General features: G+C 36.7%; 10 protein-coding genes across 13 annotated transcripts in view; 3 read left to right on the top strand and 7 right to left on the bottom strand.

Moving 5' to 3' along the window:
- Positions 1 to 103: 103 nt before the first annotated feature.
- Positions 104 to 3,595, bottom strand: LOC120352441. Its single transcript, XM_039432954.1, has 3 exons — positions 2,906 to 3,595; positions 676 to 807; positions 104 to 367 (listed from the first exon to the last, which is right to left on the bottom strand). Exons 1-3 carry the CDS (start codon positions 3,593 to 3,595, stop codon positions 104 to 106), a joined length of 1,086 nt encoding a protein of 361 aa, XP_039288888.1.
- Positions 3,596 to 8,819: 5,224 nt separating this feature from the next.
- LOC111051987 lies at positions 8,820 to 12,311 on the bottom strand. The gene is made up of 3 exons (XM_022338582.2): positions 11,622 to 12,311; positions 9,392 to 9,523; positions 8,820 to 9,083 (listed from the first exon to the last, which is right to left on the bottom strand). The coding sequence occupies exons 1-3, from the start codon at positions 12,309 to 12,311 to the stop codon at positions 8,820 to 8,822; spliced, it is 1,086 nt and encodes a 361-aa protein (XP_022194274.2).
- A 17,872-nt stretch (positions 12,312 to 30,183) lies between these two features.
- LOC120351321 (protein UXT homolog) lies at positions 30,184 to 40,588 on the bottom strand. Of its 2 annotated transcripts, none has more exons than XM_039428161.1 (4): positions 40,334 to 40,588; positions 36,690 to 36,889; positions 31,224 to 31,373; positions 30,184 to 30,957 (listed from the first exon to the last, which is right to left on the bottom strand). In XM_039428161.1, the coding sequence occupies exons 2-4, from the start codon at positions 36,870 to 36,872 to the stop codon at positions 30,832 to 30,834; spliced, it is 459 nt and encodes a 152-aa protein (XP_039284095.1). In that variant the 5' UTR covers positions 36,873 to 36,889; positions 40,334 to 40,588; the 3' UTR covers positions 30,184 to 30,831. The 2 variants fall into 2 exon arrangements, with proteins under 2 accessions (XP_039284095.1, XP_039284087.1); XM_039428153.1 differs by having other exon boundaries at positions 40,163 to 40,577.
- A 5,480-nt stretch (positions 40,589 to 46,068) lies between these two features.
- LOC111060961 (eukaryotic translation initiation factor 3 subunit A) lies at positions 46,069 to 95,317 on the bottom strand. Its single transcript, XM_039428102.1, has 22 exons — positions 95,147 to 95,317; positions 92,820 to 93,016; positions 90,938 to 91,086; positions 89,880 to 90,030; positions 88,035 to 88,235; positions 85,882 to 86,090; positions 83,080 to 83,251; positions 80,318 to 80,502; positions 78,561 to 78,690; positions 76,733 to 76,927; positions 74,991 to 75,128; positions 71,347 to 71,556; positions 69,458 to 69,634; positions 65,526 to 65,690; positions 62,109 to 62,318; positions 59,056 to 59,217; positions 56,599 to 56,764; positions 53,956 to 54,109; positions 52,178 to 52,352; positions 49,887 to 50,008; positions 47,686 to 47,840; positions 46,069 to 46,372 (listed from the first exon to the last, which is right to left on the bottom strand). Exons 1-22 carry the CDS (start codon positions 95,193 to 95,195, stop codon positions 46,317 to 46,319), a joined length of 3,528 nt encoding a protein of 1,175 aa, XP_039284036.1. The 5' UTR covers positions 95,196 to 95,317; the 3' UTR covers positions 46,069 to 46,316.
- A 1,032-nt stretch (positions 95,318 to 96,349) lies between these two features.
- LOC120351319 lies at positions 96,350 to 97,935 on the bottom strand. The gene is made up of 2 exons (XM_039428143.1): positions 97,768 to 97,935; positions 96,350 to 96,595 (listed from the first exon to the last, which is right to left on the bottom strand). The coding sequence occupies exons 1-2, from the start codon at positions 97,907 to 97,909 to the stop codon at positions 96,384 to 96,386; spliced, it is 354 nt and encodes a 117-aa protein (XP_039284077.1). The 5' UTR covers positions 97,910 to 97,935; the 3' UTR covers positions 96,350 to 96,383.
- Positions 97,928 to 122,124, bottom strand: LOC111062523 (PSME3-interacting protein). 2 transcript variants are annotated; one of them, XM_039428122.1, is made up of 6 exons: positions 121,972 to 122,124; positions 113,884 to 113,987; positions 110,462 to 110,560; positions 105,765 to 105,972; positions 102,791 to 102,938; positions 97,928 to 99,306 (listed from the first exon to the last, which is right to left on the bottom strand). In XM_039428122.1, exons 2-6 carry the CDS (start codon positions 113,978 to 113,980, stop codon positions 99,289 to 99,291), a joined length of 570 nt encoding a protein of 189 aa, XP_039284056.1. In that variant the 5' UTR covers positions 113,981 to 113,987; positions 121,972 to 122,124; the 3' UTR covers positions 97,928 to 99,288. The 2 variants fall into 2 exon arrangements, with proteins under 2 accessions (XP_039284056.1, XP_039284063.1); XM_039428129.1 differs by having other exon boundaries at positions 102,791 to 102,935.
- On the top strand, positions 115,228 to 115,602 carry LOC111062033. The gene has a single exon (XM_022349733.2). It carries the CDS (start codon positions 115,228 to 115,230, stop codon positions 115,600 to 115,602), a length of 375 nt encoding a protein of 124 aa, XP_022205425.2.
- Positions 122,120 to 131,975, top strand: LOC111063331 (splicing factor ESS-2 homolog). The gene is made up of 3 exons (XM_039428111.1): positions 122,120 to 123,844; positions 125,244 to 125,376; positions 130,688 to 131,975. The coding sequence occupies exon 1, from the start codon at positions 122,409 to 122,411 to the stop codon at positions 123,837 to 123,839; it is 1,431 nt and encodes a 476-aa protein (XP_039284045.1). The 5' UTR covers positions 122,120 to 122,408; the 3' UTR covers positions 123,840 to 123,844; positions 125,244 to 125,376; positions 130,688 to 131,975.
- LOC111062031 (guanine nucleotide exchange factor MSS4 homolog) lies at positions 125,269 to 130,927 on the top strand. The gene is made up of 2 exons (XM_022349731.2): positions 125,269 to 125,376; positions 130,688 to 130,927. Exons 1-2 carry the CDS (start codon positions 125,269 to 125,271, stop codon positions 130,925 to 130,927), a joined length of 348 nt encoding a protein of 115 aa, XP_022205423.1.
- Positions 131,976 to 135,275: 3,300 nt separating the features above from the next.
- Positions 135,276 to 144,179, bottom strand: part of LOC111062793 (V-type proton ATPase subunit S1) — a 15,286-nt gene continuing 6,382 nt past the window's right edge. Inside the window, exons 2-5 of one of the 2 annotated variants that reach the window (XM_039428096.1) lie at positions 144,170 to 144,179; positions 140,222 to 140,323; positions 137,756 to 138,008; positions 135,276 to 136,559 (exon numbers count right to left, since the gene is read on the bottom strand). The exon at positions 144,170 to 144,179 is cut by the window's right edge and continues 170 nt beyond it. In XM_039428096.1, coding sequence (XP_039284030.1) covers positions 137,796 to 138,008; positions 140,222 to 140,323; positions 144,170 to 144,179 — 325 coding nt within the window. In that variant the 3' untranslated portion in view covers positions 135,276 to 136,559; positions 137,756 to 137,795. Of the gene's footprint in view, positions 138,009 to 140,221; positions 140,324 to 144,169 lie in introns of both variants that reach the window. The other variant, XM_039428089.1, reaches the window with a different exon arrangement.

Raw genomic sequence — 144,179 nt, 5'->3', positions numbered from 1 at the left:
AAAGATACAACTGAAAACAAATGAAAGTAGTGCATACATCTAACATAGAGTGGGCCCGTTGGGAAATTCAAGGAATTGCACAACAGATGAAAAATAAAATATGTTAGATGGATGCGATACTTTCAGACTCTTCGTCCAATGGAAGTGGAGCGATGCTGGAGATTGCACGCTTATAAGTACCAGCTTCAGTAAAGACCATGACAACTCTAACTTTGTTGTCCACACCTTTAATCACCTCAGTGATTCGACCTAATTTCCAGACCGCGGGAGGGGCACCTGGATCTTTGAGCAGCACCAGCGTGCCGACGACAATGTTGTCTGACGACGATGTCCATTTTTGCTTTTGTTGCAACGTAACAAGATACTCCTGTGACCAGCGATCCCAAAGTTGACGATTTAAGTCCGCAATCCTTTGCCAACGAGCAAGATGATTTATGTGGTTGGTTTTAGGTTGTTTTGTAGGAAGTGCATTTAGGGGACGACCAATTAGGAAGTGACCTGGTGAAAGATACGCCAAATCATGCGGATCTTCTGAAAGCGGAACGATGGGCCTAGAGTTCAAAATAGCACCAATCTGAGCACTGAGGGTATACATCTCTTCAAAATTAAGTATTTGATTGATAGTGATAATTTTAAAAATACTTTTGAAACTCTTAATGGAGCGTTCCCACAAACCTCCGAAGTGGGGAGCACGAGGCGGGATGAAATTCCATTGTATCCGCCAACTAGTGGCTGCGGTTTGAAGAACACGTTGATTTTGCGAATCAGCAAGAAATTTGTATAGCTCTTGAAGCTCACTGTTAGCACCTGCAAAGGCAGTGCCATTATCGGAATATATTGAATTAGGAATACCACGGATTGAAACGAAACGAGTAAGCGCGGCAAGAAAGGCCTTGGTAGACAATTCTGTGACCACTTCAAGATGTACGGCACGTGTGACCATGCAAACAAATAAAGCTATATGAGCTTTAGCAAATGTGCGAGACTTAGGGCCGCCTAAACGCAAGGTAAGAGGTCCCATGTAATCGACGCCTACATTTAGAAAAGGTGAACCAATATTCACACGAACTGCAGGGAGTTGTCCCATAATCTGTTCAGCTTTGACATGAGAAAAACGGAAACATTTGACACAGGAGCGTAGAATACTTTTGACTACACGTCTAGTAGATGGGATCCAGAATCGCTGTCTAAGCGAAGCCATAGTAGCTTGTACACCAGCATGACACAAACGTTGATGAGTGGCTATTACTAATGCCTTAGTGAATTTGTGCTTACATGGGAGCAATATCTGATGTTGAAAGTCAAAGGGTACATCAGCATGCACAAGTCTACCACCGACTCTGAGCAAATTGTCAACATGCAAAAACGGCGAAAGTGAATGCAAATTATTGCGAGAATCCAACTCGGTTTTCGCTCGCAATTGATGAAGTTCAGGACCAAAGGATTCCTGCTGAACAATTTTCAAGACATGAAGTTCTGCCTCCTGAATTTCAGCTACAGACAATTCACCAAAACAACGTGTGCTAGAATGCCGAACATTGTGAATAAAACGCAAACTGTAGGCTACAACTCGTATTAATTTGAAAGGGTTAGATAATCGAGAAAATAATTTTGAAAATACTGACACTGAAACCTCATTGACAATTGCAATGTTAGCAACATTGGACACAGCAACATTTGAAGAAAATGAATCCCAATGATCTGAGGGCTTGGCTAACCAGGAAGGACCATGCCACCATAGGTTATTTTTAGCAAGCTCTGCTGGCGTCAAACCCCTTGAGATTACATCGGCTGGGTTATTTGAAGTGCGTACGTGATTCCATGTACAAAAGGATGTAGTCTCTTGAATTTCAGCAACGCGGACAGCTACGAATACATCTTTTCTATCGGGTATAGCACGTATCCAGTTGCATACTGCAGTGGAATCAGACCAGAGAAATACATTTGAAATTGATATACCAAGTAAGTTAAAAGCTTTGACAACTCGATTTATGAGACGCGCTAACAATAAAGCGGCCTGAAGTTCCAACTTAGGAATGGAAAGTATTTTGAGTGGAGCTACACGTGATTTCGAACATATCAAACGAGTTTGTATGTTATCTGAGACAGATCGAGCATAAACGCAAGCGCCAAAAGCGGTGGAACTGGCGTCTGAAAAACCATGCAGTTCAATGGCTGAATTTGCATGTACACTGAGAACACAACGAGGAATTGAAATTTGCGGCACATCAGGTAATTGATGGAAAATATTGAGCCATTCTTTTAACAAATCGGTAGGAAGCTTTTCATCCCAGTCTAATTTCAGCAACCACAATTTTTGTAGAAAAATTTTGGGAAGAACAACTACAGGACTTACAAGACCAAGCGGATCATAAATACTAGCTACTACTGAAAGTATTTCACGTTTGGTGAAAGACGATTTTTGCAAATCTTTAGAAACGTTTGATGCAATGGACAATTCATCCAAACTGGAATTCCACATTAGACCTAATGCTTTTGTAATACTTCCATCAGCTTCAGAGACGGGCTTGATGACTGAAGTTTCAACTAAATGAGATGGAATTGATGCTAAGAGCTCAGATGAGCAAGACATGAACTTTCTTAATTCAAAACCTCCGCTTTGAAGTAAGAGAATTAATTGTTGAGCAAGTGAAATAGCTGTTTTGACATCAGGTCCGCCCGTGATACAATCATCAATGTAGAAATCCTGGTGAACGGATTGATAGACCGGAGAATCGGGACTAGTCTCTAATTCCGCAAGCTTATTCAAAGTGCGCGTAGCAAGAAATGCAGCAGGAGCGGTACCATAAGTAATGGTGTTCAACTGAAATTGTTGTAGCGGCAATGACGGATCATCTCGCCAAAAGATTCTATGAAAATTTCTATCAGAAGACTGAAGAAGAACTTGACGGTACATCTTAGCTATATCAGCTGTGAAAGCAATTTTATGCATACGAAAACGTAACACGATATCAAACAAGTCTGGTTGAACTGTGGGCCCTTTGAACAGGAGCTCATTGAGCGACACTCCAGAATTCGTTTTAGCACTGGCATCAAAGACTACTCTTAATTTGGTGGTGGTTGAGTCCGGCTTGAAAACTGCGTGGTGGGGAATGTAGTACACCTTTTCATGATCAGATGGGGGATCAACCAGAGTCATATGATTCAATTCTTGATATTCGCGCATGAATTCCACATATTGAGATTTCAACTCAGGTTGAGTGGAAAGTCGTTTTTCTAATGAACTGAATCGCTTTCGCGCTTGAAATTCGGATTGCCCTAAAGTGAAAAAATTATCCTTACGTGGAAGGGTGACCATAAATCGACCATCTTCTAAACGCATTGTGGTTTCATTGTAATGTTTTTCAACCTTGACTTCTTCAGCAGTTAGGGGTGCAATCGGAGTGAGCTCTTCAGTTTTCCAGAATTTTTCCAATTGATTAGAAATTTCAAAACTAGAGACAAAGTTCGAATTTGCATGATTGGGGCTGCAAATAGGCTGAGAAAGTTTCAATTTACCAAACACTATCCAACCTAGTCGTGTGTTTTGAATGATGGGACAACATGGATCGACCTTGATTTGTCCACCAGTCATGATGGATGCAAAAACTGACACATTAAGAAGAATATCAATTCCCTTGGGTTGATCAAAATGAGGATCTGCCAATTTGATTGTAGTAGGAATTTGAAATTCTGAGAGATCCAATTTGGATGCTGGCAAATTTAAAGAGATTTTGTTCACAACTAAAAATTCCTCTGTGGTGGACCAACTTTGGTCTGTCGACTTGACAGTTACTGAATGCACAACAGTGGATTTTACGGGAGTACTGGAAACAGTGTGAATCATGATATCTTTGTGCAACATAGGAAGTCCTAGGCGAGTAGCTAAGTGTCCAGCTATTAAGCAAGAATCACTGCCTGTATCCAATAATGCGCGGCACAAAACGGGTTGACCTGTCGAGTCCAAAACCATAACTTCAGCAGTAGGCATAATAGAAAGAGAAGACCTCTGATTGTTGTTGCTGAAAGCAGAACAACTGGAATAAATTGCAATATGATTGTTGGATGCTTTAAAAACTGGATCCGTATGAGCGGAAGACTGATGCGAACTGCCTGAGCAACCTAAGTCACTGATTGGGTATGTGCTAGTGGCAGGTTGATAACTGCTAGTCTGGTGACTGTCAACTTCTCTTGAAGACCTCGATGTCGACGGCGAGTTAATTGTTGAACATGCGCAGGAACCTAACACAGGTTGCACAGGACTAGATTGAATACTATTTGAAACAGCATTATTACCATTTCCTACGTTGGCATTGAAGGAACCTTCATGCAGCAGAGTGTGGTGCTTCCTACCGCATTGACGACAGGCACCTAGACAGGAATGTCCAAAAGCATAGGGCTTCAAACAATTGAAACAGAGTGACTTTCTCTTGACAGCTTCTCCACGAGCACTGGGAGCCAGCTTGAGCAATGATGGACAGCTGAAAACGTTATGACTTGTTTCTTTGCAAAACAAACAAGCAACACTTTTCTGAAATTGATTAGATTTAAACCTATTATTGTTATTGAATTGCTGCTGAGCAGCAGGCTTACTTGTGGAATGCATTGCCTTAGCATTGTTGCCATTATTAATAACAGATTTATGAAATTCCTTTGAGTTGCTTGCAGTACTTGAAGAAACGGCTTGCGCTACTTTATGTTGAGCTTCCATGAAACTCCATAGATTTTCCATTGAGGGAACAGCAACTAATGAGATGTGTCTTTCCCAATCTCTCAATGTGCGAGCATCAAAACGAGAAGTAAAAATATACATGTAAAGTAAACTTTTGATATCAACTTCTAAATTGATTGACTCTAAAGCATGAATGTTTGTTTTGAGATGGTCAATGAAATTTCTCCAAGAGGGAGCTGAATTTGAATTCAGAGCAGGTGGCGTTAAGATAGCAGCAACATGAGTGTCTGCTATTAAGCGAGGGTTGTCATAACGCTGCTTAAGCAAAGTCCAAGCTAAGTCAAAATTTCCATGTGGAACGTTCAAAATACGGTTAAGAGCTTCACCACTGAGGGCTTGCTTTAAGTATTGAAACTTTACACTAGGTGACACAGAAACGTTATCAGCAACTATAGCCGAGAATGATGAACGAAATTCTAACCAACGCTCAAAATCTCCTCCGAAACTGGGGAGCGGAATCTCTGGGAGTTTAAAACCCTGAAATTGAAAATCGGGCTGCCGAGTATAATGAGGTGGTGATTGAGGTTGAGGTTGATTGACTTCAGCCACTGAAGGTGACATTTGATTATGAGTGGGATTTCTCACTACTGGTTGATTACCAACAGCTGTTTGCTGAGACACATTAGGATATGTCATTTGATTATTTATGTGCAAATCTTGTACGGGCATATCTTGTGATATGTCATGAGATAAGATTTGGTTGTCACAAGTTTGATGCTGTAGCATCTGTTGCTGACTTTCGAAAGATTCACAAGTAATAGTAAGTTTAGCTACAACTTCAGTGAACTTTTGCATACAAGATACATGAGCGTCATGATCGATAGATTCATGATCGATTTGAAAGAAACAATTATCATAGAGCTCTTCTAATTTAGATAGTCGAGATCTTACGGTTAACAATTTTTGAAAATCATCAGTGTTTCTAATGATTGCATTCATATACTCGCTATGAATTCGCACAATTTCTCTAGCTACACCAATCCATTGTTGAACCATGGATTTTGGTTTTGTACTTGCTTTTGACTTGGACGACATATTGAAAAATACTAATTACAAATATAAATTTATAATACGACCTGAGCACCATCCACAGTAATAGCTGTGCGCAAAAATGTTCTTGTCACATAGAACAGTAGCAGGTTCGTTGATCTTGGGTGCAACGAAGAGCGATTGAGCGGCAAGACTTGGGCCAGCTTGTGCGCAGTGCGGTGTGGTGAGTCAAACAGGTGGTTGCAATGTTGTGCCAGTACGTAGCAGTGCGCTCGGCAATTGCAGCAATAGCATGAAAACCAGAATACACAGTGCGTTAATCCTAAGTAAGTTTAACACAATACACAGACATTTAAAAAATACACAAGAGATCCAATCATTTGGCATCGATAAAAATTTCAGCAATTACTGATTGTCCAGTGAAAGTGAAATGGGACTTTACAAATGGAAATATGAGGATGGCCTCCAAGGATCACTGAGATCAGCCGGCACGCGAGGACCAAAAACATGAAGAATTTGTCCAAGAGAAATTAGTGGACTGTATCTTATTTGTGTGGCAATGAGCCGAATGAATAAAAATGATGAGTAAGAAATAAATAAGTCTTATTACTTGCATGGACGAAATTCCACATATCCGAGATGAGTAACCACTGTGCTTGCAAGACTGATTGCAGCTTGGAGGCAAAATGGTAACTCTGATAGTAGCTAAGAAAAAAGGGTAAGACACCAAATGAAAAGATTGGTTAACAATATTCAATTTAATAAACAACAGAAAATAGTAAAAAATTTATATGAACAAAAACAGCAGTTGCTGTAACTAGATTTCAGATGGGCACATAAGCACAAAAGCAGAAAAAAGAGAATTTGATGTATCTCAAATACAAAATTGACTTTAAAATAATTGTATGAAATTAGATAAATTGCAAAGTTATTTTAATGCCTACTACTCAAATTGACCATGAATTATTAAGAAAATATAATTTTCAAAGGGGTGAATTGCTTTATGAAAATTTAATTTAGGTACTAGACCAAATTCGTAAAGACAAAACAATTTGATAATTCAATAGGTATACAAAATATCTACAGAGAACATTAGCTGTAAATACAAAGGTTAATTAGTACAACAAACAAAGAATAATACAATATAGGATGATATGTAAAACAGGGTATGCGCAAGACGCTAACAAAATGCTTGAATTGATTAGATCGATTTGAGTCTTGAATAAATCGAGATAAAGACTTGAAACGTCTCAATCGTAGAAAACATAAGTTGACAAAAATGTTGGTAAAAATGAAAATTATTTAGTGCTGTCTAAAATTGGTAGAAAGCTCATCAATACATAATTATTACACACATCAGAACAATAGCACAATTATTTGAACGCTATATTGCGGTAGCAACTTAATCAAATTACTAAGTCAGTAGATTCAAAACTAGTAAAAATGTGACTTGAATAAAGATAATAATAATAGCAAGGGCTAATTATTGTAATAACTGCAATAGGAAAAGATCTGTAGCAAGGTTACACATAGGCTAGCAAATAAAACGTTGTAAAACAAAGTAGGTTATGTAAATGGAAATGTAAACAAAACAGATTACACAAAAGAAATATACGCTGAAGAGCGATGCAATGACAAGTCCAAATTTGTAATGGCTTGTATCAAAACTAGTAAAGCAATACTTAGAATGCTTATGTAAATTGGGATTTACAAAATATAGGTTATAATGAAATATACGCCGAAAGGCGATGTAATGACAAGTCCGAAAATTTGTAATAGCTATTACCAGAACTAGTAAAGCAATACTTAGAATGCTTATAATACAATAAACATAATTAGGAAAAACTGAAAAGTTCACTGAAGCGCTGTGGCTTCAAGGTAAGGTTATGTAAAAATTGAATTTGCAATGAAAATTGCTGTTCAAAATATGAAGCAAAGGTGAAGCTTCAAAATGCGATGTTTCAAATATATTGAACGATTAATTGTGAATCCAGTAATAACACACATTAAACGGGAGATTATGACAAAGTAGCCTAAAAAAATACAAAATGAAATTGAGGATAAAATATAAAATTACTCAGCTTGAGACATGTTGAATTGAAGAAGTAGGAATGCCCAGGAGAGGACAAAGTGCGACCAGCCTCGACTTGTAGACTTGTGAACATGGATGTCCACCAAGTATGTGTTCAAATGGATTGAACACCCGATGAAGTTGAACTCCAGACGACCTTCTACGACGAATACTGTGAGTGCACAGTAGAGATGTTGAAGCAGCAGAGTACTATCAACGGAACCTTCTAAGGTTGAAGGCCCCCCGAGAGATGACAGCGTGGTAAGACCAAGACTGACAAGAGAATAGAAGACGATCCAGAACAGCTTGAACTGGGAACGAATTCCTCGTAGAAGTTATCCTAAGCTGCCGTGCTTAGGAGGAAGTCTGAGTTTTGCCGAAGGAAACGGCCAATGCGGAGAAAACACACTTTGAGTAAAAGTTGTCCACGAGGACGCGGTGCACAAATTGAAATATTGAGCTATTTCAATAAATAACGAAGAGAAATTAAGGATTTATGACTCAAAACGTCGAATATGATTAACGTAACAAGATTTAAAACCAGACATTGGTAAAATGTGAAAAATACGGGAAACTCAGAAATTTTGGTGACTGTGACTTATGGAGAAAGACGCTACGGAACGGCCATGTTGTCGACGAGTGAAGCATCCTACAACCAAAAGGGCGGATGCGGAACGATGTGGAACTAACAGGAAATGACAAGAAAAACACAACGCAATAGACTCAAAACTTCACAGAAAGTCTTGAAAGAGATTAAAAAAATACAATCGCAATGACCATAAAATGATTAAAGAGTCAGACGATAATAATACAAGACGCAAAAGCAATAAATGCGTGACGAACTTACGACCGGGGAAAAAATAAGGGGAAACACATTAAGTTGGCACTGGAAGCGCGCCAGATTCAAAAATGACGAACCGAACAAAGATACAACTGAAAACAAATGAAAGTAGTGCATACATCTAACATAGAGTGGGCCCGTTGGGAAATTCAAGGAATTGCACAACAGATGAAAAATAAAATATGTTAGATGGATGCGATACTTTCAGACTCTTCGTCCAATGGAAGTGGAGCGATGCTGGAGATTGCACGCTTATAAGTACCAGCTTCAGTAAAGACCATGACAACTCTAACTTTGTTGTCCACACCTTTAATCACCTCAGTGATTCGACCTAATTTCCAGACCGCGGGAGGGGCACCTGGATCTTTGAGCAGCACCAGCGTGCCGACGACAATGTTGTCTGACGACGATGTCCATTTTTGCTTTTGTTGCAACGTAACAAGATACTCCTGTGACCAGCGATCCCAAAGTTGACGATTTAAGTCCGCAATCCTTTGCCAACGAGCAAGATGATTTATGTGGTTGGTTTTAGGTTGTTTTGTAGGAAGTGCATTTAGGGGACGACCAATTAGGAAGTGACCTGGTGAAAGATACGCCAAATCATGCGGATCTTCTGAAAGCGGAACGATGGGCCTAGAGTTCAAAATAGCACCAATCTGAGCACTGAGGGTATACATCTCTTCAAAATTAAGTATTTGATTGATAGTGATAATTTTAAAAATACTTTTGAAACTCTTAATGGAGCGTTCCCACAAACCTCCGAAGTGGGGAGCACGAGGCGGGATGAAATTCCATTGTATCCGCCAACTAGTGGCTGCGGTTTGAAGAACACGTTGATTTTGCGAATCAGCAAGAAATTTGTATAGCTCTTGAAGCTCACTGTTAGCACCTGCAAAGGCAGTGCCATTATCGGAATATATTGAATTAGGAATACCACGGATTGAAACGAAACGAGTAAGCGCGGCAAGAAAGGCCTTGGTAGACAATTCTGTGACCACTTCAAGATGTACGGCACGTGTGACCATGCAAACAAATAAAGCTATATGAGCTTTAGCAAATGTGCGAGACTTAGGGCCGCCTAAACGCAAGGTAAGAGGTCCCATGTAATCGACGCCTACATTTAGAAAAGGTGAACCAATATTCACACGAACTGCAGGGAGTTGTCCCATAATCTGTTCAGCTTTGACATGAGAAAAACGGAAACATTTGACACAGGAGCGTAGAATACTTTTGACTACACGTCTAGTAGATGGGATCCAGAATCGCTGTCTAAGCGAAGCCATAGTAGCTTGTACACCAGCATGACACAAACGTTGATGAGTGGCTATTACTAATGCCTTAGTGAATTTGTGCTTACATGGGAGCAATATCTGATGTTGAAAGTCAAAGGGTACATCAGCATGCACAAGTCTACCACCGACTCTGAGCAAATTGTCAACATGCAAAAACGGCGAAAGTGAATGCAAATTATTGCGAGAATCCAACTCGGTTTTCGCTCGCAATTGATGAAGTTCAGGACCAAAGGATTCCTGCTGAACAATTTTCAAGACATGAAGTTCTGCCTCCTGAATTTCAGCTACAGACAATTCACCAAAACAACGTGTGCTAGAATGCCGAACATTGTGAATAAAACGCAAACTGTAGGCTACAACTCGTATTAATTTGAAAGGGTTAGATAATCGAGAAAATAATTTTGAAAATACTGACACTGAAACCTCATTGACAATTGCAATGTTAGCAACATTGGACACAGCAACATTTGAAGAAAATGAATCCCAATGATCTGAGGGCTTGGCTAACCAGGAAGGACCATGCCACCATAGGTTATTTTTAGCAAGCTCTGCTGGCGTCAAACCCCTTGAGATTACATCGGCTGGGTTATTTGAAGTGCGTACGTGATTCCATGTACAAAAGGATGTAGTCTCTTGAATTTCAGCAACGCGGACAGCTACGAATACATCTTTTCTATCGGGTATAGCACGTATCCAGTTGCATACTGCAGTGGAATCAGACCAGAGAAATACATTTGAAATTGATATACCAAGTAAGTTAAAAGCTTTGACAACTCGATTTATGAGACGCGCTAACAATAAAGCGGCCTGAAGTTCCAACTTAGGAATGGAAAGTATTTTGAGTGGAGCTACACGTGATTTCGAACATATCAAACGAGTTTGTATGTTATCTGAGACAGATCGAGCATAAACGCAAGCGCCAAAAGCGGTGGAACTGGCGTCTGAAAAACCATGCAGTTCAATGGCTGAATTTGCATGTACACTGAGAACACAACGAGGAATTGAAATTTGCGGCACATCAGGTAATTGATGGAAAATATTGAGCCATTCTTTTAACAAATCGGTAGGAAGCTTTTCATCCCAGTCTAATTTCAGCAACCACAATTTTTGTAGAAAAATTTTGGGAAGAACAACTACAGGACTTACAAGACCAAGCGGATCATAAATACTAGCTACTACTGAAAGTATTTCACGTTTGGTGAAAGACGATTTTTGCAAATCTTTAGAAACGTTTGATGCAATGGACAATTCATCCAAACTGGAATTCCACATTAGACCTAATGCTTTTGTAATACTTCCATCAGCTTCAGAGACGGGCTTGATGACTGAAGTTTCAACTAAATGAGATGGAATTGATGCTAAGAGCTCAGATGAGCAAGACATGAACTTTCTTAATTCAAAACCTCCGCTTTGAAGTAAGAGAATTAATTGTTGAGCAAGTGAAATAGCTGTTTTGACATCAGGTCCGCCCGTGATACAATCATCAATGTAGAAATCCTGGTGAACGGATTGATAGACCGGAGAATCGGGACTAGTCTCTAATTCCGCAAGCTTATTCAAAGTGCGCGTAGCAAGAAATGCAGCAGGAGCGGTACCATAAGTAATGGTGTTCAACTGAAATTGTTGTAGCGGCAATGACGGATCATCTCGCCAAAAGATTCTATGAAAATTTCTATCAGAAGACTGAAGAAGAACTTGACGGTACATCTTAGCTATATCAGCTGTGAAAGCAATTTTATGCATACGAAAACGTAACACGATATCAAACAAGTCTGGTTGAACTGTGGGCCCTTTGAACAGGAGCTCATTGAGCGACACTCCAGAATTCGTTTTAGCACTGGCATCAAAGACTACTCTTAATTTGGTGGTGGTTGAGTCCGGCTTGAAAACTGCGTGGTGGGGAATGTAGTACACCTTTTCATGATCAGATGGGGGATCAACCAGAGTCATATGATTCAATTCTTGATATTCGCGCATGAATTCCACATATTGAGATTTCAACTCAGGTTGAGTGGAAAGTCGTTTTTCTAATGAACTGAATCGCTTTCGCGCTTGAAATTCGGATTGCCCTAAAGTGAAAAAATTATCCTTACGTGGAAGGGTGACCATAAATCGACCATCTTCTAAACGCATTGTGGTTTCATTGTAATGTTTTTCAACCTTGACTTCTTCAGCAGTTAGGGGTGCAATCGGAGTGAGCTCTTCAGTTTTCCAGAATTTTTCCAATTGATTAGAAATTTCAAAACTAGAGACAAAGTTCGAATTTGCATGATTGGGGCTGCAAATAGGCTGAGAAAGTTTCAATTTACCAAACACTATCCAACCTAGTCGTGTGTTTTGAATGATGGGACAACATGGATCGACCTTGATTTGTCCACCAGTCATGATGGATGCAAAAACTGACACATTAAGAAGAATATCCAGCTATTAAGCAAGAATCACTGCCTGTATCCAATAATGCGCGGCACAAAACGGGTTGACCTGTCGAGTCCAAAACCATAACTTCAGCAGTAGGCATAATAGAAAGAGAAGACCTCTGATTGTTGTTGCTGAAAGCAGAACAACTGGAATAAATTGCAATATGATTGTTGGATGCTTTAAAAACTGGATCCGTATGAGCGGAAGACTGATGCGAACTGCCTGAGCAACCTAAGTCACTGATTGGGTATGTGCTAGTGGCAGGTTGATAACTGCTAGTCTGGTGACTGTCAACTTCTCTTGAAGACCTCGATGTCGACGGCGAGTTAATTGTTGAACATGCGCAGGAACCTAACACAGGTTGCACAGGACTAGATTGAATACTATTTGAAACAGCATTATTACCATTTCCTACGTTGGCATTGAAGGAACCTTCATGCAGCAGAGTGTGGTGCTTCCTACCGCATTGACGACAGGCACCTAGACAGGAATGTCCAAAAGCATAGGGCTTCAAACAATTGAAACAGAGTGACTTTCTCTTGACAGCTTCTCCACGAGCACTGGGAGCCAGCTTGAGCAATGATGGACAGCTGAAAACGTTATGACTTGTTTCTTTGCAAAACAAACAAGCAACACTTTTCTGAAATTGATTAGATTTAAACCTATTATTGTTATTGAATTGCTGCTGAGCAGCAGGCTTACTTGTGGAATGCATTGCCTTAGCATTGTTGCCATTATTAATAACAGATTTATGAAATTCCTTTGAGTTGCTTGCAGTACTTGAAGAAACGGCTTGCGCTACTTTATGTTGAGCTTCCATGAAACTCCATAGATTTTCCATTGAGGGAACAGCAACTAATGAGATGTGTCTTTCCCAATCTCTCAATGTGCGAGCATCAAAACGAGAAGTAAAAATATACATGTAAAGTAAACTTTTGATATCAACTTCTAAATTGATTGACTCTAAAGCATGAATGTTTGTTTTGAGATGGTCAATGAAATTTCTCCAAGAGGGAGCTGAATTTGAATTCAGAGCAGGTGGCGTTAAGATAGCAGCAACATGAGTGTCTGCTATTAAGCGAGGGTTGTCATAACGCTGCTTAAGCAAAGTCCAAGCTAAGTCAAAATTTCCATGTGGAACGTTCAAAATACGGTTAAGAGCTTCACCACTGAGGGCTTGCTTTAAGTATTGAAACTTTACACTAGGTGACACAGAAACGTTATCAGCAACTATAGCCGAGAATGATGAACGAAATTCTAACCAACGCTCAAAATCTCCTCCGAAACTGGGGAGCGGAATCTCTGGGAGTTTAAAACCCTGAAATTGAAAATCGGGCTGCCGAGTATAATGAGGTGGTGATTGAGGTTGAGGTTGATTGACTTCAGCCACTGAAGGTGACATTTGATTATGAGTGGGATTTCTCACTACTGGTTGATTACCAACAGCTGTTTGCTGAGACACATTAGGATATGTCATTTGATTATTTATGTGCAAATCTTGTACGGGCATATCTTGTGATATGTCATGAGATAAGATTTGGTTGTCACAAGTTTGATGCTGTAGCATCTGTTGCTGACTTTCGAAAGATTCACAAGTAATAGTAAGTTTAGCTACAACTTCAGTGAACTTTTGCATACAAGATACATGAGCGTCATGATCGATAGATTCATGATCGATTTGAAAGAAACAATTATCATAGAGCTCTTCTAATTTAGATAGGCGAGATCTTACGGTTAACAATTTTTGAAAATCATCAGTGTTTCTAATGATTGCATTCATATACTCGCTATGAATTCGCACAATTTCTCTAGCTACACCAATCCATTGTTGAACCATGGATTTTGGTTTTGTACTTGCTTTTGACTTGGACGACATATTGAAAAATACTAATTACAAATATAAATTTATAATACGACCTGAGCACCATCCACAGTAATAGCTGTGCGCAAAAATGTTCTTGTCACATAGAACAGTAGCAGGTTCGTTGATCTTGGGTGCAACGAAGAGCGATTGAGCGGCAAGACTTGGGCCAGCTTGTGCGCAGTGCGGTGTGGTGAGTCAAACAGGTGGTTGCAATGTTGTGCCAGTACGTAGCAGTGCGCTCGGCAATTGCAGCAATAGCATGAAAACCAGAATACACAGTGCGTTAATCCTAAGTAAGTTTAACACAATACACAGACATTTAAAAAATACACAAGAGATCCAATCATTTGGCATCGATAAAAATTTCAGCAATTACTGATTGTCCAGTGAAAGTGAAATGGGACTTTACAAATGGAAATATGAGGATGGCCTCCAAGGATCACTGAGATCAGCCGGCACGCGAGGACCAAAAACATGAAGAATTTGTCCAAGAGAAATTAGTGGACTGTATCTTATTTGTGTGGCAATGAGCCGAATGAATAAAAATGATGAGTAAGAAATAAATAAGTCTTATTACTTGCATGGACGAAATTCCACATATCCGAGATGAGTAACCACTGTGCTTGCAAGACTGATTGCAGCTTGGAGGCAAAATGGTAACTCTGATAGTAGCTAAGAAAAAAGGGTAAGACACCAAATGAAAAGATTGGTTAACAATATTCAATTTAATAAACAACAGAAAATAGTAAAAAATTTATATGAACAAAAACAGCAGTTGCTGTAACTAGATTTCAGATGGGCACATAAGCACAAAAGCAGAAAAAAGAGAATTTGATGTATCTCAAATACAAAATTGACTTTAAAATAATTGTATGAAATTAGATAAATTGCAAAGTTATTTTAATGCCTACTACTCAAATTGACCATGAATTATTAAGAAAATATAATTTTCAAAGGGGTGAATTGCTTTATGAAAATTTAATTTAGGTACTAGACCAAATTCGTAAAGACAAAACAATTTGATAATTCAATAGGTATACAAAATATCTACAGAGAACATTAGCTGTAAATACAAAGGTTAATTAGTACAACAAACAAAGAATAATACAATATAGGATGATATGTAAAACAGGGTATGCGCAAGACGCTAACAAAATGCTTGAATTGATTAGATCGATTTGAGTCTTGAATAAATCGAGATAAAGACTTGAAACGTCTCAATCGTAGAAAACATAAGTTGACAAAAATGTTGGTAAAAATGAAAATTATTTAGTGCTGTCTAAAATTGGTAGAAAGCTCATCAATACATAATTATTACACACATCAGAACAATAGCACAATTATTTGAACGCTATATTGCGGTAGCAACTTAATCAAATTACTAAGTCAGTAGATTCAAAACTAGTAAAAATGTGACTTGAATAAAGATAATAATAATAGCAAGGGCTAATTATTGTAATAACTGCAATAGGAAAAGATCTGTAGCAAGGTTACACATAGGCTAGCAAATAAAACGTTGTAAAACAAAGTAGGTTATGTAAATGGAAATGTAAACAAAACAGATTACACAAAAGAAATATACGCTGAAGAGCGATGCAATGACAAGTCCAAATTTGTAATGGCTTGTATCAAAACTAGTAAAGCAATACTTAGAATGCTTATGTAAATTGGGATTTACAAAATATAGGTTATAATGAAATATACGCCGAAAGGCGATGTAATGACAAGTCCGAAAATTTGTAATAGCTATTACCAGAACTAGTAAAGCAATACTTAGAATGCTTATAATACAATAAACATAATTAGGAAAAACTGAAAAGTTCACTGAAGCGCTGTGGCTTCAAGGTAAGGTTATGTAAAAAGAGAATTTGATGTATCTCAAATACAAAATTGACTTTAAAATAATTGTATGAAATTAGATAAATTGCAAAGTTATTTTAATGCCTACTACTCAAATTGACCATGAATTATTAAGAAAATATAATTTTCAAAGGGGTGAATTGCTTTATGAAAATTTAATTTAGGTACTAGACCAAATTCGTAAAGACAAAACAATTTGATAATTCAATAGGTATACAAAATATCTACAGAGAACATTAGCTGTAAATACAAAGGTTAATTAGTACAACAAACAAAGAATAATACAATATAGGATGATATGTAAAACAGGGTATGCGCAAGACGCTAACAAAATGCTTGAATTGATTAGATCGATTTGAGTCTTGAATAAATCGAGATAAAGACTTGAAACGTCTCAATCGTAGAAAACATAAGTTGACAAAAATGTTGGTAAAAATGAAAATTATTTAGTGCTGTCTAAAATTGGTAGAAAGCTCATCAATACATAATTATTACACACATCAGAACAATAGCACAATTATTTGAACGCTATATTGCGGTAGCAACTTAATCAAATTACTAAGTCAGTAGATTCAAAACTAGTAAAAATGTGACTTGAATAAAGATAATAATAATAGCAAGGGCTAATTATTGTAATAACTGCAATAGGAAAAGATCTGTAGCAAGGTTACACATAGGCTAGCAAATAAAACGTTGTAAAACAAAGTAGGTTATGTAAATGGAAATGTAAACAAAACAGATTACACAAAAGAAATATACGCTGAAGAGCGATGCAATGACAAGCCCAAATTTGTAATGGCTTGTACCAGAACTAGTAAAGCAATACTTAGAATGCTTATAATACAATAAACATAATTAGGAAAAACTGAAAAGTTCACTGAAGCGCTGTGGCTTCAAGGTAAGGTTATGTAAAAATTGAATTTGCAATGAAAATTGCTGTTCAAAATATGAAGCAAAGGTGAAGCTTCAAAATGCGATGTTTCAAATATATTGAACGATTAATTGTGAATCCAGTAATAACACACATTAAACGGGAGATTATGACAAAGTAGCCTAAAAAAATACAAAATGAAATTGAGGATAAAATATAAAATTACTCAGCTTGAGACATGTTGAATTGAAGAAGTAGGAATGCCCAGGAGAGGACAAAGTGCGACCAGCCTCGACTTGTAGACTTGTGAACATGGATGTCCACCAAGTATGTGTTCAAATGGATTGAACACCCGATGAAGTTGAACTCCAGACGACCTTCTACGACGAATACTGTGAGTGCACAGTAGAGATGTTGAAGCAGCAGAGTACTATCAACGGAACCTTCTAAGGTTGAAGGCCCCCCGAGAGATGACAGCGTGGTAAGACCAAGACTGACAAGAGAATAGAAGACGATCCAGAACAGCTTGAACTGGGAACGAATTCCTCGTAGAAGTTATCCTAAGCTGCCGTGCTTAGGAGGAAGTCTGAGTTTTGCCGAAGGAAACGGCCAATGCGGAGAAAACACACTTTGAGTAAAAGTTGTCCACGAGGACGCGGTGCACAAATTGAAATATTGAGCTATTTCAATAAATAACGAAGAGAAATTAAGGATTTATGACTCAAAACGTCGAATATGATTAACGTAACAAGATTTAAAACCAGACATTGGTAAAATGTGAAAAATACGGGAAACTCAGAAATTTTGGTGACTGTGACTTATGGAGAAAGACGCTACGGAACGGCCATGTTGTCGACGAGTGAAGCATCCTACAACCAAAAGGGCGGATGCGGAACGATGTGGAACTAACAGGAAATGACAAGAAAAACACAACGCAATAGACTCAAAACTTCACAGAAAGTCTTGAAAGAGATTAAAAAAATACAATCGCAATGACCATAAAATGATTAAAGAGTCAGACGATAATAATACAAGACGCAAAAGCAATAAATGCGTGACGAACTTACGACCGGGGAAAAAATAAGGGGAAACACATTAAGTTGGCACTGGAAGCGCGCCAGATTCAAAAATGACGAACCGAACAAAGATACAACTGAAAACAAATGAAAGTAGTGCATACATCTAACAATTGATATAATAAAAGTATTGTTTTAATAATCAATTATTATCATTAATATACCATAATAATAGTATTGTTTTGGTAATCAATGAATATTTTTCAGCTGGAACAGTTTTTTGAGACTGCTAAATAAACGTCTACAGTTTTATCAATGCTGTATTGGCAATATGAAAACGCATGCAGTTAATATGTCTTTAAATAAAGGTGTTGATATCTACATGATAATTATTCTCTACCATTTTTGTTTAATTAAAATTTCAAAATTATTCAAGCCTTGATAGAATGATTATCTCACTGTACAGTCAGTCGAAAATTTTAATATTGAAATGAGGGGTATTTTGGCAAGCTGAACAAAAAAGTAAGGTCCTATGCACCTTTTTGATATTATTTCTTCAAATGAAAAATGAGTTTTGTGGGTTGTCAAAACTCCCCCTCAACAAGCACAATGTATAAATTTTTTTATGCCTCAGCCGTCACATATATTTGGCTCAACTGAAGGTATATTATCAACCTGGCTTGGAGAATATTAACTGTAGAAAACAGCAAACACTGCACGCTATGATTTTTCAGGAAATTGCCACTGTTAACACTATTCTAATCTATGATTTATCTCAGTTTTTGACATTCATAACTTATGATAACTTTTAGCATAGAGTTATGATCATACACACATATTTTAAATATTTATAATATTATGTAATAGTATGAATATTTTATCGGTTGCAAACAATATCTTTGTCTGTCATAGAATGCATGATTTAGCACATTTATAACAAGGAAGTGGAAGGAATTAAGGAAAGCTTTCGATTGTATTTGGCAGCTTATATTCTGAAAATTTACTTAAAAACATCCATAATCAAACGCATAAAAAATATATACCACCTATTCATTGTTGGATTTTATGTTTTTGTCCTATTAATAAAATAATGGATAAGAAGGTGAGTTATTAAAATATTTTTTCATGATAGACCTTATCATGAACATAACATAACCTTAAAAAACAGTATCACATTAACTTTTATGTTTAAAGTTGTGATTACATTCGTAAGTGTGCGTCAGATCATGCACGAGCCAAAAAGCTAAATTTGAAAAATTTCATTAAAACAGGCACTTTGCGACTTGCATGTTGTTGCTAACACTAAACGCAACTAGAAAGTTTGAGTGTTGCTATTGCACTTTCCAGTTTTCATCTTCTCTTATGACGACCTCCTTAAATGCAATGACGAAGCCCTTCAGGTGGCTAAATTTGGGGAGGGAAATATATAAAAAATAATAGACCCATATCACACCAAAGCTAGGCCGAGCCGAGCGGAATCTGCCTGCGTTCACACTGAAGCCGATTCACTCAGTTGGTTTTCTAGCCTTGTAGTGAGAACTCACTATGTGGGAAGATCAAACTAAACTGAAAGAAGGCCGTAAACGTCTCAAGCTGACTGCACAAATCCGCTCGGCCCAGCATTGATTTGATGCTCCCGACTAAATCCTGCATAGTTAACGCGGATTCTGCTCGGCCCGGCCCAGCTTTGGTGTGAAATCCCACTAATGGGGTTGTTAGCCTTCTTGAGCATACTATGAGCTACTGCTATTCTTAATATTCTGTTATATATCTTATTATGTACACTGTATTTTTACGAGCTTATACATTGTAAAAAATGTAAGGTAGAATAAAGAATTTTAATTTGGTGATCTTGGTCATGAAAAGTGAGTATCTGCACACTTGGTGGTCATGCATAACCTAGCTTGCATTTATGCGCATTGTTGATACAGTTTACAGTTTATTCAGTAGATGGGTAGACCAACATTTACTTACTTGATACTTGAGATTGTCCCACTGGAAGCACATCAGCGCCGTGGTTGTCAATATATTTGTAACCATCATCACTTCATGTCGATGGAGTGAGGTCCTTTCTTTAAGATATTCTCAAGGTTAGGGTCTCTTGGTAAGGTAACTTTTAAGTTCTCTTTTAAACTGAGTAGTATTTTCCAATGTTTTCAATTCGTTGGGTAAGCAGTTATAGACCTTAGAACAGAGATATTCAGGTCCATGTTGAACCAGTCTAGATTGGACTGCCAACACATGAGTATTGTCCTTCTGTCTAGTGTTGTGGTGGTGATGAAGCTGGTTTATTAGAAAAATGTTTGGTTTTCTTCTCACCATTAAAAATGCCTCCAGGGTGAAAAGAGCCGGCAGTGTAAGGATACCCGCCTCTACAATCAAGGGTCTACAGTGCTCCACGTAGGGTTTCTTGAAGATATATCTTTCTCCATATGCGGACTGTTACCCCAGAAAACAATACCATAGTATATGATACTTTGAAAGCAGCCATACTTTTATAAGAACTTCTTTTTCGAGTAGTGGTTAGAGTGGACGCATCATGTAGCAAATGGCTGTTAGTCTTGTTGATAAATATTCAATGCGTCGCTGCCAGTCTTGGCTATCGGATATAGATATGCCTAGATATTTTATATTTTGCACTACACTCACGCTGGAACCCTCCAATTTAAGCAGAGGTGAGCTTTCATGTTTTTTTCTATTGTGAAACTGCAAGATTTTGGTTTTTCAACAATAACTTATTTGTATGGCACCATTTACTTACTTCCTTTAATCCGCCTAGAGCTTTGGACCAGAGACTGTGTTTATTTTAGTCATAATATAAGATGGCTGACATCATCTGCGAAAAGCAATATATTTCCTGCAGAGACACTACAATTTATGATAAAATTGAATCCAATTTTCTTTCAACTTTTCAACTGTTGATAGCATATGATGAAATTAATTGAAATATTATTTCAGTCTCTATATTCTTTATAATTAGGCAATATTTTTATTAATCGCCTTTCATGGAACTAATAAACAACTGTAGAGTAAGACATCAATGGGAACTATAGAAGAAGGTCCATTCTTTAAGGGATGCATTCTTGAATATATTCATTATTATAACAAACATGAATAAACAAACATCAACTACTACAACCCATATTTTAATACTGAGCACTATTACTTGCTGAGTTTGATACTCGTCTAGTTTTCAAGTGACACAAGCCTTCTCTTATGTTCACAGATCAAGATCGAGAAGCAGGAGGATGAATTTGGAGAATGTGAATTTGCAACTAGCAACGTCAAAGATGAGTCATCCTCACACAATGGTTCAACTTCCAATCAGGCATGTATTCTATCTTGACTAGAATAAATGAGTAATGCAGTTTAGTTTTTTTTTTGTCATATTATAATTAAAACTTATTGCTGAATGAAAAATTTTCTTCCAGATTCGGCAGAAAAACAGTATGAAAATTCCAAATTGTTAAAATTTCTATCAATTAACCAAAGTGATCTCTAGTAGGCCGTAAGTATTTTGACTAGCGTTCTAGTCAATTTTCTGTTCACACCCACCAAACTAGCAATCAGTTTATCTTAATCTAGAGAGCAGAACTTGATGGCTGCTATTCCAACTTCAACTACCCCTAACTCACCCAGTGCACAGTAGTACCTCTTGCCAGTCCAGGTGTACTGCAGAGTGCAGACGAATATCTGTACAGTTATAGCTCTTCGGCAAACCTTAACGTGAATGGCTGGCCTTAGCTTGCGATTTCATAATCTTTGAAAAACATTACAATTTCTTTCATTAAACTGTAATATTATCGTGATATAACTCAAGACAGCAGTCAAATTCAGTAGTTGCTGTTCCTTCACGACTAAGACTCAACTCATACTTACGCGACTTAGGTCGAGAAGAGCCTCGACTCTAGTCTAGAGCATGTGTTTCCAAATGGTGACACTCAGGCTAGTTGATTCTAGTCTCCAAGACGTCATCATTTGAAAATAAATGCTATTGACTAGAGTTGAGTCTCTTCTGGACCGAAGTCACGTGAGTGTGAGTTGAGCCTTACAGTACCAATATCTGTGTCTTTCACATGAGGTGTAACAATAATCGATTATCTTCTCATTGTTTGTGATGTTAATATTGCAGATGGCGAGAGTTAAGCAGGAAAATGATAGCAGCCAAGAACCAGCGCCAGAGTGCAGCACTGCATGCTCTCCAACTGATGATGATTTCAGCCAACTACATTATCTAATCCCTGGATATAATCTAATATTCATCAAAGAGGAAGAATATGGTGAGATTCAAGTTATTATTTCATTCATTTCTATTCATCAATGATAATAGCACACAACACTTGATTGTAAATGGAAAAATAGGAAATTAAGGAATGTAGGGTAATGGCTATCAGATGTGGTTGCCATAGCATCAGTTATAATTATAAGTTGCATTTATACATATTCCTTATGTTTTATGTACTATTTTTACAATCGACAACAAAACTCTTGGTCAGTATAAACTATTCTATCAATTGGTGAATAATGATTATGATAATCAATGAGGTATAATTTAGGTAAGGCAAGGAAAGTTGTGTGAGTGTTTTACACTAGATATTATCACAGATAAAATACCATAAGTAGATATCCCATGGTATAGGGCGTTTATGTCGTAACTTTTACTGTTATCTCAAGCCGCTAGTTCATGTAATTTTTTCCCGTGAAGCTGTGTGACGCTGGTAGTCTCTCATATTGTGCCGTTCATACACTCTCAGCCCAACAAAACAGTAAAATTCGATAATAATCAACAGTAATCGGCTTGAGATAACAGTAAAAGTGGCGACATAAACGCCCTATACCATGAGATATCTATTTACGCTATTGTTTATCTATGATATGATCATTAATTTATTCTGCTTTAATCATTTACATGTTGCATTATTGGTGTTTGCAGTTGAGTAAGAGGCAGAAGGATGTTCAGTGGAGAGTGAACCGGAGATGTGGCCTTCAAACTGCAGCTCATCTGAAACTGCCAATGCAACAGAAGTGGGTGAACTGAATGCACATTCAATCTCTCCAGTGGAAAAGTGCACTGAGCCATCTGTGGCTGGCAAAAAGATCAAGCTCTACAGCTGTGCTGACTGCAGCTATGAAACAAGATGGATCAGTTATTTAAAGAAACACATGAGAAAACACACTGGGGAAAAGCCTTTCAGTTGTGATTTATGTGACCATAAATGTGCTCAATCAAGTGATTTGAAGATACATATCAGAACACATACAGGAGAAACACTTTTCAGCTGCGAGTTATGTGACTATAAATGTGCTCAATCAGGTGCTTTGAAATCACATATCAGAACACATACAGGAGAAACACCTTTCAGCTGCGAGTTATGTGACTATAAATGTGCTCAATCAAGTAATTTGATAAGACATGTCAGAACACATACAGGAGAAACACCTTTCAGCTGCGAGTTATGTGACTATAAATGTGCTCAATCAAGTAATTTGATAAGACATGTCAGAACACATACAGGAGAAACACCTTTCAGCTGCGAGTTATGTGACTATAAATGTGCTCAACCAAGTAATTTGATAAGACATGTCAGAACACATACAGGAGAAACACTTTTCAGCTGCGAGTTATGTGACTATAAATGTGCTCAAACAAGTAATTTGATAAGACATGTCAGAACACATACAGGAGAAACACTTTTCAGCTGCGAGTTTTGTGACTATAAATGTGCTCAATCAAGTGCTTTGAAGGAACATATCATAACACATACAGGGGAAACACCTTTCAGCTGCGATAATTGTGACTATAAATGTGCTCAATCAAGTGCTTTGAAGAAACATATAAGAACACATAAAGTTGAAACAACTACTAGCTGAAAATTTGTGACTTTACATGTACTCATTCAAATTTATTTTCCTGTGTTTCTTAGGGTGGTCACTAATAACAGGACAAGTGTGTTGAACATGTGTGTACATTCATGTCGCCATTCATTGTAGTGTCATCACAGCTAAAGGCTTCAAACATCATTTTTTTCCTACAGTTACCTTGAAAAGTGACCATTCCTGCACTGATTACAGAACGCAAAGAATCACTTTTCCGCTCTAATGCGCAAAGTATTACTTTGCGTATTATCTTGCAGCCATCCCAATCAGCTGTTGACATTGTTGACGTGTATTTTGAATGCGAATTTGTTCTATCTATATTTTTTTCTGATTTTCAAATAAATTAAAATGAGAACTCATTAAATTATATATGTTGAATATCATTAATTATTCATTATTTCAAATAATTTTTTTTCTTCATTTATTATTTATATTTATTCTATTTATTACAATTTAGTTGTGTAAAGCCACACATTTTTGAGCAAGGCTCAAGTGGCATGCAACATGTCAAGTTCAGGATCGGGATCCTGAGAATGCGTTGCAGCACTCCTCTATTGTATACATGCCTCTACCAATGTCCTGGTTATCTTCGATAAAAACACTTTATAACTACCACACAACCTAATATCCTCTGGAATACAATTATAAAACTTCAATCCTGAGTAATACGGCCCTTTTTCAAGTAGAGAGAGTCTATGAATTGGGAGCTGGAACAAACATGCATTTCTACCTCAAGTTCTGTATGCATGATTAATTCGGTCAACATTGAAAGTTTCTGAATTTTTGAACACAAAAGAAACCACTTCCAAGAAACAGATAGCTGGAACAGAAAGAAGCTGGAGTCTCCTGAGTAAATTCATTCATAAATTGATTGGTTGAAAAATTATTTAGAAATTAAGATTTACTCAGAATTAATGGATTAATTTAATTTTTTATTTGAATAAATTAAAGTTGTTATTAATAACAAAATTATACAGACAAACATTTGATGGATTTCAGCCATCATTTTACCCATAATCAACCACTTTTAATATTCAATCGTAACTGTAGGACAAATGTAATGTGAAATACTTGCGTAAAGTTCCTCTGCTGCACTCAAGAAACCATTCCGCCCTCGCCTACGGCTTGTGCGTAAACGTTTCTTTCGGTGCAGCAAACTGTCACTTTGCGCACCAGTTGCGCAAATAACTATTCAAGGTTCTGAGTATTGGCCCACACCTTGACTCTATTCAAATTGCCAGGGTCACCCTGGGCTGGCGTCTGTGGAGGGGCGGAGTTGGGGATGCTGCTCACAGTGTGGTGTGTGCCGGCCGGTGGTTGGAGAGGCCTTTTGGGGACGGCTGGGCTCCCAGCGGTGTTCGGTGTCCTCCAGATACACCACGGTTTTCATCTCACAAGAATGAAATTCTCTCCTTTCTGAGAGGTGATAGGCCATGCTTTTGCACTACCTGGAGGGAGGGGAGTCGCTAGGAGTAGTGAGAGAGTAGTGGCAGTCATCACCGTCCTTGTAGTGCATGACAACAGGTCAAAACTTATCAGAAATGGTCCAGGTATCTTCCGGACCTCAAACGAGCCTTTGTGGCTGATTCTGGTTTGCCTCCAGTTCTGTTCGTCCTCTTAAGCTAGCTCCGCAGTGCAGGCTGGATGCTTGTCTGAATCGGACTAGGCGCTGAGACAGCAAATAACAGCAGTCAGCAGCGTTGGTGGGAATGCGAGCGGCCGCAGTAACATCTTCCACCCAGCAATGGTCGGCGTAGTTCCGCCTGGTGGACAGACGAAAGATCAATCCAGTCGGTTATTTGATCCCTCCAGCCAGGCTCAGCCAAGCAGCCGAGACAATAGAACAATGGAGTGACGGTCTTATTCGCGTTCATCAGCAGTTTTCTTTCTCATGATTATTTTGATTTTTGTGTTACCTATAATGTGTTATGTGTTACCTATAATGGTATAATGTGTTACCTATATGTGTTACCTAATAATAACTCCAGTCACCATTCTGAGCCTTCAGGCTAAACTTGGGGTCGCTGAGGACGAATCTGCAATCAGAATTTCTCTATCACGAAAAATAACGAAAAAAAACCAGCTGTTGATCTTTTGGCAACCGTTAATAGTCATCCTGCAATGCGGTCGAAACACTTCCAAGCCAGACACCCATCTCAAATGACAACAACCCAAAGCTGTGAGAAACCATTCTGCACTGCGGCGATAGATTTAGGGACCCGTACGGGTCGCAAAACGCCAACTGGCTTGTTTTTTTATAAATAAATAATTCAAACTTAAATAGTGCAGCAACGAAAAAATAAACAACATAAATTTGGATATAGAAAACCCTAACCTCAACAAGTTTTGCTGGAAGCCTTTCACTGTGATGACACAACAATCTATGACAATATGTGTATCATGCATTATCATGTCTACTGTTTCATCACATCTTCTTGAAAAAATTCTTATAGAATAAACTGCCATGTATAAAATTTAGCAAGGCATTGGCATTTTCTAGTTTGAATTATTCCTTCCAAAAACCCTGTTGAAAAATTCATTTTTTGCTTTAATAATGAATTAATTAAAGTAGTTTGTTTTAAAATTAACTAGTAGTTCTGTGAACAGTAGACCTCTCGCAGTATTCTCATCCACAAGTACCTGATTGAAACTATAGACCTTATGGACATACAGCAATAGACTGGCTTCTCCACACATCTGTGTAAATCACTTGTCAGCTGATCTATGATGAATAATTCTATAGTCTGATTTTTTCTCTAATATTGGCGTATGAAGGAGGCTCCTTTTTCCTTTTATATTATTGACCTAGCGAAGTGAGGTCTAATATTCAAGTCGACGGTTTGCCATTTCTCTTGAGGTTCAAATGTTTATATGTTGCGCATTTACGGCGAAACGCGGTAATAGATTTTCAAGAAATTTGACAGGTATGTTCCATTTTTAATTGCGCGTCGACGTATATACAAGGTTTTTGGAAATTTTTCATTTCAAGGATAATTTGAAAGGAAAAAGGAGCCTCCTTCATATTGCTGTATTTTCATAAGGTCTATAGTTTCAATCAGGTACTTGTGGATGAGAATACTGCGTGAGGTCTGCTGTTCACAGAACTACTAGTCCTTCAAATGCAAAATTTCCAAAAACCTTGTATATAAATCGACGCGCAATTTAAAAAGGAACATACCTGTCAAATTTCATGAAAATCTATTACCGCGTTTCGCCGTAAATGCGCAACATAATGAATATTAAGAGAAATGCCAAACCGTCGACTTGAATCTTAGACCTCACTTCGCTTCAAGTTTATTCATTGAATAAATTTATTCTCTTTCCAATAATGTACCATACAGTTCGTAAATTCTCATTCATGAATAATATTTTCTGCATTATTTGAACGATTTTCACGAAATTTGGAACATGGTAGGTTTATGATATTAAAATTCGATTGCACTAGGTCTCATCCTTGGGAAAACTCGCTGAACGACATTAAAAGGATAATTCATCCTTGGCTGAAACAGCTGTGGATAGTAAAAAAGTGAGTGAGCGAGTATGTGAAAAATCAAAATATTGCATCCCCGAAATTCATAAGATGACAATCATATAGCCAGCTGTGAAATATAAACACTATCGTTTTAGAGAATTGTTTTCTGTTTATCAATAAATAAAAATAACGAGCGAAGGTCGGTGGCCCGATATTAATAATAATTCATTCATTAGCATTTGAATAATTGCAATATCTCAATAATTTCCATCTGTAGACTGGCTGGCTGCTATGGCTTCGTATAGAATGAGAGCTACTATCCAGAGATTGTCAGTTGGTGTATAGGGAAAGCATTTCTGACCGGCAAGTAGGAGGTACTGGGTTCGATTCCCGGGCTGACAAATAATTTTTGAATAGTAGCGCTCATCGAATTTCCATCTAGCTGTTCACCCTGTTGTCAATATTTGCAGTAGCAGAAGTCTTCGAGGTGAATTACATCATTTATTTTTTTTATATATATATATAATTACAAATCATATGAATATGATCGGGATAGAACAACAGGCATAGCCCAAAACTATTCTGTTCCCAAATTTTGATAAATAATAAAATGTCCGAAAAAATAGATTATGTTCTTACTGAGGAAAGTTAAAGTTCAAAGTTCTGTCCAAAAATATATATGAGCTAAAATTTTTGAATTTAGAATGATTAAAATACCAAATTATATAAATTATATAGTCGAATATTGCACTTAACATCACCGCACTTTGAATAAATTAAGTTATTTCAGAAAATTTTGAAGCCAAAAATATGCACACAACTTTCCACTAGGCACAGCTGTTACCACACAGAATTTAATACTGTAATTTAATTTGGATTTTCGTTCAATAATAATAAGTATCACTCTGGTTACAGTGTTGTTGGTCTTTTCCAAAACGTGAAATCGACTAACCAATCCACAAATGTTTTGTGCACAGGGCGTTAGAAAGCAGCCCAATCAATTCAAGTTTATTATTATAATCTAGAGGGCAGGTCAGAAGGAGTATTGGGCGGTGTGAATAAAAACGAGTAGGACAAGTAAATACTTTAATGACAAGTAAACGCCAAAATTGAAGTGAATAAAACAAGTATTTATTCTTACTCGCGAGTAAATACTTGGGAAGCTAGTAAACCCCCGAAAAATGCAAATTTTGGTGTGAATAAACGCAAGTAAATACTTCTGTAGCAAGTAAATACTCGTTCATTCGCAAGTCAACCTGACCCCAGACTTGCAGTCGTACTTGTACACGAGAGATGGCTGCATTTATGAACCTGCATGGTGTGAAACGTTATAGAAACCGGCGTGATATAAGTCCCGATCTATCCAAGGGACTATAACGGTTTGAGAGCGAAAACTTAGATTTTCTCACTTTGCACTTTCTTGATGAAAACACTGATGCAAGTGGTGGAGGATTAACTGCAAGGAAAAAGATGGAAATTTTTCTTGAGATACGTTAGTGATCCAGGATTCCAAAGTGGTGTTGCCAACGACATGGGGGTTGAAAGAAGTGCCGTCAGCAGAACAGTGTATTGGATAAAATAGTGTCGAAGTCTGAAGATTTGATTACATTTCCAAGCACTAGAAGATAAGGATCAGGTCAAGGCAGATAGGGGCTTCAAAATTTCGTATTCCGACTGTCATTGGTGCTATAGATTGCACCAATTATTTTAATCGGCGTTTAGCGGCGAAAACAGAACAAGTCACAACAGGAAATAATGCGTACAGTAGTAGTCTGTATCGCGCTACAAGCATCTACTTGCCTTTCTTGTGAATTCAGTTGTCTCGCGAGTAAATACTTCGTAGTAAACCCTCGGGTTGGCGAGTACATGGTCACAAGTAAACTCGACGCTTTATTCACATGGGTTCACTTGGAGTTTAAATACTCGTTACACTTTACTTGTAAGTTAATACTGGTCGTTTATTAACTCGTTACTACTCGTTTTTATTCACACCGCCCATTTTGAGAAAGGACAAAGACTTGACACTGGGGAGCGACACAAAAGAATGCACCGTTTTAATGGCGCATGCGCTTTGTATTCAATCATATTTCATAGCCTCTCTTTCCACTGCCTCTGTTTACGGAGGTAGTGCTCTTTCATGAGCTATCTCATAGATACTGCACAAATTCGAGCGAGACGACTACACCTTATAATTTTGCATTCATTCATTCATTCTGCATTCAAACTAATGTGTGTATAGGGCATTCCTATTGCTTTCTCGAAGATGGTTTCTGTTTCTCAGCAATATTATTGTTTCTCTGATGAGTATGACAAAAAAAATATTTTTTGTCATAGTCATTCAATTTCAGCTGTTTTACATGCATGAAATCAAGCTGGTAAATAGGTGATGGTAGAACAAATAAACATATAAGATTCTAATTACTGCAAAGACCTTAAAGATGCATAGACTCACATGCAGCCCTAGTGTCGTACTTGGAATTGAAATCGGCCATTGAGGGGGCAACCTATAAGATTATTACATACCAATGCCTTTGTTATCTATAATATTACAAATATATAGATATTATATCTTGTGCTAAAATACCCCAATGGCGGCCTTCAATTTCAAGTAAGAGCTATCATTGGGAAGGCATAGGAATTGTGGGTCTATATCTCTTTAAGGTCTTTGCTTTACTGTAATAAAATCATAAGTTTTCTTTACAGTCAAGTACGGTATGTTCCCTAGTTCCGAAATAGGAACAGCAAAACTGCTTAAAAAATTGTCTTTTTATGCTCCAGGTGTAAGTTTTGTCAACTATAATCAAGAAGTTCCTGATTCGGAATTTGTAAACTAGGTTATGTTCATAGACTGCATGTAGTTACTTCAACTCAAGCAGGAAATGTTTTCTATTCCTTTATTATTCTTATTTAGATTATTATGACAAAAATAGTGTACGTTACTTGGACATGAATATCTCTTGTAGAGCTCGAATAAAATGCTAGTCTCGGCTAAAGCCTCGACTAGAAACATCATTCTTGCCCTGCAAACTGGGCCTTCCCGTCCATGTGACGTAAAATACTAGTACATAACTTGTACGATAACGTATTTACCGCATTAGTATGATAATTCTGCCCTGACTACGTTTCGGGTAGAAACAATCATACTCATGTGGTGAATTATAGACCCTTGGCTCTGTTCCACATTCAACACGCGCTCAGGTTGCGCGCAAAGTGGAAAGAGAAGAGATTTGCATATAATGCTGAATCAAAATAGCTGAGAAACATCCTTTTGATACTGAATTTTAAAAAGTTTCCCCGGGTTCAGACACCTTTTGAATACCACCAGAACATTGCGTACTGGAATCTATATATATATTTACAAAAATAGCACTGGTACAAGCTTTCAGATAGTATGGTTATTGATTGCAATGAAAAATATCTCACCTAAAGAAAATTGTGAGCCTCACTTTTTACATGTGAAAAATAAAATGTCTTGTGTCCAGAGGTTTCATGGAGTCAGATTTGAAGAAACAAAAATAGTGGGGAGTTCATTTGATGTTGTGCAGCTCTTGAATTCCATGCAGTACGAGTTTGATATGAGCTTTGGTGGTGGCACTTTGCTCTTTCAGGAGATCAGCTTGCTTCTCAAGTAGCTGCAATCGCTTTGCAATCACCTGCAAATCAAATAATTATAAATCGAGTAGGCCTACTGTAATAGAGAATTATTGCAACTGTGGTTTATTACTGCGCGAGGTCTACTGTTCACAGAACTACTAGTACGGTAACTCAAATAATAATGATAGAAAAATTAACAGAGTATATAATTATACAGAGTGATGTTTTAGCCCTGTTATCCTATTGTATATGTGGTAATGTATTTTTAATGGAATAAATTAGCTGGGCTTCAAGTGGATGATGAATGAAACATTGCAATAGCTACCTTAAGGGCTTCATCCAGGGTGAATTGGACGAAATAGCCGCAGCCAACATCAATCAGTATTCTGGAAACATCGGACACATGTGCCTGCATGTAGAAATTGCAGCCCAAATCCATCTGTGTTTTCAAGCCATCCTTCAAAGCATCATCACTCTGCAACCACAAATCAATCAATCAGTACAATTACTACAATCATCTATTATAATAGATATCATAATCTGGAAAAGGTAACTAAGATTAGCTTGTGACCATATTTCCAATCTTAGAAATTATCTAATTAGTATTCTGAAAAAGTTCTATTTTCTTAGTAAATTCATTCCTCAGACAGTTAGTTGTTTAGCAGTTCTATTATGCACTAGTTGACTCCAAGTTGAACTATGGTATAGGCTGTTGGGGCTCAACATACATAACACATTTAAAACATCTAATGACATTGCAAAAGGCGATAATACGGGTTATGAAAAGAGTAAGTAGGTTTGAACGTTCTTTTCCCATATTTCAATTCTTCAAATGCTTGCCATTACGATACATTTATATATTTAAAGTTCTTTCATTGGTTTTCAGGATGTCAGGTAATTGTGGTGATCAGATGGGTGAGGGTGATTTAGTATACAGAACGAGAGGAATAACTAACAATATGTTGAAACTCCCAAAATCCTACAATACCTGTTTCCGTAAATATTAGACAAATTAAAAATTATCATTCTTTTAAAAAACAAATTTCCAAGTGGTTGCTACCACAAACACCTAATGCAATTGAGAGCTTATTCACTGTTCAGGGTTAATTTTTACTTTCCTTGCCCTATAACGATAGGTAAGGGAAGTATTGCTTTCCGAAAAAATTAAGGTACCCCAATTTCTAAATTTCTATATGTTTCAAGGTCCCCTGAGTCCAAAAAAAGTGGATTTTGGGTATTGGTCTGTGTGTGTGTGTGTGTACGTGTACACGATATCTCATCTCCCAATTAACGGAATGACTTGAAATTTGGAACTTAAGGTCCTTGCAATTGCAATATAAGGATCCGACACGAACAATTTCGATCAAATGCAATTCAAGATGGCGGCTAAAATGTTGTCAAAAACAGGGGTTTTCGCGATTTTCTCGAAAATGGCTCCAACGATTTTCATCGAATTTATACCTAAAATAGTCATTGATAAGCTATACCAACTGTCACAAGTCCCATATCTGTAAACATTTCAGGAGCTCCGCCCCATTTATGAAAAGTTTGATTATAAATTTCCAATTATCAGGTCTCAGATATCAACGATAAATTTAGAGTGGAAAAGATTGAGCTTGAAAATCTCTACAATTAATGTCCAGTAACATTTTCACCTAAAATTGAAAATAAGCTCGAAATTCGAGAAAATGTGATTATCCAATTGCAAACCGTTGGCAACTGTTGATTCTATTAAATCATTCACTATGAAGAGATAGCAGACCTCATATTATTATGTCTCAAATCTTTGAATAGTAGACTTGATATGCGCGTGAACACTAGCGTCAGGTGATACATTTTCATAACGGCAAGGAAAGCTGTGTGAATGAAGCATTACAAAACTATTTTTAAGCTGTACTCCTACTTGCACGCGAATTATATTACATAATTCAGCAAGTAGTATTTTTATTGTTCCAGAAATTGTTTTTTTTTTTCTTAAGGTATATTAGTTTTAAAGCTTACTAAACTTTTTTTAAACATGTAACAATTTATTGTTATCTGAAATGTTGGATGGATATTGTAAGTTGTTCATAATGCATTGTTTTTTGGTCAATAAAAAATTATTTGATTTGATTTGTGTTATTCCTCATTCATTATAGCTACCCCGTCCATGCACTCAAGATTTTGAACAGGATGCCGGTGTATTTCCATGAGAAAATCTCCGAAAGGGACTTCGTGGGAAGGTCGTTGATCATCACGATGAACAGGATTGGCCCCAGAATTGAACCCTGAGGTACCCCAAACCTGACAGGGAGTGGACATGAAACAGCTCCACCCAATGACACCAATGATGATTTTAATGATAATGAAGTAGAAAATGTTATGTGTATGTCACGCACTCCACATTTTGGGTCCGAGCATACTCCTAGAGAATGATTGACAAGTGATAACAATTTTGAATTTAGTAGTAATGTTGTTAGAAAGCAAAAAAAGCTCAATAATTTCAATAATATTGAATTTGAAAGGAAACTCTGTACCAAAAATGTATAAACAACCACAAACTAAACCAAATTATCTACGTATCAGCATCTTATTAACAATGGTTTCCTATTCTGTCTGTCATTAGACAAAGTTCATAACTCCATCCTCCTCCAAATTGTAGTCGGTAATGAACTACCAGAATATTTTATCTTGATTAAGAAAATGTATTATTAAATCATAAAGAGAATCGCTCAGTCCCGTTACTACCTTCTATAGAAGGTAGCTGATACCGTTATATCTGATGAAATGTTTTTAAAGTTATTAATTCTTGTTAAAAATTATCAATTATATTGTACGAGTATTTGTTAAGAAAATATTTTTTTAGTGATTTAAATGAATTTTCATAATAAATGAGATTAAATATTTCGTAAACTAATTTATTGTAGGTACTAAATTGTTGAAAAACAAACTGGCAATGCAAAAGTAGAAAAGGATAGCTCTATCTGCTCTGTCAAACGATAGACAAGGGTAGCAACACCAATGATAATCAAATACTGCCTTTATAACGTGGATCTCACTATATAATCGAGGTCTAAATTGCACAACAAATGTTCACGTGAGGTCCACGTTATAATGGCAGTGTTTTATTGGCAATGCTATTATATCTTTGTCTATCATTCAACAAAGCGGATAGCGCTATCTCTTCCTCGCTTTGCTTAGTTGCCAGATCGTCTTTTAACAATGAAGAATTAATAATTAATTAACAAAACATTTCATCTTAATTATGAAAATTCATCATGAAATTATTGAAAAATATAATTTCTTGCTTAATAGAATAAAAATGATTATTTTAAACGAGAATGAACAGTTAATATCAAATCAATAAACCTGTAACAGCTACCGTCTATAAAAGGCATTGACAAGATAGAGGATCGGCAACGTTATTCTCCCATCTTTCTCCACTGCCATTATAACGTGGACCTCACCAAAGACAATCTTTGTTTCTGCATTCATTATGTACATCTTATCCACTATCCATCGGATTTAAGTCTGGTGAGCGTAGGGCGCATTCTGTTTGTCGTATTAAAATTTGTTTCGGAAGGAAGCTTCATTGGAAATATTCAGTGAAATATGTTTTCATAATAAAATAAAACTGTAGAATCCCTACGGTGCGTGACTTTTTGGACAGGCTGTAAATAAATAATTGATATTATATTAGAATAAAAAACTAGAGCCTCTAACAAAATTGACCTCTGTAGATAAATTAATACAATATGTTAGATTATTAGAACAAAAATCTATAGTGAGGTCCACGTTATAATGGCAGTGGAGAAAGATGGGAGAACAACGTTGCCGATCCTCTGTCTTGTCAATGTCTTCTAGACGGTAGCTGTTACAGGTTTATTGATTTGATATTAGCTGTTATTTCTCGTTTAAAATAATCAATTATATTCTATTGAGCAAGAAATGATATTTTACAATAATTTCATATTGAATTTTCATAATTAAGATGAATGATTTTGTTAATTAATTATTAATTCTATATTGTTAAAAGACTATCTGGCAACAGAGCAAAGCGAGGAAGAGATAACGCTATCCGCTTTGTTGAATGATGGACAAGTATAGCAATACTTTCATAAGAATCCTACACGAACAATTTCGATCAAATGCAATTCAAGATGGCGGCTAAAATGGCAAAAATGTTGTCAAAAACAGGGTTTTTCGCGATTTTCTCAAAAACGGCTCCAACGATTTTGATTAGATTCATAACTAAAATAGTCATTGATAAGCTCTATCAACTGCCACAAGTCTCATATCTGTAAAAATTTCAGGAGCTCCGCCCCATCTATGCAATGTTTGATTTTAGATTCCCAATTATCAGGCTTCAGACACAATTTAAACAAAAAAAAATTGAGTGGAAAAGATTGAGCATGAAAATCTCTACAATTAATGTTCAGTAACATTTTCACCTAAAATTGAAAGTAAGCACGAAATTCGAGTAAATGTGATTATTCAATTATTGCAAACTGTTGATTCTTTTAATAGATAGCAGACCTCGTATGTCTTCAGCGTTATGTCCTGTCACCAGCTGGCTCAGATCTTTGTTTATAAGTAGACTTGAGATGCGCGTGAACACTAGCGTCAGGTGATAAATTCTCATAACGGCAAGGAAAGTTGTGTGAGTGCGCCACACCAGATTTTTTCAACCATTTAACTGCGGCTACTTTCATCTTCCTTTCTAAGAAGTAATAACCACAGTAGCAGAATGTACTTGAACTGCATAAAATCTGAAGTGCACCTCTGGCAAAATGGAGACCACTCCATCAAGAGCATCTTTGATAAAATTCATCTTCAATTCAAATCAAGTTTTATTGTTTACACCAGTTTAGAACAAAATACACTTCATCAATTAGTACCATAATATAATTATCATTATCCATAATGTGGAGAAAACTTAGAAGATGACAGAATACATGTAAGGCTCAGCTCACGCGACTCAAGTCGAGAAGGGACTGCGACTCTAGTCTCTTCTCCAGGCAGCATGTTTTTTTCAAATGGTGACACTCAGACCAGTAAATTATTCTAATCTCCGCGACCTCACGACTGTGAGACTGAGTCGAGCGACTCGACATGTTGGTCGAGCTACGACTTGAGTGAGGTTATGTTTTATGAAAGAGATGTTTTGTCATTTTAGATAAAACAATGATAAGAATTAGATAAGAAAATATATTTATAATAATTATTATAAAATTTGTTACATGCTAAGTAGTGACGAATTAGATATTTTTTTAAATAAAGTAAGGTTGAAAAATTGAATAGTATGGAACTGAAGTAACTGACAATGAGCAAATAAGTCGAAAGGTCGATTTGAGATTTGAGTCGAGGTAGTGTGAGTTGAGCCTTAAGGTGCAATTCCTATTGCCGCATCAACATGTTGGCCCAATGAAGGCCAATGTCGACCAGCGCCAGTGTGTGGATGGGAGCTTTGCCAACGCTGGCCTTCAAAATCCAATGAATTTACAGGTTATGTGCTCTAGCCACGGCGGCTCTAACCACGCGTTTCTACACGCGCGTCTTGAGACGCCACTAAGGAATGGCACCTTGAGAATACATATATTTAAATTTCGGGGAAGGAGTGGCCGTAGTAGTTGAGACGCTGACTTTGTCCCGGGTACGAATTCGGCGAGACCAGATATTTTTTCCGAGCCGCATACTGGCACTGAAATCGATCCGGTGCGACCTGAAAACTCTGACACCAGACCTGAGCCAGCCAGGTCACTCGGGTTTTATTAATTTATTTTTATTTGAGGGGAAAATCATGAATACTCACTTGAAGACTCTCAATAACATTTTTCAGCTGTATATACTCTGCCATTTCCCCCAAGAGCACATCTAGTTTGTAATGTATTTTTTTCAGATCCTCTTTTAAATGATTGTTGACGAATTCTTCGAATTTCAATACTTTCTCCGGTATCTGATGATTGATATTATTTGGATCCATAGTGGCTTTCATCAGTGTTTACTATTGATCTGAAAATAGGAGTAATGCATCATTTGTTAATTTTTGTTAGAATATTATGAAATATGTTTTAGAAGAATGATCTGTCAATTAAGTCATCACGTTATATATTATCTAGCCTATAGATAGTGAGGTCCACGTTATAAAGACAACATTTCATTAGAATTGATATTGCTAACCTTGTCTATCTATAATTGGACATAGCAGATAGTGCTATCCTTTTCTAGCTCCACAAAGTTGCCAGACCGTTCAACAATTTAGAAATATAATCAATTTACACACTATTTAATCCAAATTATTGTAGAAATATATTATTAAATAATTGAGAAATATATTTTCTAGACAAATAGAATATTGATTATTTTCAACAAGAATGTACAGTTAATTACACAAAATATATTGTCAGCTGTATTTTATAGAAGGAAGTGACAGGGCAGAGAATCGGCAACGCTGCTGTCCTATCTTTCTCCACTGCCATTAGAACGTGGACCTCACCATAATATTAATTGTTGACCTGAACAATATAATGATAAAATGTTGATCCATCACAAATCTATATAAATAAAAATCGAGCCTCAAATTTTGACATTCAATAACTTTTTATGTGCGCACCGAATTTGATGATTTTTTTAGTTATGTTCGTTATGTTCAGATCCAGGTTCATGGCCTATCAAATTTATTATTCGACTTCAGGACTCTTTCCTACGGTCCTTCAAAGTTTACATGTAATCCTTTTGGGAGAAGATTTTTGTGAGCTGGCCACACACAGAAATAAAAATCAGCTGTTATAATCATTGCGTCATACAACAGCCGTCGGTAGATAGTAGACAAGAGTGTGTGCTGCTCCATAACCGCCCATGTATTCTATTCTAAACGCCCCGAGTAAAAACAAAATGACTTCTGTGTGTAACCATCCAGCACTTTGGCCTCAGGTTAAATAAAGACTTACATGCTCTAAAGAAATTGCTTTGTTTCAAATAATTAAGCTGTCTTCGGTGTTCAGAATTAATAAATTTTTAGTAAATTATTTATTTTGCAGTTGGAAAATTATCTATATAAAAAAATGCCGCATCGCGCCTCTTCAGGTTTGTATCCAGCTAAAGTTTGTCATGAGATACATTAAACTATTTGGAGGTACGAAGTTCGCCGGGCTAACTAGTATATTATATTAAGTAAAAAATATATATTTATGATTTAATAATACATTTTCATGTTTATTAATATTGAATATTTTCAAAGTTCATTAGTCAACAAACAATTTGACAACCTTGAGGAATTAGAAAAAGAAAACGCTATCAGCTTTTTCTAATGACAGACAAGGAAAGCAATCCAATGTCGATCATATGCTGACTTAAGAACGTTGATCTTATTGTACCAGAGTGACATGGTTTTGGCCGCAACACCATGCGTTAACGTCACACTTCCAAGTGGGCACCTGCTGTTCACAGATCCCATGGGGTGTGACAGGAGAGCCAACTGCACTGCCAAGTCGGTAGGCAAGTATCACAGAGTAGTTTGGCCTGTATTGCAGTGAAATTACCCCAATAGACTGTCCACCTCGGTCGGGACACTGCGCAGTTCCGGCGGTACGTGGGCTGGTCGGGCCCGGACGTATCTTCTAACTTGTCTACAGGCCAGGAAAAGACTCGTGGTCCTAAATTGTATACGTCTCCAAGGTGCGCTTGCTCGTCCACCACACAGGCGTCCAAAAGGGGATGACGCGAGCATTTCGGAAAGAAGTACCAGTAAGAGTGGGGTATTTCGACATGCTATGATGCTACTTCCAGAGACTGAGGCGCTACCCAAGTCCCAGAGTCTGGATTAAACTATGCGCTTAAAAGCACATACAGTAGTAATTTCGCATGCCTGCTACTTCCAGAGACGGAGGTACCCTGATTCCCATAGCCTGGTCTCTCACTGGCTACCCCGAAATTTCACCGGACAATTTTCACTGTACCCAGCTACTTCCAGAGACGGAGAATTCAGGCGACTCGGTCAAGCCATGAATCTCCCATAGTCTGGAGCCTTCACCCAGCCGTACACCCATAGGCCAGGTTACTTCCTAGGACGGAGTCATACAGTCATCACATAAGTCAGCTGTTGTGCCCCCCTGGTTGGTGTTTTCCCCTTCACCATGAGAACCAGTACTATTGGCTGGTGGATCCAGTACCTCCTGAGACGGGGGCGAGGAACAAACTCCAGAGCAGCTGTGGAAGGAGCCACCTAGAAGCTCAGCAACCCTCAGGGACCTGTACCAGAGTGACAATCGATCATTCCGTAAGGGCCAAGCCACATCAAGATCAAGCGTTTTTGCACTGGCAATCAAAGAGCTTCCTTCACTCCTGCTCGTCCACCGCCAGTGCAAAAACCCCTGAAACCCCGCTTCAAGCTTAATTGGCCCCAAGACTACAGCGAAGGGTTTGACTGAGTGAAAAGTTTTCAACAAAGTGAAAATAATAAATTTAACGAGGGCATCAAAAGCTTCCATTAAACGTTCAGAATGTATTCTCGTCAAGTACTATCATTTGTGAGAGTTTGAGCGATTTTAATGTTTGATCATTTTTTCAAACATCCATTATGATTCATGGATTTCTTGGAAAATGCAAATCATCCAGATTTGGTTGATATTTGGGGCTATAGATAGAGGTTGACCTAGCAAGTGTCGTGCTATAATATGAGACGTTTTGCTATAATACATGGTGAGTTATCCACTGAAATATAAAATTCCTCCACTCTCAAATCAGAAAAATTACCCATGATCAAATGCTTACAACTCAAGAATACGAGTGAGTTTCGCCATGTAATGACATTAAAAGGATATAGAAATATGTCTCTAAGCCCGCTATGATCACACTCTGTGGGCCCTAAACCACATGAATGAATTGTGTGTAAACCAATGCTGGTGGCACAGCAGTGGCTGGGATGGCGACCCGAATAAGACACCAGCCGGCCGCCAGATTCTGGACTCTGGGGTTCCCAATATAGAAACGCAATTATAAAACTACCTAAAACCTAATGCCCCGCGACTCGCTCAAAAACATGATTTTCCACTAGCTAATGTGAAACGGACTTTTGTTTTTAAACGTTACAATAAGTAGCAAATTCAACAGTTTATGTTCTTGCTAGGAAAGTAAAAGCAATTTGTGGGAATGTGTAAAGGAAAGGAGCTTTTGGTCGATCAAACTAAAGTGAGTGAATATAGTATGAACAGAGTCTAATTGATAAATATAAAAAATGTATGGGATAAAATAAGGCAAGTGATAACTAGTATCAAAATAACTTACCATAAATAATCACTTTATCCTAACTTCATAAAATTTTTGAAACAGTCAAGCTTAAATGAATGAATTATCATAATAATTGAATTATTATTATCATATATTCTAGCTAATCTTTAGAGCAGTAGAAGAGCAAGAGAGAAATAACTAGACAATAATCATAAGTGAATATTGTACCTTTACTGTTATTATTATTTTCAATACTATCCTAACCTTAAAAATGTATCATCTTCAAAAAACATACGTTGAGGTTAAAGTAAACATAACCTGGAAGATAGTAAAGGTTAAAGGAATCAGGTAGGTTGATATATTTTTGGTATTTTCTCCTCTAATAATATGCTATTATTTTACAAAATTTGTCAATAATTTAAATGCAGAAAGCTTGCAACTTCACAAGCTTTCCAACTCTAATCTCAATATCGATAAAGATTCAAGCGAGTGCCTCAATACTGCAAAATTTTAATGTCTAGTCGATTCTACGTTGTTGAAGTTGATCAAACATCAATGTCTCTGAAATCATACCTTTGCCTACGTCCAGAGTGAACGCTGGTTGAGCCGAAACGGGTAGCCGTATAGTTGTCACCCCGACTACTTGACACCTGGGCCTGTTTCATAAAAGTCACAAGTCCTGTAATACAGGAGAATCACCATTCCAATTACATGCTCAATATAGCCGATAAAATCAGCTGTTCCTGTATTACAGGACTTCTAAATTTTTATGAAACAGGTCCCTGGTCATTTTGGCCATAGGCGACTACTTATACCCTTGTAAAAATATACCATTGCCGTCAAGTTGTCCCCCCGACTACTTGACACCTGCTGGACCAAAGGTGCCAACTAGTCATGACCGTGAACGACTACTTGACACCTCGCACCCTCGCACCCCCTCCAGGGTGTCCCCTCGACTAGTTGTCACCTCCTTGGAAAGGAAATAAGTAGACGGAAATGGCTTACTACTTGTCACCTACAGAGCACCAGTTGGCACAACTTACACCCCCGCGGCGTAGGGAGGAGGGATCAAACAATTTTTATTACTGGTTATGATGTAGAATTGAATTCTAAGCACTTTTGGTTCAGTAACATTTTCCCGTCAAACGCACGGTTCGGAAATATTCGCCGTCTTTGCTGTTTTTAGTACACATTTTTTGAGTTGGTTGAAAACAGAAAAAATGAATAATAAGACCTTTTGATGACTAAACCAGATGTAGATCACAATTCTAAACACATTTTGTTCTCTTATATTTTCTCGTCAGGCGCACCGTTTACGAGTAAATTGAGAATCAATTTTTTAGAATCAAAAATATTATAATTTCTCCAGCATTATTTAGTTTATTTTTTATTTTTATTCACCTATTATTAAATTAGTTTTTTTTTCGAATGTGAGATTATTGATACTGATGGGCACGCATAATAATACCATGACTGCAAAACAAAATATTGAAACCAAAGACCTCAAAGCTGCGATTAGACCAAATTTATTTAAAAAATGTTGGTAACTCAATCCTTTTAGATTATATTAGATTGAACATAACTTATCATACACATGATGAACATATGTGTTATAACGATTTTGTTAATAACTTTGGTGTAAACCCAGCTTAGCGATGCATACCTCTTTAATGTCTTTGATTGAAACTATAGACTTATAAATTGCACGTCGACTATATACAAGGTTTTTTGAAATTTTGCATTTCAAGGCTAATATAAAAGGAAAAAGGCGCCTCCTTCATACGCCAATATTAGAGTAAAAATCAGAATATAGAATTATTCATCATAAATCAGCTGACAAGTGATTACACAGGTGTGTGGAGAAGCCAGTCTATTCCGTATTTCCATATTAAGGTCTATAGTTTCAATCAGGTACTTGTGGATGAGAATACTGCGTGAGGTCTACTGTTCACAGAACTACTAGTATGGATCATTTTTACTTTCCTTGCCCTATTACCATAGGTAAGGAAAGTATTGCTTTCCGAAAAAAATTAAGGTACCCCAATTTCTAAATTTCTATACGTTTCAAGGTCCCCTGAGTCCAAAAAAGTGGTTTTTGGGTATTGGTCTGTATGTGTGTGTGTGTGTGTGTGTGTGTGTGTGTGTGTGTGTGTGTGTGTGTGTGTGTGTGTGTGTGTGTGTGTGTATGAGTGTATGTGCGTCTGTGTACACGATATCTCACCTCCCAGTAAACGGACTGACTTGAAATTTGGAACGTAAGGTCCTTACACTATAAGGATCTGACACGAACAATTTCGATTAAATGCGATTCAATATGGCGGCTAAAATGTCGAAAATGTTGTCAAAAACAGGGTTTTTCGCGATTTTCTCGAAAACGGCTCCAACGATTTTGATTAAAGTTATACCTGAAATAGTCATCGATAAGCTCTATCAACTGCAACAAGTTCTATATCTGTAAAAATTTCAGGAGCTTTGCCCCATCTATGCAAAGTTTGATTTTAGATTCTCAATTATCAGCCTTCATATACAATTTAAACAAAAAAATTCAAGTGGAAAAGATTGAGCATGAAAATCTCTGCAATTAATGTCCAGTAATATTTCCACCTAAAATTGAAAATAAGCTAGAAATTATAGAAAATGTGATTATTAAATTGCAAACTGTTGGCAACTGTTGGTTCTATTAAATCATTCACTACGAAGAGATAGCAGACCTCGTGTGTTTCCAGCGTTATTGACCTATCAGCTGTCTCATATCTTTGAAAAGTAGACTTGAGATGCGCGAGTACACTAGCGTCAGGTGATCAATTTTCATAACGGCAAGGAAAGTTGTGTGAGTGCGCCACACCAGATTTTTCAAATGGAAACGTGGTCATATAATACATGATTTTGATACAAAATTTCAAAAGAAATAAATCTGGTGTGGCGCACTCACATAACTTTCTTTGCCGTTATGAAAATTGATCATCTGACGCTAGTGTTTACGCGCATCTCAAGTCTTCTAATCAAAGATCTGAGCCAGCTGGTGACAGGACAATAACGCTGGAGACACACGATCTGCTATCTCTTCATAGTGAATGCTTTTATAGAATCAACAGTTTGCAATTAAATAATCACATTTTCTAGAATTTCGAGCTTATTTTCAAAAAAATGTTACTGAACATTAATTGTAGAGATTTTCATGCTTAATCTTTTCCACTTGAAAATTTTTGATTAAATTGTATCTGAAGCCTGATAATTGGGAATCTAAAATCAAACTTTGCATAGGAGGGGTGGAGCTCCTGAAATTTTTACAGATATGGGACTTGTGGCAGTTGATAGATCTTATGACAAGATCTTATAGATCAATGACAATTTTAGGTATAAATTTGAACTTTAGGTATAAATTTGAACAAAATCGTTGGAGCAGTTTTCGAGAAAATCGCGAAAAACCCTGTTTTTGCCAACATTTTAGTCGCCATCTTGAATTGCTTTTGATCGAAATTGTTCGTATCGGATCCTTATATTGTGAGGACCTCAAGTTCCAAATTCCAAGTCATTCCGTTTATTGGGAGATGAGATATCGTGTACACAGACACACATACACTCACATACAGACCAATACCCAAAAACCACTTCTTTGGATTCAGGGGACCCTGAAACGTATTGAAATTTAGAAATTGGGGTAGCCTACTTTATTTTTTTTCGGAAAGCAATACTTTCCTTACCTACGGTAATAAAAAACCTAGGAAAGTAAAAATGTTTGTTTTAAAATTTAAAATGTAGCAAGTTTATTCATCGATGGAATTTATTCTCTTTCCAATAATTTACCATACAGTTCGTAAATTCTCATTCATAAATAATATTTGCTGTATTATTTATATGAGAGTGCTGTACGTTCAAAAACATTACATAAATATGGAATGTCTAATGTCTTCTTAAAAATGTATGTATTCAGGGCTACTTTTTATTTCATATAAAATAACATCATAGTACCCTTTTTTTGATAAGTTTTCAATATAAAATAACATATTGAAAACACAAATTACAACTACTAGTTTTGGAAGGAAAGTAATATTAATGGCGAAACCCGTACGTGAATACCTCAAACCGTTTCCTAAACATTTGAAGATACTAATATGAAATTAATGAGTACTTACATTGTATAATCAAGTGTTATTGAGCTTCCGTCACTATAAGCTAACATTAGCTTAGAGACCTTGTCAATCGTAAGAGCACGTTTTCTAAATCACTCAGCTATATTGATAGAAAGATATTCCAGGTACTACCAATACAATGAGAGAATAAATTGGTAATGATTGTTGTCTTACATCACTCAGTTTTATTGGTAGAAAAATAATACCAAATACTACCAATACAGTGAGGTAATTAGCCTCAATATATCATCTAAGCTGTCAATGGGCCTTACGACTGTCATACTTCAGCCGGGACCGACATTTTAACATGCTCATCCAATAACTACTTTTTTTAAGGTGATTAAGAAATTATCTTTAATGAACGAGTGCTTTTACAGTCGAAATGACTTCATTTTGACTATTTCAATAGGCTAATTTGTGACTAAAATGATAATTCCAAGGACCATGATTAGTGTGTTGAATTGTGCAAGCACATTGTCTGATGCCGTTCTACCAGACGTAACGTATATCTGGGTATCAATCTTCAGCTTAAACTATTTTTAATCCATTATAACATTTTTGTAGCTGAAATAGAACACTGCTATTATAAAAACACCACTTAAATGGGCTACTTTTGTACAAATTAATAAAAACGATATGAAAACTTGTAGTACCCTTTATTATTTAAAACTTTAAAATACAGTAGAACTCCAATTATCCGAGCTCAGACTACCCGAATCGCCTATTATCCGAATCACTTTCAGAAAAAAATTTGACCAAAAAAAGTCCAAGTCCGCTATTATTCTTCCCCCTACGAAGCCAGTGTTTGCGCGTTCGCTCACTATTGTCCTTCCCTCCGCGAAGTCAGTGTAGTAAAACATGTGAGAATATCATGTTTCTTTCATTTAATTCAATAAAAAAATAGTGCAATATAAAAACGTAGCTTTTTTCTCTCCAATGGCCATTTTTCTTTAATTCCGATTATCCGAATGGGTCCCGGTCCCCATCAATTCGGATAATTGGAGTTCTACAGTATTACAACGACTAGTTTCGTCCATAAATGACCTATTACCATAACCCATAACTTAGGTCATTTTTAGTCGAAATTAGTCGTTGTAATATTTTAAAGTTTTCAATAATAAAGGGTACTACAAGTTTTCATATTGTTTTTATTAACTTTCCCTGCTATTATGTATGTTATAGCATTGATAAGCTATTTTAAGCATACGACGGTTTAACCGAATAATCGGTTATCCAAAATGGCGTTCTACCTTTTCCCAATTAACCAGGGTTCTACTGTACTATAGTGAGCCAGCGGAAAATATATAACAGCGTTGCCGATTTTCTGGGCTGCTACTGCCTTCTATTGTAGATAAAAGCTGATTTCGGTATATCTAATGTAATATTAACTGTTCATTCTTATTCGAAAAAAATCAATTATATTTTATGTGTCAACAAAATATATATTATTTCTTAATGATTTGTAATACCATAGAGAAACAATAGCATAAGTAGATATCCCATGGTATAGGACGTTTATGTCGCAATTCTTACTGTTATCTCAAGCCCATAGTTCATGTTATTCTTTCCCGTGAAGCTGTGTGACACTGGTAGTCTCTCATATTGTGCCGTTCATACACTCTCACCCCAACAAAACAGTAAAAATCTTCAATAATCAACAGTAATCGGCTTGAGATAACAGTAAAAGTTGCGACATAAACGCCCTATACCATGGGATATCTACTTACGCTATTGTTTCTCTATGGTAATACACTTTCACAATTGTGATTAAAATGTGAGGAAAGTTTTATAGGGGAGCCATCGATAGTTTCTAACAAAACAAGACACTTATCAGTAATCAATATTTGATTTTATTTATGGTATAAATATGGTTATACAATATTGTAGAGAAAACAAGATAATAATATGATGAGCAGAATAGAACAACTGAGTACAATTTCCACACCAAATGAAAATAGCAGAAGTTTCCGCATTCTAAGAAAACGATGTAATTATATTATTAGCTATGCTTATAAAGCTACCCAATCTAAATTTGGGCAAAGTGACAAGTTACTGCGTTTAGTCGACCTGTACTGCATTTAGTTCTTGCGATTCTTCACCTGTTGCCAGTTACCATCATCACCACCATCTTCGCCTGAAACAGAGAACATAAGTAGTCATTACCACATCAACATACGAGACCAGTCTCGAAATAAATAAAAGCCTACTGGTTATTTCAATAACAAAAAACAAAGAACGATAACAATAATATAGAATTGTGCATACGATAGCGATTAGAATGACGGAGATGGAAGATAATTCTTAACCTACGGTTAAAAATGTTTGAATCGTCGCAGTTATGCGAATTACAGTGGTATGCACAAGACTCAAGTATGATGTAAATAAATAAACAAAATAACAACAATTTACACTTATAATGTCTCCTTTACATGCACCATCTACATTAGTCACAGTAATGTGAATTTTATCTCTGTTAAGAGGACACATGACACAACATACTGTAAATACTTATAATACGTTAGCAATAACTTTAATGTAACGGTCCTATAATAAGGTCCATGTTATAATGGCGGTGGAGAAATATATAAGGACAGTGTTGCCGGTTCTCTGCCTTGTCACTGTCTTCTATAGAGGATAACTGATACCGGTGTATCTGATGTAATATTTACTGTTCATCCTTGTTTAAAATAATCAATTATATTTTAATCGCCAAGGAAAAATATTTTTCATCGATTAATAATGTTTTACAATATTGATATCGAATATTTTGTTGATTAATCATATTTTAGTTCAGTCAAAGAAAGGTTATAGAGGGAAATTTATGGAAGACAATTTTTGACCCCGCAGTTTTTTTTAGGGTAGTAAGGAGGTAAACACATCAAAAGTCCCCACCCCTAACAACTGTGCTAAGGGGGTGGGTGGGGGTGTTTCAAAGGAACCATTTTTGGTTTGTCGCATATAACTCGAAAACTATGTATCTAAAAAAAAAATGGAGGCAAACATGTGTTTTTCAAAAATGATACATCTTCGAGAGCAGATATCTCAAAAAATTAGAGAAAATATAGAAAAAGTTGTGAGATGAATATTGTAAGCTTCAATTTTGTATATAACAGTTATGTCTGTAAGATACATCGTTTTTGAGTTATATGCGAGAAACCAAAAAATGGTACCTTTGAACCACCCCCACCCACTTAGCACAGTGTATATATGTTTACCTCCTTACCTTGTTTTCCATAAATTTCCCTCTATACCCTTTTTTGAGCATTCATTGCCTGGACTATTCATACATTGTTCAAAAACCAATCCGACGTTGTGAAGCTAGAAAAGGATAGCGCTATTCTTGCTTTGATGAATGATAGACAAGGATAGCAACACCGATAATGTTCATCAAATAATGCCATTGTAAGGTAGACCTCAACTACAGAAATAATGTGTTGTTGGACTTACCGCTAGCTGGAGCAGAGGCAGAGGGGGCCGCTGGGGCCGGTGCGGGGGCGGGAGCGGCAGCAGGGGCCGGGGGGCCTCCTGAGGGGGGTGCAGCTTCCTGGCGCCAACTCATCTTTCCACCTCCACCTCCTCCACCCGCTTTGCTCTCGAATCTCCTGTGGCACAAAATTACAAACAATCGGTTTTAATTATTTATTGGATGAAGCAAACTAATACAATATCCATAAAAGAAAAAAGTGGATACTATTTTCAATATCATTTCCTCAAGTGTTTGATATTGCTCCACTTTTGTATTGCTGATGATGCCACATGAGCAGTCTGCTTGTACGTGGAAGAGTGAACGACAATTTTACGGTTTTGTGTTCCTTGACGTGTAGTTAAAAAAATTGAACAATGATTATTAATCAGTTCAAATCTGTGTTGAGTGACGTTCTCATCGTTCAAAACACACATCAGAGAAATGAGATCTCACATCAGAGAAATTGGGGGCTTGAGGGAGTTCAAAAGAACACTTACGGAATTCTATATGCCCATACATAGTAGCGGACCTTCTTGAAAGATGATTTCTGCTTCATCAATGTTTTGTGAAATGTGTTGTGTTAGGCTGGTCACTACAGGACGGTAGAACATGCTTGTGCATGCATTTGTCATCAGCGAGAGGCTTCAAACATAAAATAAGCAACCAATACAATAAATAAACATGTGATTGTTTCTCAATCCATTGCGAGCAGCGATGTATTAACACACTTTTATAGATAAACCACTAGGAAATTATAAAGATAAAGAAATAATTGCACCTAACATAGAGCAGCGAAGAAAAAATAACAACAAAAAATCGTAGATACAAAAGCCTAACCTCAAAAAATCTGGTGTGGCGCACTCACACAACTTTCCTTTCCTTTATGAAAATTGATCACCTGACGCTAGTGTTCACGCGCATCTCAAGTCTACTATTCAAAGATCTGAGCCAGCTAGTGACAGGACAATAACGCTGGATACACACGAGATCTGGTATAGTGAATGATTTAATAGAATCAAAAGTTGCTAACAGTTTGCAATTAAATAATCACATTTTCTCAAATTTCAAGCTTATTTTCAATTTAAGGTGAAAATGTTACTGGACATTAATTGTAGAGATTTTCATGCTGAATCTTTTTCACTTGAAATATTTCGTTAAAATTATATCTGAGACCTGATAATTGGAAATCTAAAATCAAACTTTGCATAGATGGGGCGGAGCTCCTGGAATTTTTACAGTTATGGGACTTGTGGCAGTTGATAGAGCTTATCAATGACTATTTTAGGTAGGTATGAATTTAATCAAAATCGCTGTTTTCGAGAAAATCGCTAAAAACCCTGTTTTTGACAACATTTTCGCCATTTTAGCCGCTATCTTGGATTGCATTTGATTGAAATTGAAATTGTTCTTGTCGGATACTTATAGTGTAAGGACCTTAAGTTCCAAATTTCAAGTCATTCCATCAATTGGGAAATGAGATATCTTGTACAGAGGCCTCCCATTCAAACAATGCTATGCTGAATAGTGAGTTGTGTTTTTCTGGCACTAAATTCTGTAAAATTTACGTAAAACATTTTCAATTAATGGTAATTCAAATGTAGTATATTTGTTTTTTATCCAGTTTCTCAACTGTCAAAATTTAAAATTCTCAGTTTTTGGGTGAAAATGAACTAAATTTCAGTAAAGTTTAATCATAACCCTATTTTGGACTTTTAAAGCCGGTTTCCGAGCTTGGAATTTGGCTAAGTTCTAGACTTCAAACAGCTGGAGTCAGAAAATTGGCTTTTCGAAACGGGGGTAGTTGCAGTAATTATCATAGTCACGTTTGAATTGGATTTCGTAAAAACTAGAAAACTGAACACAAAATAAAAAAAGAGAGAAAATAGTGTAAAGTTTCAGCTATTTTTAATTATTTAGGAATGTTTAATTTCGTCAAGGAAAAACGTACCCAATAATAGAAATGAGAAAATAAACATTGTCATAAAAACTGCGACTAAGGCCCGTTTCCAATTTTCTGACTCCAGCTGTTTAAAGTCTAGAACTTAGCTAAATTCCGAGTTCGGAAACCGGCCCTTAAAATGTTATGCAATGTAAATTTGGGAGAGAAATAGTACAAGGAGTATCCTTAGTTTTCCTCTCCCTCTCACGGTCTTTCTTGTAAAAATAATAAATGCTGACATACCTGGGCTCATCTCGATCGTCTCGCCGCCTGTCATCTCTGTCTCTATCGTCTCTGCGCCTATCATCGCCTCTTCTGCTGTCATCTCCACGCCTATCGTCCTGTCTAGCTCGCCAGTTGAAATTCTAAAACAAAACATACAACAGCTACTCACTAACCAGTGTAGAACCGCAGTCTAGTGCCGCATTCTAGTTTACATCGAAATTGCATCCATCAAAATTCACTCTAATAACATTGAAAACAAGTAATTTTTAAATAACATATAGAATCCATACTATATTATAAAAACTCAATTTTTAACGAATATGTCTTCAGCTAAGCAAAAACATCTATCATTAGTATTGAGTGTATGAGATTGTCACATTGATAAACTACAAAAAATGTATGAATAATCCCACATAGCTGCCGGCAAAAAGGTTGTAACAGACAAATTTTGGCAAAGTGATGTTTCCATGCAAAAATATTGTAAAAGTAGTCACTTCTACAATATTATTATATTGGCTAACCTGATTATAAACAACTGATATCTGTTTTAAAATTCAACCTCAAAACTTGAACGTGCAGAAAGGTTGTAACGCCTTTGGCTGTTCCTGAAAAATTTACATTTTGTGGAATACAACCACGCTTTATTCTGAATAAAGCAGTAATTCATTGGAAAGAAGATGATTACCTTTCAAGATATAGAACTCCATAGAACTCAATACACCGAACTCAATTGTCCTAAGTGTATAAGTTTCCTAACAACATTATAATGAGGTCCACACATAAAACTCAATTGTTTGAAACTGTAAACGTAAGTTTTCTAACAACATTACAATGAGGTCCACTTTCTTAATGGCAGTGGAAAAAGATAGGAGAACAGAGTTGCCGATTTCTGCCTTCACTGCCTTCTGTAGAGGATAGCTTATACCGGTATATCTGATGCAATAATAACTGTTCATTCTTGTTAAAATAAACGATTATATGTTATTCATCAAGTAATAATAAACGTTCAAAATTGAGATACAAAAAAAACATTGTAAAAACCTGTGGCAAAGATGCGGAGCTAGAAAAGGATAGCGCTATTTGCTTTTTAGAATGATAGATAAGGATAGCAGAACCAATGCTATCAAATACTGTCATAATAACGTGGACCTCACTATAGTTCAATTCACAACTTTTTGATATTGTCATCGCTTCTTGTGAACAATATCATGTTTACTTTTTTCTAAATGTTTATTTTGATTGTTATAGAAAACACGATAATGTTGTAATTGTGATAGAATGAAATTTAATATAAATCACCATGGTGAGGTCCACTTTTTAATGGCAGTAGTCTATTTACGAATAAAATTATTTCAAACGAGAATAAACAGTTAATATTGATTAAATCAGAGATACACTGGTATAAGTTATCCTCTATAGAAGGCAGTCACAAAGCAGAGAATCGGCAACGATGTTGAATCGCACACACTGCTGGCGAACAAGTTCCACTTTTTTTTTTAAATTGCGTATAATGCCCACATGAGTGGGTAATGATAAGTGCGAGGGTGATTTATGAGATGATCAAACGTCCATACCTAATCGATGGGATTCGAACCCGCAATCAGGTAGCACAGACAGACTGAAGGGTGCAACGCATTAGTCGGCTCGGCTATCCTGGCCGGCAATTCGATACTTATGCCAGTTTATACAAATTCGATGTATTACCATAAAAATTATGTATTATTTATCATATTTATTGTATTAATTTATATAATACTGATTGTAAGTTGTTATGGCAAATGTTCTCCTATCTTTCTCCACTGCCATTATAATAATTGTACATCAGCTACTAAATAAACTTGAAACGATGATGACTGAGAATATTATTTGTACAATATGGGTCCCGTAGCTTTGCCTCTGTGACTTTGAAACGGCATTAATATGCAAGGTATGGTTCGCGGGGTATTAATATTCACGGCTTTGCACAAACATCATGCTTCAGAGACCCTTGCCTGGATGGAACCTTTCTCAGAGACTCTTTCTCATAAATGAGAGAGTTGCAACGTATCACCAACAATGGCGAACAAATGTCAGCTGATAGGCTGTGTTGTGCTAAAAGGAGGTACCTCCAAAAAGTTCCTTGTGTATCTTTTCGCATGCAACACGTTGCTTTGAGAAGATACAAAAGAGCATCTGTTGCTTATGGAAAGATACATATTCGAAAATAATGGATGTTTTTGAACGGTAGTATGATTGCAGTCTAGTGGCCCTCTGCCGATAGGCAAAGCTACAGGTCCCGGACTGTAACATTTATAGAAGCCTCCACTCACCACTTCGGGCCGTTCGCCACGGTCACGATCGCGGTCACCTCCACGGTCACGGTCACGGTCGCCAAAACCACGGTCACGGTCTCGGTCACGGTCACCGAAACCACGATCACGGTCGCCTGGGGCGCCACCACCCCTCCTCGGACCGCCCCTATCCCAATTGCGACCACCTCCGTCCCTGACATGCAAAACACACATCAATTACTTATTCAAAATAAATACACACAACACAATAAATTGTACATAATTTTTTTTATTATTGATTCAACAATGATAGGCGATAATTTTTCAAAATAATTTGATGGAGAACTTACAGGCACAGCCCAAAACTGTTTCTCCCATGAATTTTGATTAATATAGTAGTCAATAAAAAAGTTTATGTTTTCCACTTAAAATTTGTGTCCAATTTACTGAATACACTTAAAAAACAGGACAATTGAATTTAGAAAGATTTACATGCGAAATTTTCCAGGGGTGCATGAAATTGCAAAACATTTCGTCCAACACAAATTCAAGATATAAAATAAATACTGTATATCATTATACAAATAAAAAAATGAAATGACACGATTAATTTTATTAATGTGGTCACTAACGACAAGACAAGGTGTGTTCGACACATGTCGGCATTCATTGTTGTTTGTTTCATCACAGTGAAAGGCTTCCAAGAATCTGTTTTGAGTTTGGGTTTTTGCTTCTTCGATTTTTTTACATTTTGTTAAATTAATTTCCAGTAATTTATTTATTGTTTATTTCATTTTAGAAGCTGCTGTGAAACAGCTGTTTTTCGTTCGAAGCCACTCGCTGAACACATTGGCCCATATGAATAAAACCAGAGCAAATGCTCATGAGCAAGAGCATGGAGCATAAGGTTTTGCTCATGAGCAAAAGGTTGAAGCAAAAGCATTTGCTCATTTCTATATGAATAAGCTTTACCTTTTACTCTTACCTTATGCTCCTGAACTCTGGAGCAAATGCTCACATATTTTGAAGATTTTTCATCAGCTGATTCGCTTTTGTAGCCTTACTTTGTTGGTTTGTTTTATAGCTCACGCAAGTGCTAAATATGCAAGTAGGTGGCACCGCTTTTGTTTGCGTCGTCTGCTCTGTTTTCTATTTATGAATAGAATTTTAGGTTAGTTGAGTTTAGAATTTTAAAATAATAGCATGAAAAAAAGTCATCTCTATAATAATCTCCAGCATACTCTTATAATATCAATAGCCTTCTTATAATCGTCTTCTTAAATGCCTATTTCCTATTTTGTGATGGCTATCTTTATATCAGGTAGCTACAATTAGTATTTATCCTTTTGTAGGAATAATGGTGATATGTATAATTGTTGAATCTAAGAAGAGTTTTATAGTTCTCAACTATTGGTTGTGATCGTATCCGGTATAGTTTTCCTCTTCCTCATACCTATTAGTTGAGCCATTTTACTATGAGCAAAAGGTGATAAGCTGCTCTAGAGTAGACTCACCTTTTTTGAAGCATTTGCTTCAAAAGTTGAGCAAATGCTCTAGTTTATTCATACAATTTTGAGCAAAAGCTTTTACTTTTGAGCAAATACTCAAACTATTTTTTTTGATGAGCATGAGCAAAAGGTTTTGCTCACGTTTATTTATAGAAAATGCTCCATATTTTAGAAGTATAAGCAAATGCTCAACTTTATTCATATGGCCCAATGTTCAACACACTTGGCTGGGGTCGTTAGTGGGCAATACATTTTTATTACAAATGAATTTCCGTTCTATAGATTACAATAGAAAGTTTGACTACTCACCTATCACGGTCTCTGTCCCTGTCAAAGTCCCTCGGCGCCGGCCTATCTCCATCTCTCTCCCGGTCTCCGCCCCTCTGCCACGGTCTCCCTCCATCATCCCCTCCCCTTCCCGATCCACCTCCTCCACCTCCACGCTCATCTTTGTTCCGGAACGCTGAACACAACCAACAATAGAAACTTATAAAGCAATGTACAATACAATAGTTGCATTAAATGAAAGCTTCAACAATAAATTTTACAACTGTGGAATTTTGAGGGCTCACGGCACAGTTACGATAGCTCAGGTTAGATAAAGATCACATTGGATGCACGTTTGCGAGACCACGCTTGCAGATTGAGGTGTTTCGGTGATTAAACTGTACTGGACAGTTGGGCCAAAACTTGTGTTGGATAAGACATCGGTTTCCTTTTATATAAATCATGTGTAGCCCTGTATATAAATTTATCCTAACATAACTAATTCTAATATGAGAAGGGAAAATATAATGACTTGAAAGCATTTTGGCTAACTGAGAAATATGTAATGGGCAACACTTCAAGCATATTACAGAGCTCGAACATGACAAACACTAAAATCTTATAATACTAATAATAAAGAAACACCATACCAAAAATCCAGAATTATCGTTAATGCATGAAAAATCATACAATGTGCTCGGAAGGTTAGGTTGAAAGACATCTTATAAATTAGGAATTACAGAAAAATTACCAAGAGAAAAACAAGAACTCATAGCATATTTTGCTTTCACTGAGTTTACATCTACTACAAAATTAATATAAGTTTCAAGAAGTTGGCAGAAATAAAACTTTGAAATAAATTTATCAAGGAACATTGCAACGAGCACATTTCAATAGACCAGCTCATGGCAGAAGAAAAAGCAAGTCACCAAACGGAAAAAGGATATGCAAAACTTTAGTTTTGCATTGCCAACTGCACCAAATAAAACACATATTTAAGAGTTTAATTAATTTAGGTTAGTTCTAAGTCATTGCTGTATATAATTTTAAGATTTGATAATAAATTTATATTTCTCAAATGTATTTCAATAATTTATTAAACCAAAAAGGATCTTTTCCAATTAACTAATGAATGGATATCAAATATCGATGTTTGAATAAAAGATCGATGTTCGATATTTTGTGTTCGATTAAAATCGATCTACATTAACAGCGCCAAATTTGAAATTCTAAAAGTGTCAAAGTATTGTAACATTGTAATATTACAAGATATAAACAAAATCTGGAAGAAGCAATAAAAACACTCACACAGAAGCGTGCACTTGCTGGTGGAGTTCAGTATGAGCAGCGACAGACAGGTCACAACGTGTTTCTATTACTCTTCAGATTTTGTTCCTTATCTGCGCGATTGGTCATGCATAGCCTAGCAGGCACTTGCACTTACGTGCATCCAATGTGATCATAACCTAAGGTCTGTATGCAGATACTCGGTTTAAAACGAGAGTCGGCTTGCTGTTCGTTTAAACCCCGAACGAAACTCATTATGATAAATGCAATCATTTCTACAAGTAAACGTGGTTTCGCGTTAAATGTGGATGGTGCATAGGGTTTACTTTGCATAGTATTTACGCAACTCAACACAACACAAACACATTTTAAAGTATGGGAGTGAACGGTCAAGTTTCTATCGCGTTTCAGCACGATGACATCCAAATGTTTTTATCATTGCCAGCTGATTAGTGGCATCCATCGAAATTGAAAGCCAAACCCCAACCTACGCGTTCTGTTCAGACCTTAAGGCCCGCCGCAAAGAAGACCCACGCTAATCCACGAAAAGCAACCCACGCCGTGGGATGTTTTGTAAACCATTGCTAGGCTTCTCCAGAAATCTGTGTAATACATGCAATGAATAATCCACTTGTCAGCTAAGATTATGAATAATTCTATAGCAATGGTTTACAAAACATCCCACGGCGTGGGTTGTTTTTTTTTTTGACGAAAAAAGTATCTGATCTGTTTAAAACGAACACATTGAACTACTAACAGTAAAAGCAGGTCGCGGTTTAGCTTTCAGTCTTGGTCGATGTTACTAATCAGATGGCAACTACTCTAAAAACATCTGGATGTCATCTTGCTTTTCGTGGATTAACGTGGGTCTACTTTGCGGCGGGCCTAACAACGGTTCAAAAATCTGGCTTCACTTATTAACATGACAAGAAACTTTCTTTTCTAGATTTAGAATGTACACATTATAAAATATCTATCTCAATTTTATATGATTTATTAGAATCTTTCAATGTGAATAACTTGATATCAATGTGCGGTTTCCGCCATTCATTTTCAATTGAAAATCTGTATCTAATTCATGTATCATTTGGACCACCTTCACATAAAAAATGAAGTTGGTTTCAAAATGGTGGACCAACATTTTGAAGCGACAGAAGAGTAGATTTTTTCATTCGAATAAGATCTCTGAAGAAAGCTACTGTCCATGATTTTCACCAACCCTGTAGAAGGCAGTGCTAATCGAAAATTGGCAACAATGCCATCCTATCATTTCCATAGAGTGGCGACAGACTTTCCACTCCTGTATGCTTATCGATGTTTATACAATATTGAATCAACTATATTTGGAGCTACTGTCTTTTGACAATAATGTATAATTGATTGATTATTGAGACTGACAGGGCTTCCAGGGTTCGGCAGAAGCGCCGCTCGGCTTTGCTGAATCGGCAGATTGTGACGCTGGCTTCCGCCACGAACCCTTCTCCGTCTCTCCTCCTCCTCCTCCTCTCGTTACCCCTCCTCCTCCGCCACTACCCCTCATCCGTTCTCGCTCTCTTTCGGCCTCCTTAAAACACACAACACGAATAATTAGCTATTTTTTTCTAAAAACCAATACAACATTAAATGAATAATTGAATTACACAGACTAAATACACATGAATGCACAATTCTCGAGTGGTTTTCCAATTCTATTCAATAGTTTGGTCATTTTAAATGATTTATTTCTGATTTCTCTTTTATTCATATGAACTATTCCTAAATTCGAAATTTGTTTATTGTCAAAATGTAAACTGTTCACCTTAAAATGTGAGTCTCTTAATCTATATTTTTGGACTGTGTATTGCTTGAATTGGAATAGAAAGAGTTTTAGGCTGAGCCTGAAACTACATTCAATTTAATTTGAAATTATTTACATTATTAATTATTAGGGAACGCGACTAGGTGCCAATTCAGACTACTTGACACCCCGTCAACCATCCCTTTTTAAAACCGGTTTTTAGGGGAGAAGTTGACGTGAGCCATTCCCGTCTACTTGTCTCCTTTCTAAGGAGGTGACAACTAGTCGGGGGGACACTCTGACGCGAGGGTGCGAGGTGTCAGATTGTCGTTTACGGTCATGACTAGTTGGCACCTTCGGTCCAGTAGGTGACAAGTAGTAGGGGTGACAACTTGACGGCAATGGTATACCGGGTGATTACAAATGAAATAGACAGTTTGAATAGCTTGTAGAGAAATTATTATTTAAAAGTTTAGATCATTACTTACATGATTACATAGAAGAATTCTTGAAGTTTTTATTGAAAATTTACAGATGTTCAATGTGTGCACCATTTGCAACACGACAGATATCAACACGGTAGTCAAATTCTGACCACACACGACTAAGCATCTCACGGTTAACTGTAGCAAGACCATTTGTGATTCGTTGTTTAAGATCATCGATATCAACAGGAAGCGGTGGTACGAAAACTCTGTCTTTTACATAGCCCCACAAGAAAAAGTCGCAGGGCGTTAGGTCCGGACTACGAGGTGGCCACGGCTGAAACACAACGTTTTCCTCACTTGCACGGCCGATCCATCGTCTAGGAAGATGTTCATCCAGATACCCTCTGACGTCTGAGTGCCAGTGAGGCGGAGCTCCATCTTGTACAAAAATTAAGTTACAACTATCTTCATGGAGTTGAGGCATTAACCATTCGGTTAACATGTCCAGATAAATTCTTCCGGTTACTGATGGTTCTTGGAAGAAGAAAGGCCCGTAAACCTTTTCACAAGATAAAGCGCAAAACACGTTCACTTTAGGAGAATCGCGTATATGCTGTACAGTCTCTCTTGGGTTTTCTGTTCCCCATACTCGTACATTATGTCTGTTAACTTTTCCACTAATGTGAAAAGTGCATTCATCACTGAAAATTAGGCGATCAAACAATGTGTCGTCATCTTCAAGACAATGTTGCATCTCTTTACAAAAATTTTTACGTACAACTTTATCATTGTCATTTAAACTTTGTACTAACTGCAATTTATAAGGTGTCATTTTCAAACGTTTTCGCAGAATTTTCCACACAGTAGATTGAGTAATTTGCAATTCTAAACTCGCTGATCTAGTCGATTTTCCTGCACTTCGAACAAAAACATCACGAACACTATCAATTTTTTCTTCTGTAACAGAAGGTCTTCCAGTACTCTTCTTCTTACACACACATCCACTGCTTTCAAAACGTTCATACCAGTCATAAATTGATTGCCTTGTTGGTGGTGGTTTACCGTATTTTGTTCTGAAATGACGCTGCACAACAGTAACAGAGTTTATTTTGGCTAATTCAAGAACACAATAAGCTTTCTCCACTTGAGTAGCGGCCATATTACTAAACTAAACTGGCTGTTGTAACACGGAGCAGCCAACAATAGCCAGCAACAGTTCTACCAATATAAACTTTAAGAAATTCCCTACAAACCTATATCACTTACTATGTTGAAATACACCAGTTTAATTTTGTACAGGCTATTGAAGTTGTCTATTTCATTTGTAATCACCCGGTATTTTCAAGAGGGTACAGGTTGTCGCCTATGGCCAAAATGACCAGGTGTCACGTAGTGTGGCACCTAGACGGCGACCCATTAATTACATTGCATTACATTATTATTCAATTATTTACATTTGATTTACTGCTACCTAGCAATTTATATAGTCTGTTAAAAGTTGTAGTAATAGTTGTTGATTATTGATTATTATTCATTATTGAAACAGGATCTGGCAACTTTGTAAAGGTAGAAAGGACAGCGCTATCTGCTTTGTCGAATGATAGACAAGGATAGCAAAACCAATGTCACTCATTATGAGGTGGAGCTCACCTGTTGGCGTTTGGCCTCTATTTCCGCCTCACGACGTCTGGCGATTTCCGCCTGCCGGTCAGCCGCCTCTTTCTGCTTCTGGTAGCGTTCCTCCTCCTCAGCGCGTTTCGCCGCCGCTATCGCCTCCTCCTCCTGTCGCTTGGCAGCCAGCCGCTCCTCCTCCTACAAACAAACACAACGCTTTCATCAACCGGGTCTGTCTCATCTCTGCGACAACTAGCTCAACAGTGCTAGCTCGACTAGACATTAAGGCCGGGTTTCACCAGGAACTAAACTTGTCGTTAGAGGAAGCGTAAATTCCAATAATTAGCCCTTGACCGAAAAAATCGGATTTCACCACACGCCGTTAATGAGTTGATAAGACGTTATAGTGTCAACCGACCAAATTTGGTCAGTCAACATCTGTAATCTGTCGTTAAGAAATAAATGGCGGCGTTGTGTTTACTGTCTTGTTGAGGTTATGTTTAATTATTTATTCGCGGTTTTACGATTATTTTTTATTAGGGTAATTTGTTGTTTCAATATGGAAAGGCCAAATAATGCTAGAAGAAGAGCATACGAATTGGCATTTGAGAGTGACAGTGATGATAATTATGTTGTTTGCCGACCTAGATGTATAAGAGAAAGGGTTGATAATTTTAATAATTTGGACGAAATGGATTTATTTTTCAATAAGATTGACAAGATTCGTTCTTTCACTGTTCATGAATGTTGGGCCCCTTCTTATTACTTTCCTTGCCCTATTACCATAGGTAAGGAAAGTATTGCTTTCCAAAAAAAATTAAGGTACCCTAATTTCAAGTTTTCTATACGTTTCAAGTCCCCCTGAGTCCAAAACATGATTTTTAAGTGTTGGTCTGTGTGTATGTGTGTGTGTGTGTGTGTGTGTGTGTGTGTGTGTGTGTGTGTGTGTGTGTGTGTGTGTGTGTGTATGTCTGTGAACACGATAACTCCATTCCTAATCAACCAATTGACTTGAAATTTTAAACTTAAGGTCCTTATACCATGAGGATCCGACAAATCCAATAAAATTCAATTCAAGATGGCGGATAATTACTAAAAAACCATATTTTTCACGTTTTTCTCGAAAATGGCTCTAACGATTTTCTTCAAATTTATACCATGGATAGCTATTTATAAGCCCTATCAACTGGCATGAGTCTCATTTCTGGGAAAATTTCAGGAGCTCTGTAATATTCTTGAGAAAAATGGCAATTACCAAAAAACCATGTTTTTCACGATTTTCTCAAAAACGGCTCTAACGATTTTTTTTTTTCAAATTCATACCCTGTATAGTTATTTATCAGATCTATCAACTGGCATGAGTCTTTTTCCTGGGAAACTAATGGGGGGTCCACCCCATCCTTGAGAAATGGACTTTGTAACCTCTATCTCGTGCATGAGGTAGGTAGGTAGGTAGAGCAGTTTATAAAAAGTACACAGTCATAGTCAAGACATTTGATCTGTAGAACAGCTGTTTTGACGACTTTTAAAAAAATCATAGAATTTCACAATTTACACAAAGGAAAAAGTACTCTGAAAACAATAATGATAAATACACATATATAGTAGTCTGATCGTAGTTGCAAATGTTGCCGCCAATTGTCATTATGTTCCCCTAAATTATGCTCGTTTAAGAATGAGGCTTACAGTTCAATGAGCATGGAAAGTTGTGTGAGTGTACCACACCAGATTTTTTTGATAGCTTTAGGCAACACAACATTGACAGAATGGTTAGAAGACATCCTGTGAAATTTGAAATTTTACTTACAAAAATAAACAATCTATAGAGCAATTATTAAAACACTACAACCTAAATTAAATTTAATTAACTATACAACTAAAAAAACTGCACTATAATTATTATTAATTTCTAAAATTTCCACTCAATTTAGTAAACAAAACTTGTGGTATCGGAATCTAGTTGGATTTTCTAGGTTAGGTTTTACATGCTAACAAAGTGAAACAAGTGTCACGGCGGAGCACTGCCACCCTGATCCAGGGTGGATCAGTGGATCTTATCTGTCGTTTCGTAACGTAACATTAGTTTTCGTTGGTGAAATCAAATATCTTAATCTTTCGTTAAAGTCATTAGAGATTACAAAGCGAAGAGTTAACGTGAATTTAGTGAAACTCGCCCTAAAGAGGTATTACGTTAGTCAAGATTACTTAACGTCAAGTTTTGTATAAAATAAAAATGTATTTTGCAAATAATTGGAATTAAAGTTTGATATAAATTGAATGCTTTTTGCAAATCTTCAATTTAAATTCAGGTTTTATATAGAATGAATGTATATTGCATACTTGAATTCAAATTTTGTACAAAATGAATGTATTTTGCAAACTTGAAATGAAGTTTTGTATAAAATGAATGTTTCTTCAAACTTGAAGTTCAGTTTACAAGAAACTTGAATCCACTATACCAATGTAGATCCTGTTTCAAGTTTTGTAGATGTTAAACATGTTTGACTTTTGAATTCAACTTGAATCTTGAAGGGACAATCCAATAAACCGACAAATTTTATGAGGTGTTTTCTCACATCTAAATAGAGAAAAAAGTTCCAGTAAACATGAGTCCTGAATAAAATGCTTTGTTACCGAGATAATGAAGGGAAAGATTTCATATTTTTCTTCAAATTTTCAATTCTAAAATTGGCCGACCTGAGTGATCAATTCTTATGTAAAATTAGCTGAGATATCCAATGAAACTAGTTAGAAATCTTCAACTTTGATGATTATTGAGAAAATGGGCGAAATTTGTAGGAAAACTCATTATTTCAACTTTAAATGGATAGAAATAGTATACCTTATTCTTGACCGGTATTTTGAATATTTATTATTTTGAATTGTGGAAATTCAATTGTGAAGAAAAATGTTTTGTAACCGTTTCGTCTGAAACGCACCGAAACCTCCCTCACAAAACATGATTTAAACGAAACAAAATATTAAGAAGAGGATAGCGCTATGTGATTTCTGCTTTGTCGAATGATAGACAAGGATAGCAACATCAATGTTAAATACAGTACTGCCATTATGAGGTGGGTTTGACTCACCTCCTCACGACGCTTTCGCTCCTCCTCATCCTTCTTTCTCTGCTCCTCCTCCTCCTTCTTGCGCTGCTCCTCCTCACGCTTGGCCTGCTCCTGGCGCTCCTTCTCCTCACGCCACTCCCTCCTCCTCTGCTCCTTGCGTTCGGCCCTACGCTGCACCAGACGCTTCTCTCTCTCCTCCTTCAGCCTCGCTTCGAACGCCAACAGCTTGTCCTAAACACACAAAAAATATCCAGTTCAACCTCTTCGTAAGTGTGGTGAGATTTGATTGTAATTGATTAATTGCCTTTATTAAATTGCTCCAGAAACACAGAAAACAGTAGGCCTACAAAGATGTGACTATCAGAAAAAACCAATAATTTATTATTCTAAATATCTATAACAGCTATCTGTAAAATACGGCTGGAGTTGAAGAATGTAATGCACGAGCGGTGCATGTGTATGGGCCGCTTATCATTGCTTGGTGGAGTTACATAATTATTACTTATCCAGTGGGGAGGGGGAGCTAGAGAGGAAGCTTCAGCAAATTTTCATTTGTCAAAAGAAAGCACAGCGCACTCTGTTCAAGTTGCATCCACAAACACATTGTAGCGATTATTTTATTGAAATACTAGCAGGTAACCCGGGCTTCGCAAGGGTCTATTTTGAAACTTGAAAAAATGATAACTTGACGTAATGAAATCTTGAAGAATTGAATTCTTTATTAAAGTATAGATTAATATGTTGCTGTAATCTGTATAAATGTCCTGTAACATCTTATCAGTATCATTGATTTATAGGCTGCCAGCATTTGTATCAAAACTCCTGCATCGAAACATGAGCTTCCTGTATCGAAACACATATTGCTACCAGCATATCAATTTCTCTATGAGCTTCCTTTATATAAACACATTTTACAACAACGTATACCGTATGAAACTTCATGTCGCATGAATGAAATTTAAACATCAATATTCTGAAAAATCTAGAAGGAAAATTGAAATTTGGGCTTCGAGGTGCACGAGATCGATATTTTTATAATCTATGTGTAAAATTTGGAGATCTAAAACATTCCCGTTTTTCCGGTATGCAATCCACAAGTTGACATGTTTTGATGTGAACAAACACAATCTACATATTATACAGTGTGCCATGAAAGGTGTAACAACCATAGATTCTACAAGAAAAAAAACAAAAAATGTCCAGTAAAATTGTCTTAGATCGACCTTAGTTATATTGTTTTTTTTGTTTTTTTTTGGAAAATGACAATAACTAGAAAATTATCGGTCAACATCGAATTTTAAGGATATGGTAGGTAAGAAAAAGAAATTTCCGAAAACATTCATATCATTTGTTCCATTGTTTGACGTTTTTGGAATCCTTATCAGCGTTCAAAACTATTTGAAATGTGGCTTTCAACTCGACGAATGTACTTTTTCAACTTTGAGAAAGGTTCAAAAACGTCAAAAAAGGAACAAATTGTATCAATTGTATTATTGTAGCTGTATTCCTCTGTCCAACCATATCCATAGATTTAGATCTGATTGATAGTTTTCTAGTTATTGACGAAAAATCGATATTATCATCTCGAAAACTGAGGTCAACATAAGAAAATTTTTTTTTTGTTGCAAATTTTATGTAGAATCTGTTATTCGGTTGTTTCACCTTTCGTGGGACACCCTCTATAATATGGGTTGGAAATAACCTGGATCTGAGTTTTTCCTACAGTTATAACATAGTTTCTTGCAAACGTATTTCCAATTTGTCAATCGTTTAGTAATAAGATATTTTTATAATATTTCTATTACAGTATCAAGCTATTATAGTGAGGTCCACGTTATAATGACAGTGTACGATTGGCAATACTGTTGCTGTACTTTTCTATCATACAACAAAACATATAGCGCTATCTCTCTCTCGCTTTGCAATGTTGTCAGTTTGACAGAATATCTTATTTTTACTTTTGAGAGTGACTGTACAAAAGTAAACAAACAATTCTCAGCCGTCATTTTTTTCTTCATTCTATCAAAATACTTGAGTACACAAGTCGTATAAATCATTAAAAATGTATTTTTGGAACAATTAAATAATTTTTAGACATTACTGTATGAGAAACACAAAATAAAATACCTGAAATGACATTTTAAAAGTTGATAACTAACCATCCAAGACTTCATTACCTACCTTCGCAATTTTCTCATTATAAATATTGATTTATTTGTTGTGATTTATTGATAATTATTGATTAATTGAATAATTATTTTTCAGGCCTATTAATTTATTGTAGTTTATTGATAATTGATTAATTGAATACAGTAATTATTGATTTTCAAGTTTTCTAAAATTGTTAAAATCTTATATTTAATCTCATTCTCATTCATTTGACATACTTTTGTTAGTATTTTTGATTCATTTAATTTCTATTTCTTATTATTTCACTTACATTACATTTCTTGTTTTTTAACATTTCTTCATACTTAATTCTTAAAATACATTTTTGGATTGTATAGTGTATGGTTGTAATGTGTGAAGGAGGCAAAATGGGTTTTTACCTGTTGCCTCCATGAATTATTTATTTATTTATTCATCCATGCTTCAGCTAGCCTATACGTAAAGGTTAGACCTACTCGTACCGGTATAAATAATATTGAAAGGTTATTTTAGAATTATTTCAATTGAAATTACTCATTTTAAACAGGATTTCTATTTTCTATTATTTTTAAAATAAATTGGAATAGAATAACTACCAAATAACTTAATTTCTGTTGTTTTGAAATTCAGATTGTTGTATCACAGCTTTTTAAATTAGCTGCCATTTCAGGTTTGTATAAAAATAAAAATCTGATCTCAGTAGTTAGGCCTATGAAAGAAAATTTTTGAATCAAATTATGAAAAAATATTTTTTTTTATTAATTAGACATTAAATTGATTATTTTATCAAGGAAATGATAATAATTATTAGATCAAATTTAATGGGATGAATTGAGTAACAGCTGTGTACACTCAGTGGCAAAATGGAGAGACTTGGCAATGTTTTTCTCCTATCTTTCTTCACTGCCATTATAACGTGGACCTCACTATAGTTGAGAACCAACAGACACAGTCCAAAACGGTTCCTTCCCCGAATTTTGATTCATACCACACTAATCAAGTTGATTGGTAAAAGGAAAAACATGATGATCACAAAAGGGAAAAATGTTCGTGAGAGAGAGAAGAAGAGAGAAAGAGAAATGAGGATGAAAGGAAAGCGAGAAAGATGGAACATTTTAATAGGTATGTACAGTAAAATCACTACAAGATATGATTTGAAAAGGACCAGAACGAGAAAAAAAGAAAATTTGAAAAGGTATGTACAGTGGTTTTAAATCACTACAATATATGATTGGATTCATCCTGCAATTTTATCCAATCCTCTATTACTTGCAAAGTTGATATAGATACCTGATAGGCAGAGTTGCGCTCTGAGCTGAGCTTAGCCTGGTAGGCCTGTTTGTCAGCGGCCATGCGCGCGCACCTCTCCTTGTACTCGACTGCCAGTTTCCGTTCGGCCACCAGTTCGGCAATTCGATCGGTCTCCTTCTGCTCCCAGTAGGCTCGGTCCTCCACCTATGCAAATGCCATCAAACTTCATTACTCCAACAGCGTATTAGTCAGCATAAAGCAAGATGTACACATGTAGCTCTGCTATATAGCTCTGCTACAATTTCAAAAAGTGACACTGGAAATCTGCTATATAGCCCGGCTATAAGCCTATTTTCTCAGCTAAATAGCAGAAAATGAGCTATCCAAAATGTTCGGTAAACATCAAAGAGTATCTGAAGCAGAGAATCTCTGTTACATGTCAATAATTTTTGTCTGTAGCAGAGCTGGATGTAGCTGCTCTGTCCTTGAAGGAAGGCTGCCGCAACTGTTTACTGCTGTTTGTAGCTGTTAAGTGCCTGCTGGATTTACACCAGATTATATACTGTACCCATGTGTTGACAGAGTGCTAGTAGCTTACTGCGCATTGCGAGAATTTCTTTTTTATTTATATATTATTGTGCAATAATGGAGAGTAAATTTGACTGGAATGGAGACAAAATTATCAAATATCTTCTTTCTCTTCTCTGTGCTGCCATTTTGATGCCATTACTTGTAGCAGGGCTGCATATCGCTCATTTCACTCTCCATTATTGCACAATAATATATAAATAAAAAAGAATTGCTCGCAATGCGCAATAACCTACTAGCACTCTGACAACAAATGAGTACAGTATATAATCTGGTGTAAACCCAGCAGGCACTAAACAGCTACAAACAGCAGTAAACAGCTGCGGCAGCCTTCCTTCAAGGACAGAGCAGCTGCTACATGTCAATTTTTGTGTATAGCAGAGCTACATTTAGCAGAGCTATATGTAGCTCAAATTTTATATAGCTCTGCTATATAGCAATCCAGCTACATAGTGTAAACGTAGATTAAGATGGTGTAGATCGTTCATGTTTCAAATTTTATGCCGATTTGTGTTCAAAATTTCACACCGATTACTGTCGACTACTGTATATTATTATTACTTTTTTAGCCGGGTGAGAGTGTCCACACGCAGGCCCAGTCTGCAATGTGAATGTCACAATGTCAAGGCCAGCGGTAGCCAGCGTTGGCAAACCTCCCGTCTACACACTGGCACTGGTCATCATTGGCCTTCATTAGGCCAACATGAGGATGCGGTATGAGAACGGCACTACTGCCAGCGTCACATAGCTTCACGAAAAAGAACTACGTGGACTGTCGGCATGAGTTGACAGTGAAATTTGCAACATAAACACCATATACCACGGAATATCTTCGTATGCTATATTTTCTATGGTATTATCTTTGTTTTATATTCATGACACTCAACTATTTCAATAGCGTATTACGTGACACGGCCCGGTTTACAGGGCAAGCATGATGTTTACGGCCGAGACTGGAATTTCATGATAGCCCTGCATTACATGCATTCATTCCAATAGATATTTTTTTTTTTAAACTTCACGTGCTCCAAAATATCCATAGCCATCTCTAATACAAGGCCCCGGCCTACGATATTGCAACGACACAGCTTAGGCCTAGAATCTAATACATGATTGGTGGAAAATGTTAAAAAAAAAATACCAGCTGATCTTTTTCACCAATCATGTATTAGATTCTAGGCCTACGCTGCGACGTTGCAATATCGTAGGCCGGGGTCTTGTATTAGAGGTGGCTATGACATAGCCCATATTCAAAAGACCAAAAAGCTGTGAATAGAAATAGCTAATTAGACTTCTCATTGATTGCCAATGCAATCAGTAGGTAGCGCACGACGAGAAAACTTCAAGGACTAGGGTCCTTCTCGTCGTGTACAATTAATACTCTCATTTTTCAAAATACACGGAAACTGGTAGTGATCGGAAAGTGACCACTTTCGGGACGGGTATCGAGACTGGACTCGACTTTTCCGGGCCAAATTAAAATCAGCTGTTTTCATTCACACTGTTCGTGAAACAGTATTTTTCTAACCTGGAAACTGCCCGGAAATTGTACTTATCTGTGCAATGTAGCATTATCAGGTTGATAATGGCAACTTTGTTATTGGTACACTTTTGGATTTGTCCAAAGCATTTGACAGTGTTGATGTTGATAAGTTGATATACTTATCAGTAGGATCTCAGAGGTAGGAATTAGAGGAATCGGTTGTAGTTTAATCAAGTCCTATTTGACAAATCGATTTCAATTTGTTGCTATTGACTCTCAATCCCAGGTAGCTGAATCAATGCGGCTGAGTGTTACAAGAGGTGTGCCGCAAGGATCCATTCTGGGTCCATTGCTTTTTATTCTTTATACAAATGATTTGCAATCGTCAGTCCCAGTAGAGGTGGGTATCACATTATACGCTGATGATGCAACAATAATGTTCAACAACAACAGCCTCAATGAACTGGAGGTGGAAGCAAATCTACAGACAAATTCTGTTGTACAATATTATAATGAATCATTATTGTCAGTGAACCCTAAAAAAGTAAGTGCCTTCAATTTGGTTTCAAACATTATGTATTTGAACCAGTAATTAGCATTGGTGACTCTATTGTGGAGAATGTGACAGAAGCGAGTCTGTTGGGACTGATTGTGGATAAGGATCTCTCATGGAATGCCCATACTGACAGACTGGCAAACAGAATCAGTAGCAGTTTATTTGTTCTGCGAAACATAGTCAAGTGTGTTCCCCCTGAGACAGGAAAAACGTTATATTTCGCACTCATTCATCCACATATTGCATATGGAATTGAGCTCTGGGGTAACACGTCTCTGCAGAACATAAATAAGATATTCATTCTGCAAAAGCGGGCTATTAGGTGTTTAGTGGGATTGGGGTTCAATCATCCTTGTCGAGATTATTTTAAAAGGCTGTGCATACTCACTGTACCTTGTATTTTTATTTTTAAAACTTTATTATATGTGATTAAGAATATGGGCAGTTTAACGACCAATGCACAGGTACATTCACACTTCACAAGAAACAGGAACAACTTTATCGTTCAGCCTCACAGGCTAACTCTTTTTGAGAAAAAAACTAGCTACATAGGGACGAAATTTCTAAGCAAGTTGCCTAGTAATATAGATTTTAAGAGCATGACTTTCAAAAAAGATCTTCATAAGTTCCTTGTTGAAAAAAGTTTTTATAATGTAAATGAATTTTTATGTGACAATTATGTGTAATATCATATAGGCTATATCTATATTTTTATTATGTTAAATATTGAAGAGATTTTTTTGTACATGGCAATGTTCAATTGTATAGTTGTGATTCATAATAACTGTACTGTATTGAACAAATAGAAAATATTATTATTATAAAAAAACATAGCGAAAAATAGTTCAAGGCAGTGGTTACTTCCAACACCCACTTTGGAATGTATTTGTACTATGCAATTCTTATGGAATTCATTGAAGAGCTTCCCAAATTATGTATCGTATGTACATCTCAGAATTTTAAGCGGCCATATGGCGTCCTGGTGGAGTTTCACACCAAAGCCGGGCCGGGCCGAGACGAACGGAATCCGCTTGCGCGCAAACTATGCAGGATTTAGTCGGGAGCATTCAAATCAACGCCGGCGATGCCGAGCGGTGCTGGGCCGAGCCGAGCGGATTTGTGCAGTCGGCTTGACGGCCGACTCGAGCGCTTTTGGCAAAGCGGATTCTGCCTTCTTTCAGTTTAGTTCGATCTTCCCACGTAATGAGTTGCGCAGTATTTTGTATTTTCAACTAAAGAATGTCATGAAAAGCGAATCGGATAGCCATATAGTATAATATTTTATCACGTATATTTGTGAATACGGTAACAAAAATGATTTTATTGCATATGACATGCGATTACCTGCTTCTCTTCAAACATCTTCTGGAGGAGGGGAATCTCCTCGATGCGCTTGGCCCGTTCAAAGTAGTCGACCTTCTTCTCCTGCGACTTGAGCTTCTGCTGCATTTCTTTGCGCTCCTTCATCAGCTCCTCCTGCTCCCGGGCCGAGATTGTCTCCGCGTCCAGGTTCTTCAACTCCTTCAACAACAACAAATTACAACTTATAATCGATATTTACACATTGATAACTCATTTGGTCCAGTCAACAGGGGGAAAAGTTTGTAACGACCCCACAGTTCTGTTTGTTGATGAACATAAAAAGTCCCCATCCCTAACATCAGTGCTAAGAAAGTGGGGTTGTTTGAATGTACCGTACCAGATTTTTACATTTTTCTAGCCTATAAATCTCGAAAACTATGCATCATACAGACATGACCATCCTATACAATTGAAGTTCATACAATTTACTATAAGTTTTATATTGACAACATTTTTTTGTATCGTTAATCGTTTTCGAGACATCTACTCTTAAAAGTGTCACACTTTTGGAAAAAGTTTTCCTTCCAGTTTTTGCTTCTACTTTACAATTGATAAAAATCCGGTGCCGATTATGAGCTTATAAAGCATTAAATTCTCTTAGCATTGATGTATAATTCCACTATCTTGTGCATTTCCCTATGCCTGTTGCAGCAGTTTCAGAGTTGAGTGTGAAATCTCAGTTTTACAATAAGTTTGCTCGTTCAGGACTTGAACAATGTACTGAAAAGAATAATTTTTGATATAGTGAGGTCCACGTTGAAGTGGCTGTGGAGAAATATAGGACAACAGCGTTGCCGAATTTTTACCTTGCCATCTATGGAGGAGGATAGCTGAACCGATATACTGTAGGGCTTCTTATGACACAAAAACAGGGTTTCGTGAGCACTTCGTGAAGATGGAAACAGACCCAAATATTCGGATTCTAGGGTAGCTCAGGATATCCGAACTTGATGCGCATTTGGGGTCGCGACTGGGCCGCGTAATGGCCGATTCAGCGTTTATTAAAACAGTCATAGAATGGTTACCATACATGATAGAGATCTCTAGTAAACGCGAATCGAATCACTATGAATTATTATACAAAGTTTGTTATCACACATTTCTACCTAAAACATGATTTTAACCAAAAAAAGTGCACTTTATCAAAAACATTTAATTTTCCAAGAGTATTATTTCTGAATAACTTCTTTCAATTTTTAATCATCTTTTGTTCTGGAGTTATGATTTTTTATGATGTCATTCTAGCCGTTGAGCCAGGTAACTATAAAACAGAACTATAGAATCGATTTTACCCAACTACTTCATGTCAAAGACTTGCAAATGGTCTCAATCTCTTCATTACAACCATCCGAATAAGAATATTGATGAGAAAGCAACGAACATATTTCTCTCAAATGATAAATTCAAGCTGGCGGTCACAACTGAATTTTTTTATATAGATTGCTTTTCAGTTATAGTGAGAGATATCGGATCGATTCTACCACCAAAGTCTTCATAACTACCCAAAATATAATATTATAGAGATTAATCATGTTTAAATTACTCTTTTCATGATTAATATAGTTTCAAAAACTTGAAACATACATTCTTCGGGGACGAAATTTCACTTTCCACCCAGTAGATGTATTGACAGTGGACATAACCTACTATTACTGAGACTGTGTTGTGGAATATTCCCAATATACTCTGTGTAGGGAGCTTCCTCCATCTAGGGATCTAGTGTCTCTGAAGCCTGATGTTTTTGCAAAGCCGCGAATATTACCCCGCGAACCATACCTTGCCTATATGCTGTTTCAAAGTCACAGAGGCAAAGCTACGGGGCGCTAGCTACCATTATAACGTGGACCTCATAACCTTTAGATGGTACTCACATCTTCCTCGAGCTTCTTGAGCACCTTCTGACCGTGTGGCGTCATCGAGATCTGCTGCATCTTCTCCTTGAGCGTGCGATCCTTGATCTGTTGCATCTCGCTCTCATGACGCTTGCGCTCTCTCTCCTCGCGCTCTGCCTCCAACCGACGCGCCTCGGCCAACGCCTGCTTTCTGGCCAGTTCGCCTGCTTTCCTAGCCTCTTCCTCTTCCTGCATCGACAAAACATACAAATTAGTACCAAAATACCTTACGACAAAAAAAATGAGAATACAATAGCCTCGACAAAACATACAAATCTAGCACAAAAAATACCTTACAACAAGAAATTATAATACAATAGCCTCGACAAAACATACAAATTGAGCACAAAAAATAACTTGGAACAAGCAATGAGAATAAAATAACCTCTACAGCTCTAAATCGATTGACAAGCAAATTGAAGAAACAATCAAACACATGTTGCGTTCAACTAAATTAAATCTATATTAATTAGTTCAGTATTGAATAGCCTCCCCTGCCTTTCTACCCTCTTCCTCTTCCTGTATCGACAAAAATCCCTCAAGCCGTGTCCACACTGAACAAATGTTCGACAAACATGTTTGTTCAAAAGTTTGGGCAAATTTCATTATGTTTGGCAAACAATGTTTGCCCATGGCCAGTGTGGTCGCGTCACCAAACAAAATATTTGTAAGTGGTTAGAACAGGTTTTATGTTTTACAGCTGTCAACACTGAAAATGTTCGGAAAAACAGTAATTTTTTGTTTGACAAACAATGATTGTCCAAACTTTTTGAAATGTTTGTCCCTGAGCTCCTCAACAAACATGTATGACGAACATTTGTTCAGTGTGGACACGGCTTTAGAACAAGCAATGATAATAGAATAACCTCAAGTCTAAACTACAAACAAATCGATTGACAAGTAAACGGAACAAACTATCAAACATATGTTGCATTCATCTAAATCTTTTCCAATAGTATTAAATAGTTTCAATCAACTTGAATAAAAAACATTGAGACACACTATAAAAGCCCAGCTTTTCAACGAATTTGTCTTTAGCTAAGCAAAAACATCAATTGAGTCTTGTGAGATGAGATGAGATATTGTCGCATTGACAGAGTACAAATGTGAGAAAACTTCCACAAAAACTAACGGTATCCACTTTCAGTTAAGCAGAGCAGTATTCCATTGGAAAGCAGGGCTGAAGCTAGGAAGAGATTACGACAATACTCATATGAAACTCAAGTATTTGAAACTGTCCATGTATAAGGGCCAAGCCACCTGAAGCTTTTTCAGGTGTTTTTGCACGAGTCGGCAGAGCAGAAAGGTCCTGATTGGCTGATTCCTGAACGCCAAACCAATCAGCTAATAATCAGAGGAATTCCTGCCCTGCCGTCTCGTCCGCCGCCAGTGCAAAAACGCTTCATGTGGCTTGGCCCCAAGTTACAGAGCAAAAAGTATGGAAACTGCAAACATTTAGAAAGGTGAGGGGAAAATTAAGCAGTTGGGTCCGCCCACAATGGACAAAAAATCTCCATGGGTACCACTCAGCAATTTCCAAACCATTCAATGTGACTTCAATTTTCAATTAATAATTAAGATCAATTGCAGTAACCTCATATTTTTCATGTTCACATGCCCATGCACTGCAGTAGAATTTGTACTAAAGCAACCAGCGAGTTGCTCAATAACCAATAAGGCATTGATCAATTATGCGATCACTTAGCTGATGTTTCATGTAGCATAGTTTTCTACCCATAGTACCTCATCACAAGAAATACAGGGTCTATCATCTATGCACAGGAGGTTCCTCCATTGGTTCAATGGAGGTTCCTTCATTGTCGATTCAATGTAGTCTAGATATACAAATACCTTGTTTCAGCTAATCCCATTCATGTTGGCTTCCTTTTAAGGCTGTGCTAAGGCTAAAAATAAACTTTCTACTCGTGATATTTGTTCAAGTTTTTCGATTAGTATATCATCAAGCTATCAAAATGAAAAAGTTTTCTCAGGAAAACATTTCATCTCTGATCATTATTTTTAGAGATATGAGAGCCTTAAGTTTAAATTTTTGGGACAGAACATTTCGAATTCAGTAAGAGATAAATTCATGAGATTTAGAGGATAGATTCTTCATGGTATTGTTGATCTAGTAAAACAAAAATTTTCTGAAAATATCAATTTTTAAGATAGTTATTCAATTTACTAAAAATAACTTTTTCAAAAATTGATATTTTAGAAACTTTTTGTTTTACTAGATCAACAATACCATGATGAATCCATCCTCTAAATCTCATGGATTCATATCTTATCGAATTTGAAATGTTCTGTCCCAAAAATTCAAACTTCAGTCGCTCATATCTCAAAAAGTAATGATCGGAAAAAAAGTTTTCCTGAGAAAACTTTTTCATGTTGATAGCTTAATGATATACAAATCGAAAAACTTGGAAAAATATAATGAGTAGAAAGTTTATTTTTAGCCTTTGCACAGCCAAGGATTTTGCTGCTATATGCTACACGCATTATATAAAATACAGAGTGTCCCACGAAGGTGTATAATAGCCGAAGACCATAGATTCTACATACATTTGTAACAAAAAATACCAACTATATCGACCTTAGTTTTCAGGAATATAGATTTTTCAAAAACGTCAATAACTAGAAAACTATCAGTCAAAATCAAATTTCAAGGATATGATTGGAAAGAGGAAGACATTTTCAATAATATTCATATAATCTGTACCTTTTATGAACTTTTTAGGGGCGCTCAGAGTTGAAAACAGTACATTCGTAGAGTTCAAACCCAAATTTCAAATAGTTTGAACGCTCATAAAGAGTTCAAAAACATTAAACGTGGGCGTACAAGGAAAATACACCAACTCCAATTTTTCCAAACTTTGATTTTTTATTAGTTTTATTCTATAAACTATGAATGTTAAATAATTAATTATCTAACAATAAAGAATATTAATTTCTTCCAGTATGAAATTATTTTGTGAAAAATAACACTATAAGGAAGTTATAATTGATGTAGGAAATTAGAAATTGATTATTTGAAAAATTTACTTTTATGGACTTTCCTTGTATGCCCACGAAACAAAGGAAAAACTTATATGAATGTTATTGCCGGCCAGATAGCCGAGTTGTTGAGGCGATGCACCCTTCAGTCTGCTAGTGCTACCTGGTCACGGGTTCGAATCCCGTTTGATCATCTCATAGTTCACGCTCACACTTCCCATAACCCATTATACAAGCAAAAAGCCCATGTGGGTATCATCCACAATAAAAAAAAATAGATTTTGACTGAGTTTTCTAGTTACTGACGTTTTTCAAAAATCTACATACATCTCGAAAACTGAGGTCGATATAAGAAAATTTTACTGAACATATTTTGTAGCAATTTCATGTAGAATTGTATTTTTCGTTAGGGCTACTCTTGAATAGATATAAAAATAAAAATCCAAGTACCCTGTTTTAAAATTGTATTCATATTCATATAATCATAGCCACCTCTAATACATGTATTAGAGGTGGCTATGATATAATTGTAACCATATCCATGTAGAATCTATTGTTATTTGGCTGTTACACCTTTTGTGGGTCTGATATAGGTAGAGCAAAAAATCGTTTAGCTTAGTACTTACGCGCACAGTGTTCATTCTCTCGAGGAACTCCTTGCGGTCTTCTATGATCTTGTGGCGAGCCAGAATTCGCATGTGCTCTTTCACCTTGGTCTCGTGGTAGTGCTTCACCATCAGCTGCATTGTCTTCTCTCGCTCCGCCTGAAACCATCAATAACATATAAAGTATTAATGAAAACAAAAACATAAATTCACAAAACAAACACAAAAAATCATTCATAAAGCTTGTAGCGACGCGAGTCTGCTAGCTGATTCAATACCAAAACCTCATATTATAGAATTCACAGGTGCTAGCTTCGTCTCAACGTGAACATTATAAAAATGATATAATCGTATGATATTATAACAGTCGCGTCGCGTCACAGTATGCGACTAGCCTTAGCGTGCGAGGAGAAATCGATTTCCTCTCTTCATGTAATAAGTAATATCTCTCGGACTATAGGCTGAGCCTGTAGCATTTCTCTAACAAATTTTGATAAAAAGTTAATGTTGTCCAATATTAATTAGGTTATGAAATCACACAGCATGTCTTGAAAAAGATGAGACATGTTGTGAGAAATAAATATTGAAAAAAGGTTACTTTTATTTTTCAATCTTTACGTAATTTCTTTTATCTACGACCATATAAATATTACAACATCACAATCAATACCATAACAGGGGTCTTTTCGCAATGCATTTTCATAATTATACTATAATGAGGAATTTATACAACGACTTTAACATTATAAAACGGTTTTCGATGCTTGTGGCATCAACATTAAAAAACGGTTTCTGATGCTGGCAGCAGGTTTCAGTTTACCAAGTTTTCAGTTCGTCAAGATCTCAGTTTATCAAGTTTGAAGTATGTCAAGTTTTCAATTTGTCAGGTCCATGAAGTTATTAGTTCATCAAGTTTTCAGTTCATCCTGTTTTCAGTATTTTTCAGTAAGTCCACTGATAACTCTCTCTCTGAGTATCTTTTTACCAATCTTTTCACCATATAGGCTAGTTGGTTGATTTCTAGCCTTACAATAAGTCAGCAATGCGATACTTTGCTTGAATGGTCGTAGATAAAATAGTGTATTCAACAGTTTAATAAGGTCTTAAGAGTTTAATGAGCCCCTCACGACTCAAGAGATGTTTAAGACTCAACTCACACTTACACGACTCAAGTCAAGAAGAGACTGTGACTCTAGTCTCTTCACGACGCAGCAAGTGTTTTCAAATGGTAACACTCAGACCAGTCGACTCCAGTCTCTGCGACCTCACGACTGTGAGACTGAGTCGAGCGTCGACTCGACATGTTGGTCGAGCCACAACTCGAGTTGCGTAGTACCGTGCATTTTTAATGAAGTGAGGTTAGAAATTGAACTTTGAAGTTTCATCTTCTTGGTTAAAGCACATTTTCTTTCTTGTTACTTCTTTTTTGATCTATCATTTTAGATAAGACAATAATAAGAATTAGATAAGACAATATATTCATGATAATTATTATAATAAAGATTGAGGTGAAGGGAGGTAAGAAATGGAGTAGCATAGAACTGAAGTAGCGACAATGAGCAAGAAAGTCGTAAGGCCGAGAGACTAGTAGAGTCTCCTCGACTGGAGTCATACGATTTCAGTCGAGGTACTGTGGGTTGAGTCTAAGACTCGCTACGCTCGCTCACTTGTGTCATATCTCTACATCCAACTCGTGCGGTAAAGACGCTCATTATAAAACAGTTGTATAAACTACTAAAACGTTTGAATGGTTGATAGCTGACCTTGTTGGCGTTGGGATTGATAATGTTGGTAGCCTTGGTGAGCACAGTGCACATGTTGATGAGCTGCTGGCGCACCTGTTCACTGGGCATAGGCTGCAGGGTGGGGCCCCCCTCTCCCGGCCCCCTGTCCTCGCGCTGCGCCTCCGCCAGGTCCATGCCAAAGTGCACGCAGCCACGGCCGTGGTCTATGCGGATCTATAGCCAATCAAATCAAATTAAAATGCAGTCCAGTATAGGTAAACACTCAAATTCTAAAGTGAATAGAACCTAACCTGCTTCTTGTATTTTTCCGTTAGGGCTACTATTGAATATAATTAAAAATATAAATCCAAGTACCCTTTTTATAGCGGAATTATGTTGTGAGTAAACAATTTTAAAACGGGTACTTGGATTCCTACTTTTTCTACTTGGTATATGAATCAAAATTCGGTGAATGAACAGTTTAGGCTGTGCCTCTTGATCATTTTAATGATTCGTGTTTTGTGATCAGTGAATAGATAAAACAAATAAATGCATCAACATACAGAGTAGGTGAGAATTATTGAAAGACTAGATATTTATTTTAAAATGATGATTTGTCAATAAGTTTCTACGGTGATGTTATTCGATCGAAAAAAAACCTAATTTTCTGTCGCATCAAAATTATAGTCTGTTTTCTTGGAATCGCCATTTGGAATCAAATAGAAAGATGATCATATGATACATGATTTCCATAACGGTACAGAATTTCATAAGAAAATGAATGGCAAAAACGGCACATCGATATCTCAAACCGTTTCATGGATATTCATATTTCAAGATACTAGTAAATCGTACATCAATGAAATAAATAAGTACAGTTAATAGCTGACAGATCAAACTTTTCTGTTCAAAGTGTTGAATAATATGTGATTGGATGTTACTAAAGGTGTTTACTAACACTCCAAAAATTGAAATTTGATGGTTTAGATTTTCTATGTACCTTCAAATTGAATCCAAAAGACAAACATGTTCAAAATCTACAAAACTTGAAGAAAGGTCAACATTGGAATAGTGGATTCCAGTTCTCGTTATTGACGTTCGTAAACTTGACTTCCATTTTGAAAAAAAAAACATTCATTTTAAACAAAACTAGAATTTAAGTGAACTTGACTAATGTAAGCACCCATTTGCAAATCATTAACCTATTGTTTGGCAAAAAGTATGTTACTTGACCGTTAATGTATTTTACAGGGCTCACATGATATCTAACGCCTCGCCTGAGAAATCATGCTCGCATACCCTGATCCGCGTTACGCAATGTAATAGGAGAAAGATAGCATAAGAAGATATCATTCATTCATTTTTGGAGCAAACAATACTATAGTCGGAAAAGAAAAAACAGGCTATTGTCCAAAACTTCTTCAATTTCCTAATTTTGTCTTAAATTGTCCAAATATTATGTAGGTTATATCGCATGGTATAGGTCGTTTTATAGGTCCAAATTTCAAGCCGATTACTGTCGACTACCGTCTATTATTACTGTTTTGTTGGGGTTGGAGTTAGTTTGAGTTTTTTATTTTTTTATATTACAATAGAACAGCAGAGCAATAGAGCAGGGTGAGAGTGTAAGAACGGCACAGTATGAGAGACTACCAGTGTCTAGAGTATAATTAAGATCACTAGTATCGGCTTGAGTTGACAGTGACATGTGAAACAAAAACACCCTATAGAATGGGATATATCTTGTTATGTATTAGCGTGGATGATACGTAAAAGTCAACCGAAGTAATATGAATTATTCTAATGCTATTTTGATGTTTGGAGTTTCTTTCTTTGGAGGATTTTTTTCTGTATGGTGTGAACTGACCTGCATGTCGTTGTGACGCACACACTCGACGAGGAGACGCTCGAGGTGGAAGGGCGAGGTGAAGTGAGCCAACTCCAGCAGCCGGTCGAACCTGATTGTCTGGTACACCTGTGACACCTGGCGCACCAATCTACCACAAACACACACCATCCAATCAGCAATCAACTACTCAAAAACACATCCAATCAGCAGTCAACTGGAGTGATCTGTGGTCTAGTGGATAGAGTGCTTGTGTAGCAGCATAGAGATCCCGGGTTCAAACCCTCTCATTACCAAAAGTTTTTTAACCAGATCACTCCCGTGTTATCGGATGGACAAACGGTTAACTGTCGGTCCCAGATAAAGTATGACAGTCGTAAGGCCGGCCCATTAACGGCTTAAATTATATTAATCAGGCGAGGTGGAAGCTTCCCGCAAGGGACTCCCCACCAACAAAAGCCATATGAATTTTATTTTTTTAGCAATCAACTATTTCTCATACTTTGATAGGCAAAATATCGTATTCCCAAAAATCATACGGTGACGTATAGCCAAACTGTGAAGTATAAACACGACCAAAAAGATGAAGAAACCTTAAGGTTTTGAAAGGTGAAAGAGTAGGTTAGGGGGTTAGGTTTTTCCTTTTAAATGGCAAAATGCTTGTATTATTCAAATGCTTTGATAATCGTAAAACAAAAACAGGAAGCTTGCATGTCAGAACAGGTTTGTGTTATATAGTTTGGCTATACGTCACCGTATGATTTTCGGGAATACGATGTTTTGCCTACCTCATACTTAAATCAGGACACTAGAACATGCATGATACACATTTCGTAATAAACTGTTAAGTCATCACAGCTCTTAACAGCTCTATTTGTGGTCAAACTATTTTTCAATCATTGCAATTTTTAGTTTTCCAGTGGTTTATTCACTATTTATTTTATGTTAGAAGCCTTTCGCTTTCGCTAATGACAAAACATGCATGATGAACATGCACCAATCTAGCACAAAACACATCCAATCAACCATCAACTATCTCTCATACTTTGGTGAGATTCACTTGATTTGATTAACATTGGTGCTGCTATCCTATCTATCTAATGTTATTTTTATATCCTGGAAATGGACGAAGGAGTGAGTCAATTTTGTTGTCCAACGAACTTGACTTGTAGAAGTAGAAAGGTTCGAAAAATAGGTGTTCAAAATTTGAAGCTGATCGATCAATTTCATCTGTTATTGTAGAACATACGGACAACGACTTTGGCCTTCAGTAAGTCCAGTGAGAACTCGCTAACGCTCGTTCAACTAAGACCTATATACTTATTTTTTCTCATTATTGACTTGTGCAAGTTACAAAGACCCTGAGCTGTCATTCTGTACGTCTTAGTGCCGGTTGCACAACAGTCGGTTAAATTATTTAAACCGAGATTAATTCCACGAGAACCAATCGGAGAAGCCGTCTTTTCTAAAACGCCTTCTCTGATTGGTTCTAGTGAAATTAATCACGGTTAAAATTTAACCGGCTGTTGTACAACCGGGCATTATTCTTCTTCTATCCAACGCCCGTCCTTGACTGTTCAGCCATTAGACGCCTCTTGCCTTACCCTATTTGCCAGTAGAGCCTTGCTTTTCCTTCCATAGTGCTGCTTGACGGCTCTACCAAGCCGTCCGTCATTCTGCACGTTAAAAGCCTACTATTAATGTAGATGTGTTTGAACTTGTCAACTTGTGCATATTTATTATTACTGTAACACGCATTCGTTTATGACTGATTGTACCTGACAAGTGTGACGTCATGCAGCGGCTGGACATACTGGTGGTCGGTGGAGTTTGGCTGCTGCTGCAGTTGGGTGGTGACTGCGTGCACTCGCTTGCACAGGGTGAGTGGGTTCAGCTCCACCTCCAGGCAGTGGTACAGCTCCTGCAGTGCGGGCGACGCCAGGCCCACCACGTTCACGCGCAACTAAAACACAATACTTCAAATTAGTCATCAAAATTCATCTATTCCACATCTATACACTTGACACTCAGGAACGACAGAGCATTTTTATTGTGCATGCGCTTTGTATTCAATCGTAGTTCTATGAAAAATCACTGCGAGCGACTATGTTTGGCACGACACAAACTTTTTCGCCAATATTTGAAGGTTGAGAAGTTAGTTTTCCCCAATTTTCGTCTGGTATAGGCTAAAACGTAAACAAATAATTTACAATGTGTTGTATTTTTGAAACTTAAAAGTGATGTAAGCATCAAAACTAGTTGATATCGCCACAAAAAACTTTACTATAGTCTATGTTACAGGTAACTCAACAACTATTTTAGTTGTAGACAATATTTTAAATCATAAACATTTCTTTAATCTCCAATTTCTTTCATTCAGAATAATCAGTTATTATTTTAGTTATTTTTTAACAGAATTTTCAGTTTATCAGGTACAATATTATTATTAGCCTATTCAAATTGTAAAAGACTCATCTATTTAAGAGAGAAAGCAATAGGAATGCCCTATACACACATTAGTGAATCAGTTTAAATTAATACAGAATGCAGAATAATAAATCTGAGGTGTAGTAGTCTTGCTCGAATTCGCGCTGTATCTATGAAACCATGAGACAGCTCATGAAAGAGCGGCTATGAAGTACGATTAAATATAAAGCGCATGCGCCATAAAAATGCTCTGTCGTTCCTGTGTCAAGTTATCTATACTATACAGTGTCAGTGTGTCATTTAGAATAAAATAAGCTATCCTCTATAGGAAGCAGGGCAAGTTAGACAAGATAGCAGCAGGACAACATTGGTGTTGCGATCCTTGTCTATCATTCGACAAAGAAGATAGCACTATACTTCTAGTTCTGCAACGTTGCCAGATCGGTTTTTAAAATGTAGAAATATAATTGGCAAAATATTTCATCTCAATTATGGAAATTTATTATTTTAATTATTGGAAAATATATTTTCTTGACGAATATAACATACATAACAATTTTCATCACATCAAGGATTACTAAATAGACAATTCGTTTAAAATCGTGTACTAAAGCAACCAGCGAGTTTCTCAATAACCAATAAGGCATTGATTAGAGTTATGCGATCACTTAGCTGATGTTTCATGTAGCATAGTTTTCTACCCATAGTACCTCATCACAAGAAATACAGGGTCTATCATCTATGCAAATCACGCATAAAAATAATAAACAAACTAATAATAAACAATGATTCTTGTCAAGTGAAGACATTTACCAAGAAAATAAAGAATCGGATTACAATTCAGGAATTGGATTACTTATCACAAAAAACTCATTTTGATATACAGTACTTTCAGAAACTCAAAGTGAAAATACATCGATCAGACATGAGGAAGGGCTCTGAATTGCGGCGACCTTATATGCACTGAAACTTTTCTCGTAAATGAACCATCGTCAGTTCAGTTTTAGAAAAACATTCCTTGCCACATAAAACTTCGAAATATTAACGGCGGATCAGCTTCTGGGATTCATAAGGATAAATGAGGACAATAATCTCAATAAGGTTGAAGATTGAATAATAAACTAAAGATTAACTTCGGTGGATTAGGGGAAGCGAGCATTTTAATCGATAGCAATTTACAACAAATATCTTGTAACTTTTTCAAATGAAAAAGAAATATCACAAATAAATAATAAGAGCAACTGTGTTAAAGGTAGCACATTGGTCAATAAATCATCTGCCAACGATAATACTATACTTTTGCTGATGTTTTATGTAGCATAGTTTTCTGCCCATAGTACCTCAAAAGAAATACAGGGTCTATCATCTATGCAAATCGAATGAAGGGTTCAAGATATTTCAATAAAAATACGCTAATATAACATGTACTTTATCAATACAAAACCATTATACAGAATTTAGTATTTTAATAGGTCTGTTGTAGCATTCTATCGGCAAGGGGTTTCGTCTACTGTAGAAACTCCATGCCTTCGGCGGGATTCGAACCCACGAACTAGTAGAGCCGAAGTTTGTAACACTCCTTACCACTAGACTAGTCCAACTTTATAACATACTATAGACTGTAGACGTGTAGAGTACTCATAGATTGTATATTGCCCCCTGTGGGTTGGGGGAGCTTTGAGTCGATCATTGTACTCAAGAATGTGTTGAAAACCAGAATTCACCCACAGTATCCATGCTTGTCGTAGGAGGCGACTAAAATGAGCCTCAAGGCAACTCCAGAAGTTGCCTTGCCTTCAAACCCATGGGTTCTGCTTCATCAGGGCAATTTTGGAGGGGCAAAAAGAAAAACCCAAGATGGGCGAAACTCCAGGCACAAATGTGGGTAAAGAGGCTGAGTCAGTAGATGTGTAGAGTGCTCATAGAGCTTAGACAGACCAGTAGATGTGTAGAGTACTCATAGAGCTTAGACAGACCAGTAGACGTGTAGAGTGCTCATAGAGCTTAGACAGACCAGTAGATGTGCAGAGTACTCGTAGAGCTTAGGCAGACCAGTAGACGTGTAGAGTGCTAAAAGAGCTTAGACAGACCAGTAGATGTGTAGAGTACTCACAATGTCCTTGAGGAGGGAGGCGCGCGTCGGCGGCTGGTTGAGTGTGAGCAGCATGGCGAGGCGTTGCGCCTTCTCCATTGGACTCTTGTCGGTGTCGATGAAGCGGTCAAACTCGGGGTGCGCCGATGGCAGCGGGATCGATAGAGTGGCCAGCAGCACTTTGCACGCCATACTGAAACACAACAAACACTAATTTACAGCCTCTTTCTCAAATTGACAGACAAACATGCAGCACTTTGCATGCCATACTGCAACACCAAAACATATACCGGGCGTTTCAACAAAGAATGACCCAATTTCAATATTAAATAATAATGGTCTAAGTGCATTACCGACAACAGGAGAGATCTAGAGTTTTGAAAAATCGTCACTAGATGTCTCCCCGAGCGCTGACAGACTTTGACGTTGTCAATCTAATACAATATGGCGTTTGCTCAACAAAAGGCTTTCTGCGTTCTTCAGTTTAGCAAAACTGAATCATTTATAACCGTTCAACGAGCATATCGGATTCGTTTTGATGTTGAACCACCTCTACCAAAGAACATTCGACGGTGGTATTAACCATTAATACGGTGGTATTGAAGCAGTAAAAAACTGTTTTTAGATACTGGGTGTTTGTGCGAGGGGAAAAGTTCCCGTCGACCAAGCACATCTGGAGAGACAGTGCAACAAGTTCCAACGGAGCCCGCGAACATCAACACGGCGTGCAAGCCGAGAACTATGAGTAGCTCACACTACTGTGTGGCGCGTGTCAAGGCGGCATTTGGCTTTACGACCACACCGACTGCAACTCGTACAAGCGCTTTGTGCTGGTGACAGAAGCAGACGCGTCGACTTTTGTGATGATATCCTTAGAAGACATGGAAGAGGATACCTTTTTACTGCGGTTGACGGGTCATGCGATGAGTCAGCATTTCATGTAAGCAGTAAAGTTAATCGTCATAATTTTATTGGTTATTTATAATTTTCACAAAGAAGCACTGATCGGGAGAGAAAAACTAAGGATGTAACTTGAACTATTTCTCTCCCAAATTTAGATGACATTTTAAAAGTCCAAAATTTTATTTATTAAAAAATGTTATCTATATATATAAAAGCGAAATGGCACTCACTCACTGACTGACTCACTCACTCACTCACTCACTCACTCACTCACTCGCATAACTAAAAATCTACCGGACCAAAAACGTTCAAATTTGGTAGGTATGTTCAGTTGGCCCTTTAGAGGCGTACTAAGAAATCTTTTGGCAATATTTTAACTCTAAGGGCTGTTTTTAAGGGTTTAAAGTTCGTCTTTTAGCATGTATATTCTTCTTCTCCCAATCTCTTAATTATAATTGAAATTTCCATATCATATGTTACTATAGAACTATAATCTAGATAGAGTACCTCTTCGAAACAGTTGTTGACTGGCAACTAAATTAATAATTTTGTCAGATTGGCATTAAGTTGAGTTGACTTTGTTAGGTTGGCACCAAGTTGAAGATTTAAATGCATTTATCGCGGAAAAATTGATTGGGCACTGCTACTTCAATCCTGGTAATATTATATAACTAGCCGTCAGGCTCGCTTCGCTCGCCATATCCGTTTAGCCAGACGTTTAGTCTGGACCCCCGACTGGATTGTCCTAACATATGATAAAAATGCTCAAATGAAAAATGCTGATCTCATTCTTGGACGATCCAGTCGGGGGTCCAGGGGGCGGAGCCCTCTGGCTAGACGGATATGGCGAGCGAAGCGAGCCTGACGGCTAGTTTTTTATAATGTTGGTATACAGGGAACTGAAAACCCTCATGAAACAGTATAGCATGAACGACATTAGCCTAAAGTGAACGTTTTTGTGCAGTTTCACAAACCAAGGTGTATGGACCCTTCTTTTTTGAGGAAAACACAGTGAATGGTGCATCTAATCTTTATTGGCTATTTCCTCAACTAATTGCTGACTCGGACAAATTTATGTTTCAACAAGATGGAGCAACACCAAACTGGTACAATGATGTACACCATTTATTCAACACCAACTTGCCTCAACGTTGGATAGGGCACACAGGACCGAAAGACTTGGCTATGCATCCCTGGCCTCCACGGTCCCCTGACATAATATCCTGTGATTTTTTCTTGTGAGGATACGTTAAAGATCGTGTTTATGTTCCTCCCTTAGCACTTGATATTGAGGAGCTTCAAACCAGGATAACTGATGCAGTAGCTACAGTCCGAGAAGACATCTTGCGAACAGTCTGGGATGAATTTGGCTACCGTCTAGATGTCGTCCGAGCCTCAAAAGGAGGGCACATAGAACACTTACAATACATCATAAAAGACTTGATACTTCTGTGAGTAATTTGATTTAAAATTGATTCATGTGCACCATTTTTTCAACAAATATAACTGTTTCATTCTTTTTGAAATACCAGGTTCACAGAATGTTTCTCAAATACACCGACAAACTAGGTTAAATTATTCTTTACATCAAAATAGTGAAAAAATCCAGTAAACATGGGTTCCATTATGCCTTGTTACCGAGATAATAATGGCTAAATATTTCAATTTTTTCTTTGAATTTTCAATTTTATAATTTTATGGCGACCTCATGAGTGTGCTAGATTGATTAATTATTTTGTAAAATTTGTTGATAAATCATCCAATGGAACCAGTAAGAGGTCTGAAAATGAGGTGGACTTCACTATAGGAAGATGATACAAAGATGATAGGAAGATGATACAAAGATGACAGGAAGATGATACACAAGGATAGCAGCACCAAAGTTGATCAAATACTGGCATTGCCACGTGGTTTGCTTACCGTTGCAGTTCGTCGTGCGTGATGTTCTTCTTCATGTCCTTGCTGAGCTGGAAGAGCTTGAAGAGAGCGGCAGCATGGAACAGGTAGTAGCCGGCCTTCCAGAACACCATGGCCAGCTTCTGGTAGTAGTTGGCCATTGTCTTCGGAATAGGTGGCTTCTTAGACATGTTCATCAGGCTGTGAATGTCCTCTGTCGCCTTGTACGCTTCCTAATCCACAACAAACAATCAATCATTCAGACAAGCTACTTCATTATGCTTGAAATAAATCAATTGACACATCTTTTCTTTTAAATGTGCAACTGACGACAGTAAAATTGTGTTGAACATGTGTGTACACACATGCTCATCATGTATGTTGTTTCAGACTTCGAACAAAAGACAGCTGTTTGACAGCAGCGTCTAAAATAGAATGAACAACCAATAACAATAAACCACTGGAAAAATTAAAAATAATGAAATACAAAAACAAATAACCGTTGGAAGGGTGACCACTTGAACAAACTCCTCTGAATTTGAGTTATGAGTTGTTAAATCGCTTCCCGGTGGTTCAGAACCCACCAAAAACTGTAGGTCCATTCATCTTGCATTATCATCCGTCATATTACCCACGCAACGTGGGCATCACCATCAGCAAAAAAATTCATCCTCAAATATAAAGCAGCAGCAAAAATCTAAAATCAAAAACCTGACCTAAAAAATTTAGTTTGAAGCCTTTCGCTCCCTTACACATCATTCAAAGCGTGCTTTCCCATGAAATCTTTCCAGTCGGGCACAAACTGCTTATAAGGCAGTGTTCACACTTTCTGGATTGAAAAGAGTACAATTGGTTTGTAAGGCAGTGTTCACACTTTCTGGATTTTCCTAACCACTTTCCTAATCCTCATCCACGTTAACGTGCGATTTTTTACTGCTGCCAAAAAGAAGAAAACTCAAGACTTTGTAGTCCACGTTATAATAACTGTGAAGAAAGATGGGAAACAGCGTTGCCAATTCTCTACCTTGCCACTGCCTTCATGAGAATCTATTATCACGTTTCGCCGTAAATGCTCAACATTTAAACATTTAAACATTAAGAGAAATGCCAAACAGTCGACTTGAATCTTAGACCTCACGTCGCTCGGTCAAAAAATTATGGACTCAAAATTATCATCTTATTAAGTACCAGCAGGTGACCCGTGCAACGCAAGGGTCCAATAAAAACTTGACAAACTGAAAAGTTGACCTACCGAAATCATGAATAATTGTAGATAGGCCTATAACCATCCCCGGTTAAATAATAATCTATAGAAGATACCTGATTCCGGTATATCTGTTCAAATTATGGAAAAGTTCCACAACATCAATATTCACGCAACAAACTGTTCATTCTTGTTGAAAATAATCAATTATATTTTATTCAGAGATTGTGAATATTTTGGTAATTAGTATTGTTGAAGAATGATGTGGCAACGTTGCGGAGCTAGAAAAGGATAGTGCTATCTGCTTTGACGAATGATAGACAACGATAGCAATTATAACGTGGACCTCACTAAAGATAGCGGCTACATTTTTTGACTTAGGGCCATATGCTAGCACTAAGTTCAACGCTAAACCACGGTTACTTGTACATAGATGGTTGCATTTTTATCATAACGTGTTTCATACGGGCTTTAAACGAACAGCTGACATTTCTCCGTTTAAACCTTAGACCAGTTATAGAATAGACACGCCCCATACTGAAAGTCGATGAAGCCAACATCTACTGCCATATCGCCCCATCGTGACGTCAGCATCGTAAAGAAAACTTTTCTGTAGAGTTTGTTTACATTGTTTTCCATAGCAGATTGTGTCTATTTCAGATGGAAGTAAATTATTAAAGAACTAAAATTATATAATTGAGAACTTATTATTATATATTATATAATGCTGATGGGGCGATATGGCAGGAGATGTTGGCTTCATCGACTTTCAGTATGAATATACAATGGGGCGTGTCTATTCTGTAACTGGTCTAAGGTTTAAACCGAGAATGTGTATACGGATCTTACTGTATAAATCAAAACTCGAAGAAGGAAGAGTTTTGGGCTGTGCCTGTTGGTCCTTCCTCAATCATATCAAAGTTTTGCGTTTTGTGTATAATTTAATAAATGACTAAATAATGTGAGAACCGACCTGCCACAACTCCATCTGAATGGCGGATTCGAGCTGCACCAGTCGCGTCTCGAGGTTGAACTGCTGCGTCTCCGGCTTGGTGAGGCTGACATTGGTGGCCTGGGGCGCCAACTTGTTGATGTCGTCCAAATGTTTGCGCAGCTTGTCGCACAGCTTGCGGAACTCCGTCTTGCGGTTGTACTTCAGACAGAACGCGAACGCCTGCCAAACAATTAGATAATCAGAATTATAATAATTAGAATAAATTTCAGTGTTATAAACCAACAACGACAGTTGTCTAGTCAAAGTCTAAAACCATTTACTGAGATCACCGATTATCCGGACGTCTGCTGGGTGATATAAAAAAAAAGTTCTCTGAGAATCTAACCTTTTATGTATTTCAATCGGCTAATTGGTCCCCCGCAATCAAGATGCACAACAATATTTTAATGAATAAAATATCTGAATTATTGTGCCTCATTGAATTACACATCAAGGTGTCAATTTTAATTTGAATGTGGAAGGGAGATAAGTGCACATATTACATAATACATGTACTACTAAGTACTGTAGGACAGACTTTAGCTTGATGCATACCTGACGAGGCGCGATGCGACATTTTGCATCCAGGTGCTTCTTGCTCATTGGTTTGAATAGAAGCACTCACACACACACACACTGAATCGGGCATGGCGTGGAACGGTGTGATAAGGCAATCTCCATAAGATCAACGCTTTGCATCATCAAGCCGCGCCTCCTCAGGTGTGCTTAGCCTTAGCTTAATGCATCACTATATTTTTATGAAAATTATCCAAGAATCAGTATTTACAATTATATCTCAATATGGATTTCCTCTGTGCTTATTTAGTTGTGCAGCAGTTTGTATTTTTCATTTCTTATTTGGAAAGTGATTCTATTCTCCTCGAACATTTAGTATATACATTTTATATCAGTAAAATATCAAGTAATTTCATTTTTAGTCGGGGCGTTTGGAATAAGATAACATGGGCGGTTATGGAGCAGCACACACACTTGTCTACTATCTACCGACGGCAGTTGGCTGTGTGTGGTCAGCTCACAAATCTTCTCCCATAAGATTACATGTAAACTTTGAAGGACCGTAGGAACGAGTCCTGAAGTCGGATTATAAATTTGATAGGCCATAAACCTGGTCCTGAACATAACGAACACAAATAAAAAAATTATCAAATTCGGTACACATAAAAAAGTTATTGAATGTCAAAATTTGAGGCTCGATTTGTATTTATATATTATTATAAATATATAGCTATATTTGTATTTAGGTTTTAATCTTCCGGCCGTCGTTCTGCTGTAAAAAGTACAACAGTGTCAGTTTTTTTGCTGCACAAAACTACTGAATGGGGTGGTGACAGTGAATGAGTCACCTATGCATTCCAAAACTTTCCCCCATCACTCCACTCATTTGCAGTACCAACCGAGCAATGATTCAGTCTTTAGGTGCCATTTAGTCGCGACAGTGCATAAGTCGCACTGTGCATAAGATAGGGAAAGACTATACGGGGACTGTAAACGAACCAATAACACAGAATTGATGGCTTTGCTTGATGTACCTTATTAGGTTATGAAATGGTAATCATCCAAATGTGCATAGACGTAAAATAATCCAAGAAGATGGAAAAAGTAATTATACAATTAATTAATATGTTTTGACAGTAGACATTTGGAAAATTGGCTTTTGTCATATCACTTGGAAAATTGGATGTTGTACAAAATACAATACGCGACTGCTCGTGTGATTGAGAAGGGCGCGACTACCGGATGGTTAAAGTCGATTGTGGATGCAACTGATAAAGACTACCAGGATACCGAGAACAATGATCGTACCATGCGCGCAATGTCGTGGTAGAGAGTCTCGACATGCGCGTTGATGCGCAACAACTCTAGGCACTGGCAGTAGGACTCCCACAGGAACTTCACCCATGGCGTCAGGATGGTGCGGTCACTCCTGTCCTGAGCGTCCTCTCCGCTCACAGCGCTACAACACAAAACAAATCACTCTAATTTATATTTTAATCCCAATTCTAATAAGCCAAACAATAAGAATACAAGAATGCAATATCTTTATTTGCCATAAAATAAAACAAGTTTACAATAGACATCGTCAGTTAACGCATCAAGCATTATTTAAAGAACATTGAAACGAATGGAATGGTTGGTAACCCTTTAAAAATCATCAGGTATTATGACCAAAGTATAAAATCAATAATTTTCTAGCTATTTAGTTGAACCGCTCCAGTTTTAATACGTTGATTTTCAGATGGTCTGCTAGATACGCTAAATGTATCTTTTATCATTAGGAAATTTGTTCAGTTAGAACGGGTGGAATCTCTTCAACAGATATCAAAAGTTGAGAAAAAATGTAAAATCAATCATTTTTCAGCTATTTATTTAATGAAACCCTTAAATTATTAATATTCTAACCAGACTAATTATCATGAAAAACCATAACACGATTTTAAAAATTACAATTTGCATCTCTAAAATTGATATTTTGTTAATTTCAATTTAGAATTTCATTCGACAAACAATACTGTGTAACCACAAAATTTTGTTTTTGTATGATACCGATTATGTACAGTTGGCAGAAGTGACATAGAGAAAAGATAGCATAAGAAGATATCCCATGGTATAGGGCCAAATTTTTGTTCCAAATTTCAGTGTTAACTCAAGCCGATAGTCCCAGTAGATATTTTTGGTGATATTTTGGTAGATATTCATGTGTCGCTGGTAGTCTCTCATACTGTGCGGTTCTTTCAATCTCACCCCAACAAAAGTCGATTTGAACAATAGTCGACTTCAGTTGACAGAAAATTGGCTGAAATATTAACGACCTATACCATGTGATATCGTCTTAAGCTGACTTTTCTCTATGGTATGCTGACCTGAGGAGAATGCTCTCGGGCGTGGCCAGGTTGTCAAGGTCATCGATGTCGACAACGGCCTGCTGTGATTGGTTACGAGCCGCCTCTGTCCGCTCCTCAGCTGTTCGCAAGTAGCCGCGAATCACGTTCTCCAGCGACTTCACGTTCACCTAACACATACACACACAAACAATCATTCAATATCATTAAATGACAAGTGAAGGAAGCCTAACCTACTTTTGAAAGTGTCATCACCTAAATTTGAAAGAGGAAATAACACAAGGATTGCCTTAGTATTTTATCTACCAATGTTTCTACATCAGTGTCGTTTGTTACAAAAATAAATAGATAAATTACTGATGCGAACAACATTAATCAGTGAAAATAAAAATACCTTAAGCCTGGTTTTCACTAGTAGAGTTAGTGGTTAGTTAGTACTTTCCCAGGGAACTCTACCACTAACTCTTCTAATGGAGACCAGGCTTTAGGCCCGGTTTCTAGGATACCTATAAAATCTAGTAACCCATTAAATTTATAGGCTAGCCAAGGCCATGTTCCTAGGATATTATTCATCAATTTAGACAATCAGCTGAGATAAACAAGATTATGGGTGGCATGTGTTTGTTGCGCGAAATTTTGAAACAAGATGTCTTTTGATTTCCATGAAAAACAAAGATTTTGTGTATTTGCAAAGATTGAAACGTGTTTCTGTAGAGTAAATAATATCAAGACTTACAGATGGTAATGGATTAAAAATATTGGTGTATTATTATATGAGAATTGCATTGGTATAACGATTGAAAGATTTTTCTGTACTGAAAGAGAATGATAGCCTACCATGACTTACTAATTATAAAGGATTGAGATTTGCAAATCTCATGCATTTTTAAACAGATTTTAATTAGAAGGGTATAATATTGCATTTTTAAACAGATTATAATTTTAGAAGGGTATAATATTTGCATTGTCATACCGACTGAAAAATGTTCCTGATTTGGGAGAGAATCATGACTTACTATAGTCCAATCAACGAAGGGTCAACTGATAGAAAGAAAAGTTCGGTTGACAATTTTTGACTCCGCATTTTTGTGCATGGTAGTAAGGAGGCAAACACATCAAAAGTCCCCATCCCTTACCCCCTGTGGTTCAACCGTACAATCTTTAGCATTCATCTCGAAAGCTATGCATATATCCAGTACAAAAATTAAGCTTAAATAATTACCTTCAAACGTTTTTCTATATATCTAATAGGCATACCTTTTCTTTTATCTGCTTTTCTATGTACTTTTTCTCTTCAAGGTACTTTTCGAGGTGTGAAAGTGTGACATTTTTGAAAGAAACGGGTATGCCTCCAATTTTCTGCTCTTATAACTTTTTAAAAATCTATGTTGATTATGAGTATTCAATGCTCTATAAGCTCATAATCAGCATGGAATTTTTCCATTGATTTTTAAAAAGCAAAAAAAAATAAAGGCATTCCAGTTAGTTTTTCAAAAATGTCAGACCTTCAAGAGAGGATATCTCGATAACTATAGAAGATACAGAACTAGATAGCAACTTCCATAAAACGCATAGTTTTCGAGATATATGCAAGGATCCAAAAAATGGTACCTTTAAACCACAATGGGAAGCGGTGGGGACTATTGATGTGTTTACCTCCTTCATCCAAAACAGAACTGCGGTCAAAAGTTGTCTTCCAAACCTTTTCTTATATACCCTTTGTTAAGCATTCATAAGATTCAAGATTCATTTTATTAACCATCAAGCTACAACAAAAGCAATAGGTAAGTCATAATTTTAAAAGTACACACAATTAGATATAAAATCATACATAATAAAGGATATAGATAAAGCCTAATGGATTGAGATTTGGATAGAGTATAAAAGCTTTGCATTGTCTTACCGACTGAAACATGTTCCTGTACTGGAAGAGCCCCTCCTTGGCGACGTGCGACTTCTTGAGTTCCACACAGAGGTCCAAATACTTGAACATGATTGGCTCGAGCACACTCTCGCTGTAGTTGAACGCCCATTTCTTGTTCTTGAACACCTCGCACAGTGTGTCCAGGGCACGAGCCTGCTTCCCGACATCGATGAATTCTGCACAAAAAGACAACAAACTCAACATGATTCACTATATTAACAAAATAGTTTACAACGTCTAGACACAGCAGAAGAATTACAAAACCGATAAACCAACCAAGTAAATAGTTTACATCAAGAGTACCACGTCAAAGTTCTAAATACAGCCGAAAATTACACAAAACGGAATAAAATTCACTTAATTACATAATTTACAACATCAAAGTTCTAAGCAAAGCAGAAAAATGACAACCGGATAAAATTCACTCAATTACATGGGCTCTATCCAAACTACCACGACTTAATCGTACGTGTCCAGTCGCGTGTGTCTGTATTTTAGACCTTTCGACTTGACTCATTTTTATTTGTGTAATTAAAGCTTATTTATCAAACTTTTTAAATGGTATAAATCAATTTTCAACGTATTTTGAATCAATCAAACGTATTTCGTCTAACAACACAAGCCCAATCGAAATGAAGTCTAAAATTCTAAAGAGAAGAAATATTGCGTAAAATTGAGTTACATGGTGTTATATATTAAAATATATTAGTACATTCAAAAACGGTCATTGTAAATTATGATTTACCAGCTATTTTTGTTTGAGCGTACTTTGATAACGCCTCTACCATTTATAACATGGAGTAAGATTGGTAATTATACGTAGGATTTACAATGGCCTCGACCATTTGTATGATTCAACACTCAAGTGTAATAGTATACTAAACTATTAAATTTTACTGTCATTTTTAATGCATGACTATAATTTGATTAGGAAGAAATTGAAACAAGAGACGAATCATGCGTACTGGCAATCTGTTGTTGTTACATCCAGATAGGCCTACTTACTACTCGAATTATTCAACTACTCAAGCTGACATATTATGTAATTTTTTTAATTACTACCTCAAACCATAAAAAGGGGGCTAGAATGCAAATATAATTAATACAAATTTTTTTAAATATCAAGGTTTAAAATCTATTTAAAACACTTTAAATTATTGAAAATAGACGTCAAAATTTTTTGAATTGCCAGGACAAAACAGAATAATAATTATTAAAATTCAAATATAAATACTCACAAATACCTAATCATTTTTTTAGACAAACTTAAATTTAAACTGAAAGAATGTGGTTGACCCAGCAGTCAAAATGTATAGAATCCCTTTAGATTAGGCTATATAAAGATAAGTAATGTGCTCTTAGTAGCCTCTATGTTACGGTGGTTACTATCAATTAATATTAAGATTTATTTTTATTTTATTAATTAAGCTACTATATTAAAAATCCATTCATCTTTCGGATTCTTTCCCATTACAATTAAAATGGAATTCATCTCTGTCAACTCGGTATCACCAAATAATTATATTACACACTAGAGAACAACAAAGCATCTGTGTTTTTTGAGCATTAGTAAATTATTATCGTCAAAATTAAAAAAGTCAGCTAAAAAAGTAATATTTAATAGAGTAACTAAAATGAACCATTAAAGTAGCTAAATGTTGCTGAACATAAGACTTAAAATTTAATAAAATCATCAAGTATACATCACATTAGATGATAGGTAGGCTACAATTCTCAGATTGCCAAACTTAAAATATTGAATCAATAATTTATAACAAGTACAAAACTATACTAACCTAATTTTAATCATCTCTTAATTTATAGTTTATGGCAATATTTCGGTGGAGGTATCCATATTGGAAATTGTATAGTGTAAGTTACAGTATTACATCTCAAAATCTGCCGACTCTCAACAAACAAGTAAAATCTACATTTCTAGAAATATTTAAATGGAATCGACATTGTAAACCATTGGCAAATAAGCCGCTCCTTAAGTATAAGTTAATTTGTAAACTTGTACAGTAATTTGTATTTAATATTCTAGACAGGATAACCCAACCTTTGCACCATCAGTTGTTGAGGGGAAAAGTAATGTGAGATTACAAGAAATTTCTATTCTTATAAATATTCATAAGAGGCACTAATAATAAAAAACTGAAAATTGTATTAAATGATTTGCTTTAGTTCATTGATTACATTAAAAATAAGAGATAATAACAAAAATAAAAATTTGATTACGATATCAAAATACCGCCGACTTGGGCTAGGTACAAGACAGATGGATCTTTTTTATTAATTGTACTTACCATTAGCCCTCTTAAGGGCATTTTCTGGCCTTTGGCCGTAACGAGCCATTTTTAATGCAGATCAGCACAGGCACATTTACAAACAAAATTATTATAAATATTTATTACAAACCACACTCACAAACCGAACGCATGGGATTGCCTGTTCAACGGAAATGGCTTCCATGAAAAAGAAGAGGTGACATGTCCAAAGACAGTGTAGCCATATGACATAATAGCCAAATTATACAAAAAGTTAATAATACAATAAACAGCCATATAGAGTTTTTTCCAAATAAGATTAATCATTAAAGAATTTTAAGATTTGTTAATCAGCTCTTTTCAAAGTGAGTTAAATAATTTATTCCTACACAATAGATGATTGCTTTGCCTGTTGGCACTAACGTAGAATAACACGACCCGCTTGATTCAAATTTCAGCTCTTTGGTCCACTGTTGCACACAAGCCTGTTAAATTTAGTTCAAAAACTTATCCCAATTAAATAACACAACAATCAATCAGGGGAGCAGGGGAGTCTTCTTTAATAAAATTCAGGAGAGTTTTTTTAATTGATTCTCATGGCATTCAATCATGATCATGGTTCACATTCAAATGGCTTTTTTTGCAACCGAGCCATAACATTTTCTTTCAATCACCTAAAATACACAGATACTAAGGTCAGCCTTTCCAGGGTCATCCCGTATTTGTCGATAGAATAATCATTCCAGTAGCTTTTGTTTTTAAAAGAGCACCAAATATGAAAAAGAAAAAGATTTTGTGCGGATACAGGAGAATGAAAAACACAAGAAAAGCATTGAACAGCACAAGTGAAATCCCTATTTTCCTATTTTAAACTCTCATTCTATTTCACCAGGTAATAATGAATAAATTTCACAATATTTTTTTAGAACGTTCTTAGCTCAGCACTCTTTGGTAAATTAATCCGAATGACGATGATTTTACTACGTATCTGATTAAACGATTCTGATGCTGGATTCTTTATTGTTTGTAGGAAATCAAAGATTTCTAAAAAATAAGCTACGGTATTCTTTTTTATAATGAGCCAATTACTTAACGTTTATCAATACAAACCTGAAAATTCGGAACTTTGTTCTCAACTTACCGTACTAGTTAGCTCACTGGCTCACTCTGTCATCCTCCATCAAACAGATGATACTTACGGTTTTGCACTCTATATTTTTCATACGCTTTGCAGGACACATGTGAATGATCTTGCCACCAGGCAGAGTTTTCTTGCCTACAATACAAGGGTTAGCCATAGATTGGACGTACCGTACCAGAGGCTGAGCAGGACGCGAACTGGCCTTGCCCACCTGTCTGTGAGACTTTTCAACAAGCTACCAATAGCGGCAATAGACCTGTCGACCAGGCGATTCCAGGGCGCGCTGAGGGGATTGCTGGTGGAGAACCCATTGTATTCCATCAGTGAGTTCTTGATGTTGGATGTTGGTGAGTTCGTATTTTTGACTTTCTGTTGTGACTAGCTATTAAGTATTAGCTTTCTTGCTTTTTTTCATTTTTCGCATGTCCTTGTGGTCTGGTGATCACATTATGAACCTAAAATACTAAATACTTGCTGCATCTGTCCTCTCAAGAGGCTGAGGAATTGTCATTGAGAATGTGAGTCAGTCTTATAACATGAATTCGGATTTAATAATGAGAAGTGTAATTGAGGAGATAAAAATTCATTGATAGATTAGTTTATTAGTGACATTTATATGATTGAAACAGGTATGAAGAATGTAAGTTCCTGCTTTCAGATATTCACATTGAGAGGTGCTCAATGTTGTACAACACTTCAAGTGCCGGTTAAATTTTAATCGTGATTAATTCCAAGAGAACCAATCAGAGAAGCCTTCTGATCAAAAAGACCTTCTTTGATTGATTCTCGTGAAATTAATCTCGGTAAAAATTTAATCGGCTCTTGTGCAGCTGGGCCTAAGAATTGCTCATTTGATTCCTCTAATTGGATAAAAAAGCCTTTATTGAAAAAGACATACAGTACAGTGAAACATGTAATAGGTAAACTATAACAAAGTAAAACAGTATAGTTGTCTTCACTGATTTTGAATGAAAACACAACATATTTGTGTTTTTATTCAATCATGGAACGGTTCTACAATATTGACAATGACTCAGTCGAATTTCACTGATTTTGTATTTAAGAGATAATCAACAGAAGATATAAGGTAGAATTTTGTCATCAAAATAATAATAGGAAGGAGTCCTATTAATGACAGAAGGAGACTGAAAAACAAGTTTTGGCTTTCAGACCATCATCAAATAAAGGAAAACTATGAATAGCTTTGTGATAAATCTATTGCAGTAAATACCAAAGTACAGCCCGTCAGGAATAGCATGAACTCTAAGTTCAAGATGCGCAGTAGCCCGAGAGAGAATTTTAGTGGTGGGGGAAGTATTTGACTCAGTCACAACTTGACCTCCGTACGGTGCACATCGCTCCGTTTAAAACAAGCTCCAGCCACCTCCCCTCTCTTAGTTTCGAGCGGCCTCCCCACTCTCACTCCTTTATCTCTCCTCTCGCGCATCTCACAGCTCATGCTATTCCTGCCTACCAGTAAATTGAGCTCATAATTCACCTGACTTTACACTGTTTTCAAATAGCACCATTAATTTGAGGGCCTCTGACATGACTTGAAGACTGCTTTTAAGTAGCCGGGCAGACAATGTATCATCCGAGACACGGCAGTGACCCAAGTTGCGAAGTATAGTGGCGGATGAGAATTTAATATCAACATACATTAAAAATAATAAAAACCGTTCAACGACAAAACTGTTTATATTTTTTTACAATTTCTCACTTCACCATTCAGAACAATCCATTACATTGAACTTAAATCTACTGTACATATACATTGTGATGAATCAGGCAAAGCATAGTGTTTATATCGATGAACTTCATTGCTAAATTATAATAATATGTTAACACTATAGCAGCTTTGAAACCATAAAGCAAAGCATAACAAAAACCGGTTTATCTAATGTTACAATTACTTCAAATGACCACACTACAGTCAACCCGGGTAAGATTTATAAATATTTTTTAGGACTTTTAAACTTCTGAAGTTTCCAAAACTTTTAAGAAGTCTGCGCTACTTCTTACTGCGTTGATTTGAAAATAAATTCATCTGGTCTGGATACAGCTGAAGTTTGTTGGCTTATGGACAGTCAGGATCAGGAAAACCATTCACCATCTTGAGTGAAATTTTTTTGCAAACAATTTGGGTTTGGGAAGAAAACACGCACACTGGTGTAATCCCTAGATTCGTGGACGAAGCTGATGGGATACAGGATAAAGTCATTGTCCATATCTCATCTCACTTTTATTTTAATAAACCTTAAAATATAATATGATAGAGCTGAGAGGCTGGCGAAGCTCCTCCTTAGGAGTGAATAATGCATTCCTCATCAAAAAGTTTTTTTTAATATTTACGGGGAACACAGTGTTCAGACTTCAACAAAGTAAAAAGTTCAGTTTGGTCGATTGAAGCCAGACGGCTTTACACGCAACCGTAAGCCTTTCTCAAAGGCCTTTTTAAATCCGAAGGCCTTTCTTAAAGCGTCCGGAACAAGTGGTTGGAAAGAATGTGGAGAAACAGGGATTAGCCAAACCTCATCTTTATATTCATCCATTTCTTATACTTTTTCGTTGAGTCTCCGTTAAAACGGGCTCCCAAATGCTGAATTCAGAACTGAAAAAGTTCTACAGAACGGAATTCTGTACTGGCATGTTTGGATCTTTTATTTTAAAGCAAAATAAATTATTCATTTTTTATAGGACTGAGATGTTAAATCACCAGTCGGATGCCGTGCTGGCAAGATTTGCTCCATCACACTCTATTTGTTAGCACATCACTCTGACTCGGAGACGACCTTCTGCTTCAAGAACAGCTTGCGACCGATCATGTCGACGTGTTGGTGGCCCGACTGACAGCCGCTGTCTTCGCACGCTTCGTCGTCCGTGTCAGAACTGGCGCTGTCACTACTCGACTCGCTGTACGAGATGCCTGGTAGAATGCCTATGCAGCGCAGGCCGGTAGCCGTGGGAGCGCGAGTAGTGTCAAGCGGAGGGTTCTGGCTTACGGCATCTGCGCGAGTAGAGTCAACCGGCGGGTTCTGGCTCACGTCAGCTGATTTATCTAAAAAAAACCCAATGATAATCAACAAGTATTCAATACAGTTACTTCATGAAGATAGTACAGTGTAACTAGGTTATTGTGGCCTCGGCTCCAGCGTTACAGTCATAATAAATATTAAATAAAAATGTATAAATACATGGATATAAGGTCGTTTACTTATAGGTCCCGTCAAACTACAAGTGGCGCACGATATGATCCAACATTTAGGCCCGCAGCTAAGTAGACCCATGCTAATCCACGAAAAGCAACCCACGCCGTGGGATGTTTTGTAAACCATTGCTGGGTTTCTCTAGACATCTGTGTAATTCATGCAATGAATAATCCACTTGTCAGCTGATTGATTATGAATAATTCTATAGCAATGGTTTACAAAACATCCCAGGCGTGGGTTGCTTTTCGTGGATCAACGTAGGTCCACTTTGCGGCGGGCCTTAGTTCGTCATTAACTTTTCATGTTTTAGGATGGCAGACGTGACAGCACTACATGGAAAGTTGTTTTGTCGTGACCAAAAATGATTCCTTCCTTCAGTCGTTCTAACATGGCCGACAAAGGAAAACTGTTTGTTGAACAACGAATAAAGACTGTGTTGTTTTCCAATAAAACAAAAAGTGTGGTGCTTACAAAAAGACGGTTTCGTGCTCATTTTGAATCCCAGCGAGTATTTTCTATGGGGATTTCTGAAGAAGATCTTCACTAAACATGCTAACACACTGATGGATCTGCGAGTGCTAATCATTGAGGCTTTAACGAGATAACAGAGGATATGTGTCGCTGAGTCACCAATAACATAGGCGTTCGTGTTGAAGCAGTTATCAGATAAGAAGGTAGCCACATTCAACATGTTATTTTTCTGTATTGCTTTCACAATAAACATTCTATAACAAAACTAAATGTTGGATCATTTCGTGCGCCATTCTGTATTAGTAATTTACATTATAGAAACCTCATATTTAACGTCAGTAAATTTTATAACGTCAAGAAAATTGGGCCGAGAACTATATATTTTTCTGAGAGGGCTGTTTAGAAGAAAATTACAGATTCTTTGTGCAGTAGGACTTTGTATGATCCTGCTTATAAGTTGTGAATTATTGTCATTTCCATTTATGTAGTGTTTAAGTAATTCATTTTCTAGATTACGTTTATTAAAAATGTGTTTTCATACATTCTATCACGTCATCAAATGACCTACTCAATTTCTAAGAATATAAATTCTAGGGAAATTCTATGCATTTAAAATAAATAACCGAATGTGAGTTATTATTTAGAACAAAATCTGCCATTAGTGCCAAACACCAACACACAAGGACATAGTAGCCTCTTCATTGGCATTGTCTTTCTAAAGGTGCGTACAGATTTACGCGCCGCGAACATGAGCAATTCACTTTTAATCAGCTGATGCCAAGCTTTTTATATCTATATCTTATACCGTTTCTGTAAAAATACAGATATAGTCAGCTGATTAGAAGTGAATTGCTCATGTTCGCGGCGCGTATATCTGTACGCACCTTTAGATGGACAGTATACAGGAATTTAGTAGCCACCACTAATAGCTAGGTGTAGTGGACGCCACTTATGTCCCTGTGTGCAGAGGGCTGCAAGGTATAACAAACATGTTAAACTGTGCAGGTATACCTGGCTTAATTACTTCTAAAGTGAGTTGATAATATTTGGTTCTCCAACTCACACAAAAGAGCAATTTCGTCTCAATTGCAGAACCTTATACACTTGCCCTCCTTTTATATTTTCATCTCGTGCTCGAAAAAAGCTATTCACACTTTAATCTTGCTCTTCTCAAGTTCTTATGATTTAAACTGACTTCACCATTCTTTATAATTATTGATTCTTTTATCAGTTCTTATCTTAATTCTTTCCTTCAATTGATGTAATACATAATCATCAAAAACCTTTGAATTCTCTTTTGTTTTTTTAATAACATGCATTGAAGTGCAATTCCTTAGTGATGACTCTAGTTGCGTGGTTAGTGTTCGCTGGCAGCTAGAGCACATAACCTATAAATTCATTAGATTTAATGATTCATTGGATTTTTATGTTGTAAGCATGTTATGATCAAATATCGGGGACCGAGCTTTGCTCTGGAATACAAAATTTATTACGAAAGAAGAAATTATAATAAAATTCATAGTTCATACAGAAATGTTCTATCTAATCACAGTAAATTGAGATTAATTCCCAGAGGAATGCAAAAATTTCCTTCACGATGCCCGGTTGCACAAAAGCCGGCTAAATTTTAATCATGATTAATTTCACGTGAACCAAATCAGAGAAGACCATTTCAAGAAGATGGATCTACTGGAATTAATTGGGATTGAAAATAACCCAGCTTTTTTGCAACCGGCACTAAGTACCTGATTGAATGATTACAAAAGTTCAACAGCTGACTCATAATTTTGACACAGTCCCGCACACATGAACTCGCTCACTCACTTCCATCATCAACAGACGACGAAATAATTATTATCAGCTGTTTTTCCAAGGATGAATAATAATTATCCTTTTAATGTCTTTCAGCGAGTTTTCCCAGGGATGAGACCTAGTGCATTCAATTTTTTATATTATAAACCTACTATGTTCTGAATTTCGTGAGAATCGTTAGAGCCGTTTTCGAGATCCGGTGAAATACAAACATCTAAACATCCAAACATCTAAACATATAAACAGAAATTGGTGGTTCAATAGTATAGGATTAGGTCGGCAGATGAATTAGAACTGTTGGCTGCTACTAATAAATAATAAAATCTAATGAATTTATAGGTCATGTGCCCCAGCTGCACTGCTCCTCAACTCAAGCTTACAAAGAGTCAATGTTTGCCTATATAAAATTTCCATTTATTATTCATTCCATGCTCGAGTATACAATTCTTATAACATTATCAATGGTATGAAGTTATAGTTATGCAAATTAAGTTATAAATACTGCATCTATTTGAATATTGTATTTCAAGAAAATACATCGATTGATTTAATATGAATATCAGAGTTGTTTCTCAGGGAGTGAATTCTAAAAATATTATAAAAATAAATGCTTGATTAAGTTTAGTTAGAAGTTTGAATAAGTTTAGTTAAATAAGTTTTAGTTAGAATTATAGTGGGTCCACGTTATAAAGGCAGCGGAGAAAGATAGAAGAACAGCATTGCCGATTCTCTGCCTTGCCACTGCCTTTTATAGAGGATAGCTGATACCGGTATATCTGATGTAACAGTAACTGTTCATTTTTGTTTCAAATAATCAATTATATTTTATTGGTCAAGAAAATGTATTTTTCAATGATTGATAAATAAATTATCATTATTTGTTAGTTTATTATATTACTACATTGTTATAAAACGATCTGGCAACGTTGCGGAGCTAGAAAAGGATGGTGCTAAACTGTTTTGTGGAATGATAGAAAAAGGATAGCAGCACCAATGTTAATCAAACACTGCCATTATAACGAGGACCTCACTATAGGTGCTAGAGCGTACCAGTGTCATCAGTTTTGGCTTTCTTGGTGGGTGGAGGGGATGAGACTGATGTGGTGATGGTGGCGATGATGACTTTTGTTCGTCAGCTGTTGTCGGTCTCTTCTTAACCACAGCACCCGCCAACAGTTTCGTCTGCGAAGTGTAACTACTAGAACAGACAATAATTATTGCATTACATTAAAGATTTAATACCCAATAAAGTGAGTAGGATGATATATAACCTTGAGAGAATCCGTTATGAGATGTGGATTGCAAGGTTGGGAATTTGCTAGCAATGCTTATCTGAGGAGAAAATCTCAGTTTTTACGTTTGGTCATCAATTCTCAGGGAGATATTTCATATGAGACCTTCTGAATGGAAGCACTGTTCTGAATAAAATGAATATTCTTTACTTTAATTTTAGAAAATTATTTCAGTAAGTGATATTTGGTTCAGAAAGTTAATCAGTATGATTAAGGCCCGCCGCAAAGTAGATCCACATTAATCCACGAAAAGTGACCCACACCGAGGGACATTTATATTTATATTTCTCTAGACATCTGTGTAATACATGCAATGAATAATCCACTTGTCAGCTGATTGATTATGAATAATTCTATAGCAATGGATTACAAAACATCCCACGGCGTGGGTTGCTTTTCGTGGATTAGTGTGGGTCTACTTTGCGGCGGGCCTTAAGGATGTGCAAAGGTAAAAAAAAAAACTGTCTATTGGTGATATTTTTCAAAGTTTTCCGATTAGTATACTATTAAGCTATCAAAATATTTGAAAACATTTTTTTCTGATCATTACTTCTTGAGATATGAGCGCCTAAAGTTTAAATCATTTTGAATTCGGTAAGAGGATAAATTCTTCATGGTATTGTTGATTGAATGAAACAAAATTTTTGAAATTCATTTTTTGACAAAGTTATTCAATTCACCAAATTGAAAGCGATTTTAGAAAATTTCAAACAATTATAAAACGTTCCATAACCATCTAAGGACCGGTTAAGCTCGGAATTTAGCTAAGTTTTAGACTTTAAACAGCTGGAGTCAGAAAATTGGCTTCGAAACGGGGCGTAGTCGCAGTTCACGTTTAAATTTAAATTCGAAAAACTAGAAAATTGAACACAAAATAAAATAAAGAGAAAATATTGTAAAGTTTCCGTTATTTTGAATTATTTAGGAATGCTTCATCTCGTCAAGTAAAACGTTTCCAATATTATAGAAATGAGAAAATTAAAATTATCATAAAAGTGACTACTAGTCCAGTCACTATAGGCTATACATTGGTGCTTGCAATATATATTGTAGTTCTGATTTTTTTATATATTATTTGGATACATGAGAGAAGTCCAGAACCAATTTCTTCCTGCAAAATTTCCTTGTGCTAGATACAGAGTGGCCCAAAAACCTCGTATTTTCGGTTTATTTTCAATTTTTCAGCTATTTCCGCCAAATCCGTTGATCGGACAGAAAAATTTTCTCTCACCTTCTTTTAGATTAAAAAATTCTGAATAGAATTTTAAATAAAAATTCAATTTTGATGAATTTTAATTTTTGATCAACAATATCTTCGGATTGTTACCATTTAGATGTATAATTCAAAATCCATCTGGGCGTATTTTTGTGCTCTACAATGTGACATCAGGTAGAGCGCTCTACCTCATATAGATTTCCAGGTACACGAGACAACAATGCTCCTTGTATTGTGAAAAAACACTTAATTTTTAGCTTCAATCATCATCACCAACTAAATTGTCGTCATATTGATATTTCGCACAATAATTCAAGTTCATGAGATTATGTTCTATGAGAATCAACAGTTAGATGAACTTTATTTCAGTATTTCCTATAGGAGAGGGGCGCATAAGGACACCTCAAGGATCAAAATTGCAAAAACTCATAACTTTTGACACAATGCTCGGATCTCATCGTACTACACTTCATTCTTTTCATGAATATAGAAATTGGCAATTTTTAAGAATATGGGCTTGAGTGCACTCAACAATAAATTTTCCATTTTTCGATGGGATTTCACCAATAATGCATGATTTTGAACCGCCTTGATGAGCTGAAAAGAACGAAGTGTAGTAGACTACGATGAGGTCTGAGCATTGTGTGAAAAGTTATGAAATTTTGATTCTTGAGGTGTCCTTAAGCGCGCCTCTCTACTAGAAAATACTGGAATGAAGTGCATCTAACGGGTGATTCTCATAGAACATAATCTCATGAACTTATATCATTGTGCGAAATAACAATGTGACGACAATTTAGTTGGTGATGATGATGATTGAAGCTGAGAATTAGGTGTTTTTCACAAAACAAGTAGCATTGTTGTCAGGTGCATCTGGAAATCTATATGAGATAGAGCGCTCTACTTGATCTCAGATTGTAGAGCACAAAAATACACCCAGAGGGATTTTAAATTATACATATACATCTAAATGGTGACAATCGGAAGATATTGTTGATCAAAAACTAAAATTCATTAAAATTGATTTTTTCTTTACATTTCACTCATTTTTGAAAATTATAACTCAGTACTCATTAGAGATAGAGAGTTCCGAATGATCTCATTTTATTCAAAATTTTGTAATCTAAAAAAAGGCTACAACAAATTTTTCCGTCCGACCAACGGATTTAGCGGAAATAGCTAAAAACTGGAAAATGAACCGAAAATACGAGGTTTATGGGCCACTCTGTATCTAGCACAAGGAAATTTTGCATGAAGAAATTGGTTCTGGACTTCTCTCATGTATCCAAAAAATATATAAGAAAATCAGAACTACAATATATATTGCAAGCACACCCCCTTTTTTATGTCTATATTGACTCGACTATACGCTCGTTTCAGAAAGCCAATTTTCTGACTCCAGCTGTTTAAAGTCTAGAACTTCGCTAAGTCCCGAGCTCGAAAACCGGCCCTGGAGGTTGGCCACACTTGTTCATCATGCATGCCCTATCGTTAGTGGCCAGCCAGTGGCACTGACCTGTTGCGGTTGTTGGCCGGGGTGGGGGGCTTGGGGATGTTGAGGATGGTGGCGGGGGTGTGGAGGGAGAGAGTTGCGCGCGCACTGCGAAAGGAGGCCAACTCACGCTGCTCCTCCCCCCTCTGCTTGCGTTCCTCCTCCAGTTTGCTACGATCGACCAGCTCCAGGAATTCCACCTCGTCGTCATCAAGGCCTTTGATCATGTTCTCTGCAAACCAAACCAAACACATCCACCAGTTATAATGCACGAACATTTGTTTAACAATGGTGTTGCTATCCTTGACCTCCCATAGAAAAAGATCGCATATGTTTGAGCGTGCTGGCCAAGTTCTTTGAGAATGGCAACATCACCGTCAATATCACCTACCAGCGTTGTGACAATGTCACAAACGTTTCTGCGCCCTAAATTGGAAGAACTTGCTGAGGAGCATGACTTGTGAGAAATATGGTTTTAGCCAGGATGAAGCTACAGCCCAGACAGGGCGCATTTCAATGAAAGTGTTGAGACAAATGTTCCCACCCCCAGGGCTGCTTATCTCACTAAGGGTGGACTTGAGGTGGCCGGCACGCTCACCCGATTTAAGCATGCAATTTTTTTCTATGGGGTTACCTCAAAAATAGAGTTTTCTAACATCGCCCACACACCTTGGAAGAACTAAAAGAGCGAATCAGAGAGGAGATCCAGACCTTACCAATCGCAGTGTCAAAATGCGTTTTAAAACTTCAAAAATACGGTACATCAGTGCTGTTTGCAGCTGATGGCCGTCATTCAACTGATATAATTTTCAAAAATTAACAATAAGAACATTTATTTCAAACTGTATTGAACCCATTAGAGATTTTTTGAAGTTAAACGGTTCATTACTTATAACCCTTCAAAACTCGTCAACTGGCTCTGCCCCACCATGTACAAGCCGTTAAGAACAAGAAAGGGGAAGTGGGAGAAAAGAAAGAAAGGGGCTAGGATAAGAGAAAGAATGAATAAAAAAAGGATATTTAAATCTGATGGTATGAACTCTAATGACCAGTCAAACACATTGATAACAAAACAGTAAAAAAATATCATAAAGATAAGATGAGAATAGAGATATGGGAGGACACAGAGATGAGAATGAAGAAGAGGATAAACTTTTTAACCAGGGGAGAGCAGAAATGAATATTCAAGTTTACTTTAATACCTTCTGCTCCATCCAATACCCCACACTTGTGGGATCGATGACATCATAAAACTCAAAAATAAAACACGTAATTCAACATACAACTGTTCAGATGACAGAGATCCAGTGACCACTTCAAGTAAAAATTCAAATTATCACCCATTAACATTTTGTTTCAATAATTATTATCAAACAAAAATCCAAATTAAATGCTGTAAATCACCCCGAAGACATCTGTTACTGCAAATATTGACAACATGGTAAACAGCTAGATGGAAGTTCGATGAACTATTCAGAAGTTATTTGTCAGCCCGGGAATCGAGCCCAGTACCTCCTAATTGCTAGTCAGGAATGGGGAACGCGCCAACGAAGCTCCCCGTCAGTAGAGATCCTTTTAAAACCACTTTCGAGGGGATTCGTTGACGGCGTCAACTGAGCTCCTGAGAGAGGAGCTTAGTCGACGTGGAGCTTGGTTGTCGTGAGCTTTCGGGGAGCTTGGTTTTCGTCTACGGTCCCGATAACTAATCCCCTCTGAACCAGTAGGGGATCTGCTGTCGGGGAGACTAGTTGACGCTAGCGTGCAAGCAGCTTGGTTGTTTTCACCGAACTCGACAACCAAGCTCCTCGCAAGCTCTGAGTGCCGGAGTTTTGCGAGAGTAAACTGACATATATATTTCATGCACTTACTCTATGGATTTCCTCAAATCACGCCTGGTTTTCCCAGTTATTCATTGCTTTTTGATGATTAATATCACATTTTTCAAGTTCCAATAGTTCCAACTTCATAATGAGGTTCAGCTTTGGTATGTTCTTATCCAAGAGCTACATTTCAAAACAACAAGCGAGTAAAGCAAGGGTTTTTCAAAATAGATGGAATTAAATAGAGAATGCATTTATTCAAATGCTAATTAATATATAATTATTATGTAACGGAAATCCCAAATAAATGCTGCAAATCACCCCGAAGACCTCTGCTACTGCAGACATTGACAACAGTGTTAACAGCTAGATGGAAATTCGATGAGAACTACTATCCAAAAATTAGTTGCCAGCCCGGGAATCGAACCCGGTACCTCCCAATTGCTAGTCAGGAATGCTTACCCTTACACCAAACTGACAATCTCTGGATAGCAGCGCTCATTTTATATGAAGCCACAGCGGCCAACCAGTTACCATCTTCGTGGCTTCGTATGAAATGAGCGCTGCTATCCAGAGATTGTCAGTTTGGTGTAAGGGTAAGCATTCCTGACTAGCAATTGGGAGGTACCGGGTTCGATTCCCGGGCTGGCAACTAATTTTTGGATAGTAGTTCTCATCGAATTTCCATCTAGCTGTTAACCCTGTTGTCAATGTCTGCAGTAGCAGAGGTCTTCGGGGTGATTTGCAGTATTTGTTTGGGATTTTCGTTAAATAATAATTATATTTCAAAATACCCTTTTGAGTGATATTATTTACTAGAGAGATCAGTTTTAATGGTTTTTGCAGGCGAGCGAAGTGAGCCTGTTTGTCTCATTGATATGTTCATTTCATTTTATGTTTGCAGTGATAGAAGTGACAACATCAATAAGCTTTTCATCTAATAATCGAATTCATAGAATGTGTGAAACAGTGTCTGTGATTGTACTACTTCCCCGCCCGCTTCAAGCTGGTTTCAATGTTCAACTAGGGGATCAGCTGTCGTGGAGCTTGGTTGTCGCCGACAGCCTAAGCTCCTTCGTTCTAGTAGGGGATTAGATGTCGGGACGACTAGTTGACGGCAATGGTATATTTTTTCCAGGGGATTTACTGACGCCTGTGATCAAAATTGCGAGGAGCTTAGTTGTCGGGGAGACAGGTTGGCGGCGAGCACAGGAATGCTTACCCTTACACAAACTGACAATCTCTGGATAGTAGCGCTCATTTTATACGAATTTTTGAAAAGTTATAGTAGCGCTCATCGAATTTCCATCCAGCTGTTTACCCTGCTGTCAATATTTGTAGTAGCAGAAGTTTTCGGGGTGATTTACAGCAATTAATTTGGATTTTCGTATAATAATAATTATTAGGCTAATTCATTAGCATTTGAATGCGATATCTTAGTAATTAACATTTTGTTTCATTTACACTGTAATATAACGTACTCAATATTACTTACTCAATCTATGAGCCTCTTCATATTCGAAATCTCGTTTCTGTTTCTGCTCTTGCAGTCGATCAAACAGCGAGCGATGGTCGTATTCTTCTTCAGGTGCCTCTGAATTAAAACATTTATCAATTAATTGAAAATTTTCAAAATTAGTATGGAACTATTAATTTGCTGAATAGCTATTATTTCTGATAACTGGTACCCATCCACTGTGTACTGATAGTGTAGATTTTATCATAGAGAAACAATGGCGTAAGTAGATATCCCATGGTATAGTGCGTTTATGTCGCAACTTTTACTGTTATCTAAAGCCGATTACTGTCGATATTTACTGTTTTGACCGGGTAAGAGTGTATGAACGACACAATATGAGAGACTACCAGCGTCATAAAGCTTCACGGGAAAGAGCTACGTGGACTATCGGCTTGAGATAACAGTAAAAGCTACGACATAAACGCCCTATACCATGGGATATCTACTTATGCTATTTTTCTCTATGATTTTATGTACTTTTGACAATGCGCGTTTAAATTGCATTGGCAATGCGCTGAACAGATGCAATGAATGGTCTAATCTAATGATATATTATAATATATTCTTTTTAAAATAATTAAATACTAGTAGTACTGTGAACAGTAGACCTCGCGCTCAAAAAGTTATATTAAAATTACTGTTGTTTTCTTAAAAATTAATACATAATTTATCAATTTAAAATGTGTAAAAAATCCTAAATAAACATAGAGCTTTCTGTCCTATCGTATCGTGATGTGTGGTCCCGGAATATGAGTGTGAGCGCTGTTATCAGGTCCGGCTGCAACTGTCCACAACGTTGATGGAAAGATACATTTTCAAGAAGTTCGATGTTTTTGAACGCGTAGTATTATCGTCAACTGTCTACTAACGTTGATGGAAAGATACATTTTCAAGATGTTCGATGTTTTTGAACGCGTAGTATTATCGTCAACTGTACTAAAGTTGATGGAAAGATACATTTTCAAGAAGTGCTAGGTGGTTGAAGTGTCGTTGATATATTGCTTTCCTAGCCACGTTCGTAATAAGAAGGTTTCTGTTTCTTGTGTTATGGCTGTGGTTCCTTTGTTGAAAGCTTTCCGGATTTTGTGTAGTCTGCAAATTATTTCCAAGGAGTACAGCTGTCTTATGTCCATCACACCAAACTCATTGTAGAGCTGGTCTGACGGATAACGAGGTGGCCTCTGCTTGATGATCTTCATTTATTACAATACAATATTTGTAGTAGCAAAGTTTTCGGGGTGATTTACAGCAATTAATTTGGATTTTCGTATAATAATAATAATTATTATTATTATTAATTCATTAGCATTTGAATGAGATATCTTAGTAATTAACATTTTGTTTCATTTACACTGTAATATAACGTACTCAATATAACTTACTCAATCTGTGAGCCTCTTCATATTCGAAATCTCGTTTCTGTTTCTGCTCTTGCAGTCGATCAAACAGCGAGCGATGGTCGTATTCTTCTTCAGGTGCCTCTGAATTAAAACATTCATCAATTAATTGAAAATTTTCAAAATTACTATGGAACTATTCATTTGTTGAATAGCTATTATTCCTGATAACTGGTACCCATCCATTTTTTACTGATAGTGTAGATTTTATCATAGAGAAACAATAGCATAAGTAGATATCCCATGGTATAGGGAGTTTATGTCGCAACTTTTACTGTTATCTCAAGCCGATTACTGTCGATTATTGTCGATATTTACTGTTTTGACCGGGTAAGAGTGTATGAACGGCACAATATGAGAGACTACCAGCGTCATAAAGCTTCACGGGAAAGAGCTACGTGGACTATCGGCTTGAGATAACAGTAAAAGCTACGACATAAACGCCCTATACCATGGGATATCTACTTATGCTATATTTTTTCTATGATTTGATGTGCTTTTGACAATGCGCGTTTAAATTGCATAGGCAATGCGCTGAACAGATGCAATGAATGGTCTAATCTAATGATATATTATAATATATTCTTTTTAAAATAGAATTTAAATAAAATTTAATAAAATAGAGGAGAAATTTGACAATTTCTTAGTCTTTTTCATTCAATTAAATACTAGTAGTTCTGTGAACAGTAGACCTCGCGCTGAATAAGTTATATTGACCTATTATGTTTTCTTAAAAATTAATATATAATTTATCAATTTAAAATGTCTAAAAAATCCTAAATAAACATAGAGCTTTCTGTCCTATCGTATCGTGATGTGTGGTCCCGGAATGTGAGTGTGAGCGCTGTTATCAGATCTGGCTGCAACTGTCTACAACGTTGATGGAATGATACATTTTCAAGAAGTTCGATGTTTTTGAACGCTTAGTATTATCGTCAACTGTCTACTAACGTTGATGGAAAGATACATTTTCAAGATGTTCGATGTTTTTGAACGCGTAGTATTATCGTCAACTGTACTAATGTTGATGGAAAGATACATTTTCAAGATGTTCGATGTATTCGAATGTTTAGTATTATAGTCCACTAGACAGCTGATTTATAAATTATTACAAAGTCTGATTTTCACGGTAATATTGGCGTTCAAAGGAGACTCCTTTTCCTTTTGTAATATCCTTAAAATGCAAAATTTCCAAAAACCTTGTATATACGTCGACGCGCAATTTAAAAAGGAACATACCTGTCAAATTTCATGAAAATCTATTACCGCGTTTCATCGTAAATGCGCAACATATAAACATTTAAACATTAAGAGAAATGCCAAACCATCGACTTGAATCTAAAGGTGCGTACAGATTTACGCGCCGCGAACATGAGCAATTCACTTTTAATCAGCTGATTATATCTGTATTTTTATAGAAACGGTAAGATACATATATAAAAAGCTTGGCATCAGCTGATTAAAAGTTAATTGCTCATGTTCGCGGCGCGTAAATCTGTACGCACCTTTAGACCTCACTTCGCTCGGTCAATCAAAGAAGGTCCCCATTCTCAACATAAAGGCCTATATTTTTTTCACAAAATGTTTCAATTTGAAGCCATTTAACGCTTGAAAACGGCTTTCAAGTTGAAACGTATAATAAAAATATATGTTGAAAAGCGTACTTTGATTGTTAATTTTCATGTAAATACCAGTAGCCCTGAATAATTAGAAAGTAAATATATTTTTCGAGTTTCAACAATCAGCTGTTTTGATTCTGAACATGCATTGTGCAAAGGGATCCCTAATCTGTGTAAATCATGGGTTCAAATATATATTTAGTGTAGAGAGGCTAGATTTTACAGAAAAGCTATCAAATTGAATTTATTATAAATTCTATCAACGGGAGGTGTGACTTAGCAATTACGTTGAAAATTATACGCATACAACACATGATTGCGGTCAAATACAGTCGAGTACCCTGGTTCAAAAGCTAGCCTAGCTACAAAAAGAATCTCAATTCCAGAAAGCCAACAATGAAGCTGGCAGAGCACCTTAATATGGAGAGAATTCAATTCAAAAAGTTATTTATTTCATAAGTCGTACAAGCAATTACAGTGGTAGCCTACATCATAAAATAAGAATACACTTTACAATAAAAATAAGACAATGTTAGCACCACAGAAATGACAGCAGATATACAAATATATATTAAGAAATATTTACTCTCGCAGAGGCATTACTGCCTGTGTGCGAGAATGAGTCTAAGGTACGAATAGGCATATATATATATATATATATATATATAATATATATATATATATATATATATATATATATATATATTTCGCAGTACTTGCATAGATCGGATAGATCGATTGAATGATCCATAGAACTTCTAGATTCTTTCAGACCAGGTTTGGACCTCCCCCGAAAAACCTGGGTGATATAAAACCGCATCCGTATTATGCTTGGTAGATGCAAAGCATCTCTTCTCAAATGGGGTTTCATAGACTCTCCGAATTTTATAGACATTGTACTACAGAAGAATGCTTAGGATAAGTTAACGCGAGATGGTAACGAATGAAGAGGTGTTTTAAAGAGTTGGAGGGAAAGGTTACCTTCTGAAAGAAATATAGTAAAAAGGAGAAGAGCACAACTAGTTGGTCATATTCTTCGACATGGGAGACTAACAAAAAGCGTAATGGAGGGAATGACTGAGAGAAGAAATGCGCGAGGAAGGCCAAGACTGAAGTACATAACTTGGATCAACTGAAGAAGGATCCGAGATGTGCCAACAACAGATACCTCAAAAGGATGGCGGATGACAGAGAGACATGGAAAGTTTTACTTTTTTGTGTAGATGAGAAGTTGATATTGTGGTAATTATTCATATTGAATGAAAAAGACTAAGAAATTGTCAAAAACCACAGATTTATTGATACTCAGAAAGACCGGTTTCGGTTATTACACCATTGTCAATCTCTGATAAACTGTTTATTGACAATGGTGTAATAACAGAAACCAGTCTTTCTAAGTATCAATAAATCTGTGGTATTTTGACAATTTCTTAGTCTTTTCAATTCAACATGGAGAGTTCATGCCAACCAGCACAACAGCTGTTAACCAAAGAGGAATAGACTCTCCATGGAGTTTATTCATAAAATGTGATTGTGCGGCTCCTTAACAGACAATAAAGCAAATTGTGTATAAATTTGCTTTTCTGAGAAAACAAAAACATTACTTATGGCATCAAGCCATTCCGTACACTTCAAATTTGAAAGTGAAATTGTAAACAGTGAAAACCTACTGCCTTCGAAAGTGAAATATTAATGCCACACATCCCTATATTTTCATCCTACAGAAAGAAAGCTAGATTTCTATAAAAATATACATTACACATTCATTAAAATACGACAGATTCTCACCCAGTGGTTGATCAGGTTTCCTCACTTTTTCCCATTCCTCCTGGCGACATTTTCTTTTCTCCGCAATTTCAGACTCTGATATAAAACCAGAACTCATTGTTCACCTGAAATTTTAAAATGTTTAGTTATTTTAAAATGATAAATTTGTGACAAGAACATGACAAAATAACATTATGAAAAAAATAATTGTAAACTTAAATATTGATGAAATGGTGACTCTGGCAAATAGTCTTTGTAAATCTGTCACCAGTGATGAACATAGGAATAGGTACTATGCATACCTCAGACTTAATAAAATCTATCACCAGGGAATTGTTGATGCCAAAAATTCAGCTTCAAAAGAATCATAAGTCAAGCCACATGCCCCTCCAAGGCAGCCTAGAATATTATAATGAAATTTAAGAAGAAACAGTCTGCTCTTCCTAAAAATGCAAGTTCAGATGATTTCAACATTTTTTTTGTTTACTCTTCTACACAAATTGTTGACGCTTTTACAGGAACTACAGCATATGCGGTGGACAGAGTACCTTTACAGAAATGTGTATTTGACAGATGGAAAAGAGTGACACCTATGGACTTGGTAAAAACTGTAAATGACTACCAAAAGCTCGAAGAGTCATGACGTCTATGGCATGTCTACTTTACTCATGAAGGCAGTCATCTCTTCAATAGCTGTACCACTTAGCAGACTAACTAGTAGTTATGTGAAAAGTAGACCTCGCGCTCAGTAAGTTACATGGACCTGTTGTTATGTTTTTTCAAGAATTAATAAATAATTTATCAATTTAAAATGTCTAGAAAAAATCCTAAATAAACATCGAGCTTTCTGTCCTATCGTACCGTGACGTGTCGTCCCGGAATGTGAGTGTGAGCGCTGTTATCAGGTCTGGCTGCAACAGTCTACAACGTTGATGGAAAGATACATTCTCAAGATGTTCGATGTTTTTGAACGGGTAGTATTATAGTCCACTAGACAGCTGATTTATGATTCTATAGTCTGATTTTTACTGTAATATTGGCGTATGAAAGAGGCTCCTTTTTCCTTTTATATTATCCATGAAATGCAAAACCTTGTATATACGTCGACACGCAATTTAAAAAGGAACATACCTGTCAAATTTCATGAAAATCTATTACCGCGTTTCGTCGTAAATGCGTAACATATAAACATTTAAACATTGAACGAAATGACAAACCGTCGACTTGAATCTTAGACCTCACTTCGCTCGATCAATTAACAGCTGTTTGGAGGAACAAGGTGTTTTTCCTGATCCACTGAAGATTTCAAGAACGGTGCCAATCTTCCAAAAGGGTGATATGGAAAAGTTGTCAAATTATCGAACTATGTCTCTGATTCCTGTTTTTGCAAAGATTATGGAGTCTTTCCAACTTTCAGCCTATTTTGAGGAGAATTCACTCTTTACGGAGGATCAGTTTGGTTTTCACCGTGGGAGAGCGACAACTGACGCTGTTCAACGCCTGGTGGAATCCATACTTGAGGCAATGGAGAAGAAGCACTCAACTGCCATGATCCTCTGTGACTTCACCAAGGCTTTCGATTGCGTATCTCATGAGATTTTGCTGGGGAAGCTCATGAGATATGGTGTTGGAGGAGTGGCCATGAGAACGATGGAGGAGTACCTCTCACGGCGTAGGCAGGTTCTAACGGTTGATGGTGTCAGATCCCAAGAGCTCCAGGTCAAGTATGGAGTGCTGTAGGGATCAATTCTTGGCCCTCTGCTGTTCCTCATTTTTATAAATGGATGGAGAAGCCCTGCTTTTTGCTGACGATACAACTCTCACTGCACAGTAAGAGGATCGAAAATTGGCTGTACTGAGGTCTGCTGAACTGTTGGAGGAGGCGAGCACATGGTTTAGGGCAAACAGACTGTGTATGAATGGAGAGAAGACACAGAATGTTCTGCGAACCCTCAGGTGCCTCATTTTGGTAGGCCTGAGGTTGAGCTCATTGGATTCATGGTTGACTCATCACTGACATGGGACCAACACATTGATATGATATACAACCGACCCTCCAAAGTAACATATCTGATACGAAAACTGAGAAGGCATGTTCCAAAGAATTACCTGGTTAATGCATACCATGGTCTGTTTCATAGCCATATCAAATGGGATTGCACTTTGGGGTCATGCAAGTGGATGTCGAAGAATTCTCCTACAGAAGAAAGTGGTTCGTTTAATAACATCATCACCCTACTAGATCAGCTAAGCTGCTCACTCGATACCCAATGCGCGCATTGAAAATCTACAGTAGACTCCCACTGTGTAGGTGCGGAAGCTGGAGGAGAGGGTATTCTCCGAGAGAAGCTAATTAACCACCCACCCTCTCTATTCTTTCAATAAGGAGGAGATTGTATGTTTTGTCAATCTCTTTGATCGGCCATCTTGAGATTAGTGTAAATATTTGAACTTTTGTGTTTTTATTAATTGACAATGTCTATCCAATATATATACTGGTTACAAACAGAAGAAAAATTGAATTGAAATGGATAATATTAAAATATTCAACACAAAAAGTAAAAAACGCTGTTTAGGCGTGTCGCACAACATCCTGCTGGACAAGCTACATAGGTATGGCATTGGGGTCAGTGCATGGAGCATGGTGGCAGACTATCTAAGCGATAGGAGGCAGGTTGTGTCGGTGATGGGTGCCACTTCAGAGGAAAGGAGAGTAGCACATGGAGTTCCTCAAGGATCTGTGCTTAGGCTGCTGTTATTTCTCTTACTCATCAACGATCTCCACCTACAAAATTCTAGTCTGCTGTTTGCTGATGACACTACCACAGTTGGTAGGGGGCAGATGACCCCTGGATGCTAAACGCTGTGCACAGGAGCTGTTTTCCGAAGCTAAAGAGTGGTTTTTTGCTGCAAATAAACTCAAGTTGAACGATGCCAAGACACAGGAGATGCTTTATACTCTTGGAACCCACACTCCAAGGGATGAAGCAGTCACTTTGCTTGACTTTGGAATCGATGCCTAATTAAGTTGGGAGCCGCATATTGACCAGGTATGCAGGAGTCTAGAGTAATCTACCTGTTCGAAAAGCTGAGAAGCCTCCTGAGCCTTCTAATAATGTATCATGCGGTGTTTGGCAGTCATTTGCAGTATTGAGTTCTTGTCTGAGGCCATTCTCCGCATGCCAATAACATCCTGCTTCTTCAAAAGAAGGCACTGCGGATCCTAACCTACAGCGACTTCATTGCCTATTGTCAACCCATCTTCAAACGCCTGAAAGTGCACACCGTCTTCGGGCTGTACATACTGGCCTCACTTACTGCAGTGAATATAAACACAGGGCTAACATGATGAGTAGGTGTCAGGTGCATTCATAAGTGTGATGATATTGAATCATCATATGACTAGTGTTTTTTCTTCTTATGTTTCTGTTATCAGATGTTGAACTATTTATTCTAATTTTGAATCTGTTATGAATCCATTACTGATCAATAAAGCCTAGAATGCAGAGGTTTTTCATTACAATTTATTGATCAGTAATCTAAAAATCATCAAATCAATTCATCTTATCAAATACGAGTCAATCAATTTCTATTCTCTATTTCACAATTTCTATTCAACAACAAATGTATAATCTTCAAATCTTTTCTGGAAACGAAAACTGAAAATTCGCGTTACGATGGACAAATTTTTGAAACCAGACAAGTTTGATGGTGATCCGAATTCTCCAACAGCTCTACAAGAATGGAACTTCTGGCTAAAGACTTTTGAGAATTTCATCGCATCTTTTGACGAAGAAGACATCGATGATGAAAGTAAGTTGCGGTTGCTTACCAACTTTCTATCTCATTCTGTTTATCAAACAATTGCCGACAAAAATTCATATACTTCGGCTATTGACGCACTAAAATCTGCATATGTAAAACCAATAAATGAAATATTCGCTAGACATAAATTGGCAACTAGAAAACAGTCTTCAGATGAGACAATTGACCAATATAACCAAGCTTTACAACAACTGAGTAAGAATTGTGGGTTTGCAGATGTTGATTCTGAAACTCATAGGAAAACATACATTCGTGATTCATTTATCCGGGGCCTCAGCTCTCATCAGATAAGACTGAGACTTTTGGAGTTTGACAAGCTAACTCTTGATGAAGCTATTGAAAAAGCACGTGCCTTGGAATCTGCCAGAAATCAATCAGCTTCTTACTCTTCTGAAATAACTCTTAATGCCACTTCAAATAATTCTTCAGAAAATTCATGTAAAGAAACAAATTTGTCAGCTGTAAAAACTGGAAGCTCAAGTTTTCAAAAATGTTATTTTTGTGGTCGTCAGCGACATAAAACACGTCAGCAGTGCCCTGCACTAAATGACTCATGCGAAAAATGCCAGAAAATAGGTCATTGGAAAAATGTCTGCAAATCTACTAAAACTTCTTCATCTTCGGCGCTTATTGCAGCCTCTACTGTTCTTGAAAATGCTACAGTACAAGCTCAGGTAAACAACATTCCTACTTCTGCTTTGATAGATACAGGAAGCTCTGAGACATTTATTTCACACTGTTTTGCTAAAAAATGTGGACTTGAAATGTACCCTACAACTGGTGCAGTGTCCATGGCTTCAACATCACTAAGAAAGAACATTTCCTTTTATTGTGTAGCTCATTTAGAATTTTCAGGTCAACATTACCCCAAAACAAAATTCAGTGTATTGCCTGATTTGTGTGCTAATGTTATTGTAGGACATGACTTACTTAATCAACACTCTGAACTTAGAGTTTCATTTGGAGGAACTAAACCCCCATTGACTATCAATTATCTGGCTCCAGCAAAGATAGAACCTCCACCACTTTTTGAGTTTTTAACTAAAGACATTAAACCTATAATTACTAAATCCCGAAAGCATTCTCTTGAAGACACTAGTTTCATGGAGAAAGAAATTGAGAAACTGCTAGCTGATGGAATTATTGAAGAAAGCAGGTCTCCCTGGAGAGCTCAAGCATTTGTAGTGAAGAACGAAAATCACAAAAAGCGAATGGTAATAGACTATTCTCAAACTATTAACCGATACACACATCTTGACGCATATCCCCTCCCTAGTCTTGAAGATATTGTTTCTAAGGTCTCAAAAAACTCTGTATTCACCACTATTGACTTGAAAAGCGCTTACCACCAGGTACCCCTACGAGAAAAAGATCGACCTTTCACTGCATTTGAGGCATGTGGCCGTTTGTATCAATTTCGAAGGCTTGCTTTTGGTCTGACAGATGGTGTACCCACTTTTCAGCGAGTCATTGATAATGTTATTAATAATGAAAAACTTGAAAAAACGTATGCATACCTGGATGATGTGACAATATGTGGTAAGAATCAGAAGGAACATGATTTGAATCTCAAAAAATTTTTAGATGCAGTACAAAAATATAATTTTACAATCAATACAGAAAAAAGCAAATATTCACTTACTTCAATAAGCTTGCTTGGCTATAAAATTGAAAATGGGACAATTTCTCCTGACCCTGAACGTCTGAAACCATTGCTCAATCTTCCACCCCCAGATAATAGAAAGGCTCTTGAGCGAACAATTGGAATGTTTGCACACTATTCCAAATGGATATCCAACTATTCAGATAAAGCTAAACGGCTTCTTACAGCAAAGACCTTTCCTTTGACTTCTGAAGCTATAGCTGACTTCAATCAACTCAAAACTGAGATTTCTAAGGCAGTAGTTAGTACAATTGACGACTTTGAACCTTTTGTGGTTGAAACAGATGCATCTGATTTTTCAATTTCAGCTGTCCTATCACAGTGTGGACGTCCAGTAGCATTCTTTTCTCAGAAGCTGAATGATAGTGAGCGTAAACATTCATCCATTGAAAAAGAGGCTTTTGCTATTGTGTGTGCTCTTAAAAAGTGGAGACATTTCTTACTTGGAAGATTCTTCAAAATTATCACTGACCAGCGCTCTGTATCATTCATGTTTGATATGACTCATCAAAATAAAATAAAAAATGAAAAAATACAACGATGGCGATTGGAGATGTCATGCTACAATTACGAAATAATTTACAGACCAGGAAAGGACAACCAAGTAGCAGATGCACTTTCCAGAGTGTGTAATGCAACTCAAACCGATAAATTACACTCCCTACACTGTGACTTGTGTCACCCTGGAGTGACCAGAATGATTCATTGGGTAAGAACTCATAATTTACCCTATTCAGTTGAGGATGTCAGAAAAATGACTTCTTCATGTCAAACATGTAATGCCATAAAACCTCAATTTTTCAAGAAATTGGAATCTACTCTCATAAAGGCGACACATCCATTTGAAAGATTAAGCATGGACTTCAAGGGTCCTCTTCCATCAAAAACTAAAAACAAATATTTGTTGACAATAATTGATGAGTACTCTAGGTTTCCATTTGCATACCCTTGTCCGAATATGAATTCATCAACTGTAATTCAGTGCCTTGTGAACTTGTTTACCACATTTGGTTTACCTTCTTATGTACATACTGACAATGGAACCTCTTTCAAATCCAGAGAGCTGCAGGAATTCCTTCATAATCGAGGAGTAGCCACTTCCATGTCATCACCTTATAACGCACCAGGAAATGGCCAAATCGAACGAGAAAATGGTACAATTTGGCGCACAGTGTCTCTTACATTGAAGCATAGAAATTTGGATGTATCTGATTGGGAATCTGTGCTCCCAGATTCTCTACATTCTATTCGATCCCTATTGTGCACGGCTACTAATGAGACGCCACATGATAGGATGTTCCGACACTATAGACAATCATCTAATGGTATAGCACTTCCAACCTGGCTTGCCCCTTCAAACAAAGTCCTAATGAAAGTACCTATACGAAGAAGTAAATTCGATCCATTGGTCGAGGAGGTGGATATTCTTCAAATCAACCCACAATATGCCAAGGTACGGCTTAGTGATGGAAGAGAGACAACTGTATCATTGAAAAACCTTGCCCCTCGAGGAGAAGAGAGCATTCAAGAAGATATCGATAAAAATCAAGATGATACAAATGCAGGATCAAGCCTTAGTGATCACGCAGAGCCTGAGAACAATCAAGAAAATTATCATGAAAATCAAGATGAAACAAATACAGGATTCCCCCTCAGTGATGAAGAAGAGCCTCCTGATGGCACCCTGCGAAGATCTTATAGAGAGCGCAAAATGCCTTCTTATTTGAAAGACTATTCATTGAATTCCTAAAGACGGGAAGAATGTGATGATATTGAATCATCATATGACTAGTGTTTTCTTCTTATGTTTCTGTTATCAGATGTTGAACTATTTATTCTAATTTTGAATCTGTTATGAATCCATTACTGATCAATAAAGCCTAGAATGCAGAGGTTTTTCATTACAATAAGGTACCCGAGGAAGGCTACATTTGGATATTCCTTGCTGTAGGTTGTCAAAAGTGAAGGACTCTTTCCCAGTGTTGGCACTTAAAATGTTTAACCTGCTGCCAGGCTCGGTGTCTATTCCCATTGGTGTTTTCAAGAAGAGGCTGTCAAGGTGGCTGATTGAAAGAAGCTATTACAGTATCAGTGATTTCCTTGGGGATAGCTTTGAGAGACTGTAATGTCACGCCATCTAGATTCTCAAGTTCAAAGTTTTATTTTTGACGCGATCTATCCGGGAACACCTGGCTAACGATCACGACTTTGGATATTATCTCCTATTAATTAAAAGCTCTGAAAACTTCAAAATGGCTTGGATGTTAAAGCGTCACAATAAAGTTATTCCTAAAAGGAAATTAGAAAAAGAAATGTAGCCCTACAATATAATATTTAGTAAAACAGTACAGAATACAAAAACGAGAAAATGATGCATGCGCCTAGACAATTTACTATGTTGTACGGTATTGATTGTGTAGTGCTTCCAGATAATTAACTATCATTTCAATCTTAATTATCTGATCAAAGATTAAGATCTTTTACAATTTTTATAAAAAACAAAAACATTGTAGCCTAGTCTTATAATGTTACTAATAGTAATAGGTTATGTGAAATGTGTATACCCTAAGCCTATTATTGTTGAGATCACAAAGCAAATTATTTTTAAAGCATTTACTCACCTGTTAATGGAAATAGGGTCTTGAAATTGTAATAATTTATGTAAATTAAATATCTTATCTGAAAAATTAAAAATGCAAGATGATTACAATAGTCACAAAAATGCACAAGAAACGAGACACGGCAAGAAATAATTATGAACAGCTGTTATTTTTAGTAACAGTAAATATTTTCTTTTTATCAACTTATCTGCAATTGCCACTAAAGCTTCAAAACAGATTTTGCTCAGTGTAGTGTAAATTTGTTTGTGTTGTACAAGGTTATGAAATTTAGAACATCGTAGTGTCGTGTTGATTGTTTCCAAAACAAAAGGAATTTAACTTACCAAGGTACTGTACTTCCAAATTTCACTATTTATAAACTTTAATTTATCCTATGCTTATCAAAATGCATTGATTGTTACTATTTTAGAAGTGTCCAGTTATACCAGTTTTAGAATATGAAGGAGCCAGACAAAAACGATTCGGTTGTAGCCATACCTAAGAACAAGGATGGTATAAAAGTTCTTGATGAAGATACTTACTTGGAAAACATAGGTAAAATAATTGAAAGAGACTTCTATCCTGATTTAGAAAAGCTGAGAGCTCAGAACTCGTACCTGGATGCTGTTGAGAAGAACGACGTACAACGTTTGAGGCAAATTTTTGCCAAATACAGTCACGGTTGTCCTACTGCCGAAAGATACGACGCCAGTCCTGCCACCTTTGAAACTCCTGACCAGCACACTGTACAAGAGGATGCTCTGTTGAGACCTAGCAACAAACCTAGCCAGGAAGAGATGGACGACCGAGGTGGCAAAGCCAAAGAGAGACCTCCTAGCCCCAAGTTTAGTCTGGATCAGTATCTGGGCACTCACACCAGTGAAGACAACAACAGCTTCCAGGAAATGATACAGGAAGCCGATGAAAAACACAAGCAAAAGTTCTCTTGGTTATATGAGGCGGAAGAAAAGTGTTTGGATGAGGGTAAGAACTCTCTTGTTGTGCCCTCCATAGAAGAGCAAGCAGCTGGTTTGGAGCGACCGCTCAACATAGAAACCTGGAAATATAAGAATAGAAATCACATAATGTACGTACCTGATGGTAAAGTGTTGACCGCCGCTGAGAAGATGGACTTGGTGAATAGGAAACAGTCAGTGTCGCACCTAAATACGCGCTTTCAACAGAACCCGTTCGACGAGATACAGAATCGAGAGACAATCCAGTGTCTTGCCGTCAACCAGGCGAAAGCTCTGGAAGGTAAGATTGGGGTGGATGGTAAGGAACTGTCCAGCTCCAATACTCCGAAAGTGAACGGCTGGAGCTTCGTGAAAACACCTTCTCCAGCGCCCGGAATCACCGAGTCGCCACTCATGACTTGGGGCAACATTGAAGGCACTCCGTTCCGGCTGGACGGTGGCGATACGCCTGTACGCAGCACACCGGGTCCCTCGTTCAAGATACCCGAGCCGCCCAAACGCGAGAAGCTCGCGCTGGCTCTGGCCGAGAAGGCCGGCCAACAGCACAGGGATCGAAAGAAGAAGGCGCTGCAAGCGGCCAAGAAGCACCTGTCGTCACCCGCGTTCAGTCCCAACTCTGGACTGGATCGGTTGAACAGTATGTCGCCGGCCGCGCGTCGACTTGCCTCCTCGCAATTGAAGCGACTCGGATCAGCTGATCTCGCGCTGCAGGCTTCCTACTCTCCCATGCGCGCCTCTCCATTATCTGGTGCCTCTGTGATGTCTCCACTGAGACGGCGTGCCTCTCCATACGTCGCCTCGCCGTCGTTGTTCGCTGCACCTTCGACTAGTAGTGGCAGTGGTCCCACACTAACTGATAACCTACTGCAACTTAACCTGCCCAAGCGACCCAAGGCGGCCGATTACTTCTAGAATTAGTAAGTTCATCTAAATTTCTAATAAAGTTTCAACAGATAATTTGGCCTCATGTAAGAGTGGACTCCTCAACTGTTAAGTTGTTTACAACTCTGTCATAGACTACCTACGCCTTAGCCTATTGGTTAGCCTTATTTCTTTTACTTCGCCCATAACACTTGTAAAATTTAAAAGTATGTTAAATAAAGGGAATTTTCTATCTACGCCGCCTTTACACAATGGGTTGTTCGAATAAAAACTAGAATCTAGTGACTAGCAGTTAGTCATTGGCTCTAGCTATACAAATAGGATTATACAGCTTAGGTACCACTCAAATCCTAGAATTTGCTCAAAATTTACTTAGAACTATCAATTGCTAGCTTTTATTCAATTTACCTATTGCTAGTGGATTGACTAAAGTGAGATTCATTTCAAACTATCAGCAGCATTATTTCAGTTCAAATCGTCACCTACACGTCATTTCTATAGTTGAATGAGAAGCATTGGTATTATTTATAAGGAATGCTGACTGAAGACAAAGACTTGTTTTAGTGTGTAAGTCTTTAATTTATGTGGGCATCATCATCAGCATAAAAGGAGATTCGCCAACATTATAATGCGGGGGTTGGATTCCCACATTTCAGTACCTTCTACCTTATACTTTATACCTTCTTCTTCATCCATTACCCACACCTGTGGGATCGATGGCGTCATTGTCACAAAATATTAGACTCAGTGACCGGTACAGTGGAAATATATAATTAGCATGAGTTCTAATGTGACTTTTGCCACTCAACCCGGTCGAGCAAATTAAGAATCAAGAATTTTTATTAGCCATTGAACAAATACAAAATTAAGCAATAGGCTTTGTTTTAATCTAATATCACATGCACATCAACAGATCACATCTTACTATAAATAAACATTGAAATATTCCAGGTACTCGTTAATAGAATAAAAAGCTTCAGACTAGTGAATTATCAACAGCAATACAGAGTTTTCAAGGACAACTGCTTGACATTCTCTGGTAGTAAATTTTAACATATGAATTTGTAAAATAGATATGACTTCAAAGATTTAGACAATCATTTGAGCCGGTATGTATAGTCCCAGTAGAATTTTTAAGAATAAACCACTCGTTCGCCAGTAGGAGAAGCTATGATTATGTGAGTAGGATTTCAGGACTTCTTCATTCTTTCATGTCAATGAAATGATTGTTAGTATAGCATCAAAATAATTCTATCTTGTTGTGATCTGTTGAAATGCTGATAGTTTAAAGTAATTTGAAAGTTAAACTCTTAGCCAATCTTCCGTTTTTTGAAGATTACTATCGTAAGGATTTTGTCTTGGATTCAGTAAGCATTTTCTCACTATTATTTTCATTGATTGATTGCTAACTGTGATTCGACATTCTGTGTTTAGGATGGAGAAGGAGGAGACACTAAACATGGATGCATTGAAGGAGGAGGACGGAAAGAATAAGCAGAAAGTTGTGTGTGCGTTCTGTCCAAGTGTGATTCTGATTGCTGGTGACGCACTCTACACTCAAAATGAGGTACTTTCTCATCTTAACATAATATAATATAGTGAGATTCATGTTTTGAAGTCAGCACCTGGTTAACATTGGTTCACTATCCTTGTCTGTCATTAGTCAAAACTGATAGCTCTACTCTGATATCCAACTCCACACTGTGTTTCCAAAGCGTTTGTATGCTGAGTCTGTATAATAAGTAACCGGACTGACCTCAGAAAACTTTTTATTGGCAAAATATGTACAATTTTTCTTTCGAAATCTTCAAAGTAGTCCCCATTGGAGTCGATAACACGCTGATACCGGATTTTCCAATCCCTGAACGCTCACAGATCCCTTAATTATCACAGTGAATCACTACACTTACTACTCACTACAGTTTACATATAATTAACAATAAAATAACAATGCATTTATGAGCATTTAATATAGTACAGTACTACAACACAATAATAATAATAAATTCCTTAGCGACGATTCGAGCGCGCTGCTCGATCACATAACCTATAAATTCATTAGATTTGATGATCCATCCCATTATAAATAATATCGGGGACCGAGCTTCGCTCTGGAGTACAAAAGCATAAAAAAATTATTACGAAAGAAGAAATTATAATAACATTCATACAGAAATGTTCTATCTAATCACAGTAAATTGCGATTAATTCCCAGAAGAATGCAAAAATTTCCTTCACAAAGGCCCAGTTGCCAAAAGCCGGTTAAATTTTTATCCTGCTTAACTTCACGTGAATCAAATCAGAGAAGACCATTTCAGAAAGATGGATCTACTGGAATTAATCAGGATTGAAAATAACCCGGCTTTTTTGCAACCGGCACTTAGTACCTGATTGAATGATTACAAAAGTTCAACAGCTGAGTCATAATTTTGACACAGTCCCACACACATGAACTCGCTTACTCACTTCCATTACCAACAGACGCCGAAATAATATTAGTATCATCTGTTTTTCCAAGGATGAATAATAATTATCCTTCAGCGAGTTTTTTCAGGGATGAGACCTAGTGCAATCGAATCTTTATATTATAAACCTACTATGTTCTGAATTTAGTGAGAATCGTTAGAGCCGTTTTCGAGATCCGGTGAAATACAAACATATAAACAGAAGTTACTCGTTTAATAGTATAGGATTAAGCGAGCAATTTCTGTATTTTTATATGTGGTTATTCATATTTATATCTGGTTATTTATGTTCAACGGATCTCGAAAACGGCTCTATCGATTTTCACGAAATTTGTAACGAAGTAGGTTTATGATATAAAAATTCGATTGCACTAGGTCTCATCCTTGGGAAAACTCGCTGAACGACATTAAAAGGATAATTAATTCTTGGCTGAAACAGCTGAGACTTTCGTCGTCTGTGGATAGTAAAAAAGTGAGTGAGCGAGTGAGTATGTAAAAATATCGCATTCCCGAAATTCATAAGATGACGTATAACCAGCTGTGAAATATAAACACGATCATTTTAGAGAATTGTGTTCTGTTTATCAATAAATAAAAATAACGAGCGAAGCTCGGTGCCCCGATATTTAGATATGAATCGTGAAAGCAATATTGAGCCATCACTCTTCTAATTCATCTGCCTCTATACAACATAAAAATCGAATGAATCATTGAATCTGATGAATTTATAGGTTATGTGTCTAGCGGAGCGGCTCGAGTCCTCGCTAAGGAATTGCAACGTTATGCAAGCAACTACTTTTTGCCATTACTGAAACAGCTGAGATTATTAACTAATTGTCTCTAGTATTCGAATGGGTTCAGGTTAGTTTCGACGAGTTTTTGTAGATTTCGCCCAGTGAAATCAGACTCAACTATGTTTAGTGCCGGTTGCATAAAAGCCGATTAAATTTTAATCGTGATTAATTCCTTTTATGCCTTAAAAGGAATCTATAGTAATCATTGTGCGATTAATGGCTTTTAGGTAAGACGGCTTCTCTGATTGGTTCTCGTGAATTCAATCACGGTTAAAATTTAACCGGCTTTTGTGCAAGCGGGCCTTAGAGTTTATCTGTTTTAGCATACAATCTTGAAGGTTCTAACAGAATAAGTAAGTCGCGGTAAAGATCGATGCCATTAAACGGATAAAAACATTAATTTGGATTCATTGATAAAGATATAGAGAAACGCTAGCGACCTGACATTTTCAAATCGACCTGTTCGTACTTTAAGACTTACTAAAATACAGAATACTATAGTGAGGTCTACAGTGGAAAAAGATAGGCCATGTTGAACAGCGTTGCCAATTCTCTGCCTTGCCACTATCTACTATAGAGGTTAGCTGATACCGGTAATGTAATATAAACTGTTCATTCTTGTTTAAAATAATCAATTCAAGAAAATATGGTTTTCTAATGATTTAAATAAATCAATTTTCAGAATTGAGGTCAAATATTTTGTGATTTATTATATTATTTCTATATTGTTGAAAGCTGTCTGGCAACGTTGCGGAGATAGAAAAGGATAGCTCGATCTGCTTTGTCAAATGATAGACAAGGATAGTAACACCAATGTTTATGAAATATTGTCATTATAACATGGACCTCACTATAGGAAGAAGATAAAAGGATGATACGAAGATGATACAAGGATGATAGACAAGCAATCTGGCAACGTTGCGGAGATAGAAAAGGATAGCTCGATCTGCTTTGTCAAATGATAGACAAGGATAGCAACACCAATGTTTATGAAATACTGCCTTTATAACGTGGACCACACTATTATAACCTGTGGTCCGTCCGTTTTACTATGTTTATTACGAAAACATTGTATGACAATCGCTGACATATATATTTGATGAATTTACTTTTTGGTGAGGGCTACTCTATAAAGAGTATTCAGATTTTTTATTTCCTGATATTTCATAATAGTATCTTGAGTCACAAGGACGGGAAGGGCCATTTTGCAGGCGAGAATGATGTTTCTAGTCGAGACGTTAGCCGAGACTAGAATTTCATTCGAGCACTGCAAAAGACATTCACGTCAAAGTAACTTACACTATTTTTTGTCATAATAATCTAGAAAAGAATAATTGAGAAACAGAAAACATTACCTGCTTGTGCTGATATTACTACATGCATTCTATAAACATAACCTAGTTTTCAAGTTTCGAATCAGGAATTTATTGATTGTAGTTGACAAAACTTCTACCTGTAGCGCTAAAAGGCGGCTTTTTCACCAGTTTTGCTGTTCCAAATTCGGAACTATAGTGAGGTCCACGTTATAATGGCAGTGTGTGATTTGCAATGGTGTTGCTATCCTTGTCTATCGTTTAACAAAGCAGATGGCGCTATCTCTTTCATGCATTGCGATGTTGCCACATCGTTTATCAACAATGTAGAAATTCAACTAATTGACAAAATATTTAATCCCTATCATGAAAATTTATTATTACATCTTCAAAAAATATATTTTCTTGACAAATAAAGTATGATTAACTATTTTTCAACAATAATGAACAGTGAAATTCATCAGATATACCAGTATCAGCTGTTTGGGTGGCAAGGCTGAGATCTGGCCATCCTTTTCTCCTATCTTCCTACACTGCCATTATAACGTGGACCTCACTATAGGAAACATACTCGACTGTAAAGAAAACATATGATTTTATTACAGTATAGTATGCAACGAGCTAAAATATAGTAAACTATAGAGTGGCTGAGTGGCCGCTATTCCTGTTACGAATTGAACATGGGCAGCCATGACGGAGAGAGGCAAGAAGCGGCGGAGAATTTGAATGGCCCTATTGATATAATGGAAACTTGCATAAAAGACAAGGTGCAAATCAGTTATATTTAATAAATACTACATTGAATTTTCATTGAGCATTTTAAATATATGTTTTACAGTTGTTATGCATCCATAAAATTAATTGTTTGAATTGCTTTACTTGAAGCCTTGGTGAAATTAATGTAGCCCAAGTTACCGTGTAATACTGCTTAGCCGTATAAGTTGAAATGCCATACCGTAACTGCAAAATTATGATTTTAGAAATTGGATTATTTTTTACTGCTTAGCCGTATAAGTTGAAATGCCATACCGTAACTGCAAAATTATGATTTTAGAAATTGGATTATTTTTTATGCTATTTTGAGTATTCGAAAAAACTAGTTTATGAAGACGTTTCTTTGATACCAGCTTACGGTACTTATCTACATTACCTCTAAGTTCAAAACAAGAAGGCAAAGTATGATAGTCAAAAAATAACAAACTAAGGCCGGTATTAGACGGTAATATTTCTGTCATATGCAGACCATATGAAATAAGTTGTACGAAATCATATTTTCATCTTTTTTCATGTTACCGTCTAATACTATTAATTAATATCTAATACCGGCCTAACATGATCATATAATATAAGCTGATGTCTATAGTTCATTCCAGTCAAGTTTGCAATACCATCATCATCATAAATATAATAATTAGTCATAGAAATCAATTTAATTCACAAAAACACACCTATTCCTGCAGTGGCAGACTGGCAATAGAGGCTCTTGTTGCCTCTCTCTGTCATGGCTGCCCTTAGTTGGCCGTGTAACACATTGAGAGCGCTGAAAGCACACCAACAGCCGCTCTATGGTTTACTATATTTTAGCTCGTTGATAGTATGCTGTAATGAGAATCATATGTTTATTTGTTCTACAATCAGCTGTTTACCGGCTTGATTTCGTGGATGTAAAACAGCTGAAATTGAATGACTATTTCATAATAGTACTTTACGTAACAAGTCCGGTAACGATAATTTACCGCATAAGTATGATTGTTTAATTTGATTTAATATGATTGATTGATTTTGCAGAATTATCATACTAATGCGGTAAATACGTTACCGTACTAGTTACGTACAATATTTTTTTTCATACTTATCTGAGAAAGAATAATATTGCTGAGAAACAGAAACCATTACCTGCTGCTGCTCGAGCTACTGCATTCTATAAACATGACCTAGCCGGTAGCGCCTAGTTCATAACAAACAGACCCTTTGAGCTCAAATAAAATAATAAAGGCCTAAATTAAAAGATTCCAGATGAGTTCTCATAACTTGAAACTCCTTAAATGAGTTCTTTAATTATTTGAGTTAGTATATTAATTACTCAGATGTTATTAGGACTCAGTAGAGTCCTAACATACTCGACTGTAAAGAGAACATATATGATCTCTTTACAGTATAGTATGCTGTTATGAAAATCACATGTTTTCTTGTTCTGCAAACAGCTGTTTACCGGCTTGATTTAATGCATGGAAAACAGCTGCAATTGAGTAAGTATGACAAAAATACCATTTTGGTGTCTAATCATTTTTCTATATTTTTTTTAGTTTGCCCTGCCACTGATGACGCGACAGAAAGGAGGCGGCGCGGAGGCAGAGGAGGAGCAGTTGAGCAGCTACTGGCTCGTGGCGGACATGTACGACTTCCAGAATGTGGGCTTCTCGCACACAGTGGGCGCGCACAAGTACCTCGCATGTGCGGACTGCGACATGGGACCGATCGGCTATCACGACACCCTATCCAAGCGCAGTTATGTGGCTTTGGCCCGGGTCAAGCACCAGCTGTAGTCGCTAACATAGAGAAAAGATAGCATAAGATATTCCAGGCAGTTTATATTCCAAATTTCAAGTCGATTACTGCCCATTATTACTGTTTTGGCCGGGTGAGATTGTAAGAATGGCACAGTACGAGAGACTACCAGCGTTACATTGCTACACAACAAAATAACTACTATGACTATCGGCTTGGAACATAAACTACCTAGGATTTCTTGTTATGTCATCTTCTATCTGTGCTCATAGTCACTACTTTGGTTAGCTGTTTGTCCCTTAGGCAATACTCACATTACCCTACTCAAATCGTACGATTCCAGTCGCGTGTTCCAGTTTTTCAGACCTTTCAACTTGATTCAAAAATGTGTAATGAAAGGCTCATTCTAATAAATTTTAAAAATTGAGTAAAGTTTCTCATTTCATACCATTGAAAAAGTTTGATTAAAACAGGCCTTAAATTACTCAATTTTGAATAAGTCAAGTCGTCCAAAATACAGGTACTCGCAACTGGAGTCGTACAATTTGAGTCAAGTCGTCCAAAATACAGGTACTAGCGACTGGAGTCGTACAATTTGAGTTGCGATAGTGTGAGTACAGCCTTAGGCCCATCGCTCACGGTGTGACTGTTTCACAACCACCGTTGCAAATCAGTTGCGCAACTGTTCTGCAACCTTGAAAATGTATTTAAGCGCAAACAACGCAACTGTTTTTTGATTATTTGAAACCAGTTTGCAACAGTTGTCACACCGTGTGTGCTTGTCAGCATTGCGAAATGGGACCCAACGTCTATCATACCACTCGAACCAAGCGGAGCAATGTGCATCTAGCTCTAGTACGTGTCAAACACCAGCTGTAGAACAACTGAACAATGGAACAATGATTGGTTTGTGCTCAGTTTGTGGAACAACTATTATTTCTGTGCAGTTTGTTGAACAATATTATTGTGCAGGTCTTTTAACAATGGGCATCGACTAGTACTCGAGAAATCAGCTATTTTCGTGTTTGCTGTAAGTTTTCTAGGATAATCGTGAAGTGATACAAAAATAAAGTGATTTAAATGGTTTTTGTGTTGGTCTTTCTTGAGTTATTTGAATTCTAAAGAGATAGTATTTACTATTATTTGAATAGGCTGGGAAGCATGCGTTAACGGTACAAGCATGTTAGTTTCCAGATTGAAGAGACTTTTTCAAAATTATTTTTTATAATAATAATAGTTAAAATGAAATGGATTTTTTGACAATATCTCAAGTCTCTTCAATTATGGAAAAGTTTCACAACATCTACATTCACTCTACAAACTTAGTTTCTGATATTATTATAGAGGATCAGACGTTCGCTTCCATGTTAGTAGATGTGGTGTGTAGATCAGTTGACAGAAGCTAAGCGCCTTATTTAAAATGTACAAAGATAATCTTAATTTGAATGAATTTGTTTAAAAAATTACTCGATATGATGAATGAAAAAGACTAAGAAATTGTCAAAAAAAAACACAGATTGATTGATACTCAGAAAGACCGGTTTCGGTTATTACACCATTGTCAATCTCTGATAAACTGAGTTTATCAGAGATTGACAATGGTGTAATAACCGAAACCGGTCTTTCTGAGTATCAATAAATCTGTGTTTTTTGACAATTTCTTAGTCTTTTTCATTCAATATGAATAATTACCACAATATCAACTTCTCAACTACACAAAAAGTACTCGACATGAGTTCGAACGCTAGCGCTTCCCACAGACTTTGCATGGGGAACTTTTGCCACCGAGATGGCTTCATTTGACTTTTCAGCAAACTTTTGGTCCTCTATAAAGATTAACGTTTTAGTCAGCGAAAATTATAGAACGGCATCGATTAGCAAATATTCAAAATATATCCTGAACGGTAGCTTATTTCACAAATCTATCAGCAGATTCCTGTTTCTGACATCGAGAAGCATTATGATGTACTTTCAACGAATTTGAAAAGTATTACATTCTTACAAAAAAAGACCATATCTCCTGTTCGGATGTGATGTTTTTATTTAATTCTATACAACCAAATCCGATCATCCGTTCAGAATTCTTGAGAATCCTTAATAGTTTTTTGGACAAATCAAAAGTACCTCAGATTTGCTTGAAATTTGTATCATAATTTGTTTGATCTGAGAAGTGTCGATGCCAAATTTGGCACCCCTAAGGCCCGCCGCAAAGTAGACCCACGCTAATCCACGAAAAGCAACCCACACCGTGGGATGTTTTGTAAACCATTGCTCGGCTTTTCCAGACATCTGTGTAATGCATGCAATGAATAATCCACTTGTCAGCTGATTGATTATGAATAATTCTATAGCAATGGTTTACAAAACATCCCACGGCGTGGGTTGCTTTTCGTGGATTAGCGTGGGTCTACTTTGCGGCGTGCCTAAGCCCTAGACACTACACAGAGTAACTACACCGAGACGTTTTTCAGACGAATCGGCACGGCAGGAGCTTCCTGTCCCGTCTCGTCTGAAAGACGCCTAGTGTGTCTTTGGTCCTCATGCAGCTGCAAAAGTGAAATTTGCTAATATTCAAAATGTCCATATCTTCTCAACGGTAGTGAATTTCACAGATTTGGGTTTCTCTCATCAAGAAGCAAAAGAATGCTTGAAGAAGAATTTTTATTTTGAACCATTGACATTTTTGACACATTTTTTGACGAAAAAAGTATCTGATCTGTTTGAAACGAACACATTGAACTACTACCGTAACAGTAAAAGCAGGTCGCGGTTTAGCTTTCAGTCTTGGTCGATGTTACTAATCAGATGGCAATTATTCTAAAAACATCTGGATGTCATCTTGCTGAACCGCGATAGAGATTTGACCTCCATGCTTTACAATGTGTTTGTGTAACATGGAAGTCGACCTAAACTGAAAGGTCTACATCGACCTGACCATTCTGTTCATAGTCTTAAGCTGCGTTTACACCAAAGTTATTAACAAAATAGATTCTATAGATTGAACATAACTTATCATACAAATGATGAACATATGTGTTTGTCACGTTCCGTTCAATCTAATAGAATCTATAAGGATTAAGTTATTAACATTTTGTTAATAACTTTGGTGTAAACGCAGCTTTTCGCAGTTCTCGACCTGAGAAGTGCCATAGCTAACTAAATTTGGTCTCATTTAGCAACTCCTGTGTAGTCTTATAATAACCTAAATACAACAAATATACTAGTATATCAAATCCCATAAATCAAAATATTTCCTGTAGGCCTTATCAGATATTTTAACAACTAAGAAAAATGGTGTATTGCTGTAACTCTAGAGAAAATATAATAAACTTTCAAAGTAAAATGTTTATCTTCCAGTACTATTTATAGTAGGCTACTATAGTAAGCTATACTATACTATAGTTGATCGTTTTGTATGGTATGTAGAACAACGGGCCATTCCTATAAACGATTCAAAAATACTGTACTAGAGAAGCAAACAGAATAATTATTCTAGCAGTCGTTTTAACGATCCTTATTGGTTTCTAGGTAAGCAAAGTGTGCTTCGCTAAGACAATTCTCAAGAGTTGAGAGTAGTTTATTATCAGTGCGGCACAAATAGCATTTTATATATTACAACATTATTTCGCTATATTGATTAGCAATGGTATTGCTATCCTTGTCTATCATTCAATAAAGCGGAAAGCGCTATCTCTTTCTCGCTTTGCTCTGTTGCCAGATCGTCTTTTAACAGTGTAGAATTATTGATAATTAACAAAATATTTCATCTTAATTATGAAAGTTCATTATAAAATTATTGAAAAATATAGTTTCTTGCTTAAAAAAAATATAATTGATTATTTTAAACGAGAATAAACAGTTAATATTACATTGATGAACGTTTATCAGCTACCGTTTATAGAAGGCATTGACAAGACCGAAGATTGGCAACGTTGTTCTCCATCTTTCTCCACTGCCATTATAACGTGGACCTCATCACTATAGGACAATACACTTCGAACACATTCGATTAGGAAATCAAATAAAGTTGATAAACAATAAAAATTCTTAAACATAAAATCTTTCTTCCACTCTCAGATCAGAAAAATCACTCATCTTCAAATGCTTATAACTCAAGAATAGGAGGGAATTTCGCCAATGTGATGACATATTATTGTTCCTCTCTTCAAGTACTATCATTCCTGAGAGTTTGAGCGATTTTAATTTTTGACCTTTTTTGCAAAAATCAATAATGGATTTCAAGAAAAATGCAAATCTCCCAGATTCGGGATATGGATAGAGGTTGACCTAAAAAGTGTCGAGCTATAATATGAGATGTTTTTCTACAAAACAGGGTGAGTTATTCACTTAAGAGAAGAGGTTAAAGATGTGATAAAAACACAATCATTACTTTCAACATATAATTTATTAGACTCTTAATACATCTAAAGGTTCATAAAAGCGATACTTATTAGCATACCGTCAATATAACATAACTAATACAATATTAAACGTATGAACATTACCGTATACGGATAAGTATGTTGTATGTCACGGTATATACAATATTATAAGTTGTTATGAACTTAGTCAAGTTACATCGCTCGCTGAGGACTTAGATAGTGTACATGCTAAGTTATCTCGACGGTATGCTAAAGAACGCTACTCATATTTAACAATCACCTAATTAAATGCAACTACAGCTATTCCTCTTTACCTATAACAACAGGTTAAGTATCTACAATAAGATCAGATAACATCGAAAATTCCTTAAAATCGCTTATATACTCAAACTTTGTGATCACAATACATCTTCCAAACGTTGGTAATAAAATTTCAATTTGGATAAAAATTATTAATCTACAGACAAACTTCGATCATTGATTTAAGATCAAAACTTGGCAGAGATTTGTGCAACTGAGTACTAATTGAACGCTCACAGACTAATGTGGAAAGTTTATTACTTGAGATATTGAGTCTTCCGATATTTCATTTCAACAAACTTGTGTATTTTGTCCACTTGTACAAATATATACATTAAACCCCGATCAAAAATCCATACCATATTCAATTTACAATTTGTCAGTGTGATATTATTGAAATTTATCTACACTTACGAGAAGCCTTTGATTCCTTATTTCCAATTGATAAATCTCTACTATGGAAATACTTTAGTTATAATTAATATATAGTGGCATTTCAACTGTTAGCTATAGATGTTCAAATAATAATATAAGTTTTTTTATATAATTTGAGTTATTTAATTCTTCACAGATCTTTTACTTTGTTAAAAATTATGAAACAGTTCATAATCAATTAATGTTTCACAAACGTTTTAAAGTCTAAAAATATCAGGCTATACAATTCTAAATTGGGTTTATTTTAATACTCGACTAAGTGAGTGATTAATAAGTTTATTTTGTTGAAATATATTTACGAGTTTAACAAGTATAACGACCAGTATTAACTAAAACATCTCGATCCCCGCCATTTATATCTCAAGAATTTCATTCAACTATACACAATCCCCTCCTGCTCTCTGCTTGGCAGTTAAAGGTTAACATTGGATATTATGGAAGCATTCACGCATAGCATTCGGCCAATGTATGAACCCTACCATAAGGATCAATGCTATTGGAAAGCAGGGCTCAAATATTTACAACTAGCAAAGGAAAATCTTGTTGATAGATAGATATTGGAACGTACAAGTGTGATACTTTACATTATTTACTAATTCACGTGATACCATTGGATGTAACATCATTGCATGTGATTACCGGGATTGGCATTGCTCCCTTTTGTAATTCAGTCTATGGAGATGATTCAACAAGATCAAATAAAATGAAACAAAGACCAGTATTGGCATTACACCCTTTTGTAATTTAGTCGGTAAAAATGATACTTCATTCTATCGATACAATAAGTACATCATCAAAATGATAGGGAGAGAAAAAAATAAGGTAGCCTTGTGCTATTCCTCTCCCAAATTTAGATAAGGCTACACATAGTCCGAAATGGGTTATCTTGTAGTTGTCACTTCACAAAATTTCCAGTCCTTAATTATTTTCACAGCGTGGATGATGTCATCACGTGAAACCAGGAGCAGGGTTGAGTAGGTGATTGCGCCGTGGTGAGTAGGATTTGTAGTTTAATCGGTGACGTTGTGAGTTGAATCCTTGATATTTATTAATAAGCACCTTCATATTATGATACTAAATGATTCGGTGTTTAACAAACACCAGGAGTGGTACAGTACTCTTAGGAATTTGTAGTTTAGTCAGTGACGTTGTGAGTTCTATGTAATAAACAGATGAATTATCGATATTCATTAGTAAGTTCCTTCATATTATGATAATAAATGATTCGGTTATGATTTAACAAACACCAGGAGTGGTACAGTACTCTGTAGGATTTGTAGTTTAGTCAGTGACGTTGTGAGTTGAATGTAATAAACAGATGAATTATCGATATTCATTAGTAAGTTCCTTCATATTATGATACTAAATGATTCGGTTATGATTTAACAACACCAGGAGTGGTACAGTACTCTATAGGATTTGTAGTTTAGTCAGTGATGTTGTGAGTTCTATGTAATAAACAGATAGATTCTCGATATTCATTAGTAAGTACCTTTATATTATGATAATAAATGATTCGGTTATGATTTAACAAACACCAGGAGTGGTACAGTACTCTATAGGATTTGTGGTTTAGTCAGTGATGTTGTGAGTTCTATGTAATAAACCGATCGATTCTCGATATTCATTAATAATTACCTTTATATTATGATACTACATGATTCAACATGATGTAACAAGAACAAGGGTTGACATTGCAGCCATTTATGATTTAGTTGTTGGCAATGATACTACATGATGTCTGGTATCACGTGAAACGGGGTTGGCATGCATTGAAGCCTTCTGTAATTTAGTCGGTGACGTTGACAGTGATGGTCTTGCCCTTGGGGTCGTCGAACTGGTCCATGGTGCGAATGTCCATGATCATGGTGAGCGCCCAGAGCAGGATCATGCCGAACAGCGACATGACAAAGATGCCCATCCATATGGGCGCCGTGAAGAAGGGTGTGCTCTCGTCGGCATAGGAGAAAGCAGTCTGTCCGTCACTCAGCCACGGCTCTACCTGCGCATGCGCACATCACATCAATAGTACAGTAAACTCAAACACCACAATCAATCTGCCATTAATAAAGAGTAGAATTGATCGATCCCATCTCAATAGTTTTTGTCGTAGAATTGATCGATCCAATCTCAATAGTTTTTGTCGTAGAATTGATCGATCCCATTTCAATAGTTTTTGTTTTCAAGTGAAAAAGGACTAAATTACAAAAAAGTGAAATCATAGCCCTGTTTCGAACTTTCAAAATGTAATCTAAATTTGGGAGTCACACTTGACTTCATTTGGTGAATCAAGAAATTTATCTGACAATCAATATTTTCATTTACATCTCAATACGGACTTCCTATGTGCTTAATCATGCAGCATTTATTATTCCGAAAACATATTCTTCTCAATCAATTGGTAGTAATATCTATCAGTAAAGTGTAGAATTAAAAAAAACAGTAGATAGGTTGAATCAGTGTTTCAAAGATGAATTTAATGTTTCCATAGTTGTTGATTGTCAATAGATGGTCCAGGAAATATGCGATGTACGATGAATTACAAAGAATTCCATATTCTTTCCATCTTCCATTTTAGGATGAATATAAGCTAAGCTAAATGAAAAAAAAACGTAAATTAGGCTAGTCTATCATTCTTCAGTAATTATTAATGAATGCAATATGAACAACTCTCTTTCATGAGGTGAATAATTCGTGTATTAGGCCTATGTTTTTTGGAAATGAATTGAAATTGATTTTTTTTCTACATTTTCCAGTTTCTCAATGATAAGGGAGTGATAATTATTTGTATAGGTCTTCAAAGGAACGATTATCTACAGCTGGTACCAATCAACTACACTAACTTCAACTTCAAACTTCCCTTTTAATACCAGTACACAATTTTATCTCAGGGTGACGTGTTTATTATACAGCTGTTAACTTTAGATGCTAAATCATATTATCACAATACGATCTTGAATCATGATCATCTTTCCGTTCTTCGCTAGCCGCTCGGCCAAAAATTTTGAAAACATAGGTCAGTAAAATGGATAAATAAATTATTATTATTAGCCCCTCTATTAAAATTTTTGATCAGAAACCATCCCCAATATTCACACAATATATTCCCAAAGTTTCATGCCGTTCTGTCAAGTAGTTTTCGAGTCTATAGGGAACAAACAAATAAGCACACAAACAGACATTCATTCATTCATTTATATATATATATATATATATATATATATATATATATATATATATATATTATATATATAGATATAATTTGCCGCATTGAACTTTCAAGCATTCTTTCTATTCGTGTTTTTCACAGACCCTTACATAGAGCGCGTTAGTCTAATTTTTACAGCAATATTGGACTATGGAGGAAATTCCTTTTACTTTTATATTATCCTGAAAATGCAAAATTTCCAAAAAAAATATCATATTATATTAAGCGGGCAATTTCTGTATATATTATATATTTATATGGTTATGTGGTTATCTGGGTATATATTTTTATGCTCTAACGATTTTCACGAAATTTGGAACATACTAGGTTTATGATATAAAAATTCGATTGCACTAGGTCTCATCCCTGGGGAAACTCGCTGAAGGACATGAAAAGGATAATTAATCCTTGGAAAAACAAATGCTAATTTCGTCGTATGTCGATAACAGAATATGCGTATGCCTGTGTGGGAGATCAGCTGTATAATCAATTTTAATAGACTTGATAAATATAATCTGATTTGTTTACATGACATAATTATTTTCAAAGTTAATCATTATTTTACAGTTTCAAGTGTTTAGTGAGTGTTATTTTGTTATTCAATTTCGTTTGCAAACAATATAAATTAGAACTTTTTGTTTTCAAAAATGTTTGGACTGAAAATTTGACCTGAATTCAAGTGTATGGAACATAACCTACTTTTTGGAATGTTTATAGTGCATAAATCAAAATTCGGTGAAGAATCAGTTTTGGGCTGAGCCTGTTAGTCTTTCCCAATCATCTTAAAGAATTGAGTTATGTTTATCAATGAATAAATAACGAGCGAAGCTCGGTGCCCCGATATTAATATATAAATCGATGCGCAAATCAAAAAGGAACAGTCCTGTCAAATTTCATGAAACTCTATTGCCGCATATACATACATAAATAGAAATGCAAAACTGTCGACTTGAATCCTAGACTTGCTCGGTCAATTATTTGGACAAATGAATGAATAAATGAATTACCTGAAGGCCGTCGGGAAAGGTGAGCTGCACGTGAGCTGTCTTGTTGGCGAAGAGGAGAGGACCGCTAACATGATAGGAGCGGCCGGCCTGTGCCCCAATATACTGCAATACAACACAGTTTGCCATCATATTCATACAATAGACTTCGGCCCGGTTGTACAAAAGCCTGTTAAATTCTAATCACGATTATAAATGCCACGAGAAACAATCGGAGAAGGCTTCTTTGATTGGTTCTCGTTGCATTCAATCATTATTAAAATTTAACAGGCTTTTGTGCAGCCGGGGATATGTCATTGAAACAATAATTCAACTATAAATCAATCAATCAATCAATAATTTATTTTTCCTTCATACAATGCGTACATGAATGTCTATAATTACATAAATAATACAATTGACAATTAACAAAATAAAAGTAAAATAGTATTATTATTAAATACGGAAAGTCCCTGAAAAGGTTAAAAACCTGAGCGCAGGGGCCGAGTGTTACTAAAAACAAAATTATTTCTAAGATAAATAAAATTGGTGGATTCCTATTAACATCTAAATTTGAAAAAAATTACAAAGAAGGAAATTTAAAAAAGTAAGAAAATACGAGATAATAAAATAAAAAAGCAGACATTCTTGAATGATTGTGAACTTATCCTAGTTACAATATTACAAGAAATCACTTATCCTAGGATGTGAAGAAGCAATCAATAAATCTATCTCTCTCAGAAGTCTTCCATCCAAATTATCTGTTATAAAGAGAGCAGATATCACATTTAATAAACAATATAATCACACTGTTTTGAACAATATAATCACACTGTCTTCTACAAATGGATAGAACTGCATTGTGTGGTTCAAATGTAATGGTTGAGGGACGGAGATTGTAAGGTAATATACGGAGGTTGAAAAGTTCTCTATGTTTATTAATGTAAATAATTCAATACATTCAACTCATTAAAAATACTGTCACTTGGAAATCGTTCAGGTTTGCCCAAAATGGCATTTAATAATGCTTTTACTTTCCTTGCCCTATTACCATAGGTAAGGAAAGTATTGCTTTCCGAAAAAATTAAGGTACCCCAATTTCTAAATTTCTATACGTTTCAAGGTCCCCTGAGTCCAAAAAAGTGGTTTTTGGTTATTGGTCTGTATGTATGTATGTATGTGTGTATGTGTGTGTGTGTGTGTGTGTGTGTGTGTGTGTGTGTGTGTGTGTGTGTGTGTGTGTGTGTGTGTGTGTGTGTGTGTGTGTGTGTGTGTGTGTGTGTGTGTGTGTGTGCGTCTGTGTACACGATATCTCATCTCCCAGTTAACGGAATGACTTGAAATTTGGAACGTAAGGCCCTTACAATATAAGGATCCGACACGAACAATTTCGATCAAATGCGATTCAAGATGGCGGCTAAAATGGCGAAAATGATGTCAAAAACAGGGTTTTTCGCAATTTTCTCAGAAACGGATCCAACGATTTTGATTAAAGTTATACCTGAAATAGTTATCGATGAGCTCTATCAACTGCCACAAGTCCCATATCTGTAAAAATTTCAGGAGCTCCGCCCCATCTATGCAAAGTTTGATTTTAGATTCTCAATTATCAGGCTTCAGATACAATTTAAACAAAAAAAATTGAGTGGAAAAGATTCAGCATGAGAATCTCTACAACTAACGTTCAGTAACATTTTCACCTCAAATTAAAAATAAGCTCGAAATTCGAGAAAATGTGATTATCCAATTGCAAACTGTTGGCAACTGTTGATTCTATTGAATGATTCACTATGAAGAGATAGCACACGTCGTGTGTCTTCAGCGTTATTTCCCTGTCACCAGCTGGCTCAAATCTTTGAATAGTAGACTTGAGATGCGCGGGAACACTAGCGTCAGGTGATCAATTTTCATAACGGCAAGGAGAGTTGTGTGAGTGCGCCACACCAGATTTTTTGGATGGTGAATATCTTATTGAAGTGATTAGAATAAGATGCACCCCACATTTTTATACCGTACTGGAGATGAGATTGAATGTAGGCAAAATAACCCAATTTTGAAACGGCTATGTTACCCAACCTGCTGATATTATAAAATGTGTTTTAGTATAAATGAAGTCAATATTCAAAAACAGAAATGTAAAATAAAGCTCTAAAGAGTATAATAAGAACGGTGGTTTGCTACGGAAGCTTGGACTATCACAGCCAGAACAGCGGGTATCTTGGATGTGTTCGAGAGAAAGAAAAATTCTGAGAAGAATTTATGGACCGGTTTGTGAGGATGGACAATGGCGCATACGTACGAATGCTGAATTAAAAAAGCTTTATGCAGAGCCCCAACTATTGGCCCACATAAAATTGATGCGCCTCCGATGGGCAGGGCATGTGCAGAGAATGCATGAAGCACGAGTGCCAAGGAAGGTGTTAGTTGGTCAGCCTGGAGGAAGACGACCTGTAGGGAGACCAAGGGAGCGATGGGATGATAGGGTGCGGAAGGATGCTAATGAAATGTTACAATTAAGGGAATGAAAGACAGCGGCGTTAGATAGAGATTGTTAGAGGCGTATTTTGGTTGAGGCCAGAGCCTGATTTGGGCTGTAGCGCCATTGGGGATTGATTGATAGAGATTGCCTTTATTAAGGGCGGAGTTAGGACTCCAGGTCCTCTCTGCCACATAACCCTAGGAGAGAGAGAGATGATTGATTGAGTACTTTATTTATGTAGATTACAATATATACTGGCTTATAAACTTATACATACAAGTTTATATTCGAGAGACAGAGAGAGAGAGAGAGAGAGAGAGAGAGAGGAGAGAGAGAGAGAGAGAAATGAAGTCAAACGTACGAAAATAATCCGATGAGAATTGGAACAAATGAGTGCAACGTTGCCAAATAAGAGTGGTTCAACGTTGGCCACAGCTGATTACAAATGAGATAATCAACTAATATTTTCATAATACACCTGACGAATTGGCAACGTCAATGAACATATACGTCTTTTTCACTATAAATTTAAACTCTGGATGAATGAAGTGGAAACACTTACTTTTTAGCAGTGACGACGTAATCGACTTATTGTTGTTGGTCATCTGCAAACTCACCCATCTCATAGGCTTTGTCTGCTGGAGAGTGGCCCGTTTTATATTATGGGAATGGAAATATTCAATGCACTCAAAGAAATTGAGGACTTGATGAAATTCAAAATATCACATAGAGAATTTCTTATTGAATTAAGTGCATACAAGCTGGCGGACTTCCTTCAGTGATGATTTTTGCTTCGTGTATGTTTCGTGCAATTTGTTAAATGGTATGTGTTATTTAGTATGTTTATTATTATTTATTTATTCATCATTTAAAATCAACTCAAGGACAAAGAAACAGACTACAGTCCAAAACTTCTTCTCATCCCAATTTCATAGAATAGATTGTCCAAATAAAGGTTATGTGCGACTTTTCAATTCTTCACTAACTTCCACATTGAAACAAAACACAAAATAGTCACATGTTGTTCATGTTTATGTGAATATTAGTAATATCAGATGACAAAACTTGATTGACGTCATATATGAGGCACGACAATGCAACTTATCGTGAAAGCTGTAAACCTTTATTTGAAAAAAAATGAGATACTAATATGATTAATGATGATTGCTTTATACACATTGACTGTACTAATGATGACGCTATCTATAATGTAAATTCACATTCGGTGACTAAATAGAGAATAATGTATTCATTGTTACTGCAGGAGCCCTGCTTCCTTGTAGCATGCTGCTCCGTATGACGAACAAAAATTAAAGAAGGAAAGAGAGAGAGCAGAGATGAAAAAGGATAAAACTATCTGCTTTGTCCAATGACAGACAACGATAGCAAGTCAATGTTAACCAGATTTTTGAATTTATAACTCGAATCTCTCTTTTCGAACAACTGGCCATACGTCTACTTTTCATACGAGCAATTTCGAGCGTGAATCTCACCTGATCAGGC

The sequence above is a fragment of the Nilaparvata lugens genome, chromosome 1 (assembly GCF_014356525.2).
Source record: "Nilaparvata lugens isolate BPH chromosome 1, ASM1435652v1, whole genome shotgun sequence".
In the NCBI taxonomy this organism is placed as follows: Eukaryota; Metazoa; Arthropoda; class Insecta; order Hemiptera; family Delphacidae; genus Nilaparvata; species Nilaparvata lugens.
The sequence above is the reverse complement of the archived record's forward strand: the minus strand, read 5'-3'. Positions and strand labels throughout refer to the sequence as shown.

Bases quoted from the DNA above. Each gene is read 5' to 3' on its own strand.
- LOC111062033 (XM_022349733.2), top strand. From the start codon at position 115,228: ATGTCTCTGATTCCTGTTTTTGCAAAGATTATGGAGTCTTTCCAACTT.
- LOC120351319 (XM_039428143.1), bottom strand. From the start codon at position 97,909: ATGTATGTTGATATTAAATTCTCATCCGCCACTATACTTCGCAACTTG. The intron at 96,596-97,767 runs TTGAAAACAGTG...ATACGAACTCAC, and splicing joins CCTCAAATTAATGGTGCTAT to CAACATCCAACATCAAGAAC.
- LOC111062031 (XM_022349731.2), top strand. From the start codon at position 125,269: ATGGATGCATTGAAGGAGGAGGACGGAAAGAATAAGCAGAAAGTTGTG. The intron at 125,377-130,687 runs GTACTTTCTCAT...TATTTTTTTTAG, and splicing joins CACTCTACACTCAAAATGAG to TTTGCCCTGCCACTGATGAC.
- LOC120352441 (XM_039432954.1), bottom strand. From the start codon at position 3,595: ATGACTGGTGGACAAATCAAGGTCGATCCATGTTGTCCCATCATTCAA. The intron at 808-2,905 runs GTTCTTCTTCAG...CTGCCTTTGCAG, and splicing joins TAGCTAAGATGTACCGTCAA to GTGCTAACAGTGAGCTTCAA. The intron at 368-675 runs GTTTGTGGGAAC...CGCTGGTCACAG, and splicing joins TCGTGCTCCCCACTTCGGAG to GAGTATCTTGTTACGTTGCA.
- LOC111051987 (XM_022338582.2), bottom strand. From the start codon at position 12,311: ATGACTGGTGGACAAATCAAGGTCGATCCATGTTGTCCCATCATTCAA. The intron at 9,524-11,621 runs GTTCTTCTTCAG...CTGCCTTTGCAG, and splicing joins TAGCTAAGATGTACCGTCAA to GTGCTAACAGTGAGCTTCAA. The intron at 9,084-9,391 runs GTTTGTGGGAAC...CGCTGGTCACAG, and splicing joins TCGTGCTCCCCACTTCGGAG to GAGTATCTTGTTACGTTGCA.
- LOC111060961 (XM_039428102.1), bottom strand. From the start codon at position 95,195: ATGGCTCGTTACGGCCAAAGGCCAGAAAATGCCCTTAAGAGGGCTAAT. The intron at 86,091-88,034 runs GTCGGTTCTCAC...GTTGTGGATTAG, and splicing joins TTCAGATGGAGTTGTGGCAG to GAAGCGTACAAGGCGACAGA. The intron at 76,928-78,560 runs GTCAGTTCACAC...GATTGGCTATAG, and splicing joins TGCGTCACAACGACATGCAG to ATCCGCATAGACCACGGCCG.
- LOC120351321 (XM_039428161.1), bottom strand. From the start codon at position 36,872: ATGAAAGCCACTATGGATCCAAATAATATCAATCATCAGATACCGGAG. The intron at 31,374-36,689 runs GTGAGTATTCAT...TTGTGGTTGCAG, and splicing joins ATGTTATTGAGAGTCTTCAA to AGTGATGATGCTTTGAAGGA. The intron at 30,958-31,223 runs GTAGCTATTGCA...TTTGATTTGCAG, and splicing joins CCCTGGATGAAGCCCTTAAG to GTGATTGCAAAGCGATTGCA.
- LOC111063331 (XM_039428111.1), top strand. From the start codon at position 122,409: ATGAAGGAGCCAGACAAAAACGATTCGGTTGTAGCCATACCTAAGAAC.
- LOC111062523 (XM_039428122.1), bottom strand. From the start codon at position 113,980: ATGAGTTCTGGTTTTATATCAGAGTCTGAAATTGCGGAGAAAAGAAAA. The intron at 105,973-110,461 runs GTAAGTTATATT...TTTGGTTTGCAG, and splicing joins TGAAGAGGCTCACAGATTGA to AGAACATGATCAAAGGCCTT. The intron at 102,939-105,764 runs GTCAGTGCCACT...TGTCTGTTCTAG, and splicing joins CCGGCCAACAACCGCAACAG to TAGTTACACTTCGCAGACGA.